The 144,179-nt window shown below is 41.6% G+C and overlaps 1 protein-coding gene and 1 pseudogene across 1 annotated transcript; one reads left to right on the forward strand and one right to left on the reverse strand.

Annotated features, from left to right (window-relative positions):
- Window positions 1–15,974: 15,974 nt before the first annotated feature.
- On the reverse strand, window positions 15,975–112,147 carry RASEF (RAS and EF-hand domain containing). The gene is made up of 17 exons (XM_075550700.1): window positions 111,729–112,147; window positions 69,229–69,375; window positions 64,453–64,543; window positions 59,441–59,536; window positions 55,761–55,838; window positions 52,066–52,181; window positions 49,866–49,934; window positions 47,763–47,847; window positions 46,281–46,366; window positions 43,312–43,546; window positions 42,518–42,640; window positions 42,259–42,403; window positions 41,434–41,515; window positions 39,683–39,797; window positions 33,158–33,277; window positions 30,794–30,870; window positions 15,975–16,269 (listed from the first exon to the last, which is right to left on the reverse strand). The coding sequence occupies exons 1-17, from the start codon at window positions 112,145–112,147 to the stop codon at window positions 16,170–16,172; spliced, it is 2,184 nt and encodes a 727-aa protein (XP_075406815.1). The 3' UTR covers window positions 15,975–16,169.
- A 1,892-nt stretch (window positions 112,148–114,039) lies between these two features.
- Window positions 114,040–114,312, forward strand: LOC142449204 (tubulin-specific chaperone A-like; annotated as a pseudogene).
- Window positions 114,313–144,179: the final 29,867 nt, after the last annotated feature.

A 144,179-nucleotide genomic window follows, 5' to 3' on the forward strand; every position in this document is an offset into this window, starting at 1 on the left:
TCCCTGTGCTGGTGTCAAGGGAGTACCCCTCCTCCTCCTCCTCCTTTTCCTCCTCCTCCTCCTGACAGGATTGCTGAAGACAAAATGGGTGCATAGCATCTTGGGTCTTAAAGGCTTGAAGATAAACAAGTGGCCATCTAGCTGAGATGCAACAAAGCAACCATGCCCAAATGGAAGACACACACCAGCCTGTGTAATCATGAGGTGTCAATGGGATCAGGTATCAGGCATCTAAGACCCAGAAGAAAACCATACCCAAGGTGAATGGGGGTGGGGGGCCATGGAATGGAGACCCAATGCCTATCTGTAGACAATTGGACATCCCGTCACAGAGGGGTCACAGGGAAGAGATGAGCTAGTCAGGGTGCAGTATAGCACCGATGAAACATGCAACTTTCCTTCCTTCCCCCATCATAACCTTAATTCTACCTTACAAATTGGATTAAACAAGAACATGGTCACTGCTATAGACAAGAGCCTACAACAGAGGGAATCCAGGATAGATAAACCCCTTAGGGACAACAAGAAAAGTAGAGATACCAGGAGGATTAGAGAAGGGTGGGGGGAGAAAGGGGAAATTAATCATAAGATAAATCTATAATCCCCTCCCAGGGGGACAAATAAGGGAAAAGTGGGTGAGAGGCAATGGAGGATGATGTAAGATACAGAAAATATAATCTGCAATTTATCAAGGGTTTTTGAGGGAGGGTGGGTAGGGGAGAGAGGGGGAAGAAATAAGGAGCTGATATCAGGAGCTCAAGTGGGAAGAGAATGCTTTTAAAATGATGATGGCAGCATTTGTGCAAATGTGCTTAATACACTGGAGGAATGTATGGATTGTGATAAGAGATGTAAGAACCCCAATAAAATATTTTTTTAAACTAGTCCCCTGATACACAGAACCAAAAAAATATTAGGTTTATCTTTATTTTCCACAGTATAAACTTTTTACAACCATTCATTGATTTCATCCACATCTTTTCAAGCACCAGCAGTGCAATGACAGATAAAAATTAGTGCCCACAATCCACAAGATGATGCTCTATCAGAGGCACAATGAAGGGTGAAACATCAACATTGAAAAAATGTGCCAAGAACACAGAAGAGGGAACAATCAAGTTCTCCAAGAATCGTAGGAGCCAGTGTCACAGAGCAATCTATATGGGCTTGAACCTTAATGAAGACCTGAGAATTTACATAGTTAAATTTCACTTTCAGTGAATTTTAATGTATTTGATGTTGACGGTAAGGGACATTAGAATACAACTCAGATAACACTCCAACCGAATTACATAAAATGCCAGGCTAAAAGTGACTTAACGACAAGGGCAGCAATGCTTGCCAACTATTTACCAACTACTTTCTGAGGAAGATCAGACTTTCTACTCCTGAAAAGATGGTCAGCCTTGGAGACGCACAGGGGCGCTCCTATCCTGTGCCAGGGTCTCCGTGAAAGATGGCAACGAGTCCCTGCAATTAAGTGGGGCTGTGTGAGCTGTGGACCAGGGCAGAAAGTGCATGTATCAACTCCAGGACAGCGCACAGAAGAAAACATGTCGCAGTGTGTCCTCACAAGGCAGCAGAACCGGAATGACAAAAGGTAGCAGAGTCTCCTACTGCCCCAAGTTAGACATCAGATGTGAGAAATAAAATTTTGGTGGTGTGAGTTCATTCTACTGTAGAGGCCATTTGTTATCAGACAATTCTGACTGAATAACAACACAAAACAAAACGGTGTGTGTGTGTGTGTGTGTGTGTGTGTGTGTGTGTGTGTGTGTGTGTAGAACTGTGCTTCTTCCCTTTTCAATGGCGGGTTTTCCAGAAGTAGATTGAGGACCCTACTTCTTCTGAAGCACAGCTTGGTAGAAAACAGTGGCCTTAGAAGTAGGCAGGGGGCTAAGGTGGGGAAAGGGGCTAATTGTTAACCCTTTTAATACTAAGTAGCTATTTCAAATCACGTTTTCACTTGAGTCCACAACAGCTCTCACTACCCCCCACCCCACCCCCAACACCAGAGTTTTATTCTTGAAATCCTACTATGGGCACATCCTCTGATTGGATCAATGAAACCCTAATGTGCCTGGGGTCGGAGAGCATTCCAGGGCTATGAGGGCAGTTGTAAATCGTCATAAGCCAAACAAATGCATCTGAGTCTCTTTTCATGCTCGTCAAAGCCGCCACCATCTGAAATCAAAGTTCGGAGGAATAACTGTTCTATAAGTCTGCGACCTGGCGCTTGTCACTTTTAACCTCTACTTAAATGTTCACAGCTGAGTGGTAAACTCCTCCCAAGCAGCATTTCTTTCTAATGCGAGGTCGGCAGATTTTAATGAAAGCAGTTGCAATGTGCGGCTACAATAACGTCTTTTGATTGCATTTATTTTTAATGATTATTTTCCCTGCCTGCCAATCCAACCTATGCCTTCAACCTAGAAAGGGGGGAAGGGAGGAGCATGGGACAAGAGAACGTTGTCTTGGGCTGCACTGCCACCTGGAGGGATTCTGCAGAAGCAACAGCCCGGGTGGCTATTCTTTTTTTTTTTTTAACCCCTCTTTATTTTCTTTAAATTTTAAAATCATTTTATTGGGAGCTCTTACAGATGTAAAAATACATAGTTCAATCACATCAAGCAGTATTGTAAAATTGCTACCACAATCGGTTTCAAAGCATCTTCTTTCTTCTTGTGATATCTGCTTCCCTTTCTTCTTTGTCCTACTGAGTGAACCCACTGAACCCACAGCAATCAAGGCCATTCCCAGAGGAGCAACACTGTAGGACAGGGAGGGCCTGCTCCATAGAGTTTCGGTAAACTAAATTTTTTTAAATCATTTTACTGGGGACTCATACAACTCTTATCAGAATCCATACATTTATAAATTGTATAAAGCACATTTGTACATTCAGTGCCCTCATCATTCTCAAAACATTTTCTCTCCACGTAAGCCCCTGGCATCAGTTCCTTGTTTTTCCCCCTCCCTTCTGGAACCCCCTCCCTCATCAACCCTGGATAATTTATCAATTATTATTTTGTCATATCTTACACTGTCCGACGTCTCCCTTCACCCACTTCTCTGCTGTCTGTCCCCCAGGGAGGAGGTTATGTGTAGATCTCTGTCATTGTCTCCCCCTCTCTATACCACCCTCCCTCCACCCTCTGGTATCACCTCTCTCACCACTGGTCCTGAAGGGGTCATCGTCCTGGACAGGGGAGTTGGGGGGAACTAAATTTTTAAGGAAGCAAATTGCCTCACCTCTCTCCTGTGGCCTGATTGATGTTCTTGAGCTGTCCACCTTAAATTTAGCAATCCAAAGTCAATCCACTGCCCTGCCAGGACTTCTCTATCACGTCACAAAAACCCACTGCCATTGAGTCATGCTGACTTACAGTGGTCCTATAGGGTTGGCTAGACGTGGCCCCGGAGAGTTTCTGAACCTATAATTGTTCACAGGAATAGAACGCACCATCTTTCTCCTGTGAAGCAGCTGGTGGACTTGAACTGAGGACCTTTCAAATTGAAGACCAAGTCATAAACAATTATGTTACCAGGTTTCCTTCCTTGAGGTAAAAGAACCGAAATGATTCCTTCAGTTTCATTTCAATACAATTTAGTATGAAAAGAATGGCTTTGCTACAAATGTGTTCAAGATAAGACATTTTCTGTTTGCTTGAAAGAGGGAGGTGCGTTAAGGACTGGTGCTGCAGGACATTTGGAAAGTGCTTTTGTCTCCGTGCAGCTCATTATATCTGTGAGGCTTGATCTGTAGCTTGAATTAATTGATGGAAAAACACTTGGATGTGAATCATTTTGCAAGACTGGGTAGCTCCATATAGTTTAACTACACAAATTTATTCAAAATTTATTTGGTCCTGATTCAAATGGCAAAGGTATGGTGAAGTCAATAAAAAGGACAGGGACAACTTGTTGAATACAGAAGCTCTGCAAATGACAGCGTTTGATGGATATCTTTCTGATAATTGTTGTTATTTTGAGAGCAAACTCAGAAATGATTTTTGTTGCTGGTGTGGTTGCTATTATTCTGGCAACGTTTTCCACTTTCTCCTTAGCGTTTCAATGTGTTCACAGGTGCAAACTATTTCAAACGAAACCTGAGGAACTTGAGTTTCATTCAGAAATTATTTCAAAACCCTTAATATAATGAAAACGCAAATCCAGGTCAGGGGGAGGTGATAAAGTGGGCTGTGATGGGTTTTTTGGTGCCAACATTGCACCTGTAAGAAGATATGGGTGGAATTTAGCCTGTCAATCAGGTCTCATGTGACCAGCAAAATAGCTCTCAAGAGGCTGCTCCCATCCACTCACCTAACCCCACCCCTGCCTTCCTTTACCTTCCTGCTAGCAGACCCTGATGGCAGCCAGAGCCCAGGAGATACATCCTCCACCATTGAATCCACAAGACTTTGCACCCACCGACCTGTGACCTTTTTGCATTCTGCATCATTGCATGTGACTGTGTGAGTCTGAAGAGGGACTAGTTTTGGATTTATAGACTTGATTAGGACTGGGCTGGGATGTTTTCCTGACATATAAAACTTCTTGATATGAAGTTCCTTTTCATATTCTGAGTGTCTTGGATTTGAATCCCTAGTCAACTCAGCCGAACACACAGACTTCTGGGGGAAAAAATGATTTGGCCACTGTTACTGTGCTGGACAAAAATCTGAGACGAGTCATTCCAAAGCTCGAACGAGTTGACTGCGATCTCCTGGCAACATTTTAAGCCAAGAAAGACAGGCTCCTTTTTGAGCTTTAGAAGACCGTGTACTCAAAGAATGTATCCTGAGCCACGTACTGCACATCAATTTTCTGGCCTCAAAATTGATCTTAGATTGAACAACACAGATAAAAACAAACAAAACAAACAGCAAAATGCAGCACAAAGACCTCATCAAAAGAAGGCAAGTTAATAGCTTCACTCCATTGGACGATGTTGTCATGTTCAGAAGGACAAGAGCCTGGCGACAGTGAGAGACAACTCTACCTTTTCCAAAGGCGCTCTGAGTCCAGCGCCCTCCTGTTCTTCCTCACTTAGTCCTCAAACAGCCGTCCGTGCTGGGTGCTGTTAGACCCCCTCCTCCTGATGAAGCTAGGCAGTTGCAGGGAGATTAAATACATTTAGAAACAGGGTTCCGGGTCTAAAAGTTCAAAGGTCAAGCATTCAGCTTACATTAATGTTGAAGGGTAGGATCACCCAAAGGCACTTCAGAGCACAGGCCTGGAGATCTACTTCAAAAGGATCGCAGCCTTGGAAAACCAGTGGCGTCCAGTTCTACCCTGAAACACAGCACTCAGAATAGATACAACATCCCCTAAAACCAACAAACCAGCCCGTCTGCGCCCAGCAGCATTTCCCATCTCAGAGAGGCCCTGCCCCAACAGACTGACTGGATCTTTCCTGCCGCGTTGGCAAGGCTGCAGTGCCCACAGCTGCTGAGAAACACAGCTTTTTGCCAGAGCAGCTGATCTCTTCTCGGCTGTGTTGCCAGGGCACCTGAAACCACAAACTGCATTAGGAAAGAACCGGCAACTCCGGAACCCGGAATCCCCTTGGCTGTGGGTAGTTCAGGATGCCGTCACAATGCAGGGGAGCGGAGGCCGGGGCCCACCCTTGCTGCCCCTTTCTAGCCTTCCTTTGCTGCGTTGATGGCGGTGGAGCTGATAAGGGGGACCACAGACCCTTATCAGAGCTCAGAGAGCGACGAGCTTTTGCTGCTGATCCTCCCGTCGGAGCTGACCCATCATCCCCAGTAGGGATTTTCTCTTTCCGCCCAATGTTGGTGTGCACCTTCCCCTCCCTGCCTGCGCCAAAGGTGACTTTTATGAGGTCAATTAGTAAACTCTGTCTGAGGAAGATGCTCAATAAATAATTGACTAGGATCAATGGGGGCATTTCCTTAGCTTAATCAAACCAGAGACATTTTCAATATTGATGGGGTCGCTGGCAGCACTTCTAACCTCACCCAAGATCCCTGGTGACTTAAGATAGAAAGTGGTCGATTATCTACTTGCATTCATTGCTTTCACCACGGCGCCCTCTGGGGCAAATGGAGCACTGAAACACCTCAATAAGAAAGATTTTACTGGTTTAAAAAAATCAGCCAAGAGAAATCAGATTTATTTGCCAATGCTATTGTTACACCGCATAGATCCTTCCAGGGGTGCGAAGGTGAAAGGGTGGTCCCGCCATCGTAATTTACAGAAGCCGCCACTCTTCATGCAGCATGATCTGTTGGCAATAGATTCAATTATTAAGGCCCATGCTATCAGAATCTAATGAAATCTAAAGTGTGCCTGGGACTGGAAAAGGAAAGTGGAGGGATAAGAAACCCAAGGTTCACTCTGAATATTGATCCATTAGGTTATATGATCTGCTTCACTCTTCTTAAAGAAATTAATGAGTCAATGAACAAAGGAATCCTCAAGACCAAACAATACAGAAATAGGTGAGGAAAGAGCTCTAGTTCCCTTGAGCCAAAGATAAGATATTGTCTAAGGCAGCCCTATTTGATCGCTCATCCAATGGGTGCCCATGAAGACTAATTCCTACGTGGATCTAGGCAGCTAGGAGGTACATGCTGTTGAGAGACCTGACCGGACTGCCAGGGGTTGGCCAGCTCCAGAAAGCTTAGCTACCAAGGGTCCAGAGCGCATTCCCACAACCACGTCCACAAGAGTGCCAAGGACGATGGAGACTGAGTCTCCTGTGTGCCAGAAGCAGCAGAGAGCACCTCTAACAAGCACCGTAACTGCATCCCTGTGCAAACCTTTGACACCCGTCTTTTAGATAATGCTACAAAAAATAAGTCAAGTTGTTAACAGTGTAGCATTATGGGACGCTATCAAAAGTACAACTGCACTTTATTTATTTTTATTGATAAGAACTGGTCCACATTTTGCTCAAAGGCATCACCTGCCCCCGTCCCACTGACCCAATTTTCTTCTCTTTCTACACTCAACAGAGTGAGGTCACATAGTCTAGCGTGACACTACCGTGCTCGCCAAGAGGAACGTTTTAGACTTAGTTGTAACTTGCTGAGGATCTCCCACGGCTGTCCATGGAAACTATGGTGAATAGAAACCGCTCAGTGGGGTTCCCATGCAAGTGACACCCTGCACCATACCTGATGCAAGAAGGTGAAGCAGGGAGCAGGGCGATCACAGGTCAGTGGGTGCAGAGTCTCATGGATCCTAGCTTGCTTGGAGCATAGCAGGGTGATGACCACCCCAGGAGGGAGACAAAGAATCCAAGTAAGGAAGAACACTGAAGACAAGAGAGAAACAGTCCCAGGCGTGTCTTATAAAAAAGCCACACACCCCAAGGAGACACTGGCAGGCTGTGAGATGACTGCTCAGTTGGACTCCACCCCTCCATTTTTAGCCAGGTTCAAGATGTAACACAAAATCCAACCACTACAATGGTACAAAGTCTTCAAAATTAAGAGTTGTGAAATTTGACATTGTGTTAGGCTGGCTTTGCTAAAGAAACAAAACCAGTGACACTTGTATTTATATATATATATATATATATATATATATATATATATATATATATATATATATGAAATTCATATCAAGAAAATTAATTTGTATTAAGACGTTTGTATCAAGAAAATAGCCCAGAGAACCACAGAGTGTGCAAGCCTAGTCCAACTTAAGTCCATGGGTCAAAAGCTAGCTGACTCGTGAGCTGTCAGCGAGATACACCTGGAACCAAGAAGATCGCAGCCCAATAGAAACGTGTCCAGGGGATTCAAGGTTGGGGTTGATAGGTAACCCGGAAGACCACCGACAGCTCTCAGAGTCAGCAGGGCACATGGTGGCCGTCATCTCAAGAAGCCCAAAGGAAACAGAAGGAATGTTCTGTGCAGCATCTCTTTTCATGAATATGTTTGAGTCCTTCGCCCACTTTCTTAGAGGATTATTTTATTTGTATTTCCCGTGTTGTAGGCTTGTAGTATATTGTAGATTTCAGTAATGAGTCCTTTGTCAATTATGCCATTGCTAAATATCTTTTCTCAATCTGTAAGCTTTCATTTTAATCTTTTAATGAAATCTTTCTATGTACACAAGTGTTTTATTTTTAATAGGCCCCACTCATCTATTTTGTCTTCCATGGTGTGTGCTTTCTATGTTATATCTGGTAGCCTGTATGTGCCCTGCAACAGGGCCCCTTGATTTGTACCAATTTTCTCATTGATGATCCTGATGGCATTGGGTTTTACATCTAGGTCTTTTTTTGTGCATGGAATGAGTTATGGGTCTTCTGTACATGGATATCCAGTTTTTCCAGGATCATTGATTGAAGAGAGCATCCTGTACCCATTTAATGCTTTGGGGGCCTTTGTCAAAAATTAGTTGTCTGCATGCAGATTCTTTTATTTCTGGGTTTTCTGTCCTGCTCCATTGGTCTATGTTCCTACCCTTATACCAGCACCAGGCTGTTTAGACAACGGTGGCTGTGTAGTAGGTTTTGAGGTCAGGCAGTGCAAATAGCCCTCCACCCCCACCACCCCTCCCTCACCCCCACCAAGGAGACATCATCAGGCTGTGATTTATGCCTTATGAGGGAGGCCTTATTGCTAAGCTACTGAAGACACTGGCTTCACCAGGTTGACACAAAACCTAACCCTCACAGACCTCATCAGTCAGTAGCAGATTATTTTAAAAATGAAGCGCCCTCTGAGCTATTTTTAATATTCAAGGTAAGAAAGACTTCAAAGCAACCTTTATCCTGAGTGCCTAATACCCTCTCGGCTGACCACCTTGTCGTCCATCTTCTCCTCTGGTTCTGAAAGACCCATGCTACTCCCCTTGCACCCCTTCTTCCTTAGGCGTTCCTCTACCCCTGTCCAGCTTCCTGCTCCCTGTCTTCGCCAATGTCCTTGCCAAGAAATGGTTTGAATTGGCTGCAGGGCCCAGGGCAGGACTTTGTAAGTTCATAGGTACAAAAGTAGGGACCATTGTGCTTCCCAACCTCCCTCTTTATCAGCTCAATACTTATCCTTTAAGTAACAATGAGGTAATGAATATGTATTAATTCAAGCTTGTCTAATAAGAATGTCCTGTGTACACGAGGGAGTCTCAAGGTGGTACAAATGGTTGCATTTCTGATGCGCTCAGCTGCTAACCCAAAAGCTGGAAGATCATGTCTACCCAGAAGCACCATGGAGAAGTGTGGTGAACTATTCCCCCCCAAATCAGCCATTGAAAACTTGTGGGAAAGTTCTTTTCTTACAGAATTGGGTGGGCATGAGTCAGAGTGGGATTCAAAGCAGCTCATTAAATAGAAGAGGGTTTGGAAGGAATGATGTCAATGTATTTTCAAAACCGTGAGATTTAGGTCTCAAAGAACTGAAGATCTATGAACTACATTTTCCTGTTAAATCCTGGCTAAAAGTGTCTTCATATAGAACTTTCTTACCTCCTTCTATTTGATTTTTTTAAATCCTCTTGATCTTCATTAAGAATCCCAAATTAACTACAAACAGAACCCTCCACATTACCATCCTTCTGTTAATAATTAAAAAATTAGATTTCAATTCTCTGAGGTCAGTTTCAATGACTAAAAGCCCTAAAGAATGATTAGCATTTCTTTGAAGTATATCTTTCAATTAATCCCTGCATTAGAAGTACCACGCACTGGTGTGACCACATGTGTGTATCATTTGTCATTTCCTGTATTCTGAAAATACTGATGCCTGTGCACTGACTGAATGGATAAATTTCCACGGCTCTGAACCTGTTCAAAGCTGAGTTCCTGAGGGCCCAGACAGTCTTAATCATTGTTTGAGCCTCTTTCTCTCTCTCTCTCTCTCTCACACACACACCCCAAAGCAGGAATTCTCTATTTCATGACTTAAGAAAACTTAGATAAATGAGTGCATACTTAAAAAAAAGAAAGGGAGAAAGACATGAGTTTGAGAAAGATTCTCATAAGACTTCAAGTATCTTATCGGGGAAGGCTAATGAGTTGCTATGTGACCTATTTCTTTATGTAACTCATTCACGTGAACATTTCTTCTCCACTAAGACTGAAGCTTAATTTCCTAAGTGTTTACACATAATTGACTACTTCTAAAAACAATAACCAAGAACCTGGTGGTCAGTGCTCTCATCAAATACCTTCAGTAGCGATCTTATTAACTGGATATTTCATGAAGAAAAGGATGTTTCTTTTTTGTTTGACGATGGTGTTACTACCAAGCAGGTCATATCTTTCTTCCCTTCCTTCCTGGAAGCAGAGCACCATGGCCTGCTTGCCCCTTCCTCTGTACCTGACCAGGGAGAGGTGGGGGGCGGGGGGGGGGGCAGAGAGGCTAGGGGATAAAATCTCCACCCAAACCACAGACATTCTACCGCCACAAGGACCATTCAGGTAGCATGGGGCGATCTGATTCCCGTTCCCACTCTTCTGCCCCCAAACCATGCTGGTGAGTCAAATTGCTCCGATGCAATTCACTTCCGTTCCGTTACTGCTCGGACACCAGCTCCACGTCTTCCGCTGACTCGAGCCACCCGGAGCCGGGTCAGAGCTCACAGGTTAAAGGGCACAGCCCTTCAGACAACCAAGGGCCTCCAATGCCATTTGCGAGTTCGAGAGTCCCTACATCACCATTGCTTTTTAATCTGATGGATGCAAATTCAGGGCGGCCTTCTGCCCTTTTGGGACAGCAGTTGCAAGACTGGGGATCCCCAGCCTCCTAACTTCTGATATGCTGGCTCCCGCTACTCCGATAATTTGCCAAAATGCGTTCCATGAACGCATGGAAATCTCTATATTCGATATTGTAGCTGTACTGGGGCAAAAGGGATACTATGTAAGATTAGTATAAAAAGGAGATAATTAGGAGGAGATCTAAGAGGGTGTCAATGCAGAGCTTCTATGTCCCCAAAAGGACATGTCATCTGTCCAGTACTCATGTCTTTTATCAACTGGGAAGCGCAAGCAGCTGTCATATCCAAAGATGGTCCTGGGTTGTGGTGGGATTCAATGCATAGATATGGGTGAATCAATGATGTAAAGAATCCTGTCCTGAAATCACAAGATAGTCTTTCTGGCCAGGCCAACCCCCACCTGAATCACATCGTTAGCATAACCTTTAGGAATGGAGCCCTCTTAAACAACAGAGGTATTTTGATACATGGTAAAATTCCAAACTCTGTATAAAGTTACATTCTTTACCCCATCGTCAATTTGAATTTGAAGCAGAATACTCATAGAATTCTAATGTCACTGTGGTAGTAGTTATAAAATTCTATTTCAACTACATAGTCCTGACGATGGGTGGTGTCAAGCATACCCATCAGGTCACAGCTTGATGCTGTTTCCTGGGTGGGAGGCCTTCTCCCTTTCTCTCTGGTTTCTTTCCTCTTCCTACTTGCTGATCTTGCGAGCTGTCAAAGCCCTGACTTGTTTCTGCGGACCTTGAGTCCTTATGACTGTGCCCCACCTGCCTGTGATCGCCCTGCGTGCTGCATCATTGCATGCGGCTGCCTGAGTCTGAAGACGAAATTCTGGATGAGTGTCAGAATTATGGACTGCAGTTGGATGGGACTGCAATGATTCCTTAATGTGGAATTACTTCTTTAAATAAAGCTCTTTCTTATACATATATGACTATCACTGGATTTATTTTTCTAGTCAGCCTGGATTAACACAGTCCCCCATCTTCTCCAAGTACTTAAGCTCAGTGAGTCAGGGCAAAAGAAAGAAAAGTTTCATGTGACAAAGGTCAGGTACACATTATGTTCATAAAGTCCTGAGATGTCTGCTTCTCCAAGAACATTGAGAATCATTCAATGTGTGTGTCATATACTCAACCCCAAGAGGGAGACTCTCTAGCAATGGGTGCCAGGAAACCCCCAAACTCAACTGGAGCTAATCTGAGAGCCATTCATTTATTATATTGGGGAGTTTACAGGTCCAAATGAAGAGCATTGTCTCATGCAATGAGCAACAGCTGTACAGGAAAAACCCCCTTGATGAGGGTGGGTGGGCACAGCACTCTCCCTTTAATACTGGAGAGCCAATCCAAGAGTGGAGGGCAATCAAGACCCCCTGATGCTAACATAATCAAAGATCCAGAAAGAGGGAGTAGGAAGGATTCACGGTGCCTCTGGCTGGTTGTGGCGGCTTGGCTATATTTGGCAGAAGGGTGTATCATTCAGGCAGAAAGACAGGCTTAGTTGTCGGAGCCGTTTTTGGAGCGTGCATTGGTGTTCGTCCACTGTGAGTGATCTTTAAGTTCTCTGTACACTCTTTAAGGCTGTGCCCTCTTGGAAGTCATTGATTGGTGTGGCCTGATAACCTTTTGGTTAGAGCCATGTGGTGGTTAGATCTTATGTCAACTTGATGGTGCCTGCCACCACTGGAGGTACCTGTAATAGAGGTAGGGGTGAAGTTCAACACACCAAGGGCCAAATCTGTTTACAATTCGTTGAGCGACTTTAAAACTACAGAAGGCACAGAGTGCAGCACATTAACGGGACAAATAGCGAGCCGAGAAGCCTATGTGAGCTCTGCAGAGCTGACGCTCTCAATAGTGCCATGCGCCCCCATTGATGACCTGGCCTCTTCGTGATCAACTACAGCTCCCCTGAGGAAGTTGTGTTTAAGCTAAAATGGGAGAATGAGTAGGTTCAACTAAGTGGCATGTTTGGTGGGGCGGGGGGTGGGGTGCGGAGAGCGTGGGCGTCCGATGAAGCTCTAACCCATCAGAGGTTATGAAGGGGACCAGAACACCCTCAAGCTCCTGTAACAAGACCTTACTGTTGAGGGCTGCCATGGCCAAAGCTGGTCGACCTATGACGCCGGCCACAGGGCCTGGCTGGGCCTTAGCTGCGAACATCACAGTCCTCGTCTCAAGGCCTCTGCCATTCTTTGCTCCCACCAGGCAGTCAGCCAGTGCCCGGAAAGCCAGTGTTCTAAGACAAGGTTTAGTACAGACCCAGCCCAGCATCAAAATTGCTTCAGGGATACCTGAAAAAAAGCTGAAGGAAACACCCAAAAGGCCGAAGTAAGCAAGCTTTATTGTATTCACAACGTGGAAATAGTTGTAGTGCCTTAGACATTTTGCATTGCTATAAAATTATACGTTATGGTATAATTATTAATGGTTTGAGGAGAAATAAACAGTATAAACGAAATATGGCCCATACTATGAAAATATAAACTGAATAAATCAAAGTCATAAAATAATTACTCAATACTCAGAGGCCTACTTTCTGTGTACATATTAAATTTCTTCTGCACATATACAACAAAAGCTCACAAAACCATCACTCTGAAGCCGATCGCTGTACAAATGGGAACATAAATCTTTATCTTTAACCTCAATTTTATCTTCAGCATGAGGGTTGTGTAACTTGGGTTTATGCAAATTGCATTTAGCATTAAATAATCAAATGTCACATATGTCATAGAAGGTAGCAAGTGGAAAAAATAAATTAAGAAAATGCATGGGGGCTAAAAGTTAGGAGAGAAACACGTTTCTTTCTCCCACATTCTTTCCATGATGAAGTCAAAGCACATCAAACAGGAGTGTAGCACACGTGTGAGGTTTAAAGGTCTCAAAAGAGAAACACAGGCAAGGCAACTGCTAGCAAAGGAATATGCAAATGTATCAACTTAAGTCTCCGCAAAACCAGACATGGAATACTCTTATTTTTGCTAAACCTACAACCTAAATTTGAAAACAGCATAAAAATCAAAATGTTGGTAATGATCTCTAATGATCTTTAAGAAGCTTTTGCTCAAACAAAAGTTAAGCAAAGCTATCGCTCTCTAGCTGGATTATGTTGCCATGTTGCCAAAAAACATTTACCTAAATTCCAATAGGTAAAGATGGGCGCTTTGTCCACCGTAAGCATGTAAGCAATCTAGAATCAATTTGAGTGCGCTGACCCAATTCAGAGGCAAAGACAAGATAATACTTGAATATGAAATGTATGCTCTTATTTACAGATTGCAAAGTAATTTATAAAGAAAAATGTGAGGAGGAAATAAATAAAGGTACCAAGATAGCATGCATACTAAGACATGTCTTACACACCAACACATCTATCAGCCGCATTTGAACCTGGCCCCTAGAGATACTACTAAGGTTGGTGGAAGCAGACCTTTGTCTCAGCAGACCACAAGCCAGCACTCCTCAGCCCCTCTTGTTTTCACCTCACACAAGTCCTGCATCCATTTTGGGAAAAGAGTAATCTTTATATCCAGGTCTATGAACTAGGTATTCGTGGTGGAAGTGCTAAGGACAGACCTGAATTTCCAGTTAAACTGAAAATCCTAATGCCACAATAAAGAGCGAAAGCATGTTTTTAAAAGCTAAACGATGTCATGGCTATTGATAATAGCTTTGTGTGACACATCCGGTCAATTTTCATTATAAAAAATGAACCTTGGCCAATGTAAGTGATGATCACAAGAATAACGAACAGGGTCCCTCCACAGAACTGTCTCATTTCCACGAGAAAATGTGTTTAGCTTTTACACAAACTTGTATAATACAATCAAAGGGAGTCACTGGCTAGAACAAACAATTAGGTCCTCAACTATCAGTCAAAGGGCTAGGGGTTGAAACCCACAAGGCAGTGTCCGCAAAGACCGCCATGGGGATCTACTCTGACAATTAGTCACTGAAAACCCGACGGAGCAGAGTTCCACTCTGAGACACACGAGGCCACCGTGAGTCCAACTGGGCGGCAACAGCGATATAAAAAAATAACAGATATTTAAGCTTTTCCAGCGAGCCACCTGGGACCTGGGCCTACACGAAGAGAGTTCAGTGAAATCTCTTGCTGTGAATAATACAGTTGGTTTATGTCCATGACAGCAGGTGTCTCAGACCCCGTCAAATTAAGTGTTGGCTCCTGAGGAAGGCTGAGAGCAAGGCTCTCAGTGCCCATGGAGCACTCGTGTTCGCTGACGGACTCTGGCATTCCTTTATCAGGGGCCACTGCATTTTACAGAGGTTATCGTCCAAACACCAAACTTCACATTTTCCTTCCATGTTTCTGATGTGTAAGAGTTCATCAGACAGATTGGGAAGCTCGGGATTTTGCATTACAGTGGAGACTGCTTTGAAACCGTGGGGAGGTTTGAAGTACGCATGCATGTTTTCACTTGGCAAAACTAACCTGTTTAAAGTGCTAGTTTATTTTTCTACATGAAATCATTAACACGCCGTAAGTTTCACCGTTTACTGATCTTTAGTACAGTCACAAAGCTATACAGCCATTTTTACCTTTTCCCCTGCCAAAAATGACCTGAGTCTTCATTAGTCATGACGAGATGTCCCTCCTGCTCCCCAGCCACGGGCAACCACTAAGTGGCATTATCTCTTTAAGCAAAGAACTTTTAGTATTTTATGGCTGTACATATTTTCACCAAAGATTTATGTTAAATCTTGGAGTTTTACTATTCTGATATTTTAAAATTCCCCTTGATATAAACAACTACTTTTTGTCTCAAAAATAATTTCTTTATACTTAAAAAAATAGATTTCTATATTTTCCCAGGAGCCTGAAACAATGCAATTTTTAGCTTTTATTTAAACAATGATAAAACTCAACTGATACACCAATATTTTAAAAATCATAAACATCAAGAGTCCCTATAAACTGCGGGCCATCATGCTCTCTTTCCAATTCTGATTCAAGCCCAGTGGAATGTGAGCATTCATTAGTGAGATTCAGAAATGGCAGCCTTCCAGACTGAGTCATTGGTTTTAGAGCAGGAAAGAGAACTAACGTAGATGGGCTATTTAGCAGTCAGGTGGTGGATCCCCTTTTACTAGCACTTTCACATCAAGTAGCTAAGCACGGAATGCCATAGGCTACCAAACAAATCCACATACTACATGAATCTAATTATTTCAGCAAGTCTCTTTACAACTTTGATCTGAGCACATGCTTTTGTGTTTGTTTGTTTATTTTACCACTTTAAAAAGATTTAGAGATTTCTCTTTTTGACTGTGTCAGGGCACCATGTTTTATTGAGACTCAACCTAGGTTTGGGAATTTCCATGTTGTAACTAGACCTGTAATAGTGGTCAGAGGCCACACCCCTGTATGCAAAGTCAAACAAGTCAAACCAGTTCAGCATGATAAATATGCAGGTGTCACAGGTCAAGGAAGTTTGAGGTTTAGGCATTACAACAATTCTTCATTTGTGTGGACTTCTTGGTTCCTGTCAAGTTGGTGATGGATTTGCTGTCATCCTCATCAGTTCTTTTTTTCACCTCCCTGAAAAGAGAGACAGAAAGAGAGAATTACCTGAAGTAACAACTAAATCCCAAAGCCTCCTAAAGAAGTAAAGATAACAATGGTGAGTGCTTCCTGGTGCAATCCAGATACTGTTCTACATGTCCTGTAGACCTGGATTTCTTTAATCCCCATGCAAATCATGTGAGTTTGATGCATCCCATTAGATAGATGAAGCGTGAAGGCACAAAGTAGTTAAAAATGTCCCTTATATCACAAAGCTAGAGTGGCAGAACTCAGATTCAAACCATGAAGGTCAATTTGAGGTCTTTTGTCCTCAGCACCAGCTACACACACACACACATACACACACACACACACCAGATATATACCACATGCACATGCACATATATATGTACTGCACATACAGATGCACATGAATGCACCCATAAACACATGCATGTATGCACATGAATGCAAACAAGTAGTGAACACCAAATAAATGAACACACAATATGCACGTGAACATGCAGACATGTTCATGAACATACATCACACAAATGTATACAGTTTTGTGTACACATGTAGCTTCTGGATGCTTCATAGCTCTAGAAGCCCTTCTCCATAAATAGAGCCATAGATGCTTACGAATAGTTTGGAATTTGACTCCTTCAAGTCTCGCACTCCGATTCTCCTGGACAATCTTACTTCAGGCTGCCATTGCCAATATAGCCTCTCTTCTCTCCTGCTCTATTTTTCTCCACAGAATGAATTAATCACATTTTATCATATGATTTACTTATTTCTTTTGTATGCTATACACATCCCACCTTCTTGGGTGCTCAAGAGGTCAGGAATGTGTGCCTATCTTATTCATTGCCGTATCCCCAGTGTCTTGGCTGAGCCAATGCTCAATAAATATTGGCTGGAATAAAGAGTATATAGATAAATATTCACACTCTGTAATGGCGAACTTGATTCATTTAATGCTATTCTTGTGCCTTGTGTCTGCTAAGCACTGGGGACACAACCAGAAAATAAAATGGAATACAGCCTCCATTCAGTGGGACTCCCGGTCTCATGGGGAGCTGGCAATGCATTACACTGACCATGGGCACCAGGGTCTACACTAAGAACACTGGGTGTGTGTCTGTGTATGCGCAGGGGGCAGGTGGCGGGGAGGAAGCAGGGCACACTCAGATCCCAGGGAAATGCAACAGCACACACAGCCACCTGAAAGGCTGTTCTCACTGGCTCTACCCTGCTCAGCCCTCACCCAACATCAACTATTCCTGCCTCTGAGGGAGGGCTGCTCAGCTGTCTCCTCTTTCTGGATATCCACCCTGTAAAGTTAGGAAGCTTCTCTTAGAGCCCGGATGAGGCAGCCAACTCTGCAAACTTTTCTAGACGGACCATGAAATGATCGCCAAAGTCAAGCCACAGCGTGGTCCCTGAGGGGCCCAGAAGGGAGGACCAGATTGCAGTTCTCATCTGAGTGCAGAAAGTAAACCTGTTCCTGTGAGAAGGCACTGCTATCTGTGGCCTCTTCACTACCAGCAAGCTCCTTAGCACCATGGAGTCTGGCTCTAACCCTACCTAGTGCTGGCTGGCAGTAACAACAGCAACTTCATAACCAGTCTGTAAGTATACATGATAATGGTGCTGGGTGTTAGGTGTTGGGTTGCTGACCCCAAGGTCAGTTCTTCAAACTCAGCTGCTGCTTAAAAGACAAATGAAGCTGTCTGCTCCTGTAAAGATTGAGTCTGGAAACCTTATACAGGGTTGCTGATTCGGCAGTGGGTTATGGGTTAATTGAAATAACAATGGATGACTCAAATCCAGGGAGAAAAGTAAGACTTTCCTTTTGCCTCTTTCTGGATTCCTTTTACAGTTAAACTGCTAGGGGTAACAATAACCAAAAAATAAATTTAAAAGGTCTTATTCTCCATTACATGATGAAAGTCCCCTAGAGCCACATCCTTCAGAATGCTTGTGACATATACAGACCCTGGAGTCCCACCTTTTGTAAAGGTAGCGGCAGTCTGCGAAAACTGATCCTCAAGGTGGCCCCAAAGTAGTCTGACCCTGGCCAGGCTGAGTTTCCCTTCAAGAAATGGAGCCTCTAGCCCTCCCTTTTAGCTAATACAATGCAGAGGAAACAATGTTCCAAGATTTCCAAGCTCAAGCATTAAGAAGCCTGGTGGAGTCAGCTTCCTGCCCTTCATGGAGACTATTGAGGCCCCTCCAGACATCCAGGTACATCACTGAAGAGGTCAGTCTGGTGGCTCTGGACAATGGAAGTAGCGAGGAGAGGTGTCTGAAGGAGGCACATGCTGGTTCCACGCTTCAGCCTTGCTGCTGCTGCGAGTGGCCTCTGTGTTGGTGCTGACTCCCAGAGGCCCATGTACAATGGAAGGCAAGCCCTGCCATCTGTGTGGGTGTGATTTTGAATCCATCACTCTAGCCACTGTGCCAAGCCATCTTGTTGGAGCTATCACTCTTTGTTTGCTGTCCCTCTATTCTACCAAGCACGATGTCCTTTTCCAGGGACGGGTCTCTCCTGATCACAGGTCCAAACTACGTGAGACAAAGTCTCCTTTGCTTCTAAAAGGCATCTGGCTGTATTTCTTCTCAAACTTACTTGTTCTCTTGGTGGTCCATGATACTTACAGTACTTTTGATCCACACTGTAATTCAAACATATCAATTCTTCTTTGGTCTTTCTTATTCAATCTCCAACTTGCACATGTATATGAGCTCACTGAAAATATCATGGCTTGGGTCAGGTGCACCTCAGTCCTCAAAGGAACATCCTTGTTTTTTTAACACTTTGAAGAGGTCTTGTGCAGCAGATTTAGCCAATGGAATATATCATTTGATCTGTTGACTGCTGCTTCCATGAGGATTGATTGTGGATCCAAGCAAGAGGAAATCTTTGAAAACTTCTTCGCTCTTTTCTCCATTTATTATGATGCGACCTATTGGTACAGTTGTATTTTCTTTACGATAAGTTGTAATCTATATTGAGGAGATGCAATTCTTGATCTTCGTCAGCAAATGTTTCAAGTTCTCCTCACTTTCAGCAAGCAAGATTGTGTCATCTGCATATCTCAGGTTGGTAACAAGCCTCCCTCCAAGCTGATGCTGAGTTCGCCTTAATAGAGTCCAGCTCCTCATTATCTGCTCAGCATACAGACTGAACATGTATGATGAGAGGGTGCAACCCTGGCACACACCTTTCCCAATTATAGACAATGTAGTATTTCCTTGTTCCATTTGCACCAATGCCTCTTGATCCATGTACATGCGCCACATGAGTGTGATGTGGGGCTCTGGAATTCCCATTGTTCTCATGGTTATCCATAGTTCGTTATGATCTAGTTGAATGGCTTTGCATAGTCACTAAAACACAAGTACACATTTTTCTGGTATTCTCTGCTTTCAGTCAAGATCCATCAGACATCCCTATTCCATGTTCTCTTCGAACTCTGGTCTGAATTTCAGGCAGCACCTTGACAATGTACTACTGTAACCATTGTTGAATGATCTTTAGCAAAATTTCACTTTTATGCAATGCAATGTATTGCTCTATAATTTTCTCATTCTATTAGGCCACCTTTCTTTAAAATGGTTACAAATATGGACCTTGAGGTAGTTAGTTTATTGTGCCAACCTGGCCAATAATCACATGTGGGGTTAATTGAAGGGTGGAGGGATAAATGGCTCGGTGAGGCTCACCTTTTGAGTTCTCCGGTCTCTTGCTTTGTGATGGTCCGACCAGGGTGAAGCTGCCTTAGCCAGTACCCTGATTCAGCAGGCAAGGCTCACTTCCTGCAAGACATCCCTGAGGAGAAACCACATGGACCTACCCCATGCAGCCCTGGGTGCTGGAGCAGCCGTGTGGAGAGCCCTGCCAGCGCTGAGATGCTTACACCTTCACGGACTCAGCTTTCCTCCTGCAGTTGACATCATTGTGTGTGTTTTGTGAGATTGAGGAGGACTTTGTGGATTGGTGTTGGACATATGGGTTAATGTTGGACTTGTGGGCTTGGGCAGCACTGGGTTGGGATGCTTTCTTGATGCACACTCTCTCTTATACATGCGTTTCTGTGGATTTGTTTCTCTAAAGAGCCCAGATGAATACAGACCTCTTCCAATCAATTAGCTCTTGTCCAGATTTGTTGGCAAAGACAAGTGAGTGCTTCTAGTGCTTCACTAGCTTGTTGAGACACTGAAATTTGCACTCCATTACTTGCTAGGTCCTTGTTTATGGCTACTGCTTCCGGTGTAACTTGAACTTCTCTCAGTGCTGTTTGGTTCTTGGTCACATGCTACTTCTCAATATGGGTGAATGTCAACTAGTTCTTTTTGGAAGAGTGTGTCTACATATTCTTTCCATCTTCTCTTGATGTTTCCTGCATTTAACTTAACATTTTGTCCATTGAATCTTTCAAATTTGTAACTCAACACTTGATATTTTCTTCAGTTCTTTCAGTTTAAGCTATACTGAGCATGTTCTTTTTTGGTTTTCTAACTCAAGGTCTTTGCACATTTCATTACCATATTTTATTTTGTCTTCTCAACTTGTCCATTGAAATTTTCTATTCGGTTCTTTGACTTCATCATTTCTTGCATTTGCCTTAGCTACTCTACACATCAGCGCAAGTTTCGGAGTCTTTCCTGACACCAATGCTGGTCTTTTTAATGATCTTTTGCTTTTTTCATAAATGGTGTTTCTGGTGTCTTCCCACAGCTCATCAGGTCTTCTGCCATTAGTGTTCAGTGTGGAAAATCTGTTCTTGGGATATTCTCAAAATTCAGGTGGGAAAGTAGTAATATGAACTTTCTTTAATTTTCTTCAGCTTCAGTCTGAACTTAGGAGCATATATATATATATATATATATATCTCCCTACAGTTAGCCCCTTGCCTGATTTGGCTGATATTGAGTTTCTCCATCATCTCTTCCTAAAATGAACACTCACTTTTATTTAGTCATTCTGACTCATAGTCACCCTGTAGAGCAGGGCAGAACTGCCCCTGTGGGTTTCTGAGACTGTAACTGTTTATAGCTGGTGGTATCTGAAGTACTCCTCTTACACCTCCAAGTCCAATTTGTAACCAGTACACCAGCAGGGCTTCATTGTCTCTTCCTACACATGTGGTCAATTTGATTTCGATGTGTTCCTGTGAAGAAATCCACTTATTGAGTCACCTTCTGAGTTGTTGTAAAAAGGTATTTGTGACGAAAAAGCCATTGGCCTTGCAAAATTCTATCATGTATTGTTTAGCTTCATTTCTCTCAACAAGGCCATGTTTTCCAAAAACTCTTCTTCCTTCCTCTCTTGTTGGGTCCCAATAGTTATCAATGCATCTTGATTGCATGTTTGATCACTTTCAGACTGAAGACATTCAGAAAACTCTTCAATTTATTCATCATTAGCTGTAGTGTATAAATTTGATAACAGTTTTGTTGCCTTGGTATCTTTGTGTGTAGATAGGCATTATCCTATCACAGACAGCACTGCACTTCTAGACCTTGAAAGGCCCTTATTGAAGAAGAATGTGATGCCATTCCTCTTGAACTTGTCATTCCCTGCATATTAACCTGCATGGTTGTCTGACTGAAAACGCTACCACCAGTCAATTTAAGCTCACTCATGCCCAAGATATTGATCTCTATGCAGTCCATTTCACTTCTGAAGACGTCAAATTTTCCTAGATTCATACCGCATACACTCCAAGTTTCAAATATGACTAGCTGTTTTCTTCACATTTTGAGTCATACCCAATCAGCAAATGAAAGCGTTCCTCCATCCACATCAATGTGGTCAATCCTTCTTTGAGAAGGCAGCTCTTCTCCGTTTATATTTTGAGTGCCTTCCGACCTCAGTGGCTCACCTGCTAGCACTATATCTGACAATGCACCTTCTGCTATTTATGAAGTTTTCAGTATTTGACAATTTTTCTATTAAAAAGTTTGGCAGTAGCCAATACCTCAGAAGTGGGCAGCCCATTCCTTCGTCCTAGTCTGTTCGTAGTCTGGTAGCTCTGCTGAAACCTGTTCGCTTGTGGTGACCCTGTTGGTATTGGAAATGCCAGAGGCACAGCTTCCAGCACCACAGCAACACACAAGCCAGTACGATATGAGAAACTGACAGAGAAGTGTGAGCCAAGTGCTCAAGTGGCTGGAACAGCAGAGAAAAACCCAGCAAGAGCAGCAGAGGAGTTTTCCAACTAACATTGGCATTTGTGAGCTCTTACAAGATGGCTCTTGTTTTAGGTGAACAGGTTTTGTGGTGGTTTATGAGAGTTATGCACTGATAAATGATGGGGAATCTACAGAGCAATGCTAAATGATCAAAGTGGAATGCGATCCACACATACAATTTGAGGTTTTCTGAGAGTCTCATTAAAACATATGGAAAAATTCAAATTACCTTTATCAATATTTTTTCATGGAATATATTCAGATTATCACATCAACATACAATCAATCAAAATAATATTAATAAAATGGCTCCATAAGTAGTGCACATGGCTAGCCAAGTTGTCTGTTAACATGAAAATTGGGAGGTTTAAGTCTAACCAGAGGTACTCTGGAAGAAAGTCCTGGTGATCAACTTCTGAAGAATCAGTCATTGTAAACCCAAAGGACAGCACAGTTCTATTCTGACCTGCATGAGTTGTCTGATGAGTGAGAATCAACTCAGTAGTAACTGTTGTACTATGATAAAGAAGATATTTTATAAGATATGTAAGACATTATATATATGCAGATTTATATATATATTTAACTTTTAAGTCTTTAAAATGGGCCCTGGTGGCCCTGTGGGTAATGACTTGGCCTGCTAATTTCAAGGTCGGTGGTTCCAAACTAGCAGCCTTCCTAGAGGAGAAAGACAAACCTCTCTGCTTCCTGAAAGACAGACGTAAAGTCCCCATCAGGGCAGTTCTGCTCTCCTACAGGATCCTTGTGTGTTGGACCGACTCAAGGGCAGTGAGTTGGGATTTGAGAAGTCTTCTGAATCCAGTGTACTTTCAGCACATCTCAATTTGGATTCACCGCATTGCAAGAGTCTGTTGTTGCTGTTAGGTATGGTCAAATGAGCTCCAACTCAAAGCAATCCATTGCCCCGTCCTTACAAGTGTTATCGTATTTGAGCCCATTGGCGTTGTTTGTGTTTGAGTGCTTTCTTACAGCCACAGTGTCACTCCACCTCACCAAGGCTCTGCTTTTTCCCTGACCCTCCATTTTCATCAGCATCCTGTCCTCCTCGAGGGACTTGTCCCTCCTGATAACATGTCTAAAGTGTGGGAGATGAAACCTTGCCCTCCGCCCGCCTAAGGAGCATCTGGCAACACCTCCTTCAAGGCAGATTTGCTTGCTCTTCTGGTAATCCATACTACTTACACTATTCTTTGCCAGCACCATAATTCAAACGTAGGAATTCATCTCCAGTTTTCCTTACTTATGGTCCAGCTCTCCCATGCATCCAATGTGATTGAAAACCTCCTGCCTTGGATGAGGCGCCATATCATCCTCAAAGTGACAGCTCCGCTCTTGAACTCACTGAAATGTTTAACTTCTTGACTGCTGCTCCCATGAATATCGATTGTGGATCCACATAACATAAAATCTTCGATAGCTTCAATCTTTTCTCCTTGTATCATGATGATGTTGTGTATTGGTCTAGCTGTGAGGACTTCTGTTTCCCTGACATTAATTGTAATCGATACTGGGACTGTAGTCTTTGATCTTGACCAGTAAATGTTTTAGGTCCCCTTGGCTTCATTAAGCAAAACTGAGTCCCTTTCTTATATCAGGTTGTTAATGAGTCTTCCTTCAATCCTGATGCATGCATATTTCTCTTTAGATAGTCTTGCTTCTCAGATTCACTGATCAACGTGCACATAGAACACATAGGGTGGTACGCTAGAAACCTAATGCATACCTTTCCTGATTTTAAAACACAAAGTATCCTCTTTGCTCTCAATGCCATCAAGTCGAATCCATCTCATAGAGACCCTATAGAACAGGGTAGAACTGATGTGGGCTTCAGAGACTGTAACTCTGTACTGAAGTAGAAAATTTCATGTAGCAACTGGTGGCTTTGAACTGCTGACCTTGTGGTTAGCAGCCCAATTTATAATCCACTACACCATGTTTTAGAGCTGCCAAATTGGTCAGGACACCTGCATAAGGTACTCCAAACAAATTAGTGAATCCACTGCACTGTGAAATGGAAAGATGTCTCAGCAAATTTTTTTTAAAAAGTGAAAATGGATTTTGTTGAATGTCAGCTAATTTTTTTACACACATCCATCTGAGAGCTAGCAGACATCATTATTCTCATTTCCCAGATGAGGAAACAAACAGTCAAGAAAAGACTGCGGATGCAGCCTTCTAGATAAGTGATGATACAACATCCGCTCTAGGAGATGCCTTAGCTCCCAGAACAGCAATGCGGCCTACCTTCTGTATCCCACCATTCACTATCAGCTGAACGTTGAGTGGTAACTTAGAGGAACCTGGTCCATCTCGTTGTGCAGTCTGGGCACAGAGAGGTCAAGGGTCCCAACGTGGCAGAGGCATTTCTTAGCACAGAGCAATGGGGTGAGGTGGAGAGAGTGAGGATGAAGAGGGCAGGAGTGTATTTCTACACCTGAAAAAAATCCTTCAACATTTAAGGCAGGCTACAGCTTCCTAGATTAGGGAAGTTTCTACTTCTATAGATATCTGACACTTTTGGCTTTAAAGATGGAGAAAGGAGGCACTAGGCAAGGAATGTGGGTGACCATTGGAATCTGAGAGAGCCAAGGACGGGGCTTCTTCCCAGGAGCCCCAGAAAGAAATACAGTGCTGCCGACTCTTGATTTTAGCCCAATAAAACCACCCAATAAGACGTCTGGTCTAAAGAAATTTAAAATACTGCATCTGAGTTAAGTTGCTAAGTTAGTGGTAATTTATTACAGCAACAATACAAAATAAACATAATTTATAAGAGAAAAGATGTTCTTCATTCAGCAAATGCTCACATTAAGTCCAGTTCAAGGGCCAACCTGACTAGTGAGCACACTTACATGAGAGACATATGTCTAAATACATAATTACAAGAGCCAAGACAAGCTCACATGCTGAGGAAATAGGTAAGATGCACCATAATCATTCGGGGGTGGCCAGTGAGACTTCACACAGGTTATACTTTGTGAAGACTGGCATCACAGGGGCCTCTTGAAAGAACAGGAGTCTACTGTCAGTTAATGAGGAAAGGAGGATTCCAGAAACAGGGAGAAGAGGCATAAGAGAGAATGGTCATTATTGGGGGGAAATCTATGTGTAAAACTATCATTCATTTTGGGGAAAAGAAAACTGAGGGCCACAAAGGCAGTGAGTGAGGTCAGGCTATAGAGGGCTGTTAGCTTAGACTTCAATTACATGCAGAACACCAATGTGGGATAATAAATGACGGTGTGAGTAGTCATTACATTTTCATTGATAAAGTTCACCCTGATTACAAGGAGGAGGAGGGGCAGGTTTGAAGAGAGGGAAAACCTGAGGCGTAAGCTGAGGTGTCTCCCACAGTGAACCAGGCAAGGCAGGCTTGAACAAATCAGAGCAAGACTGAGACATGACAGATTCCACAGATACACAGGGAAGTCACTGAATCAATAGGTCCCCAAACCCACCAGATATGGGCGAATAAGGAAGACCGGAAGAAGATTGATGCCAAGTTACTGTTTTTAAATTTATGCCTTTTGTAATGTTTCCTGAGAAAGAAAATTTAGAATGAGTAACCGTTTTAAAGAAAAAAAACAAAACCCTCACTGCCATCGAGCCGGCTCTGACTCACAGCAGTCCCATAAGGCAATCCGTTCCCGTAAAGATGCAGGCAGAGAAGAAGTGCTCTGTTGGCTTTCCCAGGGTGTCGGTGCTCACGCGAGCGGAAAGCCTCGTCTTTCTCCCTTGGAGCAGCTAGGTGGCCTGATTGCTGACCTGGAGGTTAGCAGCCCAAAGCACAATGCACGGACACCCAGGATCCTTTCAAGAAAAGATTATGCATCAGGGTTTTGATATGTTGACTCCATCCCATCTCTGGAATTCCCAGTGGCTGGGGGTTTGAAATGTGGTTAAGAAATTTGGAAAAGAGGCGGAGAGTTAAAACGCAGACACTGGAAGTCATCAATTATAAACGGCTCTAGATACAGGGTGATGGGAGATACTAACCATAGAGAGAGAAAGCCCGGCTCTGAGACAATAGAAGGGAATCAGGTGCAGAAAGGAACCATGAGAAATAACAACATTTAAGTAAGTCTGCAATTCAGATTAGTAATAGAAAGCTTTCATCTAGCCAACTATAAGCTGTGTCCCTTTGAACAAGTTGATTCAGCATTCTAACTCTCAATGTTCTCATCTTTAAAATGGATGCGATAACCATCGCATTCTCACAAGGTTACTGTAAAGAGGAAATAACACAAGGCAATCACTCGGCATGAGCCTAACATAGCAAACTTTCCATACGACATGGTGTGAGCTGCTCTTGAATCAATCTCAACTCAGAGCGATTCCGTGCGACCGAGCAGACGGGCCCCAGAGGGTGTCTAGGCTGTCCCCTCAAAGGGACCGCTTGCCACAGCGGTTCACCTACGAGGAGGCACCGAATGAGCTCACACCACCAGCCTTCAGCAAGCACCGAAGCACTGCAACTCCAAGCACCTTCCATGAGACATTGGTCACGGTTAGTTACTTATTTTATTATTTATTGTAGTTCTATTTAGTATCCAGTTACTTACATCTTTTATTTACATTACTTCCAGTACATTTATTTTGGGCTTGCCTAAAATAACCTCCTGCGCTCCTCTACGCTGATGCAAATTCAATCTGAGACTCAATTTAATTGCTATGTCCAGCATCTAACCTTCACCAACAAAACTTACATCTCTTCCTTCTGGGCACCCAAATGGCCTCTGTCAGCTGCATGTCACATGACTACAAGGTCATGTGATTTTCTCTAATGTAGAAATACTTTTTCCATATCCTTGAGCTCTCTCCGGAAGCTAATACAGGGCTGTGCACGCACTGAACAGTCATTATAATATAAACATTATTGAACTTGAAAGCAAATATTGAAGAGGAATGCCACATTTACATCTTTCATCTGGCCTTCAGTTTCCGTAAGACGCCAAAATTACAGGCATGCCTCATATTAAGGACATCCAATAGATATAGTTCTAAACAACTCCCATAGACATAAGTCCATCAAAATTAACGTACCGAACCCAAAAGTACCATATGTTTAACAATTACATTTTAAATGGCACAGTGTGCTAGGCAAATTTATACACGAGTCCAGTGCCTGGGTGGAACTGATACACTGGCCTGAGCGAGTTTTTGTTTTCTCAAAGAGGAGGCCATTAATCAATTAAAAGCCAGGTGAATGTAAATCTATCACAAACTGGTCAAAACCTGTAATTCCGGTAATGGCAAAGTTACTTACTAATTGGACAAGAGTTGTGAAAGATGTTCTTTGAACATAATAGGGAAATAGCATTTCTAGGAGAAGCTTTTCCTGGGATTGAGAGGTTTTCCAATAAAAAGCAGAGCACCTTAAGTTGTCAACCCAAACATGTATGGCCTCCCATCACCTCTGAACTAAGTTCAGACTACGCAAGCACACAGACTGCCCATTCCAGTGTTGTGCCTGTATGTCGTGAGGAGAGAAACGCGTCCGGATCTTGTATGAGAACTTAATCAAGAACTTAGCTTTGCATTAGTGCAACTTCCTAGAGGCTCTGAAACTTTCTAAACTGATCATTTTACCAATGAAGAATGCCATGTCTCATTTTAAAACTTAGGAATGTTGACAGACAAATGTGACGGAAGAGTAGAAAGCAAATCGAAGACTTTGCACATGTTCTCTATTTATAATTGTTGTACTGAGCATTCATGAACATAACGAAGACAGAAGCCTAACCACAATGCACCAGGCAACAATGAAAACAACAAACCCTTTGATGAGTGAGTCACGAGCAGCTTTCTTTTAATTATCTAGGGCTTTAAAAAAGAAAAGTACTCTCTGTCCAGGTGACAGCAAAATTATCTTAGTTATCAAAATACCTCTGCTCACCAGGTGCACTAAACACACCCACAGGCTCTGTGTAAGCTAACCTGTGCGTGGGCTGACCCAAGGTGTCACACTGGAGCAGCTGGGGAAAGGGCACAAGTAGTTTACAGCCTCTCCTATCTTTATGGCACAACAGAACTGCTGCTGGTCCCGGGAGTCGCCAGGGAACTTTGGAAGCACTCCACTTTACTATGGACCCACAGAACAATCACATATTCAAAGAGTATTACGTAGTGCAGTGTAGCCGGGACTATTACATACAGAATCAAAGAAAAAGAACAGAAAGAACCTTGAAGATATTTTTTATTTGTCCCCTTTCTTTTTGTAGATTAGGAATGACTAAAATAAGACACCACCTTGAGTGGAATTCCAATTCAACATTCACTCTTGCACCATGCTCTAGGGTAAGTGTTGGACTACTAACTGCAAGATTGGTAGCTCAAATGCACCAGCCGCTCCTTGGTACAAACATGAGGCTGTATGCTGCTGAAAAGATTTAGAGTCTCAGAAACCCTAAGGAACAGTTCCACTGCGTCCTCTACAGAGTCACTCTGAGTCAGAATCGACTTCAACAACCGTGTTTAACATGAGATGGCAGAGTGATGGTTCAGTGGGAGAACTCTCACCTTCCATAGGAGACCTGCACTATGCGTCTCATGGGCAGCCACAGCCTGTCTGTTGGCGGAAATGTGCATTGCTTGGATGCGGACCAGGTTTCAGCAGAGCTTCCTGACTATGGGAGGATCAGAAGAAAGCCTTGGTGATCAGCTTCGGAAAACCAGCCAATGAAAACTACGGATCACTGGGTTTGATCTACAACTAACTATGCAGATGGCAAAGGACTGAACAGCACTTCGTTGCACTATGTAGGAGGTCAGGAGCCCTGGTGGCACAAAGGGTTAAATCTGCCAGGCTCTCCTTGGAAGAATGATGAAGCTTTCTACTCCTGGAAAGACTGCGGTCTTGGAAACCCACAGGGCAGTTCTGCTCCATTCCAGAGGGTCAGTATGAGTTAGACTCAACTCGATGGCAGTGAGACATGTGGGATCACCATGAGTTGGAGGTTGGCTCACTGGCCACTACAGCACGAACAATGTCAAACTTACCAACTAAATGCTTAGGGATCTGTTTCCTGGTCTCCCTGAAGTGACAGAAATAATTTATGTCAAGACCTTTATCCAGTTATTCTCATAATAGAACTCAGTTTTATTAAGTACTTTGTTCATTTTAGAAACAGCATTTAGAAATACTACCAAGTGTTTTAATTCTCAATACATAGTAGCCAAAGAGGCCAATTATCCTACTGAAGTTAAAATCCTTGTAAAGTCTAAAAAAAAGAATCGCATGCCTAAAATGATGGTTTAGTTTTGTCTGTAATTAAAGATCGTTCGTCTTTGTTAGTATGTCTTGCTTGTGTGTGCATTTAATCCCTTTAGGTCAGTTAGGGATCGACTTCCCATTTGTAGCAGAAAACAGAGGAGAAAAGATAAAGCCAATAGAAGTTGGTTCCTGAGAATACTCTAAACAGTTAACACCCTCAAACACATTCAAGCTTTTAATGGTGCAATTTCTACTCTAATCCACACCCTAAAATGTTATTATTATTAACAACATTGCCTCAGCTTAATGATTGCTTTATTAGATAATAAAGAGTTTGAAAAAGTGCATTCAACTGCCATGATATACAGAATTTCTTTGCTGTTTATTGTTGTTGTTTTTCCTCTTCCGTTTATTCTGGGGAATATCATAATAGGCAGTTGTATTCATAAGAGTCTCTCATATTTAAACTCTGGTTGCTGGAAATGATTCATAAAAGTCAACTGCTAGCATTGTGGTGACATTCTGCAGAAAGGTCAATGGCTCCTCAAATGCACCTGCTTTGTTTGGCAGTGAAGACACTGCCAATGTTTACAATGAATAAGCAGCATACCACATCTTTACAGAGTCTTCATTTGTGACAAATATCATCAATGACCACCCCCTGGCTGACATTTAGCCATTCTGTGGTAGCTTGCATGTTGCCACAGTGAGGGAAGCTGGGCCACTGGCATTTCAAATACCAGCAGGGCCACTCATGAGAGGCAAGTCCCACTGAGCTTCCAGACTAAGAAAGACTAGGAAGAAAACCCTAATAATTTACTTCTGAAAATAAGCCAATAAAAGGGTACAGAGAACAGTAGAAATGGGCAGATATAGTGTTGTAAAATGATGCCGCTAAATAGTCATACCAATGGACTAAAACATGCCAACACTCATGAAAATGGGCAGACCCAGGCAAGGTTCCATTAGGTTGTATCTGGGACGAGCATAAAGTATGGCCAACTTTGAGGGCAGTGTTTTCCTGTTATAAGTCCATGTTTGGGTCAAGAAGTTTCATATATATAGCAACTAAAAAATATCCAATCCAATATCCCATTTACCAAATACAAGTCAAAATCTTACCGAGCAAGATGTAGAACGGCTTCCACTATATTTGAACCATCTTTGGCACTTGTTTCACAGAATAATGCCCCGTAGTTCTGTAGGAAAAAAAGATGTGTAATTAAAGAAAAGCTTTAGCTGGGTTTCCTGCTACATCGTCTTTTAAAAATCAACAAGAAAAAAACACAATATTTTCTTTTCGAGCATGCCAAGAGTGATTACCATATGAGAAATCTATTCATGGTTTCAATATTTAAAACACAAATAAAACAAGAACAATGCAAGCTTTGATCTTAAGTCATTCCTTGAAAACATCTAGTCAGAAAATTTTTATATGGCATTAAAACAAACAAGAAAACAATTTCATGTTTCAAACTAATCTGAAATATGCTTTCAGATGCTCTTCTACCAAATAAATTGAGGGAGATAAAATTAATAGTCTAAGATAATGCCCAAGAAATTAAATTCCATTCCAAGTATGGATCCTTCAGGTTGGCACCCTCATGCTATCACCATCAGGAGGAACCACGACCAAAGTTGCTAAAATCAAGAGGTATTTTTCTAACCAACTAATCTGCTGCTGTTGGGTTAATTCCTACCCACGGCATTCCCACGCGTGTTGCAGTCGAACTCTCCGAAGATCCCTGGCCTTTAGTTAAGAAGCTTTTGCGTGGATTCAAACATCCACATTTTCAAATAGTAGCTGAGCAGATTAACCATTTGCACCATCTCAAAACTCCATATAGATAGATGGGAAGTAGATGACATAGATGGATGGATGGATGGATAGATAGATAGATAGATAGATAGATAGATAGATAGATAGATAGAACAAAGCAGTAATTTCATGGGACTGACAACAGAAAACAACGATACCAATGTCAAATCAGTTTGCTATTGTATTAGCTTTTTATTTGATCCAAAATGCATCTGAACTGATAAGACGGCTCACTAAAAAGGTCAGGTAGCATTCTGGCCCAATGATAATAGCATGATAATAAAGGATGATAAGGAAACATGGCACAAGACAATAAATGGGAAGGTAATGAGTTTCACCAACTATACAAATGTATAGCCAAAAATAATTTTACACTTTTCCTTCTAAGTCCAAATCTTGGAGGAAACAAAAATGTCTCTCACAATCCATCCACACACTTGAGGCCAGGAGGCATAGTAACCTTCTGACATGAAAGCTTTCTTTTCAAAAGAGACCACTCATTTGTTTTTCTTGCATTGAATTCCATGACTATAGGATTCCAGCAACTAGATGAGCGTGAAGATGGTAATTTTACCTCTTCTCTGTATCAAAGAAGCCCTGATGGTATAGTGGGCTCTCTTTTGGGCTGCTAACCGCATGGCCAGCACTTCAAAACACCACGGCTTTCTACTCCTGTAACAAGTCACAGTCTCAGAAACTTACAGGGGCAGTTCTACTCTGTCAGATGGGGTTGCTTTGATTTGAAATCGACTCAATGGCTGTGAGTTTGAGGCTCTGTTTTTCAGTTTTGTACTTAGTGGAGAAATATAATTAAGGAAATATGTTACCTTCATTAGGGTCCAAGCTATGGGCTATCTACTTACACTCATCAACAAGGGAAGGACATTTGGGGTTCTGCCTGTTTAAGAAGGACAGACATCTCCTCAACTAGGACTGAGGCTTATTCAAAGGACATCTTAAGAATGGTTTTAAAACCACAAAACTCACTGCCATCCAATCTCTTCTGACTCATGATGACCCTACAGAACAGAGTGGAACTGCACCTGTAGGTTCACAAGACTGTAGGCTCAGAGTGGCTGGTGATTTTGAACTGCTGATCTTGTGGTTAACAGCCCAATTCATAACCCCAAATGCCACCAGGGCTACCTTAAGCAAAGGTAAAGAAGATTAAAGGTCAAAGCCAGTGACCTCCTAGGGTCCGAAGGCTTCTTTTGATTTGAACCCACCATTACTCTTACCAAGGGAGCCCCAGTAGTGTGATGGTTACACCTTGGGCTGCTAACTTCAAGGTCAGTGGTTCAAAACCATGAGCCATTTTGCAAGAGAAATACAAGGCAGGCTTTCTACTCTTGTAAACAGTTATGGTCATGGAAACTCATAGGGACAGTTCTATCCTGCCCTACAGGGTCCCTATGAGTCAGCACTGACTTGATGGTGGTGCGTTTCCTCTTACCTAGGAGTACTGTTGGCACAATGAGCTACAAATTGAGCTGCTAACCTAAGGTCCAGTGGTTTGAACCCACCAGTGACTCCATAGGAGAAAGATGAGGCTGTCTATGGACATAAAGATTTACAGTGTCAGAGACCCTAAGGTTTGTTCCACTCTGTCCTGTAGGGTCACTATGAGTCAACTTAGTGTCAAAGATCAGTGTAGTTTCCACTCTTACCATGGCCAGCTTTTCTCCAATGTATCCTGGCACACAGTTTTGTGCGTCCACAGCAGCAGCTTCCCGAAGATCGGCCTTGTTTCCTACCAACATGATTGGAATACTTTCTTGGGTGGCATCCTATCACAGAAAAGGGAAAGAAATGAGAAATCAGCAGCCTTTGGACCCATACTGAGGAAATTAAGAACAGCATTGATTACCATTTTCCAAATGCATGTTTTTCTACTCTCTATATAAATGTCCTTTGCCTCAAAACAGCTATTAAAACATCCATTTTCCCCCATTTACAGATGAGAAAAGTGAAATTCTAAGAGGTAAATTGTTGGAAGGGTTGAGGCAAGAGGCCAAGCCTGGTTCTCCCTGATTTCACAACCCTTTCCACTGTACAACGCTTCCTCCTTGAAGGCATTAAGATCGGACAGTGTCAGACATGACAAAATAATAATAATTTACAAATTATCCAGGGTTCATGGGGGAGGGGGACAGAGAGGAAGGAGAAAACTGAGGAACTGAGGGCTTAAGTAGAAAGGAAATGCTTTGAGACTGATGAGGGCAACAAATGTATAAATGTGCCTGACATACAATGGATGGATGGATGGATGGATTGTGATAAGAGTTGTATGAGCTCCCAATAAAATTATTTTTTAAATCAATTCTGTTTATGACAAAGTAAATTTGCAGCTCCTAATTTCTTGTTTCTACCATATAGACCACTGCCAGCCACAATAAACTCCAGAAACTGGGCCCCACAGGCCTCTCTGCCTGCTGGGCTCTCCTCATTTCCTACACTGTTCTCTTTAGACCGTGGTGATCATGAAGCAGCGTCACACCCCCAGGTCGAAGGGGCTTCTGTAACTATGCTACAACAAGACGGAGTTTGAAAGGTCCACACTCCCTGCCACCTGCTTCGTAATGAAACAAAAGCAGCAAAGTCTAGAAGGCTGATTTTTTTTCTTATGGAACACAAATGATCAATCTTTAAAGTGGAAAATTCTAATGTCAATGGTCCCAAGTTAGCATACACACATCATCCACAATTACCCAATGCTCAGGCAAACTGTGAGTGATAGGGCTACACTTGATCTCCCACCACTGGTCCATGAGAGACACTGACGTGTCTCTTTGCATTTCTGCCTGAATTACCCTCTTGGGAAAATGAGAGGATTAATTAGGGAATATCCCACCTCATTGGGATATGATTTGAATAAAAAATCGATGATAACCTGGATTCCACAGAAAAACAGGCTTCCAGCTCTAATCCAGAGAAGCAGCAGTCCTGACAAAGACAGTAGCAGTGTCTATAAACAGCAGGAGATGCTTGAGTAACATGTTAGAAAGAATGAAAGACTTGATTTTTAAAATAATGAAATTACATTGGGCCTCCATTCTTTTCAAGTTTCCTCTGACCCAAAACAAACCCACTGCCAATGAACTGACTCCAACTCACATCGAGCCAAGAGGACAGAGCAGGACCTCTCAGTCTGGTTTCTAAGGCTGTGTATCTTCCTAGGGCAGATAGCCACATCTTTCCCTGGAGAAGCCAGTGGTGGCTTTGAGCCATCAAGTTTAGCAAATGATTGCCTAACCCACAGCACCACCATGTGTAGGTGTTTAGCATATTTTGACAGTTAAATTCCTGGCACATGCTATGGCTGATCACTCTACATACGAACTATTTCAACTCCATTACTGATCTTTGTCTGTCTGTCTGTCTGTCTACCTGTATCTCTCTCTCTCTCTCCCTCTCTCTCTCTATCTCACCATACCATAATACCACGACTTAAAATGATAACTAAGGTCAAATTTCTTAGTGGTAACAGAGCTTTGCCATAGATCCCCTGAACTCAGCGCTCTATGCCAAGGAGCTCCATTGGTTCCCTGGGGCGTAGATTCCTTTTTGCTCCACACCAATGGCACAGTGGAATGCCTTTCTTGACACCAGGAGCTTCTTCTATTAATATACTGCTCACCTTGGTGCCTTATAGAAGGAGCTACTAGTATTGAATCAGCAAGCCATTTCTAGCTCCAGTTCTAGCCTTAGCGATAAAATAACTATAAGCAAGTGACTCCTACTTTCTATGCCTCAAGTTTCTCATAAAAAATCAACGAGATTAACAATATGTTCCTTGTTTCTTTTAAAGTTGTGTTGCAGACATGAATATCATAAATGAAAATTTTATGAAATAAAAGCATTACATAAAGGTAAACACCTGCATCATATTTATAATAATTTTAAGGCTTGAAAATGCATATTCATTTAGTGTTTTCTACATCTTATTGCCAACTGCAATCAGCCATGCTTTTAAAATTGCTTTAGTTAGAAAGGGAATATTGATCCTGTTGTTCAGAGTATGAAATAGGCCCAACGGCAGAGTCCAGAGGCGACCTTGAGATCCAACACCAATCAGTTTTCTGTTTTGCCACCCCTGTGCTTTCATGCCTGTCAAAAGTTACAGATGGCATATCGCCCTGAATGTTGTACTAGCCCCTAGATGATTTTCAAGAAAAAGTGCTGAACCATAGCTTGAGATTCAGTTTTATATTTTCAAACAAATGAATAACTATTTGAAGCACACTAAATGTATTCATAGCTATTTCCCACTTATAAATTCTATTTGCTAGGATAGCTATTATAGAAAATAAAACATTTAAAAGGGGAAAATAACAAGTATTGCCAACAAGGTGGAGAAACTGCGGCCCTTATCCACATCTGCTGAGAATGTGAAATGTAGCAACCACTGGAAATCAGGTCAGTAATTACTCAAGAGCTACACGCTGAATTACCATCTGCCCCAGCCGTTTCACTCCTATGCATGGATCTCAGAGAGCGGAAAACTGCGACTCAAGACAGATACTTGTACGTACATAAACTTTTAGAACAACTTTATCCACAATGGCTCAGAGGGAGGAACCAGTCACATGTACACCAACAGATAAAAGGATAAACAAACTGTGCAAGATCCACAAATAGAATACTACTCACCTATGAAAAAGCAATCAGTCTCTGACATGCTACACTATGAATAATCTTTGGACACAGTCTAAATGAAATAAGCTCTATTTGTAAAGGATAAACACTTGTGTACATGAGTGCAGAAAGTAGGAGACTGGCTGCCGGGGCGGGGGAAGCAGGGACTCGGGAATTGCAGATTAATTGGTGTCGGGAGGGATGAAAAGGTTTTAGAAACAGCAGTGATAATTGCGCCGAATTGTGAAGGTGCTTAATGCCCCGAAGTTGCTCATTTAAAACGGTAAATGTAAACTCCGTTGTGCATGTTGGACCACAATGAAAAGAAAAGAAATAAAAGTTTTAAAAGTACAAATTCCTTAGATGAAAGGCATCGTCTAATCTAATACAATGGAAGCACAGATGTCGCCACACATGTTTAGAAGCCCAAACCCTGCTTCAATGGCACTCTGCACTCTGGAACGTCCACAGGTGTGAACTGGCAAGCAGAGGCAAGTTGAGCGCAGCTCCCAGGGACCTTAGGGCGCAGCACATGTGTACAGTCAGATGGTGTCTCATTTCCTACGTGTCAAAGCTACTACACACAACTCAGGGGTCCTCAGACTGTTTACACAGGGTGCAGTTCACTGTCCCTCAGACCCGTTGGAGGGCCGGACAACAGTTTTAAAAAAACTATGAACAAATTCCAATGCACACTGCACATATCTTATTTTGAATTAAAAAAAGAAGTGGGGCAAAACCACCCGGCGGGCTGGATAAATGTCCTCGTGTGCCACGTGTGGCCCGCAGGCCGTAGTTTGAGGACGCCTGGCATACACGCAACAATGGCTCCACATGGTCACTCATCTTATTTTTCTGTTATTATTTATGATAGCAACTTCTGGGGGAGGTGTTGTTGTTTGTTTGTTTGTTTGTTTGTTTGAGAACCTGCATATTCACCTGCTCCCAATGTGGTTCTGATTTTATCTTTAAGAAAAATCGCTGAACAATGCTGATAGATGAAGAAAGCTGATGGTGCTCAGCTATTAAAAGATATAGGGTCTGGGGTCCATTTCAAAGGCTTGAAGTTAAACAAGCCGCTATCTAGCAGGGAACTAACAAAGTCCACATGGAAGAAGCACACCATCCTATGAGATCACGAGGTATACAACAGGATCAGGTATCAGGTATCACAAGACCCGAAACAATCATACTGATTCAAACAAGTAGGAACAGAGAGGAGACCCAAAGCCCAAGGGTCGCCAGGAAGGGACAAGTCATCCAGGGTGCGGTATAGCACCAACGAAACACACAATATTCCGCTAGCGCAGCGGTTCTCAACCTGTGGGTCACAACCCCTTTGGAGGTAGAACAACCCTCTTACAGGGTCGCCTAAGACCATCAGAAAATACATATTTCCGATGGTCTTGGGAACCAAGACAACACTCCTCTAAACGTCTCCAGGTGGGTGTGCCCACATGCAGATGCACCCACATACGAGTACCCGGCATGAAGACTGTTACCTAGGCTAAACCAGGCTTCAAGACAAAATTTCATTTCTTTGTAATTAGAAATAAATATGTCACAATATACAATTACATATTATTTTTTACATAGTGATTAATCAATATGTGTTAATTATGTTCAATTTGTAATAATGAAAATACATCCTACATATCAGATATTTACATTATGATTCCTAATAGTAGCAAAATTACAGTTATGAAGTAGTAACAAAAATGATTTTTAAATCATTTCATTGGGGGCTCATACAACTTATTATAATCCAGATACACATTAATTGTGTAAAACACATTTGTACATTCATTTCCCTCATCATTCTCAAAACATTTGCTCTCCACTTAAGCCGCTGGCAGCTGCTCCTCATTTTTCCCCCTCCCTTCCTGCTCCCCCCTCCCTCATGAACCCTTGATAATTTATATATTATTATTTTGTCATATCTTACACTATCCACATCTCCCTTCACCCTCTTTTCTCTTGTCCATCCCCCACGGAGGAGGTTATATGTAGATCCTTGTAATCAGTTCCCTCTTTCCACACCATCCTCCCTCCACCCTCCCCGTATCGCCACTCTCACCACTGGTCCTGAAGGGACCAACTGCCCTGGATTCCTTGTGTTTCCAGTTCCTATCTGTACCAGTGCACATCCTCTAGTCTAGCTAGATTTTTAAGGTAGAATTGGGATCATGATAGTAGGGGAGTAATGAAAAAAAAATTAAGGTTGAGGGCCACCACATGAGGAACTGTATTAATGGGTCACAGTATTAGGAAGGGTGAGAACCACTGCTCTAGTTCTTTAATGCTTCCTAACTCCCACTCTCATGACCCCAGTTCTACCTTACAAATCTGGCTAGAGCAGAGCACGTACACTGGTACCGATAGAGTTCTCGACACATGAAATCCAGGAGAGATAACCCCCAGGGTCAGTAATGGGAGTAAGTGATACCATGAGGATAGGGGGAAGGTGGGAGAAGAAAGGGGAAACTGATCGAAATGATCAGCATATACCACTGGGGAATGGGGGGTGGGGGGCGAACAACAGAACAGTGGGTGAAGGGAGACAGTGGGTGGTGTAAAATATGAAAACAATACTCATTTATCATTTATCAGGGGATAACGAGGGTGGGAGGGCAGGAGGGAAGGAAAAAAGAAGAGCTGATACCAAAGGCTCGAGGAGAAAAAAAATGTTTTGAAAATGATAATGTCAACATATGTTCAAATGTCCTTGATAAAATTGACGTATACATTGTTATAAGAGCTATAAGAGTCCCTAATAAAACGAATTATAAAAGTTCTTTTTTTAAAAAGAGACTCAACAAAGAATGGGTTAATATTGTAGAGAGTTTGAACTACTGAATAGAAATTCCTCTGTATTAACTCACCCAATCTTTCTCTGCCATAGACAAGGTAGCTGGCTTAAAAGAGTACCTTTGAGAGATGTGTTGATATTTTAAAGAGAACACACAGTTCATTTTTTAGAATAATTTAATTATTTGTGAGTAGACCAGGTTCCCATAGCAAGGAACGAGCTGCTAAGCATGGATCTAGGCCACCCAAGAAAGAGTGGAAAAGGAAGAAAGAGTGCAGATTTGAAGCTTTGCTTATTTGCAAATTGGCTTCTGAATTTTTAAACAGTAACTACAGTGCCATAAAAATGTGACCACAAGATAATTGAAAACACAAAGAGGTTTTCTTCTCTGCTTTCCGCCTCATTATTCTGTCTTCTACATGCTAAACTTTGTCACCTGTAAAGTGGGAAGAATGCCCCTGGCGTCTTGAATAAAGTCAAAGTACTTAAGTGGGAAGAGGAAAGCAACCCGGAAGTTTCATTCTCAGAAGCTCTATTCAGTTGTCTCCTGGGCTTCAGGGAACCTTGCATCTCCCCGAGGCAGAGACAAAGCCTGCCACGTGCCCGGAGAGACTCTCCACTCACATCCAGGTCATCCCAGGAGCGTGGGTCACGGGTTCTCATCGAGTCCCCACAGAGGAGGAGTGCTACCACTCTCAAAAACAACCCAGGAAATCCCCTGTGTAGTTTTCTTGTTTTGATTTCTTACCTCAATCATGTCCACCCATTCTCGTACATTGAGAAAGCTTTTCTCACATGTAACATCATACAGCAGCAAAACACCATCGGCTCTTCGGAAGTAAGACTTGGCAATACTTCGGAATCTGGAAGATAAGGATATAAGTGATGCTTCCAATCACTCAGTCAGTTTAGTGCCCCTTGTTTTTTTCCCTAATATAGCAGAAACGCATTACTATGAAACAGCCATCTCTCAGGCCTCGTATGGTCCAGTGGAAGTTAACAGGATGAGAATCTGGGCTACTAGTTTAGAAGCCCTTGTGCCACTGTGGTAATCCATTGGGCTGCTAACTGCAAGGTTGGCCATTCGAAACCACCTGCCACTACGTGGAGAGAAAGAGGAGGCTTTCTACTCCTGTACAGCGTTACAGACTTGGAAACCCACACGGGAAGCTCTACCTTGTCCTGCTCAGGGATGGGTCGGCACTAACTCCATGGCAGTGGGTTGGGCTTTATGGACCATTTTCTCCAATACAATCTCAAGACTGTCTAGAAACCCCTAACATAAGCAGGACAATCTTTAACCTTCAAAACAAGGCCCACATGTGAGACACGGAGGAGGCTCACGTTTCAGAAAAATCATTTTGAAGAGATATAGAAGGTATGAAGGAATCCTTGGGTGACACAAACAATTAAACACTGGATTACTGATCAAGTTTGGCTGTTCAACCCCATCCAGAGTGCATCAGGAACCAGTACTGGTGATCTGTTTTCCAAAAGTCTTAGACTTGAAACATCTAAGGAGTATGGGGTTACCTAGAGTTGGAATCAACCCGCGGGGGACTAACAGCAAAAACATGGTAGGTAGGTTGTTGTTGTTCAATGAGTAGGTTCCAACTCATAGCATCCTGTCTCCAACATAAGGGACCACCGCCTGGTCCTGCACCACCCTGAGAGTTCTTATGTAAATGATTGGCGGAGAGGAAGTATTAAGGGGGATGAAATAAAAATTAGTATTTGTCAAACATCAACGTGTGTGAGATATTTTACATCCATGGGAGGTGAGCAGATGGGGTTTCATGGGAAAAGAGCTTAGCTCAACCTCTTTCCTAATCTGAAAACCAAGGCAAAGCTTCGTAAGTACTTGTAAACAGGACCACGTGCACCACAGATATTTTTTAAAATTCTAAAGCTCCAAGGATGTGAAGAACATAAACTCCATGGGGACAGCTATTTCTGACTGTCTATGATTCCATCTTAGTCTTCTGAATGGTGCTTACTACGGAGGCAGGTGCCCAACACATATTTCTGGAACAGCTGAATGGATTCCATTCCCAAAGAGACGAGATGAGAGCCTATGCTTCAGAGTCCCAGGCGCTGCGCATGAACGCAAACGAAGGCAGAATCCAGAAGTGCAAGTCTGCTAAGTAGTTCAGGCCTTTGACCTTGAAATAACAGGGGCAGAGTAGTCTCCATCTCCCACGAATTACAGCCCCGTCACCAAATGGCTTCTCACATTGTCACTGCATCCAGGAATGTTTAATCACCTCAATTCTTGTTAAGAAAGAACACTCACATTTACAAGAACATCACCGGCTCAATGAAGGCTTAAAAGGTCTTCCTCTCACTACAACTGATACATAAATGAAGAAAGCAAGCCTGGGAAATGAACATTTTCGACCATTCTTGAAATTAAAGTAGGAACATAAAAATCATACAATCTTCTACAGGGCTGGTCTATGCAACGCTATGCAGAGCCCCCAAATAATGAAGACCACTTGCCTCTCCTGACCAGCGGTGTCCCAGAGCTGCAGGACTGTCCGTTCTCCATCTACAATGAGAGTTTTCATTTGGAAATCCACTCCTGCAAAGGAATATGAGAATGGAGAACAGGATGTGAACCACTTGACTGGTTTCTACTTTCAAGCCTACTTTAGACGAGACAAAAGCTCAGTGAGCTAGACAGGAACAGACACGGCCTTCAAGGAGAGCGATCTTCAAGGACTAACTACACATGTCAGGCTACATGTGTGAGCAGATTCGCCATCTGCAGACTTGCCGATGAGGGTAATGATTCAATCTATAGGCATCGCTGGTCTACATGCCCAGCTAGTTAGGGTGTGTGTGTGTGTGTGTGTGTGTGTGTGTGTGTGTGTGTGTGTGTGTGTGTGTGTGTGTGTTGTGTAGGCAGGTGGATGTGGATGGAGTGTATCAGGGGGATGCAAACAATTAACCTTCTCAGCTGCCAAATGACATTGTGGACGCACAAACCTCCCGGAGGCATTGTGGAGGAGAGGCCGGACGATCTACTCATGAACCCACGACCATCACACCCCTGTGGAGCGCGGCACTAGTCCGACACACCGGAAGGCACAGCAGCTGGCACTGGCTTGGCAATCCGTGGTATATACAAGAAGGCTTCTAAAGATCATGGGAAATGCCGTTGTCTTTCAGTTCCACGTTTCCACAAACATCAAGAAGCCCTCACATGTATAGATGTATATGTGTACTTAGATAGACAGACCAATCAGTACGTAGCTAGAAAGATATATCTGAAATAATAGCAATCCAGAAGAAGGCATTTTCTCATTGAAACAGACACCGTACCCAGGGTGGCGCTGGTATTTCCCCGGAACTCGTTCTTGCAAAGTCTCATGAGGAAACTAGATTTCCCCACGGCAGCGTCCCCTGCAAGCACAATCTTGAAAGCCTTCTGCGAGCTAGATTTCTGGGTGTCATCTTCCATGTCTGTCTAAGGGGGAAATTACAGTGAGTACGTAGGCCTCTGCCAGCTTTCGTCCGATTAAGTAAGAGAGCAGAGAAACTCAACATGAGCTGTACGTATGAATGCTTCCAAAGAACTTACCTGTGGTGAAAGTGCTGAAATCGGCTTTCTCAAAGAACTCCCAGCGCTGCCTTCACTCACAGACCCTTGAGGCTTCCAGTCCAAGACAGAACCATATATCTCTTCATCCCTTATCTCAGGAACCTATGTGTAAAAAGAAAGAAAAGCAGTTAAAAGCCATAAGATCACATTACTCAGCTACCAAGACCCAAATCAGCAAACCTTTGCCCTCAAGTTGATTCTGACTCCTGGTGCCCTGGAGATTACAGGGCTGCCCCTGGGGTTCTCTTGGTGTCACTGCTAGAGAAGCAGACCTCCAGGCGTTTCTTCTGCCATGCCTTGGGGCCGATTCAAGCCGCCAACCTCTGGTTAGTAGATGAATGCGGACCATTTGCCACCAGAGGCCACCCATACCACAAAGTTAAAAGAAGCAAAGTTTGTGGCTGAATCTACAGTTGACATTGCTAGGCAACAGTGTGGCTATAATTACTAATCTATAAACAGTGTCACCTTAACTGATTAGAAAAAACACTTGCAGGTTATGTCTCATGTTTAGAACATGTGGATTCCCGTGACAAATGACAGTCAAATAAACAAAGCTAAACATAAAGCTGTTTAGTTGATCCAAACCCCCGGGGATTTCCAATGCTATCTATCATTTTTATGGAAGCGGATGGCCGTGGCGTTCTCCTGCAGAGTGGCTGGTGGGCTCTGACTGGTAGTCTTTCAGTGACTGGGCCACCAGAGCCGTTCAAAAGCAGCAGCAGCAGGTAACCACAGGTGAGGCCTGGGCGAGCAGGGAATGCCGGGCTTACGTCAGTGTCGGAAGCGTCCCCTCCAGAGCCCTCCCGGGCACAGCGGGCCCTTGGAGAGGCCCTCGGGATCTTGTACTCCACTTCGGAGTCGTACTCATTGGAGTCCCTCAGCGTAGACAGGCCACTGTCAACGCAGCTCTCCGGCAGGCTGTCCACTTCGCAGCTCATCCTCTGCATCGGGTCGCAGAGGGCCAGGGAGTCACAGTCCTCGTCCACGAAGGAGGAGCGGGATGACCTGCAAGTAAGGAGACCACTTAACCCAACGCCGGGCTGCAGGCCGAGGCACGCACAGGGAGAGCAGTGGCCACGACCTGCGCGCTGTCACTGTTGCCCAGAGTCACAGTGCATTCCATGATTAACTGCCAGGGGAACAAAATGCTCAAAGCATTATCCGCCCATCGTTCAACAAACAATTAAGGTCAAGGCGCTCAGATCAAACATTCCATAAAGAGCCCTCCGGTTAGGGCCTCTTTAATTTCTTGATACAGAAAGAATTAAGGCATTAAAGCAAACTCAGTTTGCATAAACAAAGATGCATGTAGAACAAGTGAACTTTCTTGCTCCAAAGCAGTGCTGTCACAGTCTGAACGGCATGTTTCCTTCTGGACAGCATCTCCACAGCGGGAGACTCTCATGGAAGGGGCACGGGGCTGACCTGACACGTCAAGCTCTCTGATCGGAGGAATAGTTCCCCTCCTCCAAGGCTTGAAGAGCTGACACGCAGAGGAGAAAGAAGTCTCTCCGAGTTCACAAGGCCAAAAAGGGCTAATTGGCAAACTTTTCTGAGAGTCAAATTTCTAACAAATGTGGAGAAAAACGGCCGTCATCTAGAAATATCTGGTGCTGGACGAGCATGCTGAGTGAGCGGGTTTTCTGCCGCAGATGCCTCGAGACGCCTCGGGGAAAGATTCTTAGAAGGAATTGTTACCAAGGGAGGTAACATACACAGGTTGACAGTAGAATCCTGACTTTGGTGGTTCTTTACATTTATGAAATTCCAAGATGATATCAATTAGTGAGAAATTAACAAAAAAAATTAAAAATAAGCTATGCGCAAATTTATATGCTGGCATTACAAGAGTTAGGACTCACTGAAAGAGTCCTGGTGGCATAGTGGGTTACACACTGAGCTGCTAACCACAAGGTCAGCAGTTCGAACCCATCAGCTGCTACTCTGGAGAACGATGAGGCTGTCTACTTCCGTATCTTGGAAACCCCAAAGGGAAGTCCTACTCTGCCCTATAGAGTCGCTTTGAGTCAGAATCAAGTCAATGGCAGTCAGATGAGTTACTGAGTATGTCCCACACGTTGGATACAATCCCAGGTACTTTACATACAAGATCTCGTTGGAAAGGGGAAGTATAGAGTGTCCCCAGATATGAGAAGTAATAAGAAATGGCCATGCTCAGAACAGGAAGGATGTATAAGTCATGAACTTTGGCATTGGCAAATATTTAAAACAATGTACAAAGGCAATTAACCACTTACACCTTCTCTAAATATTTCTGCTCAATTATAAAGTCAAGGTAGGATGTTTCATAGCATAACTCAATCTAGCTAGCTACGTGTGTGTGTGTGAAACAAACACATATCCTGTTTGTTTCAGCTTTTATGAAAATCCATTCCTGAAAATAATTTTGGATCTATCTTCAAGGAACAACAAAAAAAGCCATTCTCACTACAATCCAGTCTAAACTATTTCAGCTCTATTATGCTCTTAGTACTAGTTAGAATGTTTTGTTCTGTTTTTCTTCAACCTACGTATTTTTTTATAGGAAGAGAAATCCTTAACTGAGGAATCAACCCTATTAATTGAGGAATCAACCTCTTAATTGAGAAATCGACCCTACTAACCTACGCTTGCATGCCTCTAGAACAGTTTGATGACATCTCAATATGTAAAAATATAAAATGCTATATCTTTGTTAGCACTTTTACAAGAAATGCAACAGCAAAACAAATGTATGAGGTAACACCACATAAAGCCATAAAAGATACACAATTACATATCCAACATGCTTTCATAAAATTTTTAGATTGGCATCAAAATAAAAACAAAATGTCTAACGTCTGGTATTACACCAGCGGCCCTCTCAGGAAGGATCATCAACCCAGCCCAGAGACTCAGACATACTCCCAAATTAACATTTTACCTAGCAACATATGTGTATGTACACATACTTACACACATGTGACTGTCTCACGCAATAAAAATGCCAATATTTTTCATTTGTTTAAAAGCAAAGCTAAATGCTCACTTTCTGGTTAGCAAGGGGCACTTTATTCTTTAATACAGTAGTTCACAAACCCCTACTAGTGATTTCTTTTTCTCCAACACAGCTTAGATAATAAGACACTATTAAACATTCACATTGAAACTGGGGAGTTTCAATCCTCTCCAAACATTTTTGTTTGTTTTCTCCAATTCAACACTTGCGATTTCATAGATTTAGGGGTTGCACAAACACATAAGTTCTCAGTTACTAACTGAAAGTGGGCACTCTGTATTCCTCCAGGGGTACCTGGGAGAAAAGCCTGGCATTTTACTTGTGTAAGACAGGGCCATGGATAACCCTGTAAGACACTGTTCCACGTTGACATATGTGGAGTTGCCATGAATTGGAATTGACTCAACAATAACGGGTTTGGCTTTGAGGGTTTTGAGTTTTATCTGTTTGCTTGTTTGGGTGATTTCACTAGTTTCCCTGAAATACAACTTAATGAGTCCATTTCTGAGAAATGATGACAGATGAGGGAAAGGTGAATCTATTAAGAGCAAGTTGTGACAACATCTTAAGGAAGAAACTTGGTTTCTCTAAAATATTGCTATTTTATCATTTGTAATTAATGCTTTGGTATTTTAGAGTAAGATAACAAAGAACAGAAAGAAGTTGGTGCCCACGCTGTATATTATTATTTTACTTCTTAGATCCAGAATTCAAACAAATAGAGAATAAGTCTTCACATACCTGTCATAACGCAGAGGTTGAGGAGAATGGCCATTAAATTTGGGGCTGCTTCTAGAAATTGTATTTCCTGGAGAGATATTTATGCGCTGTGACATAGAAACAGTCTAGTTATTCTAGTTATTCTGTGTATGTTTTCCCAAATATTGTTCTCCTTGAAACATGCTATTTAACTTCTTCAAACATGACCAAAACCTTGAGAATCTGTGTGAACTAATGTGAGCAGGAAAACGAATCAAAAACTGCAATCAGATAACTGAGCATAAGGATTTCTCTTCATCATTTTACCTTAAGTCTAAACCCTACTGTGTATGACATAAACGAGGACTTGTTCCCCAGGTTACCAGTCCCCGCAATACCAACTTCCTCAGACTTGTCTCTTCTCCACCACCACTCACTCTCAACATGCCTCGTTCACATTCAGAGCTAGCGATGCAGCTGATGGCCACACACCTGTGAAGAGGCTTAAAGCAAAATGCAGTCTGGGGAAGGTCCTGGAGATTCCAAATGGGAGCCTGGCTTGTTTCCGTAAAGGGTCTGAAATCCCAGACTCCCTTTTGAGAATACAACTAAGACAAAGAAGGCTTGATATATCAAATCATTTTGCCCTCTTATCCTCTGGGGAGTGGCGGAGAGATTTTATTTTTACCTCCATAGAATTTGCCACTTTTACTTCTACTTTTGTTCGCTGTGCACCTCCTGGTGGTGCGGTTGGACTGCTAACTGCAGGGTCAGCAGTTCAAACCCACCATCTGCTCCTCGAGGAGAAATATGAGGTTCATCGCTCTGGCAAAGTGAACAGCTTGGGGAAAGGATTGCTATGATTTAAATTGGATGTGATGCCATTGGGTGTTGTTTTGGTTTTGGGTGTGTACAACTCCCTGTGACCTCTTTCACATTCAAACACACTTTTCATGTCTTTCTCTGTTTTCTGAGGAGACTTATCAAAAAGAATTGGGAAACACATAGGCATTCTGCAGAAGACTGGCAGCTTTTGTTTTTTGTTTTAATTTGGAAAAATGGTTCCTTCTCTCATAGGGTAATTGTTTCTCTGTATTAGAAGAATCCGTATGTGACCTCCTCCCTGGGAGACGGACGGCAGAGAAGGCGGGGAAGGGAGACTCCGGACAGGGCAAGATATGACAAAATAACAATCTATAAATTATCAAGGGCTCATGAGGGAGGGGGGCGCGGGGAGGGAGAGGGAAAAAAAGAGTACCTGATGCAAAGGGCTTAAGTGGAGAGCAAATATTTTGAAAATTATTGGGGCAAAGAATGGACGGATGTGCTTTATACAATTGATGTATGTATATTATGGATTGTGATAAAAGTTGTATGAGCCCCTAATAAAATGTTTAAAAAATTGAGACATAGAAGGATCATATATAAATGAATATCACTTCCATGAAGATATACCTTTTTGATTGCCTACGGAATAGTCCACCATAGAAAGAATAAACCCTTTTATAAAGTCATAGTGCATACCAAAGACCTGCTGAACTTGCTGTAGCTGTTCTCTAGAGCACTTCTCAGGCCATCATTGCTGTCATGCAGCTTCCGGTTGGCTGTTCTACAGAATAAATAAATACATAAGCTAATGAATAGGAGTGAAGGGTTGAATAATAAAGAACTTGTTTCAAATATGGAATTACTACCTTTTTTAACTCTATCACTTCCCTTTGAGCCTTGTTATACACTGAGATAATTACTACGAGTACTACTCTCCTAACATAGTAATTGAAGCCTCATGTCTCCTTAAAGCTGTTGGAACATTTTATGAATGAATTAGCTACTAGCTCCTCTGGTATTTGAATAGGTTTCATCAGGTCTATCCTGCATGAATGTCTAGTCCTATCACCTGAACAATGTACTGCTCGCTCCTTATCCTGACCCACTTAACAGTCCACCAAATACACTGGACTTACATCATGCTGCACTCTCCTGACTAGCAGTATATTCTACTCTGGGCCTGGTGTTAGCTCTCCAGGCATCATTGTTTGCCAGTAAAGAGCTCAGATGCTGAAATCAGACCTCTGGGTTCAAATCCAAGGTAAGGTACTTATATCTCACGTGACTTAGGCAAATCTTAAAACAAATAAGCAAACAAATAAACAAAATAACCACTTAACATGAAACTGGTTCTACTCATGGTGACCCCATGTGTGTCAAAGTAGAAGTTTCCATGACTGATATGTCTGAAGAGAATGGCCAGGCCTTTCTTCTGAAGTGCCTGTGTAGATACAATCCACGAATACTGCCGGTGAGTGGCTGATGTGTTGGCAACTCTTTGTACCTCTGAAATGCAGCCCCTTTTCTATAAAATGAGGATAACAGTGCTCCTGCCTTGTGGATTGTCTGCTCTCTCTCTCCCTGATGCCCACACATCCTCCTCCTCTTAGCTTGACATCTCTTCTCCAGGAGCACTCTCTTCCTGAAACTTCCCTTTTGGGCGACATTTCTTACTCTCTTCTTCAGCTGCTGCTGCTTTTCTCCTTCCCCTAGACCAGCCTCACAAGGAGAGATTTTTCTCTTACTTGCACCCGGTAGCACTGCAGGCTAATGATTGGTCTCCTAACCACTAACTCACCCATTGCCCCAGGGAGAAAAATGAGGCTGCCTGCTTGTTTCCACAACAGTTTAGCATCAGAAAGCCCAGGGAATCATTCTAACGGTTTGCTGTCAGCGGAAACCCATCACTTTAGTGGCAATAACTTTTGCCCCTCTGACCTCAGTTACTGCAATACCTAACCCATAAAACATGGTGAATGAAAATCTGTGTAGCAATGAATAAATGAATTGCCGTGACTGCTGCAATGAGTGAGCTCCTATAGGTGAGACTTCAATATTTTAAATGGTCAGAAAGAAGCATCTGTCAAGGTGACCTTACTTCGCTGTGGATGTGGACACTTACAGCAGCGAAGAAACTCTGAGTGGGTTCCCATGACAAGAAGGGGTGAGGAGAGGTGTTGCGGAGAAAGCCTCAAGGACAGAACTATTTGCCGTTTAGCTGTGAAGCTGACACGCACAGGGTTGGCATTGAGTCGATTCCAACTCGCATGGCCTTCCCTCTGAGGGGCCTCCAGGTAGACTTGAACCACAAACTCTTGGTTAGCAGCCAAATAATTTTGCTGCTTGCCTCACCCAGGGTCTCCAAAAATGACACTGCAGGTGTAATATCTCTACCGGGGGAAAATCTAACAAAACCATGCAGAGTTGAAATCGCCTCCACAGCAATGGTTTGGCACAATCGATCAGGAACGAGAGATGCACACACACAGCGCTGTGAAGGGCAACGAGACAAGAGGCTGGAAGATTCACTGAGCAGAGCTGCAGAGAACCCTGGTGAGACCAGGCAGAAACTCTTCACAAAGATACAGCACGGGGCAGGTGAGGATGTACAGAGCAATCGCTTGTTTCGCATTGGAGGCATCGAGAAGCCCAATGGATGAGCTGGGAGAAGAGGCGTATACTGACGTGAGAGCCCCATCTTTTGAAAACAGACACTTGTGTTAAATGGGGCATGTGTTTCATGAATATTCTTTAAAAAGTAAAGCTGAAATATAAGGAACAATTTAGATGCAAACTTACTGGAGGATTTCAATTTGTCTCTCAAGACTATTTCGATCTTCTGTGTACTCGCGGATTATTTCCAGGTCCCTGTAAATTCATATTTCATGATTGAAGGACAATTAGGCATTCAGATTTATACCTTATCTACACTACCCTGCCGGCCCTTCTCCAAAGACGGGTGCCCTTTTGATTTCACCTTCACACCTGCCCCGCTCTCCTGGGGCACTGGCAGTTCTGGCAGAGCACGTCTCTGCTTCCAGGACCCTGCATACAGCCATATGCCATGCTGCCCTGCGTGACACCTGCTTCTCCTCCTCCACACATCTCTGCACCAGCAGCTCCTCCATCCCCCACCCGTGCCCTCTGAGACCTTCTCCTAGATGCCTGATCCCTAAGTGGTCACAGTAATCTGGCCCTTTGGTCTAATACTCTTCAGGGCCCTTCCAAGCTTCATATGCAAATGCCAAGACAATCTACTGCCTTCTTCTTTGTGGTGCCCTCACCTTTCCCGACCTTGTCCCCACTCCTGCTCCCGCTCCCTTCTTCCTCCCCCCAGGGAGAGAAATCCCTGACTCGGGCTCTCCTCGCTCAGTGTACGTGCGCATTCTGCAATCCCACTGCAGCATTATTTCTGAAGCCTTGGCTGCCTCTTCTCTCGGCCAGCCTCTACGCCACCTCAGCCTGTGCTGAGCAGACAAGCTTCTTACTTAGAGCTCTTAGGGTAACAGGCTCTGTCTAGAATAACCGTCCACATTCACTCTTTGAAAGGCACGTGTTGAGAGAGTTGTTTATCACATGGTCTTCTGGCCCGTACCTGGACAACCTAATCAGATGGTAGGCCTAGATCGTTGCTTAACATTGGAGGTTGGGCCCTGAGCTTCTTCTGTCCTGTTTCTTTGTCATTAACAGGGAACCTTCTTCATTCTGCATATCCACTAAATCACGTTTGTCTTGCTTACTACGTACGTGTGTGTGTGACAGATGGCACCCCACATTGTCTGTCCCTGCTGGGGGTGGGAAGCCTGAAAAAGGAGTGCTTGCAGACCCGCTGCCCTGGCGAGTGGGGAATGAGACCTGTCGGCCGTGGAGGACCGACACCTCCATATGGAACTGATCACTCTCCGCTGCAGCTATATGAATCAAGTATTATTTCAACCAGTGTCTGAGCCAGTCTGAACTGCCAACCTTTTCATTCAAAACTGACACTTTCCCATGGTACCGTCAAGGTTCCTGTTCTTTTTCGCACACTCCCATAGAAACATAAGAGGGGCCCTGGGCAGGCGTGGTTGAAAACCACCAGCTGCTCCCTGGGAGAGAGACGAGGCTTCCTCCTCCCGTAGGAGTCACAGGCTCTGGAACCCACAGGGCAGGATTGCTCAGAGTTGGAATCAACTCCATAGCAGTGAATTTGGAGTTTTTATATAAATATCCAAGGAGTCAAGGTGGCCTAGGGGGCTATGAGTTGGGCTATTAAACATAAGGTCAGCAGTTCAAACCTATTCTGGGGATTTCTACTCCAGTAAAGTTTTACAGTCTCATAAATCCACAGTGGAAGTTCTACTTGGTCTTACAGAGTCACTAACAGAATTGATTAGATGGCAGTGAATTTTGAGATAAATATCTATATCTCTCCAAAGCCCTGATAGTAGGATGGGTTAAACTTTAGACGGCTATTTAACAAGGTCAGCACTTCAAATCCATTAGTTGCTCTTTGGAGAGAAAGATATGGCTGTCTGACCCTATAAAGATTTTCATTCTCAGAAATCTAATATAGGGTTGCTATGAGCTAGAATCGATTTGATGGCAGTTTCAAAATTTATATGTGTGTGGGTTAGGTCTTATATTATTATCATCATTACACACAATATAGGAAAATAAAATCACTTGCTCAAAATATCCCATGTTTCCTATCGTATGTTATATGTCCACAATCCTCACCTTCAGAGAATTTTAAATAGCACTGATTCCTAACAAATTAAGTATAGTCTCCTGTTCCCAGTTATTTCAAATACTTATTAAGCCATTAACTATGCTAAGCTAAAATTAGTCGGCTTGGTTTTTAAAATCATTAACATGAAAAACACTAGGAAATCTTACAGTGAAAGTAAAATGTTTAGGTACAACATATTAGAAAAGTTAATAAATCAACTTTTATTATACCTTGCATAGAAGATTAAAAATAGGCATTCCACTCAAGCTAAACAAAAGGGAAAAATACCTTTCAGAGTTCAGAGTCTGATCAGCATAATCACTTTTCAAAGCATCCAATTCACTCTGAAGAAAGGCTATGCTTGTTTGTGCTTCTAAGAGATCTTTCTTAACTTTCTGATTTTCCTAGAGAAGAGGAATAGTGATCATTAGACTCATTACTTCTGCCGGCACAGCCCTCCTTACCCACCCAGACCTCTCTATTTTGCTGTTCAATGAACAAACTGTCATTCAATGCAGTTTGAGATTATCGTATATTATTAATGTGTCAAAATTCTAAATCCTCAAAACTATGAACTTTTTAAAATATATTTGATATTTGTAGCAAAGTACAATAGTCATGAGCTTATCATGCTGCATTTTTAAAAGTTATTAGTGAAATAATCTACAGCAAACATTTGAACACCTGTTTAACTTAATGACAGCTACGAAAGCACTGATAAACGATCTGTGGAATTAACAGCGTTACCACCAAGCGGAAAGACTACAGGTTACAATGGGGCCTATCGTCAAACACTGTTAAGTTTTTCACTAAAAAACAAAGGAAAACAAAAATAACTGTGGTAAGAGCAAGTTTATATCTTCTGAAAAATACCGTCACTGGAGACTTCTGGTTAAACAAAAGAGTTAGCACATGAGTTTTTCCTTTTCCCCTTCGGCAAACTATAAATATGAAACCCTAGAATAAATGAAACAATGTCAGTCTGGTATAGTAAATTATTTGATATGGCTCTCCTATCAGCAGTCTTTATAACACCCAACACATAATTTGGTAGAAACACGCCAATAGAGTATATGAGACTATAATGTAAAGCCTGGTCAGTTTGCCATCGCACTGGGTATCAAGTGAACCAGCGCAGAAGCGGAATGGGAGCTCTCACTTCCATTAAGGAAGAGGAGCCAGGAATGGAGTGCATCCTGTACCTGGAGATTCCTGTGTGGGCATCACAGTGCGCAACTCTGATGAGAGAGAATCGGAGAGACGTGGCAGCACACAGTCAAGAGCAGAGTAGGAGACAGAGCAATTGCCTTTCTGGGCCTCAGAATGAGTAAAGCCGAGTACCTTCAGGCAGGAGACTCATTTCTGGAAGGGGTACCCCCAAGAACATTTTAAAGAGGGAAGGTGAGTTTGAAGGGTTAGAACCAAAGACCTTGAAGCTGAGGGATGTGGTAAAGTGCAGTGCCCTATGGGCTGGGCACTTAGCAGCAGGGTCACAGGACGTTTCTAATTCTTGCCCTGGTGGGGCAGAGACCAAAGAGCCACATGACCGAGAGATCTTGAAGCTGAGAGCACGGTGGCTGAGATAAGGCCTAACTGACCGAAGAACTGCTGTATCTTGAGCATTTCTGATACTGAATGGTTACCTGTCTGTCCCCTTCCCCTAGTAAATCCCTTAACTGTGGGTTTGGGGCAGGTTCTGGGTAGCCATTGTAATAGATTATAGAAACCAGCAGAGGAATAAAGAGCATTGTGGGACAGATGGGTGTTGCCAGGTTGGAAACGTTTCGAAGATATGTCTGCCTTTTGCTTCTTATGAATCATCCTTGGTGTTGAGTCTGATTTTCCTTCCCTGTTGTGAAGTCTGAGGAAGTCAGAGGCTTCCCCTCACCCTTTCAGATGGGGCTGCTAACCACAGGGTCAGCATTGGAGAACTACCAGCTGCTTTCTGGGTAAAAGATGAGGCTTTCTACTCCCCAGAGATTTACAGTCTCGGGAAACCGCATGGGCAGTTCTGCTCTGTCCCGAAGAGCTGCCAGGAGTCACAATTTACTCAATGGCAACGAGTTGGATTGTTAAAGAATGGAAGAACAGATCATGAGCAATAAAGAGAGCTAAATGTTGAGCGTTCCTGGAAAATGGAAACTGAATGGAAATGTGATGACAAAGGGATTATACTTGGGGGGAAAAGAGACCCAAGGAGGTTGAAGACTTGGGGTTGGGGGGCAGAGAATGAGCTGATACCAAGGGCTCAAGTAGAAAGAAATGTTTTGAAAATGATGGCAACACAAGTACAAATGTGCTTGACATAACGGATATATGTATGAATTGTGATAAGAGTTGAATGAGCCCCCAATAAAATTATGACTGTTTAAAAAAAAAGAAAGAAAACAGCAATTGGCCAGGTATATTTCCAGATTCTTGGAATAAGCATGCACTGAAAATAGAGATTAAGTGTTCTGTGTGTTAAGAAATTCCCTAAACCCTTCATCTTTTTTATGGCAGCAAAGAATTACAGGCAGCCAGAGTCAACTATAAAGGCAATAAGACAAAGTCTCTCTTGGTAAGAAGAACTGAATGAGAATAAAGCTTCCCCGTGACTAATCATGCCCCACTCTTCCAGCTAATCCTCAGTAGTACAAGCGGTTAACTGTCCAAACGTTAGCCAAAAGACTGGACGTTTGGATATACCCAGAGGCATTTCAGAAATAAATACATAAACCCAAACTCATTCATTATATTGCTTATTGATCCAGACATATGGGTAGCATGTTTAAAAATAACATCACTTCAATGAAAATTATAACAGTACCCTTCAAATTTAATTATTTCTTTAGGGAGAAAACAAAATAAACCCTATGCTTCACGAAGAATAAAAAGACGTGGTATTGGAAAACCCAGTAAAAAGAAGTCACTGTAGAAGACAACCATGACTCAAAGAGAAAGCCAACTAGGATGTGGCACAACCTGGAAATGACCATGAAAAAACTGGAAAGCTCCACTTTGGGATAACAAGAGGATAATGACTAAAGAGAAGGAAATGTAATCCTGACTTTCTTCTTGGATTATAGTAGAAATATTTAGAATCATAATAAGAGAAATACTCTTTATTCTCTTTAAAGCTCCGAAGTGTTCATAAAAGCAAAATCCATAAAGATTTTGGGTTATGGACTGAGACAGAACAGTTTCCAATCTGCTTGTTTTGGATCCGTCATCAAAGGTATCAGTAACCAGAAGAGAACATCACACTTGGTGAAGCAGACGGCCAGTGAGACAGGGAGGACTAGAAATGAGAGAAATAGGTACAATAGCAGCAATGACAGACTTGAGTATGTTTGTAAGTGTGGGGATAATGTAGAACCAGGTCACATTGTATTCCATTTCATACAGGGTTATGAATTGGGGTTGACTCAATGTCAGCTATTACATACTCATCTAAAGGAAAAAAATTAAGAAAACTTAATACTGATAACAGAATAGTTAACTTAAGGCCATACTCAAGTAGATAGATCCCAATCCCATCCCAGTTGTATCTTATGGAAGAACAGAGACACAGACACAACAGGGGAGTACAATGTGAAGAAACATCTGCAAACATCAAAAGAACGCCATGGATGCTGAAAACCAAAGTTAGGCGAGAGGCATGATGTAGTTCCTCTCTGAGAGCACACGGGAAGAGTCAAGACAGTAATACTCCGAATGCAGATTTCTGACAATACGTGTCTGTCCTTCGTAGCAAAGGTACTGCTTTCTATCACTTTTAATAATTACTTTGATTAAAATAATAAATAAAAATAGTCATAATATGTGTGGCCATTGTAGAAGAGAAAGGCGTCTATAAATATACCTCAGCTCAAAAGCTCTTTCGAGATTCCCTATCACAGCATTTACCTTTAAGCTTCTATTTCTGTAATAATACCATGATCGTGTTTAGAAACAACAATCTAAAGAAAACGCATTTCTGTGAATAAAAAGGTGATTCTTACCATTGATAAATCATAGATTTGTTTTTTTAATGCAGATACATCTTCCTTTTGACTTATATGTTTTGATTGTTCTTCTATCTGGAATAGCAAATAAAAGTTATACATTTATGAGTACATTTTTAATTAATCTGCTTATGCTTAAGAATGTCTTAAGATATGGGGATTTTAAAAAATTCTGAATTGGCTGAAGATTTGCAGAGCAAATCAGTTTTCCATCCAACAATCTATATACATTTGTTTCATGTCATTGACTGTACTCATCACAATGTAACATCACTTTTCTCACATCTTTCCCATTTCACATTTTTATTCCTTTTTCTCCAACTCTTACGAACTTTATTCTGAGGAGTGCATACCTCCCTAGTATCACTGTTGTCCTTATAGAACTATTGTTTGTCTGATAATTGAGCCACAGGGGTAAGCGGAGTTCCAGGTCTGAAGAATGACCAAGAACCAGTCACCAGAGTTCCACCAGTTTTCATCCAACCAGTGAGGCTGACCTTTTTAATGATTTTGAGATTTCACATTTTTCTCCTACTGTATCCAGGATTTTCTAACGTAATCCTTTTCCAAGTAAGTTTATAGTGGTAGCTGGACACCAGTTAACTCTTTTGCTTTCTACGTGAGCCCTTGATATCAGCTCCGCATTTTTCCCTTCCCTCCCTGGTCTCTCCTACCCCATGAACCCTTGATAATTTATAAATTATTATTACTTTATCGTGTCTTACACTGTCTAATGTCTCCCGTCACCCACTTCTCTGCTGTCCATCCCCTAGGAGGAGGTTATATGTAGATCCTTGTCATCTGGTTCCTCCTTTCTTCCTCACCTTCCCTCCACCCTCCCGGTATCGCCACTCTCACCACTGGTCCTGAAGGGATCATCTGCCCTGGATTCCCTGTGTTTCCAGTTCCTATCTGTGCCAGTGTATATCCTCCGGTCCAGCTGGATTTGTAAGGTAGAATTGGGATCAGGACAGTGGGGGGAGGGGAAGCATTCAAGAACTAGAGGAAATATTGTATGTTTTGCTGCACTGCACACCACTGCTGTACTGCACCTGAGCTTTTAATGCTCCGGTTACTACTCACCAAAATAGGAAGCAGAACATTAGCTTTGTAGACCATGTTACACTAATAGACCTTGTTGTCTCCCTAGACCATGATACTGAACCTTCAGATCCAGTGACTTATTTCCTCAAGGTGTCTGGCTTGATGAAATGGGTAAGATGTTTTCCTAACATCATACCCTGAATATTCATGGATATATGTGCAGTAAATTAACAAAACAAAACAAAAAACCTCACTGCCATCAAGTGTGAAATATACAATTATTATTGTAGTATGGGGTAACTGTAAGTTATACATGCTAGGAACCAATAAATTCATGTTATTCACTTTATTGTGATAGTCACTTTATTGGCGTGATCTGTAATTGAACCTGAAAAATCTCCAAAATATGCCAGTAAGGACTACTGCATGGCTGACTATTACTAGGAAGAGCCATTGATTCCAGGATGAATTTTAAGTTGAGAGACAATAAATTGTGGAAACAAGTAATTTTTTAAAAAACCATCGATAAAGGATCATGGCAATTACAGTACACTGTGTAACCTTAGCTCGATTCAATAACTATAAATTCTATAATTTATATGAATGTTGGAATTATAGGCTTTAAGTGTGTTCTCATATAAATTGTCTTATATTTGTCTTTATAACAACCCTACTAGTTAGTCAGGAAGTGTGGTGTGAATGAACGAAAGTGAAAGCTGTGTAGTATGCCCAGACCTTCACTTACTAACTTTGAGCAAGTTATTTAACCTCTCTGGAACTTAGTGTCTGTGGAGGAAGTTGATCTAACCTACATTATGACAAAATTAAATGAACAAAATCAATATCAACTACTGTGATTAGATAAGACACTTATAATGAATTTTATTTTACAGAGAAGCAGCTAGAGATCAAAGGATGAAGCCGAGTGTTTCAGATGTGCTAGGCAGATACTGGTACCGTCTTGATAAGGACTCGGGTCTCCTTACACCTGGACCCAGCCTGCTCCTTTTCTGTTTGGTGCCTGTAATGGATGTAGGTGCACAACCCTCTCCCCAACCCACCCCCAAAAAAGTATGTTAAAATTCTAAAACCTGTTACCTGTGAATGTGACTTATTTGAAAATAGTGTCTTTGCAGATGTAATAAGTTAACATGAAGTCAGACTGGTCCTGATCCAATATGATCAGTACCCTTAAAAGAACAGAACAGACATGTACAGTAAAGAGCACAAGCCAAGAGACTCCAAGGGTCATGGGAAACCACTGGAAGCTAAGAGAGAGACAGGAAACAGGCTCTCTTTGAGAGGCCTCCAAAAAGAGTCAATCTTGTTAACACCTGGATTTCAGACGTACAGCCTCCAGAACTGTGAGAGAATAAACTTATCTGATTTTAGAGCATTTATTTTAAGACGTCTTGTATGGGAACCCTAGAAGAGTGACTAATTCAATCTTTATTGTATGCTCTATCAAAATGAGGTTTGAATGTGGTTTCTTTGTGCAAAGATTTAGAAAGTCATACAAAGAAGTAAGGACAATGAGTAGGAAACTCTATCGCTCTGACATAAACAGGCAATCGGCCGCTTTTAATTCAGCAAAACAAAAATTGCTTGTAGTGTCTAATGATGTCTGAAAACTAGTTAGAAGGTTGATATTTATCATGATTGCCAAGAAAGCTATCGTGAAGAATTCTTACTAATTCCAACAGTTAAACTGTAGTAACAAGAACAACAGCAAAAAACAATCATGTAGTCCTTAATTTCACTGAAAATGAACACTGGAAGGAGCATTTATGTTTATTTCATGAACAACCAGAGAAGCAACGTGGTATGTCCAAGGTCACAAGGGCTATTTTCACTGATTATTTACTTCTCTGTTATCATTTTAATTTTAGCTGAAATATTTCTATTACAGAGATAACCCTCATACTAGAAGTAAAGCTGTCATGCACTGGCTGGCAAGCACTTATTTTAAGAATCTCTTCCCAGCTCTGAAGTCAGTGACGTCAGCTTGAAAGCCTGAAACTGGTAATGGTGTCATCATGTACATTATGGAAATTGGCAAATGCTACAAATAGGATCTTCTCCTCCCCTACTACCAAGACCCACGAGAGAACTGGGACCTGCTCCTTAGAAACTAGCTAGAGCAAAGGCCAAGACCCAGCCACACCTACACTATCTCCCATGTCTTGCTGATCATGAGTCTTCTACACATGGAAAGTTCTACACAAAAGTGAAATATAAATTTCATTCAATAAATATTCACTACATACCTACGATGTACCTGGCATCAAGGTGGGCAGGATATATCTGACCAAGGAAGACAGCAGCTTCCTGTTCCGGGACAGGCAGCCCACTGAACAGGTGCTTCCTGCGAGCGTTTGGTTGATTATGATTGTGGAAATCACACTGAAGCTTGAAGGACAAATGTTTAAAAGACAGGAAATGTTTGTAACAGGAGGTGACCCTCGAGCTAAGAGAGGAACCCTGAGCACGTAAAACAAAATCTTCCCAATTTGACTCTGCACTCTGACTTTTGCTGCTGCATCACTAAAGTGCCATGTATTGTCCGTCATGAATAACTTGAGACACCTTTGATACGAAGGCTATCCCTAAGTGTCTAGCAACCACATACCTACCTTTTTGAGTTTTTTAATAGTCACTTGAAGATCCCCAACTTCTGTTTCATATTGACGTCGGAGGTCACTAAGTGCTTCTTCAGCTTTGCGTTTTTCCTAGGGGGCGAAAAAAAAAAGCTTTTGTGGTGTATAAAGGGGGCTGATTTCAATAGGTTCCACCTCTTCAATCCCATGGGTGAGAAATCTTTGGTATCAAACTGAGGCTGGCCCTAAGTCTACTGCTCAGGGCAGATGAAAAGGGGTGGTAGAAATAGGCTTTCAATATACAACAGATCTGGTTCCTTTTCAACTAAGGTCTTTCAATGTTTTATTTGTTCTTTATGTTGTTTTGTTTTCTGGGGTTTTTTCCTTTGTATGAAATTCAGGATAGATAAATCTACAGAGACAGTAAATTGATTGGTAGTTTGGTGGGGTTGTGGCAGGGGATGTGGGTAGTAAATAGGGAGCGAATAAAAAGAACATAAAACAACATGTTCTAAAATTAATTATGGTAATGATGGCACAATTCTTTTTAATAGGTTTAATTAATTGAATTGCATGTAAAAAAATTTAGAAGGGAATACTCTTTCTATAAGAATACAATGAACCCAACAGTAAATTCAGACAAACATTTTCAAAGAAAGCCACAAAGAAATATATTTTATGAATACATATGCAAAACTTGTGAAATTTAGCAACTGAATTCAATGATATAAAAAAGTATTATACACTGTGACCAAGTGGACTTGATGAAAAGATTGTAATGTTATTGAACTCTGATCTAATAGAGAATTGATATTTTGAAAAAGAAAAAATATATGATTATTTCAATTAACACTGAAAACACATTTGGAAAAATCCAATATCTTTTCCTGATTTCTTTAGAACTGTTAACTGGGAGGGGAAAAAAGCAAAGAGAGAGAGAGAGAAAATTTCTCAACTTGATGAAGGTGATATATAAGGTTGGGAGCTACAAACTGATGACATGGAGTGTTGCTAGTAGGTGCTATAGATACAGTTATGACCCATAGCAGCCATATGCACAACAGAATGAAACACTGCCCGGTGCTGCGCCATCCCCAAAATTGTTCCTCTGCTTGAGTCCATTGTGGCAGCCACAGAGTCAAGCCATCTCCTTGAGGACCATCTTTTTTGCTGCCCCTCCACTTTACCAAACATAATTTACTGCTCTAGGCACTTGTGTCTTCTGAAAATGTGTCCAAAGACAAAGTCTTGCTGTCCTGGCTCTAAGGAGCACGCTGGTCATGCTTGAAGACAGAGTGATTTGTGCTTTTAGCAGTCTGTGGTACTGTCAGTATTCTTCTCCGGCACCGCAATTCAGATGCCTTGATCCTTCTTTGGTCTTCCCTATTGAGCGTTCAACTTTCCCATGCATGGGAGGCATTGACAACACCAAGGCTTGAATAAGGTGCACCCTAGGCCTCAAAGTAACATTCTTGCTTTTCAATAATCCCGAGAAGTCTTGAGTAGCAGAATTGCTTAATGCAATGCGTCTTTTGATCTCTTGACTGCTGATTCCATGAATAATTATTCTGGATCTGAGCAAGACAAAATCCTTGACAACTGCCACCTTTTCTGCATTTATCGTGATGTTACTACCTATTGATCCAGTCTTCTTTACATTGAGTGTTAATCCCTACTGAGGGCTACAGTCCTTGATCTTCATCAGCAAGTACTTCAAGTCTTCCTCACTTGCAACAAGCAAGGTTGTGCCACCTGTATATCAAAGACAGTAAATAAGCTTCCCTCCAATCCTGATGGCACATTCTTCTCCATAGAATCGAGTTTCTCTGGTGATTTTCTCAGAATACGGATTGAATGAGTATGGTGAGCAGGTGCAATGCATCAATGACGCACACCTTCCTGGTTTGACGTCGGCAATGATATCCTTTGTTCCACATCTTCTTCATAATCTGACCTGTACCACTGGCAAGTCCCTGACAATATACTGCTGCATACCTTGCTGGACAATGTTCAGTCATAATTTGTGCATTCTGTTGAATAACCTTTTCTTTTTGAGTGGGCACAAATATGGATCTCTTACAGTTAGTTGGCCAACGAGCTGTCTTCCAAATTTCCTGGCATAAACAAGTGAGTGCTTTGAGGGCTTCATCAGCTTGTTGGAACATTTCAATTGGTATTTCATCAATTCCTTAAGTCTTATTTTTGGCTAATGCTTTCAGTGCCACTTGAAATTCTGCCTTCAGCAGCATTAGCTCATGCTCATATGCTACCTCCTGAACTAGCGGAATGTCAATGAGTTCTTTTTAGCACAGTGATTCGGTGGGAGTTATGAACAACTAAAAAGAAAATTGGCCATCAAGTTGAATCTGATTCATAGTGACACTAGAGGACAGAATATTAAAAAGCCATGGCATTTCCAAGGCTGCACACTGAGTGGCTGCAAGCACTTAACTACAAGGATCAATGAGCAATGTACCACTAACCTTACATTTACAGTTGAAATAATTAATGCTTTATAAGATGGGAAATGAGACAAAGATGTATGTTCTCATCACTCCGATTCCTCTATTCACTTCAGTAAATAAAATGCATCACCAATATTGAAAAGACAGCAATACAGCTCTCTATTCATAAATGGGTAACAAAATCACTTGTTTAGAAATTGTGATGGAATACACAAAAAATTAAAAATCTTATCCTGAGCAAGTTACTTAATATTTTGGTGCCTCCATTTTCTGGGTGAATAATTGTAAAGACTAAGTTCAAAAAAGTAAATTAAATAATCAATATAAATTAAATAATTCATATTAGTAAATACTGTTTAGTTATGCTATAGGATGTAAGATCAAAATTTAAAATCATATTATTAACAATGAGCGGTCAGAAAGCAAAATTTTAAGGCATCATATATAATAGCATAAAAATATGAAATACTTAGTAATCAATTTTAAATAAATGCTTATAAGTACTTATTAGATTCATTTATATTCATTATAATATTTAGAAATAACTATAAAACTTGTACATTGAATATTATAAAATATTTTGAACATATACACTAAAAACATCTGTTTAAAGGTGTTTACATATATATTGCTTGTAATTCAGAAGAATTAATATTTTTTAAATTCAAATTCCCTCTAAATCAGTGGTTCTCAAGCTTCCTAATGCTGTGACCCATTAATACAGTTCCTATGTTGTGGTGACCCCCAACTATAAACTTATTTTCATTGCTACTTCAAAATTAATTTTGCTACTGTTATGAATCAGGCAACGCCTAGAAAGGATCCTTCGACCCCAAAGGGGTCATGACCCACAGGGTGAAAACTGCTGCTCTAAATTGATCAATAAGTGGAATGAAATACTAATCAACAAGCCCACCATTTTTTTATTTGTTTTACATTCATTGAAAAGTTCATTATATAGGATTAAAAACACCTAGAATATTCAAAACCCTTTTAAAAAGAACAAAGTTAAAGATCTATCTGATTCCACCAATTATTTTAAAGTAATGTGCATATAGACAGTGGGATACTGAAAGGAAAACACATACATCACTGGAACAGAAAAGAGAGTCCAGAAATCAGCCTGCACAGATATAGTACTGAATTTGGACAAAAGTGAAAAATTAACTCAGTGGAGAACAATATTTTTAACAACTGATACTGGAATAACTGGATAAATAAAATAAACAAAAATACAACTTCAACATACACCTTATACTACACATAAAACGGAACATAAAAGTAAAACTTAAAACTTCTAGAAGAAAACACTGGAGAAATTTGTTTTTAACTCTGGGTTAGGCAAAAATTTGTTACATATTACACCCACTATAAATTTGATGAACCAAACTTTATCAAAATTTTAAAAATGTTTAGTCTTCTTCAAAACACAGTTTCAAGAGTGAAAACATAAGTCACAACCTGGCAGAAATATGTATAGATAAAGTATTTGATAAGAGACCTATATCCAGAATATATAACAACTCTCAAATGCAATATTAAGAAGGCATACAACCTACTTTTTAAATGGACAAAAAGTTCTAAAAGCTACTTTACCGAAACTATACAGAGGTATAAATACATGAAAAGGTACTTAGGTAAATGTAAATTAATACCATAATGACATTCCTCTACACTCGTTAGAATATGAGAATATGAAACTCTCAAACACTCTCATACACTGGCAAAAAGTACAATAGTGCTACTAACTTACTTTGATACAACACTTAGGCAGTATCTAGTGTAAGAACAGTTAAACATGCACTGACATCTAGAACAACTGTTCCCTACTAGAAACTTACAAATACATACACACAATGGCCGATGGCTTTCCTAGAAGTAATTACAACACCCGTCACAGAAAAATGGATATGGAGAACGTGAAATGTTGTATATCTGAGCAAGAGCATATTACTCAGGAATAGAAAAAAGGAATTATTGATACGTGTTAGCACATGAATATACCTCAAAACCATTATGCTGAGAAAAGAAGGCAGGCAAAGAAGGGAGCATACTGTATGGTTCCAATTAGATAAAATTCTTAAAAAGTCAAGCTCATCCAAATGAGAGAAAACGGAGAAATAGTAGCCTGGCAAGGAAAGGCCAAGAAGTGGGGAGGTAGAAGACATATATGAGGAAGCATTTCCAGCGAATGGGTATGTTCCTTATGTCAATTGAACGATGACTTCATGGATATATACATACTGAAAAACAAATTGTATTATCCACTTTAAATATGTGTAGCTTGTTGTATGCCAATTGCTCCCAATAAATTGCCTAAAATTTTTTTTCTTCAACCCTCAGCATCCAACAGCGCACTGTAGGTGGCATGCATGACAGGCGTCCAGATTAGGAAGAGGGCAATGGGTGCCCTCAGGGAGCAGGAGAGCTTGTCCGAGTTTAGAGAGGGGAAAGAGGGCCCCCTCTTCAAGGTGACGGAAACAGCTGCAGCGAAGAAGCACAGCAAGAAGGGTGATCCCAGCAGCCAGCTTGTGCACGGGCTCCATGAGCATACTGAATAAATGGGCCAGTCACAGAACTCACGTCTTTTCGTGTCTTGTGCTCTGCAGCTTGAATCCTCTGATCCATTTCCTCTTCCATCTCACTCAGCTGCATGGCTGCTTTGTCCTGGGCTCTGAAATCCAACCAGATGTATGTCTTTTCATTATATCCCGTCACGTAGCACAAAGACAAAGATCAAGGCCTCAGCTACTCCAAACCACAATCCATCAGTTGCCATCAAGTCAAATCAGACCCATGGAAACCCCTGGTCATCAAAGGAGAACTCTGCCCCACAGTGTTTCCATGGCTGTCACCTTCCAGAAACAGATCACCAGAACTTTGTTCCCAAGGTGCCTATGGGTAGGTGTGAGCTGTCAACTTTCTGGTTAACGGCTCCATGCTTAAACATGTGCACCGCATGGGGATTCTTCTGCATTATATAGAAAAGGAGAAGCACAAGAGCCTCCATTCATTCGACAAAATAAGATGAAATTGGCAACTTGACCATTTAGACCTAGCACACTATTAAAACTCGATATTAAACAGATAAATTACATAAAACACCTTAAATTTGATTATCTCAAAGAACAGTTAAAGAGATCAAATGATTGGCATACTCTCCATAAGATCTGAACGTCCTATTTGCTGCCACAACTGTCATAATAATTACTATTTTTTAAAAACTAACAAAAGTGGTTAAGTACAATTTTGGAATTTTATAAAATTGAAAATGTCATATATGCTAAAATTCAAAATCAAGACCATTGAGTCTATTCCATCTCACAGAGACTCTATAGGTCGGAATAGACCTGTCTCTAAATTTTAAAGGGTTTAAATCTGTCTCACTACCATTGAGTCAATTCTGACACATGGCAATCCTATAAGACAGAGTAGAACTGCTTCTGTGGGAGTTTTCAAGATTGTAACTCTTACAGGAGTAGAAAGCCTCCTATTTCTCCTGCAGAACATCTGGTCGTTTTCAACTGCACATCTTGTAGCTGAGGCCAACGTATAAGCCACTAAGGCACTAAGGAGGGCCTGGCAGGTTCAAACCACTGGCATTGCAGTTAGCAAGTCGATGTTACTTCAAGTCTAGCAATTCCACCTCTCCATAAGATTTTTGGGGTTGGAATGGCTATTAGTGGAAATAGCTAAGTCACATAAGCCAAGCTTCCTTTTTTGGCTTTGTCATGATGTTGCATCTTGCCAAGCCTGTTTAACAGTTGCCTACTTCTGAGGCCGCCCCTGATGTTTTTCTTCCTGCCTTCCCCACCTCTGAGCAACCTTCTTTCTTCCTTCTTCTAGTTTATCAGGATCCCATAATGATACTCTATTTGATCCAACCACTGCCAATTCTTCCTAAAATTCTGGACACTTGAAGACTGCCCTTTTTTATCCTACTGGAAACCTCTAGAAATAAAAACTTGGGGGCAAAGAGAGAGTCTAGGGTCATAAAGCTTGAAGATAAACAGGCAGCCATTTAGCTGAGAAACAACAAAGCCCACATGGAAGAAGCACACTAGCAAGTGTGATCACAAAGTGTCAAAGGGATCAGGTATCAGGCATCAAAGAACAAAAAAATCATATCATTGTGAATGAGGGGGAATGATGACTGGGGACCCAAAGCCCATCTGTGGACAACTGGACATCCCCTTGCACAAGGGTCACAGGGAGGAGATGAGCCAGTAGGGCGCAGTGGAGCAACAATGAAACATACATCTTTCCTCTAGTTCCTAAATGCTTCCTCCCCGCACTATCATGATCCCAATTCTATCTTACAAAGCCGGCTGGACCAGATGATGTACACTGGTACAGATAGGAACTGGAAACACAGGAAATCCAGGACAGATGAACCCCTCAGGTCCAGTGGTGAGAGTGGTGATACCAGGAGGGTGGAGTAAAGGTGAGGGAGAAAGGGGGAACAGATTACAAGGGTCTACATATAACCTCCTCCCTGGAGGAGGGAAAACAGAGAAGTGGGTGATGGGGGACATCGGATGGTATAAGATATGACAAAATAATACTAATTTATAAATTATAAAGGGTTCATAGGACAGGGGGAAGTGGGGAGGGAGGCGTAAAACTGAGGAGCAGATACCAGGGGCTTAAGTAGAAAGCAAATGTTTTGAGAATGATGAGGGGAACAAATGTACAGGAGTGCTTGACACAATGGACATAAGTATGGAATGTGATAAGAGTTGTACAAGCCCCAATAAAATGATTTAATAATTAAATAGATAAATAAATAAAAAGAGATTTTAAATAGAACTAAAAATGTTCAGGAGAAATGTCCCAGTCACATACTGCACATTTCGACATCTATGATATAGGTCCTATTTAGTATTAATTTTTAAAAACATTATATCTTCTATACTTTTAATCCTCTTCAGTTTCTCCAAATGGTCAAGTTACACTTTGCTATTATTCTCTGTCTCCAAAAAGAGGAAACAGAGTAGCTGAAGAATATTGGGGTCTTCCCGATCCCCGAGCAGAAAAGGCAGTATCCTATCCAATGGCCATGTTTTAAGAGTTGTAAAGGCCTGCAGGACCTGAGCACCATGGAGGAGCCCACGTCCCCAGAAGCACCTGTGTAGCATCGAGGAAATGACACAAAGTCCTTCCTCACCTGATACATCCTAAAAGAATTTAGTGTTTCCAGGGAGGAGAGTCATATATGAGGTTGTCATGTATAAGATCTTAACAAATACAAATGCTGCTATTGTGAAGGGTTGTTGTTAATATCAAAGAGAAATCCAATGTAAGATAGTTTGGGCTTAAACTGTGTCTGTGACAGTAAGGTGTAACAGAGTTTTGACCTTCAGCAGAAGCACAAAGGCAAGGTGAGCCGGGTTAGCTAGAGAAAAAGAAACATTTGCGAACACCCACTATGTGGCTGGTGCTGCACGAGGGGCTCTCCCTCACTGAACAGTCCCAACATCTGGATGATGCACGTATTTTCATGCTCATTTTTCAGGTAAGGTTCAGGGAAATGAGTAACCTGTCCAGGGTCACAGCCCTATTGGTGACAAAGCTAAGCTTTCAATAGAGTCCCACGCACTTCTGTGGCTGAAAAATTTCCTGTATGCTTCCAGCAGCTAATTACTATGTATCTATTCATTAGCCTTGAGCAGTTCATATAATAGAATGATAGTGACTTATTGATTGATCTATGGCTGACCTAAGAATTGTTGCCTATCTCAGCTTCTTGCATGCTGGTTAAGTTAGAAAGCCCTAGATTCCCAAAAAAATATATCAAGGACCTTGGTGGTACAATGATCAAGTGCTCAGGTATTAAGTGAAAGGCTGGTAGTTCAAACCCACTCAGGAGCTCTACGAGAGGAAGACCTGGCGAACTGTATCCATAAAAATTACAGCCTTAGAAGCCCCAGGGGGAGTTCTACTGTCATATGGCGTTGCTATGAGTCTGAGCCAACTCCACAATACCCAACATATCACAATGGGATAGTGTAGTTGAGTCCATTTGCCACATGAGTCCAACAGCAATTTAAAGTAAACTTGGAAGGATCCCTGGCAGTGGGGTGGCTATGCATTGGGCTGCGATCCACATGGTCAGCAACTCCACAGGAGAAACACTGGGCTTTCAACTCTCATAAACAGTTAATAGTCTTGGAAACCTACAGTGATCACTGTGAGTCAGCACTGACTCTATGTGTGGTACTTATGTAATCTGTTGTCAGCTTGAGGCTATTAAGAGTGAAGGGGTGCTGTTTAGCCTATCAATCAGGTCACAGCTTGATGACCTCATTTGGAGGCTTACAGAGATAAATAGTTCACTGGAGGCCAGAGCCGCTCTTTCTGCTATACATTCCTATTGACAAGACACATAGAGCTACACTGATGGAGCCAGAGCCCTGGAGTTGGAGGAGACATGTAGAGACCCACACCAGTGCTGATCCACAAGACTTTCCACCCATTGGCCTGTGATCAAGAGTAATTTATAGACTGATATCAGACATAGGGGCTAATATCAGACTTATGGACCTGATCTAGACTGGGCTGGTATGTTTTCTCAATATATAATTACTCTTTAATATAAAGCTCCTTATATACATGAGTATCTCTGGATTTCTCTAGCCAACCCCGGCTAACACTCAATGGATTGGAGCCGTGTTAGCACTATGGGATATGTACTGGGCCAACAACTGTAAGTTTGGCAGTTCAAAGGCACCATCCACTCCTTAGGATAAAAATGAGACTTTATGCTCCTATAAAGTTTTACAATCTGGTAAACCATATACTCATATACATGAATTTTCAGGGGCTGGGGGAAGCACAAAATGAGTCACAACCAACTGGGTAGCAGTGGGAATTTATTATGTATAATTTATATACAATTTCCATCAACCATCTGTCAGTTTGTCGTAATGTGGTGGCTTGAGTGCTACTGTATTACCACCAGAATTAAAAGTAATAGGGGGCTAATCCATGGGCATACAGGTTATCACAGAACTTCCAGACTAAGCAGAGGAGGAAGAAAGGGTGGCAATTTACTTCTGAAAAGTAACTAATTTGTAACTAATGATGTAACACATTGTATTTTGCTTTGATTCTCCAGGCCAGGTCAATTTCTGGAAGAAGAAATCACATCAGGTGAAGGAGATCAAAGAGGAAGGAGACCCAGAGTGAGTTGGTTGGCACAGTAGCCAAAACCATGGATTCACACTTTCCAATGACTGTGAGGATGACACCACACTGGGCAATGTTTTGTTCTATTGTACGTAGGTCACCATGAGTTGGTGTCAAATTGACAGCAATAAACAAAAGTATGTACCCCTGAGAAAGGAATAATATTAATACCTCTTCACTGCAATTGCTAGGTTCTCCATTTCTGTGCTCTGCAATCTGATCTCCCGGACAAAGTTCATGATAACATGTTCATATGGTTGAATTAGTCTCGGTTCCACCAGGTTAATGTTTTGATACAGAGTACTGACTTGCTCTTTTCTGCAAAATAAATAAATTAATAGAAATAACTCAGTCAAATCAATCAAATGATGGAAAGGTATAGATCCAGGACACTTTTAGAAAGTGATAGATAAGAACCAAGAAAGAGAAATGTAATGGATTAAATTATGTCCCCTCAAAATATGTGTCAATTTACTTAGGCCATGATTCCCAGTAGTGTATGGCTGTCCTTGATTTTGTGCTCTGGTGTAATCATCCTCTGTTTTGTGGTGTGTGGCAAATCCTAACCTCTATTTGTTACCAAGGCATGATTAGTGTGGTGTGAGTCATACCCTTACTAAAACACTTGACCAAAAGGCATAAATCGTAGCCTTAACAGCCTTCACCACCTTATACCAATCAAATCCACGCTTCCACAAATCACATCACATTCTTTCTTTTGTAAGAGATAAAAGGAGAGAGAGAGAACAGGGAATAGGGAGAATTGCTACAACCCAGAAAGAAGAGCCAGGAGCAGAGACTGTCCTTTGGACGGGGAGTCCCTGTGCTGCGAACCTCCTAGCCCCAAAGGAAGATTGATGCTACAGTAAATGAAGGTCTTCAAGGAATTCTGGGCCCACAGATGTTGAAAGGAGACTAGGACATTCTTTGAGAATCAGCAGAGAAAGGCTGCTTTCCCTTAGAACAGCGGTTCTCAACTTGTGGGTCGTGACCCCTTTGGGGGTTGAATGATCCTTTCATAGGGATTGCCCAATTCATAACAGAAGCAAAATGCCAGTTATGAAGTAGCAATGAAAATAATGTTACGGTTGGGGGTCACCACAACATGAGGAACTGTATGAAGGGTCAGAACATCGGGAAGGTTGCGCGCCACTGCCCTAGAGCTAGCAACATGAATACACATGCCTAACTCCAATCTGTGAGAGAGTAAATCTGTCAGTTACTGTCATCCTTTCATGGTATGTCTGCTACAGAAGCAGCAAACCTAGAATGCAGGGAAAGGCAGAAGCCAGAGACCCTGCTGCACTGGTCTCCACAGTAGGAGACAGTGGCTTATGAGAGATTCGTTTGATCAATACTGCTTCTTAATAAACGGGTAAATAAATTTTCAGGAAAAATGAATAGGTATAATTTAAAGCATTTACTTAATTCCATGTTTTACCAGCCTCTAACAAGATGCGTTTTAGTCTTTATGCTTATAAGAGTTAATACACCTGTTATTTTATATCCGGTGGTATGCAGATAAAATTACTTTCTTTAGATTCATATATTTATTTATTTATTAACATAATTATATGTAGCCATCCTCATACACTTTATTTCATACCTCTTATTAAAATGCAAAAATGTTCAAGCCACCTCAAAAGAAAAATGGACACCTCTGGGCAACCGAGCTGATGAATGAGAAAGCAGAGTGAAAGTGAAGTGTACGGTGTCTTTAACTCAGAGTAGAGGAGGAGCTGATGGCTTAGGTGAAGCTCGAATGACATGTGAATAATGTTTTCTGTATTCTGGTCAATAAAGATTGCATTCTCAGCTGTTCCTCATGGGATGCTAGCATGTTGTTGTTGTCAGGTGTCATCCATTTGGTGTGGACACATAGCAATCCTGTGCACAATGTAACAAAACGCTGCATGGTCCTGTGCCAGCTCACAATTGTTCCTATGCCATCTCACTATTGCTGCAGCCATGGTGTCAATCCATCTCATGAAGGGTCTTCTTTTTGACTGCATCTCCACTTTACTAAGCAGGATATCCTTCTCCAGGGACTGGTCTCTCCTAACATGTCTAAAGTACATAAGACAAATCCTTGCCATCCTCACCTCTGAGGAAAACTTAGGCTGCACCTCTTACAAAACAGATCAGTTTATTCTTTTAGCAGTTCATATTTTCCATGTTCTTCTCCAGCACCACAATTCAAGTGCATGGTTTTTTTCTTTGATTTTCCTTATTCAAAATCCAACTTATGGGTGCATGTGAGGTAACTAAAAATACCAATGCTTGGGTCAGATGAACTTTAGTCCTCGGAGTAACATCCTTGCTTCTCAACTTTTGAAAGAAACCTTATGCACTATCCTAACCTAATGCAGCACCTCTTTTGATATTTTGACTGCTGCTCACGTGAGCATTGATTGTGGATCCAAGGAAGACAAAATCCTTCATGACTTTAATGTTTTCTCTGTTTATCATGCTGTGACTTATTGGTATAGTTGTGAAGATTTTGGTTTTCTTTACATTAAGCCATAATCCATACTGTAGGCTACACGCCTTGACCTCCGTCAGCAAGTGCTTCAAGTCCTCCTCACTTTTATCAAGCAAGGTTTCGCATCTGTGTATCACAAGGTTGTCAATCAGACTTCCTCCCAATGCCACGCTCTTCTTCATATAGTCCAGCCTCTCTGATGATTTGCTCAGAATCCAGAGTGAATAAGTACGGTGAGAGGATACAACCCTGCAGCACACCTCTCCTGATTTTCAACCATGTGGTATGTCCTTGTTCTGTTCACACAACTGTCTCTTGATCCATGTACAAGTTCTACAGGAGCACAATGAAGTGTTCTGGAATTCCCATTCTTGTCAAGGTCATCTAGTGTATTATGACCCACACAGTTTGAATAGTCAGTAAAACACACGTAAACATCTTTCTGTTATTCTCTGCCTTGAGCGAAATGCTAGCATGGCAGACTTAATGCGCACAATTATTCTTCAAAGTCTTATGATTAGTGGGCTGTATAGTGTCTCACTTGGACACCTTACTCTACCAAGGACCACCTGATCTGCCCTGCCATCTAGCTTTATAACAGTTAACACAGCTGAAACTGTTAGGACAACATCAATGCTTTCTAAAAGCAAAAAACATTTACACCTGTTAAAAGAAGAAACCCCAACAATGCAGGTGAGATTCCATTTTAATAAGGCTCCCTCTTGGTGTATGGTTAAGTACTTAGCTGCTAACAGAAAAGTCAATAGTTTAAATCCACCAGTCAATCTGCAGGGAAAAGATGTGACAGCTTGCTTCCATAGAGATAAGCAGCCTTGTAAATTCTATGAAGCAGCTCTACTGTGTCCTATAGGGTCACCAGAAGTCAACAGAATCCATGTAACTACTGGGTTGGTATTTCTTGTTTTGTTTTGCAATCGTTTGGGGCTCACATAACTTACGATCATGCCAGCACTATAAAACTCTGCCAGTTCTCATGCAGTTTACAATCGTGTGGTTGTTACTATTCGGTATTATCAAGTCAGCTCTGGCTCATAATGACCCTATGAACCTGCACCAGGGTCACAATTCTTACTGTGCGTATTCCCTTTGTTAAAGACACTGTGCCAATTGATCTCCTTGAGGGCCTTTGTGGGAGTTACATACTCTGGTGTCAATTTGAGAGGATTACAAGCGAAGGAGTGGAGTCTGGCCTGTCAATCAAGATATAACCAATGAGACCTCTGTGTGGCATGGCCTTCTCCTAAGAATTCTGGGAACTCCTGTATTTCCTCCTTGGAGGGCAAGACACTTCTCTCTCTCTGCTCACTCCCTGAGAGATGTTCTACTGACAAGACACATAGCACTATACCCTGGGAGCTGAAGAAGCCACATGGACCTACCCTGATGCAACCAGACCTCTGGAGCCAGAGAAGCCACGTAGAGAGCCCTGCCAGCGCTGAGATGCTTACAACGCAACTGGATCCAGAAGACTTCCAACCAACTGGCCTGTGATCTCCCTGCATTTGGCATCATTGCATGTATTTCATGAGTCTGGAGAGGACTTTATGGACTGGTATTGGGCATATGGGCTAATACTGGACTTCTCGGCTTGATCTGGACTGTGCTGGGACATTTTCTCAATATTCAATTGCCCTTGTATATCTTTCTTATAGACATATGAGATTGTATGGATTTGTTTCTCTGGTCTCCCCAGACTAGCACAGCCTTCCCCGTTCCTTTTTCCTGATCCTCTATTTTATCAAGCATGATGATCATTTCCAGTGACTGTTCTCTACTGATATCCTATCTAAAATATATAATATCAAGGCACATTCTGGCTCTACTTCTTCCAAGGAAGATTCTGTCAGTCCCTGGTATTTTCAATAATTCAAAATGCATCAATTCTTCTTCAGTATTCCTTATCAATTGTCCAACTTTCACATGCACATGAGGCAACTGAAAATACCGTGGCTTGGGTTGGGCAAGTGTACCTTAGCCCACAAAATAAAATCCTTACTCTTCAGTACTTAAAGATGTCTTATGCAGCAGATATGCCCAATGTTATACATGATTAAATTTCTTGACTGCTGCTTCAGTGACCATGGGTTATGATCCAAGCAAAATAAAATCCTAACAACATCAATCATTTCTCCGTTTATCATGATCTTGTCCATTAGATCATTTGTCAGGATTTTTGTTTTCTTTACATTGAGTTATAATCTAAACTGAGTTTGCTAATAATCACAGTAAATCTACGAATTAAAAATCATCCTAGTGACTTGAATAATCCTTAGGTTCTGTGATCTTTTGCTATGGTTTTATAGTTAATCTCTTGTCAATGCAAAGTCTTTAGTTCCCTGACCCTAACATAACGAGATTCCTTTTCTCTGAGTACTAATCCAACTCTGACAACGCTTTTGTGTAGGACACTGCAGGACTCAGGATGTCTGAAGAACTTCACAACCACTACTGATGCCAGACCACAGGTAAGCGCTTGTAAGTAATTCACATGCAATCTGTACCCATCTACTTGATCGATATTCTCTGGACTTATATTCTGATGACGTCAGTGTAACTGTGCTAGGGGCTCTGGTGGCATAGTGGTTGTATACTGGGCTGCTACCTGCAAGGTCAAAAGTTCTTAAACACCAGCCTCGTGGCAGGAAAAAGACTTTCTCCTTCTAGGTTTCTAAGCTTTCTACTTCTGTGAAAAGTCATAGGTTCAAACCCACAGGGGCCATTCCAATGAGATCACTATGAGTTAAAAACAACTCAATGATAATGTGTTTGGTTTGGGTTTTATGGGGACATAAGAAAGGCCTTAATATCAAAAGGCTGTGGATATAGCCAACTCATAACTGGGTTAGAGGATATAGTTAAATATAAGATTTATGAGTGCAATAAATCATTCTATTTACTAAGAGCACACTATGTGTTGACATCCCAGGGTAGGGCAAATGGTTACATGTTCGGCTCCTAACCAGAAAAGAGGTTCAAAGCCACAGAAAGAAACCTTGGAAGCCAGATCCAGAGAGGAGCCATTAAATAGCCTGCCGAGGACAGTTCTACGCCATGACACCTGGGATTGCCATGAATCAGTCAGAGTCAACCTGATGGCAACTAGCTGGATTAGGTTCACTATACACCAGATTTTATGCTAAGTGATGTGCCTGCGCCTTGTCTCTCATTGTTTGCACTACCCTCTGAAGTAAGTATTCTTACAACTCCACTTCACAATCCCATCAGGTAAAGAGCCCAAAGCCACATAATGATTAGTTGGTACAGTTGGGATTCAAACTCAGCCTGAGGCTGGAGAACAAACCATCAACTCCAACATTACATTGCATGAAATATTTGCCCTTTGGCAGACAAACAAAAAGTAGGAGTTGGTAGGAAGATTCAAAAATCAATCCATAGAACTCTGCAATATTTCAGAACATGAGGTATATATTAACTCAGAGGCTCAGTTAACAAGCATTGCCTGAGGTGTGTCTCTGAAGTTGTATATTCTTCCGGGTTTGCCGAAGAAATAAACTACTTGATCTGTCCAGAGGACGAAGGCATTAAAAAATACCTTGACCAGTGAAAGATGGTTAAAAACGCTGTAGGAGAAAGTCACTTCTTTTGATATCAGATACAGAAAGCATCCACCATTCCAAGAGGTGGTTAATACAAATACCAGTGGAAATTCTGAGCCATATTTATTAGAGAAAAGTAAAAAAAAAATCATATTCTAGATTGGGCTCGTACAATTTCAGTAAACAAGAGGACCATTTTCATTTTTGTGTTTTGCCAACAGGATATACAAAACATAAAAAGAACCTGCTCTCTAAAAAGAACTTACTAGTCAGAGGTGTTCATGAAGATGCTGTACCCAGAGTCCTTGTCTATCACCTAACTTCACGACAATAAAACTTTCAGAAATCCATGATTTCTGGAAAATTCCTAATAATATAAATAATGATGATTCACATATTTTCTTAGCATACAAAGAAATGCCATGAATAACCTGCGGTGAAATGGACAAATAGAGAAGCTACAAAAATGTCTGCCACGCCCAGAAAGCATATTATAGGGTTCGTCACGACACCAGCGATTGCTGTCACATTACCTCTCTCAGGGCACACACAGTGACTTGATCTCCCAGCAATCCCGCAAGTTAACCAACCACCTGACTCGCACTGGCCAATAGAGTGGGAGCAGAAATTGTATTTGCTAGTTCAAGCCAGGTTTCTAAAATTAATCCCTGGTAATATCCTCAGCTCATTCAATTATGGGTCTCTCTCTCTCTCCAACTCTCTTTCTACCCTTACCTCTCTCTCTCTCTCTCTCTCTCTCTCTCTCTCTCTCTCTCTCTCTCTCTCTCTCTCTCTCTCTCTCTCTCTTTCTCTCTCTCTGTCTGTCTCATCCTCATAGCTAAAATGAAGAACTCCAATATAGCAAAGCCTCAGGATGAAATGGATCCCTGAATTACCACATGAAGAGAAACTACTCAGGAAAGCTGCCTGACCAAAGCCAACTAAGGTAGGAAAGAAAAACAAACATGTGTGTAAAGCCACTATGACTTGGAAGTTCTTTGTTAGTCTTCTGGTGCCTAGAAAGTTACCATCATATCGTATATACTCAAGTAAAAGCCAACCCGAATATTAGCCGAGGCACCTCATTTTACCACAAAAACTGCATTAAAAATGTTTTGAAAAACTCAGTTTAGGGAAGGTGGAGGAAAATGGCAACTAGCTAAGACTCACCTGTCCGGATCTCCTGCTCCCAGACCAGAAAATTGGGAGGGAAGGTGAAGGAAACTGGGAGATGGAGTCCTCAAATTAGAATTAGGTACAGGGTCTCTGCTGAACCCCTTTTTGTGTGTGATTACCAAGAATGCTCTAAATCGCTCTAGGTTCGGTGAGCTAGGCTTTGGGGCTCCAGTTGAAAAGCTCTTCCTACCCTTTCGCAGGGAGTAGCAGTTTTTCCAGGTTGACACCCTAAGGGGACAACATCCCAGACAGGGGGAGACCCCCACACCAGAGGTCTCCACACTGTCAGCTGCCTTGAGCTCATAGCCTGGGGAGGTGGGGGTGGGGTGGCAGGTAGCCATAATTTAGAGTAGAAGAAAAAGCAGAATTTTACCTGAGGCAGATCATGGTGTGGGAGAAAGTAGGTGGACAGTCAGGGTTCAGTGGGGGAATTCAGTTCCATTTGGTCCAGAAGGAAACAATCCCCCTGATAAGCTGGATCTCCCCCTCTGGGGTCAGCATGACAACCCCCAAATCAGAGCACCTCACAAGCATAGTATAAAAAAGGGTGAAATATGTATTATAGGTAAAAACTCAAACCCCAGTCTTGTAGTTCAACTCCAAAGATTTATGTTAAGGGTAACATAAATCAGCATAAGAAGAAGCCCATGCTAAGGAATACCAGAATTTAGCTACAGGGCCTGGAGGCTGTTTGCATAACAAAGACCCGCTGAAGCAAGTCTAAGCTTCTAACAGAGCACAGAACCTGAGCCCAGAGTGAGGAAGATAATTGCATTTGATTCTATTCTAGCTGGCCAGGGGAAAAAATAAAATAAAATCCTCTGATCTAGTAGGGCACCAGCAGTCTAGATAGTACAATAAGCCCAGCTTCCTGTTCAGTGATTCTACACACAGCTGGGGAGGTCCTGCCTGTCCTGGGGCCCTACACTGGGCTGTGGGAACACCCCGCCTCCCACCCACTGCCGTAGTGCCACATACAGCATAAGGCAGGTATACCAGTGAACTCCAGTGCCAGTACAACGGGGACCTGATGCCTGCCGCTGGTGCACTCTTGCCTCGAGAGTAATCCCACCCTGCATCTGTGGAACCCTACATCAGGCAGACATACCACCCCACTACCTTGAGGAGTTTAGTCTTTAGTTAAGTCTATGCATTAGAACTCCTCCAGCCCCACGGACAGGTTATCAAGTCTCAGTTGTCTCCTTACAACAGTCCATTTCTTTTTTTTTTTTTATTCACTCTCCCTTCTATCTTTTCCATGGCAGTCAGTCTCAAGGAGCTCAGGTTTGTTTAGGGTTTTTTTTTCTCTCCTTTCTTTTTTCCCTCCTTTTTTCTTTTTCACTCGTTCTTATCTTCTCTCCCTCTCTTTCCTATCATACACCACTACTGGCTCCCAGGTCACTACCCTCTGCCTAGAGCAAATCAACCCAAACAGCAGGGGGAACTCCAGCCTGCCTTCTGTGGGAGTGCTGCCCACCACATGAGGCGGTTGTGACAGCCATCGACAGTGTGCTGCACTGCTGAGGAAATCTCTGTCAGACATCTAAGGAGATGTCGCCAACTAGGGCAATTCCGCCCAGCACCACTAGGTCCCTGCAAAAGGGGCACACCAACCTGCTATCATGGGGCAGGGTTTAAACCCTTCTGGCCCCACATTTAGGCAATCAGGGATCTTTATCTCTTTATTCTTTACTTCCACCATTCTCTTTTTCTTCCCTCTTTACCATCACAGCCAATCTTAGTGAACACAGCTGAGGTTTCCCCTTCTTTCTCTTTTATCTCATTTTCTTTCTTCTCTCTTCCTCTGTTATCTTCTCCTCTCCCTCTCTTTCCTTCCATATGCCACTGCTGCTTTTCAGACCCCTACCCTCTGCCTAGGGCAACTCTGCCCACGCAGTACAGATAGCTACAGACTGCCCCCCAGAAGAGGGCTGCGCACAGCTCAAGGGAGTGCTACACATGGCACGGGACGGGGTGCAGCTATCTCTTTATTTTTTAAAGTTTCTCTCCTTCACTTTCTTTTTCCTTCTTTTTTGTTCTTTATTTTCATTCTTCTTTCACATTTTCTTCTTTTCTATTCTTCTTTTACCTCTTCTCTCTTTCCTGCCACAGTCTCAACAGGTTCAGTTCTGCATTTTTTGTTGTTTTCATTTTTAATTCCTTTTTACTGATTTCACTTTGGTTCAGTCTTCATTATATTAGTGTTTGTGTGCGTGGGTGATAGTTTTATTGGCATTGTTGCTTGAATCTTTGTTTTCTTCTTTCCCTCTTTTTCTTCTCCTTTCCATTTCTTTACTTTCACAAGCCATTATCAGCCTCAAGGCTACTCCCCTCTGCTCGGGCAACAAATAAGACCCAACTGGGACAGTTCCCACCCAAGTTTGTTGGATTTACACACAGCTTGGGAAATCACACTGGTCCTCTTCCATAGACCAAGTAGCAGGGGATTCTCCCCTTCGAACAGTGGAAGAATTCCAGCCTAAACCCTGAGGCCCTAAAAGAGAATGTGGGGAATTCCTGCACACCATTGGTGGGACTCCACGCTACTGCGGGAACAACCACCCCTGCCAACTACAGTGCTCTACACCAAGGAGAGTACACCCACGTGCCCTCCTCAGCACTACAGTTGCAGAGGGGAACACCTCAGCACAGATCACCCAAGGTGCTCCAAGCACCGTGAGGCTTACTTAGAGATCAGCTAGTGAAGTGACACCCTCGTGGGCCCACAATAACACAACCAGCATCACATGAGAGGAATATCCAACTCACATACCAAATAATGGAATACTGGAGAGGGTAGGTTAAGTAAGAAATCTCAGGAAGATATAGCGATAGCCTGACCCCACAGTACAGCTACCGAAAGGGAGTTGTTCATTCAAGCACTCATGCGAGACCCCCCAAGAGAGAGCCAAGTGCTCTTTGATTCTGGAAGATGGCTCCCGGCTCCTCTAAAACAACACGTAAACAGCATCCAGTCTAACAGCCTTAACAAAAAAGCAGGAGAAACAGAAAACAATGCCGGAAGAAGTCATGAATCTAACAATGTGCATAGATGAAATAGATATTGAACTGCCACAGAAAGATATTTTCAGAATGCTGCTTGGAGTCATATATGATATGAGGGAAGCAATGGAGAAAAAGGATGAAATGATAGAGGAAATAAAGACAACAAACGAAAGGGAGATACAAGATTTAGGTGAAGAAATAAGAAAAGCCAGTGGCAAATTGACAGACATTGCTAACAGACTTGAGAAGGCAGAGAATCACACTAGTGACCTGGAAGATAACCAAGCAGACCTCTGCAAACGTGAAAAGCAGTCAAATAAGATAATCAGAGAAGCTGAAGAAAACTTGAGAGCAATGTCTGATGCTATCAATAGGAACAATATTAGAATAGTTAGCCTACCTGAACAAGACACAGCAAAGAAGTCAACAGCAAAAATAGTGAGGAAATTCTTGAAGAAAATTTCCCCAGCTTAACAAAATTAAATCAGGCACCATTCAGGAGGCTGAAAGATCATCCGCTAGACAGAATCACAAGAAGAATTCACCAAAACACATAATTGTTAAATTATCCAACTATGAGGGATAAAAGAAGATCATAAAAGCAGCCAGGGAAAAGCAAGCAGTCACATATGAAGATACCCCTATCAGAGTAAAGTTCACACCTATCAGCAGCAATTATGAAGAAGAGGGAATGGAGTAACATATTCCCAAAATTGAAGGGAATAAAAGCAAACCCAAGTATACTTTACCTGGCCAAATGATCTATTCAGATAGATGGAGAAGTAAGAGTCTTCCCAGACAAGGACAACCTCAAAGAATACATAAAAAGAAATCCAGCTAAGAAAAATGTGTGCATAAGCAAATGTGGTGAAGAAAGCTGATGGTGCCCGGCTATCAAAAAATATAGCATCTGGGGTCTTAAATGCTTGAAGATAAACAAGCAGCCATCTAGCTAAGAATAAAAGCACATGGAAGAAGCACACCAGCCTGGTTGACCACGAGATGTAGAAGGGACCAGTTATCAGACATCGAAGAACTAAAAATCATGTCAGTGGGTGTCCACCTTCCAGATACAATTACTGAAGAAAAATGTGTCCATAAGCAAATGTGGTGAATAAAGCTAATGGTGCCCAGCTATCAAAAGATATAGCGTCTGGGGTATTAAAGTCTTGAAAGATAAACAAGTGGGCATCTAGCCGAGAAGCATCAATACCCAAATTGAAGAAGTGCACTAGCCTGTCTAATCACGAGGTGTAGAAGGGACCAGTTACCAGATACCAAAGAACTAAAAATCATATCAGTGGGTGCCCATCTTCCTGATATGATCAATGAAGACAAACATGTGTAAGGAAATGTGGTGAAGTTCCAGGCTAGCAAAAGATACAGATTCTGGGGTATAGGAGGCTCAAAGATAAACAAGTCCATCTAGTTCAGAAGCAACAAAGCCCATATGGAAAAAACACGCCAGCTTGTGTGAAAACGAGCTGTTGAAGGGACCAGGTATCAAGCATCAAGTAACAAAAAAATCTTATCATTGTAAATGTGTGAGTGCAGAGTGGAGACGCAAAGCCCATCAGCAGCCAACTGGACACCCTCTTACTGAAGGGTTGTCGGGGAGGAGATGAGCCAGTGAGGGTACAGGGTAGCAACAATTAAACATATAACTTCCCTCTAGTTCTTAAATACTTCCCCCCCACCCCCCACTATCATGATCCAAATTCTACCTTACAAATCTGGCTAGACCAGAGGATGTACATTGGTACAGGTAACAACTGGAAACACAGGGAATCCAAGATAGATGACTCCTCTATGACCAGTGTTAAGAGTGGCAAAGCCTGGAAGGTGGAGGGAATGTGGAGTAGAAAGGGAGAACTGAGTACAAGAATATACATATAGCCTCCTCCCTGGGCGATGGACAGCAGAGAAGAGGGCAGGGGAGACGTTGGACAGTGTAACATATGACAAAATAACAATAATTTATGAATTATGATGGGTTCATGAGGTGGGGGAGTGGGGAGGGAGGGGGAAATGAGCAGCTGACATTAAGGGCTCAAATGGAAGGCAAATGTTTTGAGAATGATGAAGGCAACAAATATACATATTCCCTTGACACAATGTATGTATGTATGGATAGTGATAAGAATTGTACGAGCCCCCAATAAAGTGATTTAAAAAAAAAAGAAAGTAAATGTCTAGGAAAGAACGATGGAATATATGTATGAATATGTCAGATACAATTAATGTGTGGATTATAATAAGAGTTGTAAGAATGCCCAATAAAATTATTTTTAAAATAAAAAAAAAAAGAAAGAAAGAAACCCAGCACTACAAAAGATCCTTGCCAATCCAGTATGGGCAGAAGATCAACACTCACCAAGGGCAAGTAAGAGACTATCACATAGAACAACTCCACTCATAGGGCAACAAGAAAAAACAGCCCCAGGACAGCATTGGCTCAATAGTGGAAAGAAGGCAAAATTAATTGCACAACACAAGCAGATAAGATAGGTAGGTAGGAAAATACCTAACAGAAAAGGTACAAGATGACATCAGAGTCCACAGATGGATATAATAACACTGGCTATCAGTGGCATGAACTCGGGTATTAAAAGGCAGAGACTAACAGACTGGCTCAAAAAGCAGCCCACTTATCTGCTGCCTACAGGATAAACATCTCAACTTGCAGACAAAAAAAGGTTGAGAATTAAAGGCTGGGGAAAAATATATCAAGCAAATGACAATGTAAAAAAAGCAAGGGTATCGATCTTAATATCTGACAAAAATATATCTCAAGATACAGGCCATAACAAGAGACAAGGAGGGGCAAAATATAATGCTCAAGGGAACAGTAAACCAAGAACCAGTGAGCATGATAAATATATATATGCACCCACAAATCCCTCACTAGACTATACCAGATGGATGTTAAGAACCTCAACAGACCATTATCAATGGAAGAAACACATGGTTATTAAAGGATTATCAACAAAAAAAATACCATGGGTCACATGGCTTCACAGGAGAATTCTACCACACATTCAGGGAAGAACTGACACCAATCCTACACAAACTCTTCCAGAACACAGAAAAGGACAGAAAATTTCCAAACTCTAAGAAGCTAGTATAACTCTGATACTCAAAGCGGGCAAAGAGCCCATAAGAATTGAGAACTACAGACCAATACCCCTAATGAACATTGATGAAAAAAATCCTTAACAAAATACTGGCCAAAAGAATATAAAAGCATATTAAAAAATAATCACCATGACCAAGTGGGATTCATACCAGGTATGCAGGGATGGTTTAACATATGAAAAACCATTATTATTAGTCACCACATTGGCAGGAAAAACTATAATAACCACATGATAATATCAATAGATGTGGAAAATGCATTCAACAATATCCAACACACATTCCTGTTTAAGACACTCAAGAAGATAGGAATAGAAAGAAAATTCCTCAATATAATACAAGCTATATAGGAAAAACCAAAAGCCAACATAGTAGTTAATGAAAAGACTAAAACAATTCCACTGAAAAAGGGGACCTGACAAGGATGCCCCTTGTCCCCATTCCTATTTAATATTGTACTGGAGGTCCTAGCTAACAACATAAGGCAATAGAAAAGGCATTCATCTGGGCAAGGAAGAGGTGAATTATCATTATTTGCAGACGATATTATTCTATACATCGAAAATCCCAAAAACTGCACAAGTGGAGTATTGGAAGCAATAGAAGGATGTGGCAGAGTGGCAGGATACAAGATCAACAAACAGAAATCTATCATACTGCTCTGCACATCAGAAAAGATCACAAAAGAGACAATTTAAAGGGTAGTACCCTTTACAATATCCAAGCAGAAACTGAAATATCTAGGGATATCCCTGACTAAAAAAAAACAAAACAAAACAAAAACAACCCAAAAACGAAAGCTTTGTATGAGGAAAATTATAAAACACTACTATAAGAAACCGAGAGCAACCTCAACAAATGGAAGAACATCACGTGCTCGTGGATTGGCAGACTCAATATAGTAAACATGTCAGTTCTGCCCAAGGCACTATATAAGTTCAATGCTATCCCAATATGAATACCACCATCCTTCTTGAAATAATTGAAAATATTGATTATCAACAGGGAAGAAGCCCAGAATTAGCAGAGAACTCCTGAAGAAGAAGGACAAAGTGGGAGGGCTTGCTCTACCTGACTTTAGGACATATTATACAGCCACAGTAGTAGAACAGTGTGGATATTCACCAACGGAAAAGAGCTGAAAACCCAGAAATAAAAACATCTGCTGTTATACAGGTAACTGCTCTTTGACAAGGGCCCAAAAATTATCAAATGGGAAGCAGATACCCTCTTTAATAAATGGTTCTGGAAATAAAATTGATATATACCAGCAGAAAAGTGAAGCAAGCCCCTTACCTCACTCCATGCACAAGAATAAACTCAAGGTGGATCACAGACCTTGAGATAAAACCCCGAACAATTAGGGCCATTAATGAGGGAATTGGGACAAACCTGAGAACCTTGGTAGAGGGAATACATAAGCTATCAGAAATAGGAAAGGATACAAATACAGAAGATTCACAAATTGACAAGTGGGATACACTGATGATACACAATGTACACCTGTGTACATCGAATAATTCACCAAGAGAGTAATAAGAGAGCCCACCAACTGGGAAGACATCTTTAGCAATGACACATCTTTAGCAATGACAAAAACCTTATTACTAAAATCTATAATACTTTGCAAGCTTACAATAAAAAAAACTAACTGCCCACTGAAGAGGCGGGCAAAGAAACTGAACCGAAGTATCACAGAATTTGAAATATGAATGGCCAATAAACATATGAGAAAATGTTCCTGAGCATTAGCCTTAAGAGAAATGCAAATTAAAACAACTATGAGATACCACCTAACACCCTCAAAGATAGCCCAATTCAAAATATCAGAAAGCAACAAGTGTTGAAGGGGCTGTGGTGAAATAGGAACTCTCATCCACTGCTGGTGGACCTGTAGGTATGTGCAGCAATTATGGAAATCAAGTTGGCAATTTTTAAACAGATGGAAACTGAGCTACCATAAGACCCAGCAATCCCCCTCCTGGGCAAATATCCAGAAGAGGCAAGAAACAAACCACGGCCAGCCATCTGTGCTCCAATGTTCATTGTGGAAGAGTTCACAGTTTCAAGGAGTTGGAAACAAACCAAATTTCCACCAAAAGACGAATGGATTAAAAAACTGTGGTACATAGATACAATGGAGTAGTACGCATTGCTAAAATGCAGTGATGAAGCATATCGCTGCATGGGAAGAACTGGAGGAAATTATGCTAAATGAAATAAGCCAAACACAAAAGGACAAGTACAACATGAGTCCGCTGAGGTAAGTTTATTTAAAAAAAGAAAGAAAAGGGGGTACAGGGAAAAAACTACTGTATACAAACACTCCAGGGGTGAGGTCCAGGTAGTATGGCAGGGGCCAGACCAAATCCAAGGGTACATATGGTAGCCAACTAAAAAGGAGAGGGTGGGGAGGAAAGGGGGAAAAAAGCAAGATGTGTGGTGGGGGAATAGTGCACTGACCTACCTGAGTGGAGGGTATTGTTTGTGTCTCCACAGGGAAAGAGGGACCTCAGTTAAATCCCGTGTTCCAGGATGGAAATACAGTGTGCCAGCATGGGGAGCCAGTGGAGCGGAGCCACTGGAGGGCCTGAGGGCTCAGCCTCAGATCAGCTACATAGACAGCTGCCCCTCCCCCCAGAAGAATTTACTTGAGAGGACGGCACTAAAGCTGCAGCTAGGGGAGAGGGTCATGTCTGATCAGAGCACATGGGAGCAAATGAATGGGGAGGAAGAGAGAGTGGAGCACATGCTGGTCCACTAGGCCTGGAGGATGATATCCCCACTCCGAACAGCCAAAGCACAGAGTAGCCCATATGGCTAATCCCACTAAGAGACATGACATTCCTAGGGAATGAATGACCCCATGAATGGCCCTATAGGGGTCAACACAAGAGACTTTGTGTCGGGAAGGGCCTGGACTGACCCAAGGCAAAACACTAAAGGCGTGCAGCAGAGCAAAAGGAGGAACAAGCAGGGAGCTCCTAAGGGGGTGCAAAGGATAGACTTTGGACCACAGCATGGCACCCCATCAGATTTGACTGGAGGACATGCTTAGATGTTAAAAATCAGACCTTATCCTATTTACAGGTTTTTCTTTCTTTTTAAATTTTTTTTCTTTTTTTTAAATTAATTTATTCTTTTCTGGGTCATTGGTTTTCTTTTTTGTTGTCATTGTTGTATTCTCTTTTGTTGCTTTGTCTTGCTAGGCCTTGTTTGGGGTGCATATTATTATCTCTGCAGATCTATCTAGATAAGATAGGCTGGATGAATAGTCTAGAGGAGAAAACAAAAACAACAGGACCGATGGTTCCGAGGGTACATGAGAAAGGGGGAGGTGGTGTTGCCCAACCCAGGGACAAGGGAACAACAAGTGATCCAAAATTAGTGGCAAGGAGGGTATGAGAGGCCTGGCAGGGATTCAGCAAATGGAACATAACCAAGAGAAAGTACTGAAACCCAAATGAAGGGCGAGCATGATAGTGGGATAAGAGGAAAGTAAAAGGAAATAGAGGAAAGAACTAGGAGGCAAAGGATATTTATAGAGGTCTAAATACAGGCATGTACATGTGTAAATATATTTATATATGATGGGAAAATAGACCTATGTGCATATATATTTATAGGTTTAGTATTAAGGCAGCAGATGGACATTGGGCCTGCACTCAAGTACTTACTCAATACAAGAACAATTTTTCTATTCAATTTGCATTCCATGATGCACACCTTCCCTACATGATCTCTGAAGACAAATGTGTGCATAAGCAAATGTGATGAAGAAAGCTGATGGTGCCTGGCTATCAAAAGATATAGCATCTGGGGTCTTAAAGGATTGAAGATAAACAAGCAGCCATCTAGCTCAGAAACAACAAAGCCCACATGGATGAAGCACACCAGCCTGTGGGACCACGGTATGTCAAAGGGATCAGGTATCAGGCATCATAGAACTAAAAATCGTATCATTGTAAATGAGGCAGAGTGGGAGTGGAGACCCAAAGCTCATCTGTCGGCAACTGGACACCCCCTTATAGAAGGGGCGCAGGGAGGACATAAACCAGTCAGGGTGCAGCACAGCAATGATGAAACATACAACTTTCCTCTAGTTCTTGAATGCTTCCTCCCCCCACTATCATGATCCCAATTCTACCTTAAAAATCTTGCTAGACCAAAGGATGTACACTGCTACAGATAGGAACTGGAAACACAGGGAATCCAGGACAGATGATTCCTTTGGGACCAGTGGTGAGAGTGGTGATACCTGGAGGGTGGAGGAAAGGTGGGGTAGAGGAGGGGAGCGGATTACAAGGATCCACATATTATCTCCTCCCTGGGGGATGGACAGCGGAAAAGTGGGTGAGGGGAGACGTTGGACAGTGTAAGACATGACAAAAGAATAATAATTTATAAATTATTAGGGTTCATGAGGGAGGGGAGCGGGGAGGGGGGGGGGAAATGAGGAGCTGATATCAAGGCCTCAAGTAGAAAGCAAATGTTTTGAGAATGATGATAGCAACAAATGTACAAATGTTCTTTACACAATAGATGTATGTCTGGATTGTGATAAGAATTGTATGAGCACCCAATAAAATGATTTAAAAAACAAGAACTCACTTTAGACAGGAGTATATGTGGTAATTTCTAAGTTTACTTTTTTTTTCCATTCTCACATCCTTACCTGATAATTCTATACTGCATAGTCAAGATTACTGTAGTCACTATAAAGTTTTATTCCCACCACCTACTCCCTTCAGGAAACAAAAAGGCAAATGACTCTTCTGAAGCATTCGCGTACCAACAGGTGCTTGGGTGGTGAGAAAAATCAGCCACTGAAATCCCTGTGAAGCACTGTTCTACTCGACACAGAGCCAAAGAAGTTGGAACCAGACTTAATGACAGCTGGGAGTGGTTAGCATACTAAAGCAACATTTATTGAGCACCCTATATACGCCGTCCAGGCATTTCCTGTGTGAGCTCACTTAGGCTTCACATAAACCGTGCGGGGAAAACTATTACTACCCCTCCATTTACTGAGGAAGAAACAGAAGCGAGACAAAGAACAACCTGGTGGCAGAACTAGAATTGCAACTCAGTTCATCTGGCTCCAGAGTCCATTTCTGGAACCGGATCCAGCTTATCAAAGTAAAAATAAAAGCCGAGTTGGTTTCCATGGGTCCACTCACCTCGATTTAAGAAAATGTGATGTAAAGAGGGTACGCGTTATTGTTAACAATTGTCCTTGAATAATACAAATGAATAACACATCCACTCTTACACAAAACGCTGGCAGGTTCAAGTGCACCCTGAGGCAATTGGGAAGGCAATTCTGGTGATCTGTTTCAGAAAACTCAGCCATGGAGCACAGGTCTACTGTGCCCTGAGTTAGAACCAGCTCAGGGGAAACTGCTTTTTGTATTGCTAACAGGATTATTCCTGCTGCGGCAAAGGAGCCCTTTAAAGAATGAAGGCAAGGTTGAGATTACAAGAAGATAAGCTCATAAAATTCACTTTACTTAAAGTTTTTGAAGAAAGCACTATTGTCTATTGTACAGCACACTCCCACCTTCCACCTCGCTCCCAAATCTTTCTGTTTTTAGACTTCACTTGACCTGCATGTGTGAAGTTAGAGGACAATATAGACAGCAACATAATGCATTGGGCAATCTTCACACCTAATAGAAAAAAAATACATTAAATATTTTCATTGCAGCAAGAGATAATACCTGATTCCTGTGTAAGATTTAAGCACTGCATGCTTCATCGGCAGATGAGAAATCAGGGATACATGAAGTCAGCAGCCTGTGACATTTCTTGAAGCCAAGACAATCTCTGTTCCACTCCCAGAGTACAGGAGTCACCGACCGCCCTGATGCCTTTGCTTCTGACGTCAAAGGTTGAGCAAGCAGAGACTACACAATGACTGCACACATAAGGATCTATTTTCTTCAGAGCCGGATCCAGTGGTGGTACAGCGAAGTGCTGAAAAGGCTGGCTGGTGGGGACAGGTCTCAAAAGCACCTTAATTTATTAAGTCTCTCGCCTCACCGAAGGCAATTACACTTAGGTTCTCAAGTCATGTTGACCTGTTCACAGGTATAATGAGCAAATACTACATTTAAGCACACACACAAAACAATCTCTACGTGTGTGTCAAATAAACGGCTAACATTTCAAAGCTATAGTTAATGTCTGACCAAAAGCAGCCAAATGACATTCAGAGAAGGACACATTGAGGTCATATTCAGGTTGAGAATGTTTACAACCAGGCTTTTTCATCTCATTTGATAAATTATTAGACAGTTTGCCTAAAAGAGAGCCATGATGACTAGCCACTGATGAAAAACTCACAGTTAACATTTTCAAATTATCCCTGGAAATAAATATTTGAGATTGCAAATATTTTCACTGACACTAAGGGGGAAATTAGAGGATTAAAAGAAAAAGTGGCTATCCCCATGAGAGGCAAAAATGTTTACTGGTCACACATTTTAATAAGATTGGATTTGATTTGGAAGAACCGACTTCAGGGTACCTAACAGCAGCAACAAGAAAGTGGACGTTCTGGCTATTAATTTCTGAATATGAAAAAATAAACATCCCAAGGACACCATATTAGATCCAAGAAGCCAAATGCTAAGGATCAGACTAGGTCCCTGCCTCTTATGGCTCCGTGCAGGAACCTGTGCGCCTTAGGCTTTCTGCGCAGTGTGGCCCCGTAAGAGGATATAGGTACATCTAGACAATCATCATAACACGATGGCAGGGCGTCTCCTTGGGAGCATGGCCCCGGTATATGAAGACCCTGTGGACGACCCGGCAAGTAAAACGAAAACCACTCCCGATTTTACAATGTACATCATAGAGTTACTTCAGGATAAATCACAGAATACCACAGTCATTGATTCAAATCCGACTCATAATGACCCTGTAGGACAGAGTAGAACTACTCCATAGGACTTCTGAAACTGGCAATCTTTTCGGAAACACAAAGCCTCCTATTTTCCCCTGGTGGAATTGAATTGCTGACCTTGCGGTTATCAACCCCACGTCTAACTCATTCACTACTCCACCAGGTCTCCTTGAATAAATGCCAATTAACTGGAAAATAACTTCCAGCAGCCAAGTCTTGCTATGCTGCTAGAACAGAACAGTATGATTTCTCCACCTGAAGTTCAAGTGTTTCCTTATAGATAGGGTGTGCCTCTGTGCCCGCTTGATCACCTCCCAGCAGCCAGCCTCCTATGGCTGGGAGGGAGCCCATATGCATTCTCAAACTAATGTTCTCTCATTTATTAACTCGGTGACAGAATAACCATCCTTTCTAGAGATAAGCCACAGTCTCTTAGAAAGACACTGGCCCTGTAGCTGGCCTCTCCTCGACTGTTTTGCTGCTGCTTGACCAGAGGCAGAACTCCTCCAGGCATAAACCCCCTAAAACTTAAACAAGACCCCAGCCCAAACACACCTTGTACAATTAACATGCTTCCCAGATCCGTATCACTCTGAAAAATACTTCCCTGGCATGGGTACTTCACTGGGTAACAGTTCCAAAAGGTAAGAAAATACAAAGTTCCTGTTAACTAGATTCATTCCAGTCTAGAGACAATTCAGACTGCAAAGCACTTCCTATGTGAGATCACTGACATTTACTTACTGGGAGTTTGCCAGCAAAGAGCAGGAGAGACCAACAGCAAGAGTGCGTTGTGTGGAAGGATCAGAGAGGGCAAAGACTCAAGACAGATGAAGGCTTCTGGAGTTAAGAATGGTGTCCCAGCTTTGTTCAAGTAATTCCTCCCCCACATCCCACTCTCATGACCTGGGCAGACAACCGCCCAAGCTTCAATTTCCTCAGTCAAAAGTGGGTAAAATCACAGAACCTACCACATAAGGCTGGTGTGAAGATAAATCTCTATAAAGCTCAAAGAAGTAAACACAGTACATTGTAGGTAATCAAGAAATCTTAGCCACTGTTATGACTTGTTATTACACTTGATGCTTCTTCACAAGTGATTTAAAATATAGGTGTGTTTGGTCTTGATGTCTCTGTGTTATGTTTTGGGCAAGAAAGAGGCATGGGATATAAGAGCCATATAGAAATAATGTATGTCCAACCTTGGGGTGGTGAAATATGACAAGTGGGCCATGGCTGAGATCACACTACAAAGCACACATGCCAAACTTTTGTGTAGAGTGTCATAGAAAAATATTTAGGTTTCAGATCATACAATCTCTATCAACCACAACTACTCAGTTCTACCATTGTGGTACAGAAGTTGCCATCATGTTCAAAGACCACACTGACGCAGGGTTACCCCATGTGTGTCAGAATAACATGTGTTCCTCAAGGTTTTCATAGCTAATATTGCAGAAGTATTTCAGAAGCCTTTCTTCCAAGGAACCTTTGGGTAAACAGCCAACTTCTGGTTAGTAGCTAAGTGCTTTCATCGTTTCACCACTCCGCGACTCCCTATGTAAGAGTGAGCTCTGCTATGTTGCACTTAAAATCCATTCCCATAAACAGAAGGAATGGGCTATCCTCTGGTGCCTCGGGTATACTGTATTCCCATAAGGCCCTGACACAGGTATGAGAATGCAAACTTAGCCTTTCTACCAAGGAAAGTGGAATTTGGCTCACCACACCCTGCCCCTAGATCCATATCAAATTTTCTTTGTCATATGTTGATGTTAGTTGCCACTGAGTCAATTCCAACCCCTAGTCAATATATGAACAACAGAATGAAACTCAGCCCAGTCCTCTGCCAACCTCACAATTGTTATGTTTGAGCCCATTGTTGCAGCCACTGTGTCGATCCATCTTGTTGAGGACCTGCTTCCTCTTTTTCACTGATGTTCTAGAATGATCTGGTTTGGACATCTTGGTAATATGATCAAAATAATTGAGACAAAGTCTCTCTTCAAAAGAGTATTCTGATCATATTTGCTCCAAGACAGATATGTTTGTTCTTCTGACAGCCCTTGGTATTTTCAATAGTCTGTACCATCACTTTAATTCAAATGCATCAAATCGATTCTTCTCTGGTCTTCCTTATTCATTGTCTACCTTTCCCACACATATGAAGCCATTGAAAATGCCAAAGCTTGAGTCAAGTTCACCCTATTCTTCATAGTTTTCATACATGAATATCATGTTATTAATATTCTGAATATATGTGTATGCACCTTTTTGCCCAAGAGTACTTATCTTGTAAATACCATTGACTCTCTATTGTCTCCCTACTATTGACTTACCTAAGCCAAACTAAATGCAGGTATAAACTTGCAGCATTAGTGTTAAAAAATTGGCATATTACAATTCACTTCCATTGGAAATTTCTATTTTGACAGGACAGATAAGAGATCTGAAGAGAAAATAAATAGCACCATATCAGGTTTTTGTGCCAAATTTCCCTATTGATGAGACATACTATTGTCCTCCCATGTTTGCCTGGGACAATTCCAAATTATACTCATTGCTGTGTATCCTGTCCCAATTAGCATTTACCCAAGAATTTCACTTTTAATAGAAGTATGATTCTTAAATGCTGTGGGACATGAAGTCAGGATGAATTCAGGAAACTCTCCCTTTTAACTCTCAGTTCTTCTATGATTTCATAGTGTTGTCTAAAATATCAGGGCAGTGAAAAGAATTTTCATTGATATGTGGTTAAACAGCACAGGCATCAGAAATAGACAATATCTCTTTCCTGGACCATTTCAGGTAGAATACAACTAACACTTCCTTTCACTGGCAAGAAAGCAGAGCATTCTCTGATAAAACAAATTAAACCTGGACAAGAGAAGCCAGGGACAGATAACTCCTTCAGGTCTATGATAGCGGTGGAGAAGGACTGTAGAAGGCTGCCTCTGCCCGTCACCTAGAGAACCAGCAAGGTGTGACTCTACTGGAAAGATGTGCCATGCCACCAGGAGCCCACGTGGTAGAATCAGTGGGAAATTAGACAATTATAGAAACAATGTGTACACAGCAGAAGTTGCAAAAATAGGCTTATCAGCCCTCCCATGGACTGATGAACTTAACAGTACTGTCCTTGCTACAGTAATTTAGCCATTTTAAGGATAATTTAAATGTATAACTTATTTTCTTTATTGGGTGGTGATGCCTTTATAGTTTGCAATAAAACCTTTTAACAGAATGACCTAAGAGAAACAAAGCAAGTAATTGTTTTCATAAAAATAAATAATCGAACACTGCATTTCCTTTCCTCAAGAAAGCTACTGATAAACATATAAGTTGCTCAAGTTGCTTGTTAACTTTCAAAGTCTAAGGGCACATGGAATGCGCTATCTAGAAAGAGATCCTAGAACTGAAAGAAGTATGTAAACACTAAGAACTCTAAACAAAAGCATCGATATCAGTTCAATAATTATAACAAACATAACGCATGAATGTACGATGTAGGCATCCTGGCAGTGTAGTGACTGTGCCTTGAGCCGTTCACCACAAGGTCAGCAGCGGAAACCACCAGCTGCTCGGGGCAGAAGAGCAGGCTCTCTACTTCCATAACGAGTGAGTCTTGGAAGCACGCAGGAGCAATTCTAACCTGTGATACGGTTCTGAGTTGAACCGATTCCACGGCAGTGAGTAAATGTAAGATGTGATAGCAGAAACTGGTCTAGGTTACATGTTAATTCTCTATGCTATCACTGGACTGTTCTGTAAATCTAAAGTCATTCTAAAATATGGAGTTCAATCTTTTAAAGTTTATCAATATTTATCATCTCCCATGACACGAGAGATTATTAACCCCATGAAAACCGAAAGCTCACTCACTGCCATGGAGGGGATGTCAATTCATAGAGACTCTATAGGACAGGAGAGAACTGCCCCTGTGAGTTTCGGAGACTGTATCTCTTTATGGGAGTAGAAGCCCCATCTTTCTCCTGAGGAGCAGCTGTTGGTTTCGAACTTCTGGCCTTGAGGTTAGTAGGCCAAAGCATAACCACTAAGCCCAACTTGTAATCAGAATTCCACCAGGGCCCTAAATGAAAATCAGATGACACATATTCCTTGAAGAACAATCAAAAGCAGCTCTTTCAAAAAAAAAAAAACACTCAAAGGCTACAGCTACAGAAAGCTCATTTACACATGACGCTGTGGAGTATGACTGTCCACTGAAATCAGATCTCTCTTCTTAAGTTTTCACTTCCAAATTTTCTTATGCAAATGAGAAGAGTGAAGCAGTTATGGCTTATGTTGTGTCCAGTAACATAAAAGAACTTCACAAGGGGAGAGGAGGCTAATTTTCTATCAGTGAGATCAGAGGCTCAAAAAAATCAGTTAATTCAAATATGGATTTATCTGTGTCATAGATCCTAATTAAAGCTTTTGAAATTCCTCTGTTAAAGGTAAAATATATTTCTATACATACTAGGAGTAAAGCATTATGGCAAATTTGCTAAATTGAATTGTGTTAGGCGGCAAAGAGAGAAAATGGCTGTCACACGTGCAAAAAAAAAGTGGTTTCTTTTAGATAATCTGTATGCGTGAACGTATTGAAATGCTGGTAACTACAGCTTCTATTTCAATTAGTAGATTATCACAGTCTGTTTGGAGGCAACTATACACAAGACCAAGAGCCCCAGCAGCCTAGTGCCTGCTAACCAACAACAAAGCTCATAGTTCAATGTCACCAGCTGCTCGAAGGGAGAAAGACGAGGCTTTCTCCTCCCAGAAAGATATGCAGCCTTGATGGACATTGGGCCTCCACTCAAGTACTCCCTCAGTGCAAGAATACTTTGTTCTATTAAACTGGTATTCCATGATGCTCACCTTCCTGACAGGATCACTGAAGACAAATGGGTGCATAAACAAATGTGGTAAAGAAAACTGATGGTGTCCAGCTAACAAAAGATATAGCATCTAGGGTGTGAAAGGCTTGAAGGTAAACAAGCAGCCATCTAGCTCAGAAGCAACAAAGCCCACATAGAAGAAGCACACCAGCCTGTGCGATCACAAGGTGTCAAAGGGATCAGATATGGAGCATCAAAAATTTTTTAAAATCATACCATTCCGAATGAGGGGGAGTACAGATTGGGGTTTCAAAGCCCATCTGTAGGCAACTGGACATCCCTTTACCGAAGGGTCATGGCGAAGAGACGAGCCAGTCAGGGTATAGCGTCGCAACGATAAAACACAACTTTCCTCTAGTTCTTAAATGCCTCCTGCCCCTCTGCAGCCACTATCACAATCCCAAATCTACCTCACAAATCCGGCTAGACCAGAGGATGAACACTGGTACAGATAGGAACTGGAAACACAGGGAGTCAGGACAGATGACCCCTTCAGGACCAGTGGTGAGAGTGGCGATTCCTGGAGCGTGAAGAGAGGGTGGGGTGGCATGGGGGAACCAATTACAAGGATCTACATATAACCCCCCTCCATGGGGACGAACATCAGAAAAGTGGTGGAAAGAGATGTTGGACAGTGTAAGGCATGACAAAATAATAATAATTTATAAATTATCAAGGGTTCATGAGGGGAGCAGTTAGGGTGGTGAAAAATGAGGAGCTCTCTGTCTCAGATAATCTAGGGATAGATTGTTTTTCTAAATATTTATCCATGTCTTCCAGGTTTCTGAATTCATTAGAATACAAACCTTCATAGTACTTTGTGATTATCCTTTTTATCTCATTGGGGTCTGTTGTTATTGCCCCCGATTCATCTCTTATCCTGGCTATTGATGATTGTTCCTTTCTATCTTTGGTAAGCTTTGCCAGGGGAGTGTCAATTTTATTAATTCGTTCATAAAACCAGCTTCTAGTTGCGTTAATCCTTTGCATTGTTCTTTTGTCTTCCCACTGGTTTAACTCCGCCCTGATTTTTATTATTTCTTTTCTCTTGCTATTGGAGGGGTAGTTCTGTTGACTCTGTTCTAGTTGTTGGAGGTTTTGCCTACACAGCAGAATTTTACCAAACATTCAGGGAAGAGCTGACACCGATCCTCCACAAAGTATTCCAGAACATAGAAAAGAACGGCAAGCTCCCAAACTCATTTTACGAAGCCAGCATTACTTTGATACCCAAACAGGGAAAAGACCCCACAAGTGTAGAGAATTATAGACCAATATCTCTAATGAACATAGATGCAAAAATCCTTAACAAAATATTGGCCAATAGAATACAAAGGAACATCAAACATATCATTCACCACGACCAAGTAGGATTCATCCCAGCGATGCAGGGATGGTTTAACACCCGAAAATCCATCAATATCATACACCACATCGAGAAGAAAAAGGATAAAAACCATATGATAATATCCATAGATGCAGAAAAAGCATTTGACAACATCCAGCATCCATTCCTAATCAAAACACTCATGAAGATAGGATTGGAAGGTAAGTTCCTCAAGCTCATACAAGCTATCTATGAAAGACCAACAGCCAACATCATAGTCAATGGAGAAAAGACAAGAACAATACCACTGAAAAAGGGTACAAGACAAGGATGCCCCCTGTCCCCTCTTCTATTCAATATCGTTTTGGAGGTTCTGGCTAACGACATAAGACAGCGGAAGGACATCAAAGGGATCCAGTTGGGAGAGGAGGAGGTGAAACTATCGTTATTTGCAGATGACATGATCCTATACATTGAAGACCCCCAAAACTCCACAGTTGGAATACTTACAGCAATAGAGGAATACGGAAGGGTAGCAGGATACAAGATCAATAAACAGAAGTCGGTAGGGTTTCTATACACATCGGACAGGGCCATGGAAGAGGCGATTAAGAGGGAAGTACCCTTCACAGTAGCCAAGAACAAACTGAAATACCTAGGAATATACTTAACAAAAAATACTAAAGACCTATATAAGCATAATTATAAAACCCTATTACAGGAAACCAAAAGTGACCTTCACAAATGGATGAAGCTCCCCTGCTCATGGTTAGGTAGGCTGAACATAGTAAAGATGACAGTTCTTCCTAAAGCACTCTACAAGTTCAATGCTATACCAATCCAATTACCATCAACCTTCTTCAAAGAATTGGAAAAACTGACCACCAACTTCATATGGAGAGGGAAGAAACCCAGAATTAGCAGAGAACTCCTCAAGAAGAAGGACACAATTGGAGGACTCGCCCTGCCTGATTTTAATGCCTACTACACAGCTACAGTGGTCAAAACAGCATGGTACTGGCACAATGATAGACACTCAGACCAGTGGAAAAGAATAGAAAGCCCAGGAGTAAAATCATCAGCATATAGACAACTGATCTTCGACAAGGGTCCCAAAAACGTCAAGTGGGAAGCAGATGCCCTCTTTAATAAGTGGTGCTGGAAACAATGGATATCCACATGTAGAAAGTTGAAACAAGACGTCTACCTCACCCCATGCACAAGAATACACTCAAGGTGGATCACAGATCTAGAAGTCAAACCCCAAACCATCAGGACCATTAAGGAAGGAATCGGGACTAATCTCAGAGCACTGGCCCAGGGAGCACATAGGCTCACTGCAACAGGGAAGGGGACACACACAGGTGATCTGGAAATCGACAAATGGGATCTAATAAGAATAAAACACCTGTGCACCTCGAAAGACTTTGCCAAGAGGGTGACAAGGCAACCCACAGACTGGGAGAAGATTTTTAGTAATGACACGTCAGACAAAGGGCTCATTACTAAAATCTACAACACCATCATGACCTGCAAAAAGAGGAAAACAGTTAACCCCCTAAGGAAGTGGGCAAAAGAAATGAGAAGAACTTTCACTAGAGAGGAGATCAATATGGCCAATAAATATATGAGAAAGTGCTCGAAGTCCCTTGCCATAAGAGAAATGCAAATCAAAACAACCATGAGATACCACCTAACACCCCTGAGGCTAGCCCAGATCAGTAAATCAGAGAGCAACAAGTGTTGGAGGGGCTGTGGTGAAATAGGAACCCTCCTCCACTGCTGGTGGTCGTGCAGATTTGTACAGACACTGTGGAAAGCAATCTGGCGATACCTAAAGAAAATGGAAATTGATCTACCTTACGACCCAGCCATCCCTCTACTGGGCATATACCCGGTTGAAGCAGCAAATAAAACACGACCAGTCATATGCGCTCCAATGTTTATTGCGGCACAATTCACAATAGCAAAGACTTGGAAACAGCCTAAGTTTCCATCGATAGACGAGTGGATTAGCAAACTTTGGCACATACACACAATGGAGTATTATGCAGCACTGAAAAGCACCGATGAGCACATGAAACACGTTATTTCATGGGAAGAGCTGGAAGGAATTATGCTAAGCGAGGTAAGCCAGTCCCAAAGGGACAGGTACAACATGAGTCCCCTGAGGTAAGTACAATCAGCATGACAGAAATGGGGCATTAATCCACCCAAGGGGAGGGTATTGTTTATATCTCCACAGGGAAAGTGGGACCAGACTTCAACCCAGTGTCGCAAGGTGTGAATGCATTATCCCGGCGTGGAGGACGGAACCGGTGGAGAGGTCTGGGAGGCAGGCCCCAGCACCATAAATTAAGTGGATTCCTGCCCCTCCCCCGAAAAGAACTTGTTCCAAAGGACGACATTGACCCTGCAGCTATGGGAGATGGACATATTTGATCAGAGCACACGGGAGCAGATGAAGGGGCAGGAGGAGAAAGTGGAGCACAGCCTGGCCCACCAGGCCGTGATGATGATGTTCCTGAGTAGAGCAGCCAGTCCACAGAGAGAACAACATGGCTGGCCCTACTATGAGACATGATGCCCCTCAGTGACTAAGGGCGATACAGGGGACAGCACCGGAGACACAGTGTGGGAATTGCACCTGACCTGATCCCACCACACCGAGGCAATGCACTGGGGGAGTGCAGCGGAACAGCAAGGGAATGGAGTGGCAAGGTCCCCAGGGAATGCTGAAAGTGGACTTTGGGGCCAGGGCGTGGTGCCCCAACAGACTGGACTGGAAAACGCTCCTAAGGGCCAGCAAAGATCCCTGAACTAACTACAAGCTTTTCTCTTGTGAACTGTTTTGTTCTGTTCTTTTTCAGTGGTTTGTTTTGGTTGTTTTGTTGTCTGGTTATATACTGTTGCTTTGTGTTCCTCTGTCTAGTTTTCGTGCATGTTAGTGACTCCACAGGTCTGTCTGAATAGGACAGGCTGGATGAACTATCTGGATGAAAAACAACGGGACCGACAGTTCCGGGGGGACTTGGGGTGGGGGGTAGGGGGGGGGTAAGGAAGTGGTGTTAACAAACCCAGGGACAAGGGAAAAACATGGGACCCCAAAGGGTAGAGAAGGGGGAGTGGCAGGCCTGGTGGGAAATGATCAAGGGTAAGGTTGCTTAGAGAAGAGGTATACTCTAGCCCAGGTGGCAATGAAGCATGGTAGTAGGGCAGGAGGAAGGTCAAGGGAGATGGAGGAAAGAGCTAGGAGTCAAAGGGCATTTATGGAGGTCTAGACAAAGACATGTACATGCAAATATATATAGGAGGTTGGGGAAATAGATCTTTGTGTCTATATTTATAGGTCAAGTATTAAGGTGGCGGAAGGACCTTGGGCCTCTACTCAAACACTCCCTCTATGCATGAATACCTTCTTTTATTAAATTGGAACTCTATGATGCTCACTCTCCCGACACAACAGCTGGAGCCAACATGGGTGAACAAGTAAATGTGGTGAAGAAAGCTGATGGTGCCCGGCTATCAAAAGAGATAGTGACTGGGGTCTTAAAGGCTTGAAGATAAACAAGCGGCCATCTAGCTCAGAAGCAACAAAGTCCACATGGAAGAACACACCAGCCTGTGTGATCGAGTGGTCCCAAAGGGATCAGTTACCAGGCATCAAAGAACAAAAAATCATATCATTGACTGCACACCTCCATGATAGGATCGCTGAAGACAAATGGGTGCATAAGCAAATGTGGTGAAGAAAGCTGATGGTGCCCGGCTATCAAAAGAGATAGTGTCTGGGGTCTTAAAGGCTTGAAGGTGAACAAGCGGCCATCTCGCTCAGAAACAAATAAGCCCACATGGAAGAAGCACACCGGCCAGTGCGATCACGAGGTGCCCAAGGGACCAGATATAAGGCATCATGCAAAAAAAAAAGAAAAGATATAAGTGTGTGTATGTATGTGTATTTATGTGTATATGTATATATGTATGTGTATATATATATTATATTAAATGAAGGGGGAAGTGCAGAGTGGAGACCCAAGGCCCAAGTGTCAGCCAATGGAGATCCCCTCATAGAGGGGCTTAGGAGAGGAGATGGGTTAATTAGGGTGTGAGGTAGTATCGATGAAGAACACAGCTTTCCCCCAAATCCTGGATGCTTCCTCCCCCCAACTACCATGATCCGAATTCTACCTTGCAGGGCTGGATAGGACAGAGGCTGTACACTGGTACATATGAGGGTTGGAGATACAGGGAATCCAGGGTGGATGATACCTCCAGGACCAAGGGCGTGAGGGACGATGCTGGGAGAGTGGAGGGTGAGTGGGTTGGAAAGGGGGAACTGATTACAAGGAGCCACATGTGACCTCTTCCCTGGGAGAGGGACAGCAGAGAAGGGGGGAAGGGAGACCCCGAATAGGGCAAGATATGACAAAATAACGAGGTATGGATTACCAAGGGCATATGAGGGAGGGGGGAAAAGGGAGGGAGGGGGGGAAAAAAAGGAGGACCTGATGCAAGGGGCTTGGGTGAAGAGCAAATGCCTTGAGAGTGATTGGGACAGGGAGTGTATGGGTGTGCTTTGTACAATTGATGTATGTATATGTATGGATTGTGGTAAGAGTTGTTGGAGTCCCTAATAAAATGTAAAAGAAGAACAAAAAAAATATATAAAATAAAATAAAATAACTTATGAAAAGAAAAAAAAAATGAGGAGCTCAAGTAGAAAGCAACAAATATACAAATGTGCTTGACACAATGGATGGATGTATGGGTTGTGATAAGAGTTGTATGAGCCCCCAATAAAATGATTTTTAATTAAATTAAATTAAAAAATAAAACAAACCAACAAAAAAGGTATGCAGCCTTAAAACCCCACACAGGCAGTTCTGCTCTGTCTTATTGAATCACCATAATTCAGAATCGATAAAAATGCAGTGGTTTTTGTTATTATTATTGTTTACTTATACATTACACACCTATTCTAGGTTTATTTAAACATCATGTAGCTCCTATTTAATAAAAACAAAAAAATTGAGATGCAGTAAAAGCAGTATTCAAAGGATAATTTATACTAACAAGTGCACACATAGAAAAGGAATAGCTAAAACAAACACCTTAACATAACACCTACAATGATTAAAACAAGATCAACAAAACAAACCCGTAGACACTGAAAAATAAATAATAAATAACAAGTAGGGGGGAAATCATCATCCAGGCAGCCAACAATCACATGAAGAATTGCATGTGATCATTAGTTATAAGAGAAATGCAAAGTAAAGCAAAATAAGATACTACCCAACGCCCCCACTGATAAGAAAATTAAGAAAAAATAACAAATGTTGGAAAGAGTATGGCGCGATTAAAACACTCATACATTGCTGGTGAGACTGTAGAATTGTATAGTCACTATAGAAAACAGCATGGCGCCTCCTTAAACACACATGAAAAGAAATGCTACATCAACAGAGAGACGCATACCCGTGTTCGTTGCAGCACTGAAAATAACAGTAAAAAGACAGAAACAAACCATAACCCCATTTGGAGGAGTGGATAAACAAACTCTGGCACATGTACACAATGGAATATTACGCATCTCAAAACAAGCAATAATCAAAATGTCAAACACCTCATGACATGAACAAATTTGACAGAAGTTAGGCCTAACAGTTGATCTCAAAGATAAATACTTTATGACACCAGTATTATAAAAGAAAAAGAGAAAACCCTCCAGCAATGTGATGTCTATACCAAGAGAAACATGCTTTTAAAGCTATGGAGAGGCAAGCAGGAGGGTGGGGGCGAAGAGGGAAAGTACTAGAAGGGAAGGAGGGAAGGCTGAGTCTGGAAGGGGACAGACAACCATGGGTCACAATAGAATATTGTTCAAAGTCGAGCTGGAAAATGAGCTCTCGAGGTTGGAAGGCACTCAAAGCAGACGGTGCCCAACTTCAGCATAATAGTGATTGTGGAGATGGAGAAGGACCAAACAATGTTTCATTCATTCTGTTGTGCACAGAGTTTCGATGAGGGCAAGTCAGAAGCAACTCAATGGCCACTAACCCCACTACCAGAGGTGTTCCAGCAGATGGCTATGTTTCTGCAGCCACTAATAATCAAGGTCATGTATGTGTCTCTGTGTGTGTGCAGGTGTTTTAATGGAATTTTTGCTAGTTTTTTGAATATTCTTTTTGCTGTGCTCACAGATCACCCGACTTTTTTTCCTATGTTCTCTGTATGTTTTAAGAATCATTCCTGAAAAGGGAATGTATGCAGTATGCTGGGGAACGCATAACTGCACTGTAACCCAATGTTTAACATCCCAAGATAATCACACCTGCCATGAAGTATATGCTATGCCTACAGATTCCCGGAGAGGAAGAGAAAAAGGTTCACATGAAAAACACTAACACTAGCTTATGACATGTCCATATGAAAACACGACTTTTGAACAAACTAGGACATTGATTTTCTAAGTAACTATTGTTCTTCTACCTCAGAGTGGAGTGTATTTTAATTCTGTTCCACAGAATCAAGAAAGACAAGGTGACTGGACACATCCGGGGCTGAAATGGTGCAGAGCACCACGTCTAAGAAGTTGCGACACAGTCAGTAAACACTGCCTACAACTTCCCAAAAGTATATCTATCTTTGGACCAAGTAGCTGTAGGAAGCCAACAAGATGTGGTACTTTCACCACGCATTTGGAATTCAGAACAAATAACTCATTTTTCACCCCTTTGCTCATATAACCACAAGTATCAATAACATTTTTTCAATAACATTCTTGGCCAAAGATATGTTAAAATCAAACAGTCGCTTGGTCATGCTTTATAATGTGATAGCTGTAAATGGTCACAATGGGTATTCATGGCCAAACATTCTCATAAAATATCTGAAAACTAAATTTTAAACTATTGAGGGCCATGCTTGACCTTAGTGGGGAAATGAGGAAGGTCTCAGGATATATCATTATTATATTTCTGCTTCCAAACAATGACAACCACAATTGTTGATTCCATTCATAACATAAGAGCACTTCCAAGGTTGGAAATCTTTACAAACACCGGCAGCCTCAGCTTTCTCCCCTGGAGAGGGTGGTGGGTTTGAACCACCAATCTGTGATCAACAGTCCAATGCTTACACAACAGTGCAGCCAGGACTCTTAGTTACCTAAAAATGGGGGGGGTGAGGTGGGGGGAGGAAAGAAGCATTAACAGTTCTGAATGCAAAGCTTGACAGAACATATATTTAGTACCACTCCCAAAGGACAAAACACATAGTCTTGTATCTATTCTAATTCTTATACCTGTTTTGTGTTTGTGTTTCCTTTTTAATTTTCATGAAAAAAATAATCCAATAATTAAAACAATACTATAGCAGCATCAGAAAATATGGTATCGCATTAAATTCCCTTATTTAAAATCCCAAATGATACTTCGGGGAGAGTTTTTTTTTGGGGGGGGGGTGTCCATACACATGTCGAAATCCATGACAATGAAAGACTTGCAGATTCAGATGGAGGGGAAAAAAGAGCACAAGGCAGATAGATATTCTCAATACTGCAATGCTTCCAGAGTTTGATCCCTTTGCTTTAATAACAGCAGAACCTGCAGACAGAAAATCTTACAAAGCAACATCTGACATGGCTGGGCATGGTAATGCCACAGATGCAAAGTGCAACAGCACCCAATAAGGAGTGGGGATAATAGACTGTCTTTGGGTCAAAAGACTATCCCATAAGTGTTGAAGAACAAGCGGTAGCATAGTTCATTGATATTCTAAGTTAAAGTGCCATAGAAAGTAGACTCAGATCAGCATGGATCTTTCAGGAGTACATCTAACACCTTTTCAAGGTTGCATTTACAGATTCAAAATAGAAGTTGCCTCCAGTAAGGTGAATAGTAGCTGGGGCTTTAAAAGCCTACAGATATAACTACTAGTCTTTATTCATCTAGAACCAAATAGAAGGAAGTAAACCCAGCAATCGGAGGGAGAACGAGACTACAGGACTAATTGTATACATGAATCACTGTCTCCTCCCGACCAGAAGAATTAGATAGTATTCCCACAACTGAATGTACTGGACAGGTACACAATAGATGAATCCTGATAAAACGGGGGAAGCATAGACCAGAATTTCAAATTTTTCTATTTTATTTTATTTTATTTTATTGGGGACTCTTACAGCTCTGGTCACAAGCCATACATACATCCATTTTGTCAAACACATCTGTATATATGTAGTCATCATCTTCTTCCAAACATTTTCTTTCTACTTGAGCCCCTGGCATCTGCTCCTCATTTTTTCATCCTCCCTCCCCCACCCTCTCTTCCCCATATCTACTTGAAAATTTATAATTGCTTTGGGTTTTTTTTTTTCATGTCTTACACGACTGCTGTCTCATTTAACCCACTTTTCTGCCATCGGTCGATCATTGGGATCGGTTGTGATCTGTTGGGGCTGAAGGAGTTCTTGACACTGCTGATAGGAATTGCTCTTCAAACCTTGAACTGAAACTATCCTTGGAAGTAAACAAAGTAACCATTTAGCCTAAGATGTAAAGATCATCACACTTGAGGACTGCATTAAAAATGTAGGGGATGCCAACAGCTATTTTAAAGTAAAGAAGGAAAGCTGGAGTTGGGGGCAAAAGGTTTTAAATACATGGAAGTGAAACAACTAGAACAGAAACAACAAGAGTGCTGACACAGTGAAATATGTAACCAGTGTCACTGACTATTAGATCTGGAAATTGTGGAAAGAGACTGAGGTTTGCATACTTACTGCAAAATTAATTTAAACAAACATACACAGAGACTGCAAACTGGAAATGTCATTCTTCTCACCTAGCTGCACAAAAACCAAGCCAGTCTCTTTGGAGAAATCATCAATTCAAACCCCATAAAGAATAGCTCTATTCTTTGACACATGGGGTCACCCCAAGTCAAAATCTACCCCAGGAAAACCGGCACTGGTGTTCACGTGCAGAAAGGGGTCCCAGTTTTCAAAACTAGGAGTCAGCACTGACTCAGCGGCAATGGGTTTTTAAACTGCCTGAAGAGACTAGAGGGATGCCGAGGGCTAGTGTTAGGCTGCTAATGACAGGTTGGCAGATCAAAGCCACCAGCTGGGCCAAGGGTCTGTGGGCCTCAACTTGGAAAATAAGTTTTGACATGCAGTGTCCGTCACCTGGAGTGAAGGTCTTCTGGCCTGCCAGGGATGATGCGTCCACTCCTTATAATGCACTCCAGAGCTTTGAGAAGTCAGGACTCCTGAGTCTGTCAGAAAGTGAAGGAATAAGCACCTTCAAGCTCAGTACAGGGCCAATGAATCTCAGGGAGCCTGGTATTTTAGAAAGTACATCAATATTAAATGAATTCAATGACAAATTAAAGAACCTAGTACATCTTTGTGGCGTCTTTGGGTAGTGCCGACAGTCAAGGGCTCAGTGGCTAATCAGAAGTGTGGCAGTTAGAATCCACCCACAAGCTCTTCAAAATAAAGATCTCGTGATCTTGCTTCTAAAACATCAGCCACTGAAAGCCCCACGGAGCAAAGTTCTACTTTGCTTGGATTTAACTTAATAGCAGCTATCTGGTTGGCTGATTGTAGTGCATCGATATATGGTGTTTAAACATCAAGGGCTCAAACAGAAAATGTCTTGGAAATGATGATGGCAACATATGTACAAATATGCCTGGTACAATTGGTATATGGAATGTTATAAGAGCTGTAAGAGCCCCCAGTAAAATGAGGGGGGGGGGAGAAGAAATCTAATAAACTATGTCAATTTACTACAAAAGAAAAAAACAAACACATAGCTATAGGCCTTCAGGTTCAAAAATGCTTTTTGTCTATAATTATTCAGACAAAACAGTTCTAATCTGGAAGACCTCAATTATTCACAAATTGGACAATGAATTTGTTTGAGGAAATAATTCCAAGGAAGTCATGTGTGTCATAAATAAATTCCACCATTACAACTTCCCTCTGGAGACAGTGTTTACTTTCCATTTTACAACATAATATGAAACTGACATAGTCAAAGAGAAGCAGTCTGAACAAGTGCCATAAACAACCCCGTCCCATTCCATTCACCTGGTCAAGTGCTGCCTAATTGGCAACACACAGAGAGACCGCATGTACCCTCTCAGGTTGGGGGAGGGGGGAGGCAATAAGTAAAGTCAGGATGACATTCTAACAGGTCCCCCATCTAAAGGTTTTGCTTTGACAGTCTCCAAAAACATTCCATTCAATGTAAATGATTAATGTTTGCTATTTTTAAAAAGAAAAGAGATGCCCCTCAGGTAGAATTCGAGAATCAGAAAGACGATTTTGTTTCAATGCAAAAGAAAGGAGAGTTGTATCACCATGAATTTGAATAGCCATGTGGTAGAAGAATGAAATAAAATTTCAAGGTGAATGAAACTAAAAAGCAGTCCTTGGGTTAAGAATGTATCATACGATGTATTATTTATGCTCTACTGTCTCACTTATCCGGCCATCCAGCAGGGGGTTGTTGTGCTGTGATTGCTTCAAGGTTGCCAGGACCCTGGAAGCCAAGCCACCAGTATTTCAAATAAAAGCAGGGTCGCCCATGGTGGACAGGTCTCAGAAGAGTTTTCAGACTTAAGGCACAATACAAAGAAAGGTCTGGAGATTTACTTCTGAAAACTAGCCAATGGAAGCCCTATGGGTCACACAGAATATTTTCTGATTACCAGAAATTATGAAGATGGCACCAGGCCAGGCAATGTTTCATCCCGTTGTGCATGAATTGCTGTGAGTCTGAGTCCATTCACCATCAACAAATAGCATCACAACTACACTAGAGTTTAACCTAACATTACTTAGAATATTGATTGGAAAACACTACCTTGTTTTGCTTCCACGGAAACCAACCAGTCCTATATCTAACACCTATTATTCTTCAATTGGACAAGCATGCGCCTGGATGGGCACGGTCAGGAGATGGCACAGGGAACAGGTGAAGTACCAGATGGTAAACATGGCAACACAATAAAACAGCACACTAACTGAGACAATCTTTCCATTGAGAAGAAAATATAACATTTAGATTGAATCAATCAGCAACATATTGGGGCATGAAATGTGCATATTCATTTATACATAAAGTTAAAAGAGTAAGACTTCAAAGAAAGTTCCTGTTGGCATAGTTTCAATTGCGTTGTGTCCAGAATACGTGGAGTCTCCTGCAAATGATTCTTCTGTTTTTAAGCGTTCTTTGGTCTATGACGAAATCCTGGGAATGATTTCACCCAGATCCGATACTTCTTAGAGCCCTGGTGACACTGTTGGATGAATCCAAATGTCGATGGTTCAACCTCACCAGCAGTTCTGAGGGCGAAAACTGAGGCTATGTGTTCCCATAAAGGTCTGCAGTCTTGGAAATCCTACTAGGGTCACTGTGTGTCAGACAGATCAAATGGCAATGTGTCTCATGTTCTCCTGGAGGCCAGGAACCACATTATCTTTTTTCTTTGGTCGCTGGGCCCTCAGAAACTACCTGGACAGAGCCTGGCACACCGAGGGCACTCCAAAAAGGCTTGAGTAAAGATCTGCCTAAAACAATACCAAGGGCATTATCAAGAACAAAAGTTTGTTACTTTTTAATTCATGTTTGGTTAGGAGGAAGGGAACATGAACAGCTGTATGAGGAAGTGGAGCCGAAGCAATCCAATTGACCAAAGCAGCTAACAGCTGCCATGGTAACAATCAGATGAGGCAACTCTGTTGAGTTCTTTTCCACTGGAACAAGTACAGGAAGGCAAATATTGCACTTGTTAATCTCACATCAGAGGGCGGTGGGGCTTAGGACACAAGTCTACCAGTTGACACCAAGGCTCAATAAGGCTAATAACCTCACTCTACTCTGGCTCATCTCTGAAAGTGTTATTTTTAGAAATTTTAAATTGAATTTCAGATCATTTAAATTTAAACCGAGCAAACAAAGTTCAAGATACACTCAAAGAAAGAGTACAATTTACAGCAACGCTTAAGTATTTCTACTTCCCTGGTGGCGATACTGCATTTTAATTCATTTGCAGACAACAAAAAAGATGGTTACCACACCCATTTTCTCTACATAAACTCTCACACTGCAGTGAGTCACTCTCTCCAGGACCAATGTTCTCCCTACTTTCCTGGTGGGAGAAGTTGGGTGGAGGAGAAAGGACGTCCAGCCCTGTATATCTAACCTATGACCAGGTGGCAGAAGCCACTGATGCATTCCAGAATTACTTCTTTATGTGCATCTTAGGTCCCAAGTATTGTCATCCAAAATGATGCCTTTCACTCGTCTTACAAGTTTGATAAGATGTTAAATTTTATCTTAACTATAGCTGCGGTAATCTACTTTCCAGTGTATTCTGTTTGAGGGCAAGACTATTTACACCCCTGAGCAATGATCAGAGGGAATTCAGTAGTGGCTTGATCTGTGTGGAGACCCGGCAAATGGATTTTGGGCTTTCACTTCATCCACAACCTTCTGCAAACCAGTTGCTCAGAATTTAAGCCCTGATACAATTCCCTCCTCTAATGTTGGATTTTATTTTTTATAATTCTTGGATGAAACAGGCTGGTATGTTTCCTCTTTGTGGACTTAGCTGATACCTCCCTTAGATGGCCACAAGTTTCATCCATTTTTAATTTGTTCTAGTTTCTATTATCTGTTGCTTTCGCTTGGATTGAAGGTTTTGTTTTTAGTTTAATTACTTAATAATTAATAAAGTTAATAAAACTTGTTTGACACTAAAGACTCCAATTCCTTTTCAGTTTTATTTTTCTTTTTTTTTTAATCCACTCAAACCACTCTTTGGGTTTAAGGGATAAGGAATCTGGAGGGATTTTTCCCCGTTTTTTTTGTTGTTTATAAAGAAACATACTATATATATTTACACAGTCCATTTCAAAAAATGAAATCAACAACAAGTTTCTGTTACACCTTCCATGTATATGGAGGATTTTTTCCCCTCTGCACCTCTACTCCCTTCCCCCTGAGGGACCTCACCCTCCCCTCTCTCTGTTCCAGCCCCCATCCCTGGCCTCCTCACAGTCATCAAAGTCTTGTCTGTTAGTGCATAAACCATGTTTCTTTTTCTCTAGTTTCCTTATAACAATGGTGTTGTTGAGTGTTTATGTAAAATGGACTAAGTTTGCTAAGCATCATGTTCTCTGGTTTTGTCCATGTCTTTCAGTTCAGGGTGGATGATACCTTCAGGACCAGGGGTGTGAGGGGCGATACTGGGAGGGTAGAGGGTGAGTGGGTTAGAAAGAGGGAACCGATTACAAGGATCTACATGTGACCTCCTCCTTGGAGGATGGACAACAGAAAAGGGGGTGAAGGGAGACGCCAGATAGGGCAAAATATGACAAAATAAAAATTTATAAATTATCAAGTGCTCATGAGGAAGGGGGGAGCGGGGAGGGAGAGGAAAAGAGGACTTGATGCAAAGAGCTTAAGTGGAGAGCAAATGCTTTGAAAATGATTAGGGCAAAGAATGTACAGATGTGCTTTGTACAATTGATGTATGTATATGTATGGATGGTGATAAGAGTTGTATGAGTCCCTAATAAAATGTTTAACAATTTTTTTAATTTTAAAAACACACACACAAAAAAGAACTGTACGAGCTCCCAATACAATGATTTTTTAAAAGGGTTGTCATTATTTTTTATTGATGCATAATATTCCACAGCATGAATGTACCAGAGCTTGTCAATTCCTCTATAATTGAAGTTTCAGGTTGTTTCCATGTTTTTGCTATTATGAAAACTGCCACAAAGCACATCGTTGTACATATGTCTGTTCATGTCTCGTTCTTGATTTCCTTAGGGCATATACCCAGTAGAGAGATTGCTGGACCATAAGGCACTTAAATTTGCATTTGTTTAAGGAAGTATCATACTGGTTTCCATAGTGACTGTACAACTCTACAGTTCCACCAGTAAGTTAAGAGCATGTCTATCTCTCCGCATCATCTCCAGAATTTATTATTTTCTGTTTTATTGAATTTTGCTAAAAATGTCCGTGAGGTGGTATCTCATTGTTTTAATTTGTATTTCTCTTACTGCTATTGATTGTGAACATTTCTTCATATGGTTGTTGACCACCAGGATGTCCCCTTTGGTAATCTGACTATTCATGTCTAGTGCCCATGTTTAATTGGGTTATTTATATTTTTCTTGTTAAGATGTGGCTTTCTATAGATTTTGTAGATTAGCCCTTTATCTGAAGCATTATTATTGAATATTAGCCCCTTGCTGTGGGTTTTCTGTGGACTCTTTTGATGTACATAAATGTCGTATTTTCAGTAAGTCCCAGTTCTTTGTCTCTACAGTGTGGATATTTTCCATTGTTTGGTAGTGTGTTTATATCTTGTTTGTCCCTATTTTTTTCATGGATGGTCTTGGATTGAGCTTTTTCTGTTTTATTTTGTCATAATTTGGATTTTGTATATGATTTCCTTATGTGAAATTCAGTATAGCTAAATCTGTAGAGGCAGTAACTAGATTAGTAATTCCTTGGTGTTATGGCATGAGAGGTTGGGAGTAAAAAATCAAAACAAAACAAGAAACACATGGCCATCAAGTCAATGTAACTAATATCAAGCCCATAGAACAGGGTGAAATTGACCCTAGGAGGTTCCGAGACTGTAACTCTTTACAAGAGTATAAAGCCCCATCGTCTTCTCACTGGGGAGTAATGGGGAGCTAACAAGAATAGGTATAGAATGAAGAAAATGTTCTCAAATGGATTGTGGTAATGACTGCACACCTCTTTTAAATCATATTTAAACCACTTAATTGTAAAGTATGTGCATTATATCAATCACACTGCTTCCCAAAGTAAAAATCTTTGAGATATATATATAGCAAAAACTTAATATAATTTGAGCTGTGACCCAAACAACAGAAAAGCATTTTTCTAGCATATTGAAAGCGCCATCGATTGCCAAAAGAACAAACCTATCTGTCTTGGGAGAGGTACACCCAGAAGGCTCCTAAGCGGCAAGGATGGTTAGATTTCACCTCATGTACTTTGGACATGTTGTCAAGAAAGGTCATCGTGCTTGGTAAAGTAGAGGAGCAACAACAACAACAACAAGGCAGCCCTGAACGATATGGATTGAGATAGGGCAACAATGAGCTCACACATAAGAACAATGGTGAGTGTGACCGCAGACCTGGCAGTGTTTCATCCTGCTGTTTACAGGGCTGGGATGAGTCGGAACTGATGGCACTGGACAACAATATTCCCTGAGGAAGAACTGAGAGAAGCAGACAGAAACATGTCATGACCTCAAGGCACAGAGAGATGCAAAAAAACTCTCAAAGATAATAAAACTGGAAAGGGTCTCCCTCCTTAGCAGGCATCGCCTTTCCCCTCCAATGTGATGTTTAATAGCTTGGTTTTGCGTTATCTCTGAGCTTTGGGGGCAGTGACTATATTGTATGATTTATCATTTTATCACAATGTGGGAAAAAAGAAGTTTTGCAGTTCACATCTGGGTTCAAATTCCTGCCTTTTCATTAACTGGTCCAGTCCCTCACTATTGGTAGATCTAAATTATTGAGACTTATTAACACTCCTAGGGTCTGTTCTGAGAATTGAAGGAGTGAAGTCAGCAGAATGCACATTTGTACCGATCAATATAAATACCCCCGATTTTTTTTCTTTCCTACCTGCTGTCAGGAGAACAAAAAATACCAAAACTATCAAACTGGCAAACAGCCCGGGCCGCAGCCTGACGGATTGGGGACAAGATTGTGTGACAGGATCTCAAGAACTGGGTACGCCCTCAACCTGGGCAGAAGAATCTGCACACCTCATGAATGACTGTGAATTCCCTCCTCCATCCAGGTGTGCACACACAGGGCACCCTTTGGGGGGGCCCACAGTTAGCAGGTGAAGCCTTCTTCCTCACCCCTCTCCCTTAACTCTGGGCAAAGTGAGAGTGGAAGAAACTGCAGGGAAGAAAGAGCAGTGCAAATGAATGACAGATGGCAGCGCATCAAGAAGGACGAGGAAAGTCCCGTGGCTTCCCTGACACGACCCCCCTACACACACACACACACACACACACACACACACACACACACACGCCTCCACCCTCGCTGCTCTCCACGCACGCCTACCTGGGGATCAACTTGGCCTCGTCGCCGAGCCGCCTCTGGAAGTCCTGCCATGCCGGCCCCGGGCTCGCCGGGCCCCACGGAGCCGCCCGGGTCCCCGCGTCCTCCTCGCCGTCCGCGTCCTCGTCGCTCTCCCCGAAGCCGGACGCCGCCTCCGCCGGGGCCTCGGCCGCCGGGGGGTCCCCGGGCGGGCGCCGCCGGGCGCCGCGGAAGCCGCGCGCGAACTCCTGGAAGGTGATGGCGCCGTCGCGGTCGGCGTCCAGCCTCCGGAACACCGCGTCCGCCTCGGCGGGCCGCACGCGCAGCTCGGCGCACAGCGCGCGGAACTCGGCGCGCTCCAGGCGCCCCGAGCGGTTCGCGTCGCACGCAGCGAACACGGCGCGCAGCCGGGCCAGCTCCGCCGCGTCGTCCGCGGCCTCCATCCCGCGGGGCGCCGGCCCGTCCGGCCCACCGGCTGCCACCTGGAGCCGGTCGAGTTCAGCCCGTCCTGCCGGTTGCGCCGCCTGCGGCAATGTCCGCGCGGGCCAAGGCGTCGGGGCCGGTCGCAGGGGGCAGGCGCGGGCACCGACGGCGGAGGGCGAGCAGACCCCAGGCCCCTCCGCAAGCCCTGGCGCGGGGCAGTGACTCCGGGGACGCCCGCGACCACGGAGCCGGGCAGCCGCGACTGAGCGCAGGTGCCAGCGAAGCTCACTTTGCCGGCGGGCCGGCTCCGCCCAGCGAGGGCGGGACCTAGGGGTCCGGTTCCCATGAGCCCGGGACCTACGCGGTGGTTTCCGGGCTGGGCTCTGGCTAGAACCTGAGTTTGAGCTCCTGGAACAGCGGGATCCAATTACAAGGGCGCCTGCAGCTGTAGCCAGGCCAGGTAGACGGGGGAGATAGTTCGAGTTTAGTAGCAGAAACTTCGAACTGGGTACAGAAGTGAGGGTTGCAATAAAGGAAAGTTGCATGCTTTTGTTTTCTCTCCATTCACTGCGGTCAGTACATTCTGACTTACCAGGATCCTAGAGAGCAGGCTAGAACTGTCCCTGTGGGTTTCTGAGACTAATTCCATGGAAGTTAAAAGTCTCATCTTTCTTTTTTTTTAAGTCATTTTATTAGGGGTTCATACAACTCTTTTCACAATCCATACATACATCAATTGTGTCAAGCACATTTGTACAGTCGTTGCCCTCACCATTTTCAAAACATTTGCTCTCCACTTAAGGCCCTGGCATGGGCTCCTCGTCCCCCCCCCACTCTCCTCGCTCCCTCTCCCTCATGAACCCTTGATAATTTATAAATTATTATTTTGTCATATCTTACACTGTTCCACGTCTCCCTTCACCTACTTTTCTGTTGTCCTCCCCCAGTGAGGAGATTATATATAGATGCCTTTAATTGGTTCCCCCTTTCTACCCCACCCTCCCTCCACCCAACCAGTATCGCCACTCTCACCACTGGTCCATAAGGACATGTCCAGGTGCTGAAGGGATCAGTTATCAGGCATCAAAGAACAACAACAACAAAGTCATATCATTGTGTGCTCACCTCCCAGATACATCACTGAAGACAAATGTGTACATAAGCAAATATGGTGAAGAAAGCTGATAGTGCTTGGCTATCAAAAGATATAGCATCTGGGGTCTTAAAGACTTGAAGGCAAACAAGCCGCCATCTAGCTGAGAAGCAACAAAGCCCACATGGAAGAAGCGCACCAGCCTGTGTGATCACGAGGTGCAGAAAGGAATAAGTTATCAGGAATCAAAGCACAAAAAATCATATCATTGTGAATGAGGGGGGAGTGCAGAGTGGGGATCCAAAGCCCATCTGTAGGCAAAGGCTCATCTTTCTATCGCAGAGGGGCTGAGGCATTGGAACTGCTGACCTTTTTGGGTCATGGCCCAGCACTTAACCACTGTGTCACCAAGACTCCCTTTTTGGTTACTCACTACTGTTATTCACTGCTGTTAAGTGATTCCAACTCTTTTTTTTAAATCTTTTTATTGGGGCTCATAAGGCTCTTATCACAGTCTGTACATATATCAATTGAGCAAAACACCCTTATACATTCGTTGCACTCGTCATTCTCATAATTCACCTTCCACTTGGGTTCCTGGAATCAGCTCGGTTTCCCTTTTTTTCCCCCATCCCCCTCCCTCCCCGATCCCACCCCTGGTCCCTTGATAGTTTATAAATAATTATTATATCTTATCTTACACTCCCCGGCGTCTCCCCTCACCCGCCTCCCCATTGCCCATCTCCCAGAGAGGAGGTTACACATAGATCTCTGAGATCGGTTCTCCCTTTCTACACCCATTAAACCGCCTCCTCCGCGCGTCTGCCTCCACTGTCACCCTGCTCGCCGCCCCGCCTGCCCACAGCGCTTGACGAACCATGGCGGATCCTCGCGTGAGGCAGATCAAGATCAAAACCGGCGTCCTGAAGCGATTGGTCAAAGAAAAAGTGATGTATGAAAAAGAGGCAAAACAACAAGAAGAAAAGTTAGAAAAAAATGAAGGCTGAAGATGGTGAAAATTATGCCATTAAGAAGCAGGCAGAGATCTTGCAAGAGTCCCGGATGATGATCCCAGATTGCCAGCGCAGGTGATTCCAACTCTTAATGACCCTGTGGGACAGACTAGAACTGCCCCTGTGGGTTTCCCAGACTCTCTCTCACTGCCATCAAGTTAATTCCGACTCAGAGTAGAGACCTTCATTGTTCTTCCAAGGAGGAGGTTTCAAACTGCTGACTTTGTGATTAACATACCAACATATGACCCTCTGTGCTATGAGGGCTCCTTTGGTTTCTTAGAGCTTGTGAAAGCTATGCTCATACTATACTGTAGTCTACTAAATGTTCAAAGCATCATGTTTACTAAATTGGTCTACTAATATTCAAAACATTAGTTGTTCAAATCAGAAAGCTCTAAGTGGTGTGAGAATTAGCAAAATGTGACACAGGATGAAGTGAACTTATGCTCCTGGGGAAAAGGCTATCGCAGAGATCCGATTTGGTAAAGTGGAGTGTCAGGGAAAGAGGAATGCCGTCAGAATGGTTGATTGACACCACGACTGATTGGCTGCAACCATGGGCTCAAACCTAAGGACACTTGTGAGCATGGCGCTGGCCCCTAGCAGTGTTTGGTTGTTGCCCGTAGGGTCTCCAGTCAACTCAACGGTGCCTAGCAATAACAATAGACTTGCTTGAGGCAGTGATGCCACAAACCCTCAATTTATGAAAATGTTCTCTCGGTGAAGCACAATGCAGCAGGTACGCCTGTTTGCTGACTGGACCCGAGTGCTCAGCGCCCTCCAGGTGAGTTAGCGTGAACATGGGAAGGAGGGAAGGAAGGGGAGGGAGGGAGACCGAATTGGCTAGTGTGCTGTATTTTATTCCTTTTAATTCTGCAAAATGACTAAATTTAACTCATTGTTCCACATTACTGTTAATCTGGTTAATAATGCACATTAATAATTCCCAATATCTTCCAGATCCCCCAAACTAATCACCTTTGCTCATGGCTCCACACCTGAGGGAAAATGAAAAACTAAAATGCCTTCACAGACAGATAGCATTCTTGAAACAAAGAGTGGAGTAATTAATTGTTATTTTATTTTAAACAACTCTTTGAAAATTCTAAAACTTCCACCATAGAGATCTATTTAATCTTTGAACAAAGGGTGAAAAAAAGAATGAGAGAATAGAGCACATATGTACTCCCACCCATAGTTAGCAAACGGGAGAATTTCATAATATTTCATTTAGATCTATTTTTTAAAAAAAACTCAGCCTTATATATTTTTTAAACTATACCAAATTGAACTTTTTATTTGATTGTACGAAGGTAAGCAGTTGCTTCAAAAGCACGAGACTTTTATTAAACAAAATTATCAAAACGAGAATCTATATTGTTCTTGACATACCTTCCACCTAAGCTCCTGGTGACGTAGAGGTTCCAAGTTGAACTGCTAACCTATGTTAAGCAGTTCAAAACCACCAGCTGCTCCTGGGGAGAAAAGCCGGGAATTGCTGACCTTATGGTGGCTAGCAGTTTAATGTGATACACCTGCGCCACCGGGACTCCGCAGTTCCGGACCTGTAATATTAATTCCTTATGGCTGCTTAGCAATCGACTCCTGTGTTGTAAGTTTGTCTTAGATATGGCCTTTCTAGACCTGAGTTTGGAATTCTGGCACACAAAAAAATAGTTGATTCAGTGGTTGGTCTATTTTATTTAGTTTGCTAGTGTTACCATCAGAAAGGTCATATAAAAACCACCAAACAGGATTAAACCAGTTGCAATTCAACAAAGAGATTGGATCTGTTGGTTGTGGTCCTGCTGTCAGCCAAGCCTCAAAATTGACAAGGAGTTTGTTCACATAAGTAGCTGATCTCACAAAGGTTTCCAGAGGGGTCCAGGAAACCTCAAGACAAATAAGAGCCTACAGAAAAACAGGTTTGAGCCTGGAGCTCCTGCACAGGACACAAGAGCTATACCACTGAAGACAGCAAGAGTCCCCAAAGTCAAGAGACAGAGCAGGCACAGCTAGAAAAGGCCTGTCTGGCTAAAAGAGGGCCACTACGGAGGCTGCTACACTAAGCCAGTTAGTAGCAGAGTCAAAGAGAAGCCTGGCTGCAAATCGGCCTGACAGCATAGAAAGCTGATGACCGAGAACAGCTAAGAGAGCCATCCTGGTTGGTAACTCTCCTTAGCTTTGAGCTTCCTGTTTCTGACCCCGAGTTGTTCCCATTACTTCCAAGTTGACTCTGATCCAAATTGAAGCCTGGTACTTCCTTGACCTCAGGAACCACATGACTGTGGCTTCTGTGTTGTCTGTGAGTTCTGTGTTGCTGTTGCAGTCAATTATCAAACTGCAGAGTAGAGAGGACTGGGGGAGGAACATTTGGTGTCAGAAACAGTGGAGAACTGGGAAGAAAGATATTGACCTGACCTCTTCCTGATAGGAGCTATCTTTGTATGGATTCTGATGCTTATACCGCAGGAATCTAAACACCAACCCCATACTAGTAATTTTAAAACACTAACTACATGAGTTTAAACAGCGCAGGCCCACTTGCCTGCAGATTTTTTTCAACAAATAAGTTAAGAAAAAATTTGCAGATTTTCATCCATTGAAATTTGGTTCATCAGAGATAAACCAAAGAGGCACAAACACTTGTAGACCAAATGTGATATCACTTATAGGTGAAAAAGTTGTAAACAAATAGAAATATTTCATCATAACTGTATAAAATAAACTACACCACTGCAATAGTTTTGTAGCTACTTCCTGTTGACATTGTAGTGAGCTCAAGTGCTGTGTCTAATCAACTTTGCTAAGCAGTTGGACTCCCCAGTAAACTGCATATTGCAGCAAAAAGTGAGACTTTATGGCTGTCACATCTTTTTTCAGGAGGTTTACTGCAATCCTGTAAACCTGAAAAACACTGTGGGACCCATACAAAGTACTCCTAGTCATACTGGAAGTGATCACAAGAAGCCATGACATTAAAATGAAAAATGAATTGAATAGCTCATATGTGCTGTAGATAGAGGTCTTCAGCTGCAGTCTCCCCCCCCCCCACCCATTTTAAGATAAAGTAATTCAGTATAAGGACCACCATGTAAATCAAGGGGGAAATTAATACAGCCACCGCTGCACATAAAACAGCAGGTAAAAAATTGTGCACTTCTTGCAAAATATCTTTATTTTTATCTCATATTGAAAATGTTGCTTTTGATGAATGTAAGAGAAGCATACGTACCAACTTGAGAAAAGGTGAAATCATTCTATGACAACTTAAAGTAAAAGGAGGTGGAGGATCTAAAGCTAGAGAATCTAATGCCAGTATATGATGGTTTGATCATTTTAGAAAAGGGTTTGGCTTTACAAATGCCAAGATACCAGAAGCAGCAGCTTCTGTGAACAAGAGGCGGCAGGCAAGCCTAGAGCCACCATGAAGAACATTATGGAGCAAAAAAGAATGGTTGCTAGAGCTGTCCTTAATGCGGACAAAAGTCTGAGCAAATGCACAAAGGACATTTATTGGTAAGGAAAACGAGCGAGTGCCGAGATTTAAGGTAAGAAATGTTAAGCTAATTTTGCTGTTTTGTCAGATATAGTCCAGTTTATAGTCAACACAGCCTTAAAAGCTGCTGTGCCCTGAGCACTGATAGCCAACGATAACCACCAGCTGCCCGTTTATTCACTGTACAAGAAAGCCTGGACAAGAACACATTTTCTGAATGATTTTATTGACTTCATCTCTGAAGTCAAGAACTATCCTGCCAGAAAGTAGCTGTCTTTTACCGTTCTTGTGATAAGCCCTGGCCGCACAGAAACTTATGAATTAAGACCAAAAGCAATCAAGTGGCCTACTGGCCCCAAACACCATGTCTCCAATTCACCCCTTAGATCAGAGGTCACAAAGAACTTTCAGATTCATTACACACAATACTCTATGAAAGGATTGCCAATACTATGGGAGAAACCCCGTGAAAGAGAGCATCAAAGAAAAGATGGCAAAGGTCACCAATCCAGAAACAAGAAATTCCTGCTGCGGAATATTGGGTCCAGATGTTGTGCATGACTCAAGGAAAGCATGAGAGAGGTACAGGTATCGGAGAAGTGAAACAGTTAATAGACATCACACCAGAGGATGTAACAGAAGATGACTCGGTGGACTTGAATGCTTCTGAACCAGTGCTCATCAATGAGGACGAAGACAGACGATGACAGAAAACATACTGATATTAGATAATCCAGCCAAAGGTTTCCGATTTTGCAAGCTGCTTTGATCTCTGGGACATGGGTCCTCCTACGACATGAACACAGAAACTAACTTAAATCGTAGAAGAAGAATTGGTACGATTTGGAAACATTTTTAGAGACATAAAAAGTCAGACAGAAATTAACATTTCTTTCTATAAATGTACACTAATGTCCCATGCCTCTCCTGCCTCCTTTTCCATCTCTTCCACCTCTTCTATATCTACCACCCCTAAAACAGTGAGATCAATCCCTCCACCTCCCCCTTAGCCTATTCAGTGTGAAGTGATTCATCTTGTAAACGAGGAAGAATTAAGCTATCAATAAATATGGTGCAGAATAATAAATGTATTTTCTCTTCCTTATGATACTCTAAATCACATTTTCTTTTCTTAGACTTACTTTATGCTGAGTAAATAACATCTATGAGGGGCTTCAAAGAGTTCCTGGAAATATGGAATTTGTAAGGAATTTTAGGCACATTACACACAGTACTCTAGAAAAGGGCTGCCAATTCTACGGAAGAGAGAGCATCGAGATAAAGGGAACATCAAAAAGGCGGGAAGGATTTTTCCAGGAATATTTTGTCGCTCCTTTGTATAACATATAAAATATGGGTTAATCACTGTTTATGTTATCGGTAATGCTTCTGATCGTCAGGTTAGTAGTAGTTAAGTTTTGGGGGAATCAAAATTATCGCTGGATTTTTTTACTTCTCAGAAGTTGTGCCCCCTAACATTGGTGTTGTTCAAGAGTCAGTCGTGCTTCATTCATGAACAACCCCATGGCCTTCCCTTTGGGTAGTTGTCAGTGGGCTAGTTCTTCTGCTGCAATACCTGAATCCACTCATATGGTTATAGTCATGGTGACCTGATTGGGGCTGGGTGGTCCCCTTCACAACATCTGGCAATTACTGCTAACTTGGCTGGGGTGTCTCTCCTGGAGCCTAAGCCAAACTTTCTCATATGGATGGCACAGTGGGTTAAGTATTGGGCTGTCCATAAATGAGAATGAGATGACATTGTTTGACCTCCTCTGACTTGAAAGGGGAAGAGAAATCTCTACATCATCGTAAGGCCAGTTTCTGTGAGGCAGGGGTCAGACATGCCTCCCACTCCCACCCCTCTTTACCAATTCTGGCACTAAAAGTCCTTCCCATGGCCCTCTGTGTTTCTCGGCCTGTTTGTAATGGCCAATCAGAACTCAGAGATCACACTCACAATTACAGGCTTTATTGGGAAGTTAGCAGGTTACAAATCCGAAATGCTGAGGACTATCCATAGTTTGCTATGATCCATACAGTCACAAAGTAAACACCTTTCGAGGATTCTGTTTTCAGCCAAGATCTGTCTGACATCCTGCTTCTTGTCCTCTTCTGAATCCAGCCTGAACCTACAGCAGCCCCCCTGTCAATGTACTGCTGCAACCATCGATGAATGATCTTCACCACAATTTTACTTGCATGTGATATCAACGATATTGTTCTACAGTTTAAACCTTCTGTTGGATTACTTTTCTTTGGAATGGGCCGTTATGGGTTGCAATCAAATTGATGGTCGTGGGTTTAGTTTATTGGAAGACAGCCTCAAATACTTTCTCCCATGCTCCTGTTCTGCCTTCTGGTACATACTTTATAGCCACAGCTGATGAGCCCGAACAACCAAAACCACTGCCTTGAAATCAATTCGCACTCTCATGCTTTTCACTGCAAAGAGCACCAAGAGCAAATTTCATTTGAGCTCTCCAAGCTGCCTTCTACAATCCTGTCCCTCCTCATGTACGTAGACACTTCTCTTTTTGGTCGCCAACACTGCTCTTACTCTTCTTCAAATATGACCTTTTATTACAATTCATTTAATAACCTCCTTATTTCTATCTAAAAATGTAAAAAGTGAACAGAGACTGTAGCTTTTCTCTCTTCTGCCTAACCAAGCAGTTTCCCAGCCTGAGTGGGAGAGTTTGAAGCAGGTCTCCTACCAAAGTGTCCATAATTTTGTTCTGACTGACCACTCACAAGAGCATTGTTTGATGTGCATTACTCAGCTCAACTATCAGGCTGCCAGAGTGCTTTAGAATATCTCCAGCCATGTGCTCAGGGGAAGGATCTTTTTATTTTTTGCAGGAGAGAAGTAGAAAGAAATAGGCATGTCATTTCTACTTCCGTATCTAAAATCAGCTAGCTAGTAATTCAAGATAACAGAGCAGGCTTTGAGAGACAATGAATCCATGGGTAAGAAGAGCTGGCCTACAGCTCTCAGCAGGACTTCTAGAAAAATCAACATGCTCTGTGGCAACGAAAGGATTTTAAAAATTAGAGATAATCTTGTTAGAGCATGTTTCTCAAAGTAGTAAAAAAGATATTCTTGGAAAGAATAAGTTTTGTGATCAAATGCATTTGTGAGGAGAGCAAATGCTTTGAGAATGATTGGGGCAGGGAATGTATGGATGTGCTTTATACAATTGATGTATGTATATGTATGGATTGTGATTGTGATAAGAGTTGTATGAGTCCCTAATAAAATGTAAAAAAAGAAAAGAGGAGAAAAAAATGATTAGGGCAAAGAATGTACAGATGTGCTTTATACAATTGACGTATGTATATGTATGGACTGTGATAAGAGTTGTATGAGCCCCTAATAAATTATTTTAAAAAATAAAGTGGAATTCACAAAAAAATGCATTTGCGAAATATACATGTGTTTGGAAAAGAGGCCTTGGATAAGATAAAGATGTTTGTATATGTTTAAACTAGTATTTCCTAAATGTGTCTACTATGGAAGATTTGGAGTTTTGTTACATTGTTTCTATTTCTCTTTCTATGAACTTTCCCAGTTACTGCTCTTGAGAACCTACTTAAGAAATTTCATGTTAGTCAATGAGTGGATGGTGAGTCATGAGAAACTAGTTGCCATTATACCATAAATTGTTTCAACTTCCTGTAGGGTAGAAGAGGCACCACCCCCTCTACCTTTCCACCAGTTTATGGGAGATACTTTTAATGGAGACTTTTAATAGTAATCTACGTGTTGGATTTCCATTAGGTTCAAGAGCATGACTTCACACTCTTTGCCCAAAGAGATCCTATATACTAGTTAAGATAGAACTAGATATCCAAGTAATGGCATACCACTGAGGGAGCAATTAGTAAGTGGAAGAATTATCTCAAATTTAAGGAACCCATGTAAGCATTTTAGACTTTGTTTTCTCATAAATAACAGAACTCATGACTTCTTATGGGGAATAATTGGAATACTCTAAAAAGAGAAATGTGTCAGCAAATGTATATCATACTGATCTATTTGACCTTTGCTTTGGGTATTAAAAATGAAATATATATAAATAACAGCCATATATTTTTGTCTATTTTAAAAATTGAAGCATGAATTACAAAAACTAGACCAAACACACTTCTTCTTTGGTTGTAGGAGTTTTGGTCCTACATTAGTTAAAATATCATAGAATTTTTATTAAACAAAAATATCAAAATATGAAGCTATTATTATTTGATATAGCCTCTAGCTAGGTCTATACACTTCTGAAAATGGTGTTTGATCTCTCTAACCCTACCCCACCACTACTTATATCATTTGTCATACTGTGGTGGCTTGTGTGTTGTCATAATGCTGAAAGATCTGTCTTGGAAGAAGTATAGCCAGGATACCCCTTAGAGGCAAAGATGGCTAGACTTTGTCTCTCCTACTTTGGACATGTTATCAGGAGAGACCAGGACATCAGGCTTGGCAAAGGGAAGAGGCAGCAAAAAAGAGGAAGATCCTCAATGAGATGGATTGGCACAGTGATTGCAACAATGGCCTCCAACAGGAAAAATCCCTACGAAGACACAGGTGGTGTTTTGTTTTATTGTACATAGGGTCATTATGATGGTAACTGACTTTAAAGCACCTGAGAACACCAAAAACCCTACCCCAAAGAATTGTATTCTCTGAAATACACACCATGTCCAAATGGCAGTTGTGAGATCCTCAAAGGAGTTAAATCATGTTTCAGTGTTCTTTGGATATTAGGAACAAAGACAAGTCTAAATGTCCCCCAAGAGAGTTGTAGGATAGATGAGGTAAAATTTCCTAATGAAATTCTAATAGAATAGCCCTTACTACTTTCTAACAATAAGCAGGTAAATTGTCAAAATGAGAAAAAGAATCCCTGGACTTTTTCTCACTAAGCAGACTTCAAATTTCTTAAAATATCTCCTTAATAATTCTTGGTAATGTCCTGTGATCTTTGAGTAATCAATCAAGATTAGTCCTTTGGAATAAAAAAATTCCATAATCCTCATGTCTGACCTCTCTGCCTTGAATTGAACTGGTTTAGCAAGAACTTCATTCATAAAGAAAGCACAAAATAATTGAAAAGGTAAGAGGAAAATAAAAGATAAAAATGGATGTCAGAAAAGACTATGAAACTTATTCTTCAGGGTAGAGTAGCTAAGGCAAATGGAGAAGTGAACTCAAAGGTCTGAGTATGTTAGGGTCTCGTCCAGCGAGACCCTCACACGGTGACCCGGAGGGACAACGAACCTGGATGGAAGAAAGACACAGAGATAAGGGGCAAGACAAGTGCTGATCAAGCCCGTTTATTTTGCCAAAACTCTGGGTATATATTCACAACAGAGAAGGAAGTGGGAGGCACATATTCCAATGAAGCACACTGTGTAACAACCGCACACTGTACAACAACCAATCAGCCACATGTTCCCAATAAGGTACAAAGGGTGTGCAACAGTACTCAAAGACGTCCGTGGTGACATCTGCATGCAAATCAAGGCTTACCGGGTGAACTTATCACTATGTTCCTAATATGGTATATCTGCAGTTCAATGGGTGCTCAGTACTTTGACTAATGGCAACAAGGTCAGTTATTGGAACTGCCCATGCTACAGTAGCTTGGAATGTGGGGGCGAAGTTGGGCAGGAAACAAAGCCTTGCTGTTAGAAAGCGGCCAAGTTTCTGCTACGTGTCTGAGACCAGGGTCTTAATGACTATAGGTTCCCAACATGAGTAGAAAATTTCAAAGGGCACTTTGAGAAAACAAAAAAAAAAGATCAATATTTGTACCCATTTCAAAGATTCATATTTCTACCCATTCCAAAGACAGGTGCCCCAACAGAATGCTCAAACTACAGAACAATAACATTGATATCACATGCAAGTAAAAATTTGTTGACCATTATCCAACAGTGGTTGCAGAAATATATTGACAGGGAGCTGCTAGAGGTTCAGACTGGATTCAGAAGAGGACATGGAACAAGGGATATCATCGCTGGTGTCAGATAGATCTTGGCTGGAAGAAGAGAATACCAGAGAGATGTTTACTTGTTGACCGGGTGGATCATAACAAACTAAGAATTGGCTTGAGAAAATTGGGAATTCCAGATCACTTCATTGTACTCTTAGGAAACTTGTACATATAACAAGAGGCAGAGTGAGGGAATTGATGGTTTAAAATCAGAAAAGGTGTGTGTCAGGCTTGTATCCTCTCACCATACTTACCATATATACTCATGTATAAGTCGAATTTTTCAGCACAAAAAATATGCTGAAAAACTGGGGTTCGTCTTATACATGGGTCAGTGCTACCCCAGCGAGGTGTAACATCTCGCGTGTGATTGCCGTTCCTCCACTGTTCATTCAAAGCCCCCCTGACACTGCAGGGTTTTGAATGTTTGTTTACTCACCTCTAACCAATCAGAGCCATCTTATGACATGGACAGCTCCAATTTGTAGAAGCACCCGCAGTGATTCACTTACACCGGCAGCTGAACTGGTAAGGATGAGTCGGTGGCTGCACTCCATCTTTCCCCTCTGGTCTCTGTGTTAATTCACATCCTGCATTTCCCACCCTAGGCTTATACTCGAGTCAATCAGTTTTTCTGGTTTCCCAGGTAATAATTAGGTACCTCGGCTTATACTCAGGTTGGCTTATATTCGAGTATATACAGTAATCTTTATGCTGAACAAATAATCAGAGAAACTGGATTATATGAAGAAGAATGTGGCAGCAAGATTGAAGGAAGGCTTATTAGCAACCTGTGATATACAGAGGACACAACCTCGCTTGCTGAAAGTGAGGAGCACTTGGAGCACTTGCTGATGAGCATAAAGGATTGCAGCCTTCAGGATGGAGTGCAATTGAATATAAAGAAAAAACAAAAGCCTCACCAGTTGTGATGAGGTAATAGGTAACACAATGATAGGTGGAGAAAAGACTGAAGTGTCAAGGATTTTGTCTTGATCAAAACACGCATCGCATTGGGTCAATCTGCTCCACAAGACCTCTTCAGAGTGCTGAAAGGATGCTATTACTTTAAATATGAAGGATGTTACTTTGAGCATAAGGTGCACCAGGTCCAAACCATGGTATTTTAACTGCCTCATCTTTCATGTGAAGAAGGAAGACTGAAAAAGAGCCAGTGCTTTTGAATTGTGGTGCTGGTGAAGAATTTTGAAAGTACCAGGGACTGCTAAAAGAACAAACAAATCTATCTGGAAGAAGTACAGCCAGAGTGCTCCTCAGAGCAGGATGGTGAGACTTCATCTTACATGCTTCAGACATTGTGTAAGGAGAGACCAAACCCTGGAGAAGGACATTGTCCTTGGGAAAGTAGCGGGGAAGTAAAAAAGAAGGCTGATAATGAGATGGACTGACACAGTCACCTCCACAGCAAGCTCAAGCATGCGAATGATTGAGAATGGTGTAGAACTGTGCAGGGTTTCGTTCTGTGGTACACAGGATCCCAATGGGTTGGAACCAACTCAATGGCACCAAACAACAACCACAACAGCAGATTCCCTCCATAACCACTGTTTCCATTGTAACTTGCTCTTTGGATCCCATTGATAATTCCAAGATTCAGCTCTGGCTACACTTAATTCCATAAGGTCTTCTTCTTTTCTTTCTTTCTTTTTTAACAGTTTCATTGGCCCTTCATCCACATATCATACAATTCAATCATTCAACCCTATCAAGAAGCATTGTACAATCTATCACATTCAATTGTAGAACACATGGAATCTTCGTTGGCTTTGCTCTTGCTTCATAGACTGATGGAAAGATCTGCTCTTTGAGGTATGCTTTTGGCTTCCATCAAGCTTAGAGCTTGCTGAGGCCATGCTGTTTGCTTAAAATTTTAAATTATCAACTATGTGAGACTTCACCTTCAGTAGTTATTGCACTAATGACAATTCAGTAGTTTTCTTCCACCAGCTTCTGAACGCAGTTTTTTTGTTTGTTTTTTCAATTCATTGGGACTGATCATCTCTTCTCTATTGGCTCATCATCTTAGTTGCCCTAACCTTCTTTAAGTTGCTTAATTTAGCTAAAATCTGTCCTTGTTCCATAGCTCCAATGATTTGGGATGATATCCACTTGGCTTGGTTATTTATGTTTTTTTTATATATAATTATCCCTAACCTCAAAATCACTTTTACTATAGCTAAATTCTGAAGGTCTAATAACATTTTTATACACATTTTGTTTGAAATAAACTCATGTAAGTGTGACCTGGAACCCTAGTGAGTAATTTTTTAATTTATCCTCAGATATTATTTTTGTAATTAATGTATAGCATTGATGTGGGGGAGAGAGTTATGGGGGAGGTCTTGGCATAACTTTCATTATTGTAACTTAATGATCAGTACCAGGATCAATTCAATGGCAATTTTTCATCTTTTTTTTAATACTCCAAACAGTAGCAAACACCATTTCGAACAGAGCTGAGCAGGCATTCATTCAGGACTAGAACTGGGTAAAGAGTGTTAAATTTCAAACTTTGATTCCATTATATAGTGACCAAGCAGTTAATGTGTTCTTGAGAAACTATTAATTCATACATCATGCCCCCTCAATTGACACAGTTTTCAGTTTATATTCTATATATAGGAAGAACAGATAGATATAAATAGAATTCTTTGAAATACATTCATCACAATTTTGAATTTTGGACAGTAAAAGGGGGATAAAAGAAAACTGTGGTAGCAGACATGTGAAGTGGCCAATCTTTTGGTGTACAAGCCCTGAGTAACCCCCTTCTCTTGAGGATCTGTGAATAAGACAGAATAGTTATTCATATAATTAATTACCATATATACTCAATAATAAGCCAACCCGAATACCAGCTAAGGCATCCAACTATACAAAAAAAAACTACATTAAAAATGTGCTGAAAAACGCAGCTTATACATGAGTAAATTGGTATATTATGTTATATAAGTCTCTATCATAACTGAACCATAATCAGAAAAGATATCCTAATGTATTCCACACGTGGATGATCCTGAAATACATTAGACTGTGTGAAATAAGTCAGCCACAAAATGAAAATACTGTTTGACTTCATTTTATTGAAATCAAAGCAAGGAAGCATATAGAAACTAAAGATTATTAGTGGTTACCATTGCCGGTAGGGAGGGAGAGAATGGAGTGTTTGCTCGGAAAGCATTGAGTTTGTGTTAAAGGTAGTGGAATAATTTGGAAAAGGGTAGTAATAATGGTCCTACAATGTGAAGAATATAGCCATGTCATTGAATTACACAAATAGAAACTGTTGAATCCACAAATTTTGTTGTATATGATTCATATATGTATATTATGTGGAAACGGCTCCACCATAGGAGAAGCTGGGCTAATCTGCTATTTTGAACAAAGTGCCATATTGTATGAAGGCATGTGACTAAACACTGAGGGTGACCTCATAGAGCCGAGAAGGATGCCAAGCTGACAGCCAACAAGAAAATGAGGACTTCGGTTCTACAACTGCAAGGAACTGAATCCTTCCAATCACTTGATTGGACTTGGAGCACGATTCACATGGGAAATCTTGGCAGCACCTGGACTTCAACTTACTGAGAGTCTGAGCAGAGAAACCAAAAGAAGCCTGGACTCTGGCCTTCCGACGGTGTGAGATAACAAACAGATGTTGTTGAAGCTACAAAATTTGTGGCACTTTATTTGCAGCAAAAGTAAATTATTCACAAATGTAAATTTAATTTCCTTGATAGGGAGAAGAGGAAGAAGAGACAAAGCTTTATAAGACCCAAACTTGAGAGGTGAATGAAGGGAAACATGCCATGCCATGACTCTAGGAACTACTATGTAAGCAAGTGAAATTAGAATAAATTAGCTTTTGAGTATTTTATTTTTTTATTTTATAAATCCATTCCATTTAGTATTTACTAACCTTAATTCAAAATGCTTTTTGCAAATAAAAATGTTAAAAGTCTTTACAGCAAATATCTCCCATAAAAATAAAAATAAACTCAAAATTATTACAAAATTATTAAGATGGATAAGGAAAATGCCTTTTGGAATTTATCAGCATACCTTTCAGAGCCTTTAACTGTGCTCCTCAGAAATAAATTGTTTTTAATAATTTAATTAGGTTAAATTTACATATAGTAAAATGTATCCACTTTAAATGTATAATTTGATGACTTTTGGTAACTGGATATATGCCCTTATCCAACATACAATCAAAACATATATTTTTATAAGCCTGAAAAGTCCTCTTGGGCTCCTTCACAGTTTATTCTCTAGCAATTCAAAACTCAGTTCATTGAAATAGTCTTTTGTTCATTATAGACTAAATAGCTTTTCTAGAGTTTCATGTAAATTGAATAAAATATTCTCTTCTATGCCTGGCTTCTTTCACTTAGCATAATGTTTTTAGACTCTATATTGTTGCATATTTTAGAAATCGATTTCTTTACACCAAGAGTAAGAGTATACTGTTTACATATACCACAATGTGCTAATCATTAATTTCTTGATTGGCATTTGGGTTGGTTCCAGTTTTCAGCTATTATGCATAAAGCTACTATGGTTATTGCTTTACATTAGGAATATTCAAAGGAACATATGTTTTTGTTTCTCTTTATTTGGGGTAGTAACCTAGGAGTTAGATTGCTGGGTCTTATGGTGTTTGGTTTTTTTGATAGTCCAATTTAAATTCTCACCAGCACTGTACGACAGTTCCAGACGCTCTCCAAACCTTGATATGATCGTTGATTTTCATTTGAGCAATTCTGGGAAATATGTAGGAATCCTTGGGTGTTGGAAGAACTCAATTGCTTCTCTAAAAGTTGACCATTTGAACCTACCCAGAGGAAGGTCTGGTGATCTGCCTCCAACATTTCATTGCATTGAAAATCCTAGGTAGCAGTTCCAGTCTGCAGACATGGAACTGCTAAGAAAAACAATCTATTTGACAGCAACAAAAAGCATTGGATATGTAATGGTAACTCATTGTGATTTCAATTTGTATTTTCCTAAGGACTTATGTTGTTGCAGGCACCCTCACAGCAAAGTGGCTATGCATTAGGTTACTAACTGCACGTGTAGCAGTTCAAAACCCCCAACTACTTTGTGAGAAAACAACAGAACTTTCTACTCCCTTAAAGAGTTACAGTCTTGGAAACTCAGAGAAGTAGTTACACCCTGTCCTATAAGGTCCTTAGGAGTTGGCACTGAATCAATGAAAGTATGTTTGGTTTGAAATGATCCTGCATAACGTTTTATATGGTGACAAGCCATCCTTGAAGTTTATTTGTGAAATAAATCTCTTGGAATCACTAGCCCATTTTGTTTTAGTGAACACTTTTATTAGGGGCTCTTATATCTCCCATCACAATCCATACACTCATCCATTGTGTCAAGCACATTTGTACATATGCTGCCATCATCATTTTCAAAGCATTTTCTGTATACTTGAGCCCTTGATATCAGCTCCTCATTTTCCCCTGCCCTGCCCCACCCTCTTTCCCTCCCTCATTAACTCTTGATAAGTTATAGATTATTATTTTCATTCTTACATCATCCTCTGTCACCCTTTACCCACGTTCCCATTGTTCACCCCCCTGGGAGGGGCTTATATGTTGCTCCTTGTGGTCAATTCCCCCTTTCTCCCTCCACCTTCCTCTTATCCTCCTGATTTCTCTATTCTCATTGTTGGCGCTGAGGGGTTTTTCTATCCTGGATTCCCTGTGCTGCGGTCTCTTCTCTGTAGCAGTGTACATGTTCTGGTTTAATCCAATTTGTAAGATAGAAGTGAGGTCATGATAATGGGGGGCAGGAAGCACTTAAGAACTAGAGGGGAAAATAAAAAAATAAAAACAAAAACTTAAAAAAAATTTTTTAATGGAAAAAAAGAACTAGAGAAAAGTTGTGGGGTTTTTAAAAGATAATTTTAACTCTTTTTCTTAAATCATTATTGGGGGCTCGTACAACTCTTATCATAATCCATCCATATATCCATTGTATCAAACACATTTGTACATTTGTTGCCATCATCTTCTCAAAACATTTGCTTTCCACTAGAGCCCTTGGTATGAGCTCAGTTTCCCCTCCCACCCTGCTCCCTTCTCCTTCATGAACCCTTGATAATTTATAAATTATTATTAATTTTGTCATATCTTATACTGTCCAATATCTCCCTTCACCCACTTTTCTCTTATCCATCCCCCAGGGAAGAGGTTATATGTGGATCCTTATAATTATCTCCCCCTTTCCACCCCACCTTCCCTCTACCCTCCTGGTATCGCCACTTTCAGCAGTGGTACTAACGGGATCATCTGTCCTGGATTCCCTGTGTTTCCAGTTTCTGTCTGTACCAGTGTACATACTCTGGTCTGGCCAGATGTGTAAGGTATAATTGAGTTCATGATAGTGGGGGGAGTGGGGAGAAGCATTTAGGAACTAGAGGAAAGTTGTATGTTTCATAATTGCTACACTGCACACTGACTGGCTCATCTCCTCCCCGCAACCCTCCTTAAGGGAATGTCCAGTTGCCTACAGATGAGTCTTGGGTCCCCAATTTGCACTCACCCTCATTCACAATGATTTGGTTTTTTTTGTTCTTTGATGCCTGACACCTGATCCCTTCGACACCTCACAATCACACAGGCTGGTGTGCTTCTTCCATGTGGGCTTTGTTGCTTCTCAGCTAGATGGCTGCTTGTTTACCTTCAAGCCTTTAAGACCTCAGACACTATATCTTTTAATAGCTGGGCACCATCAGCTTTCTTCACCACATTTGCTTATGTACCCATTTGTCTTCAGTGATCGTGTCTGGAAGGTGAGCATCATGGAATGTCAGTTTAATAGAACAAAGTATTCTTTCATTGATACAGTTCTTGAGTGGAGGCACAATGTCCATTTGCTACCTTAATACTAAACCAATAAATATATGCACATAGATCTATTTCCCCATCCTCATATATATATTTACATATGTACATGCCGTTATTTAGACCTCTGTAAATGCCCTTTGCCTCCTAGTTCTTTCCTCTATTTCCTTTTACTTTCCTCTTGTCTGACTATCATGATCAGCCTTCATTTGGGTTACAGTAATTCCTCTCGGTTACATTACCCTTGATCATGCCCTTCCAGGCCTCCTACACCGTCCTCACCACAGATTTGGATCACTTGTTGCCTTGTCCCTGGGTTGGTTATCACCACTTCCTTTTCCCCCACATCTCCCTCTCCCATGTCCTGCCAGAACGGTTGTTTTCTCCTCCAGATTGTTTATCCAACCTATCTTATTTAGACAGACCTGAGGAGATAATAAACTGCACAAAACCAAAACAAAGCAACAAAAGAAAACAAAACAACAACAAAAAGCCAGTGACAAAACAACAACAAAGAAAAGCCTGTAGTCATTTCAAGGACTGTTTGTTGGCTTTTAGGAGTGTTTTCCGGTAGAGTCTGATGGGGTACTATGACCTGGCCCAAAAGTCTATTTTTTTTTTTGTATTCTTTGGGGACTTCCTTGCTCTTTTCTCCTTGCTGTTCTGTTGCACGCCCTTAGTGTTTTGCCTTGGTGTGATGGGATCACATCAGGTGCAATTCCCATAATGTGTCTCCAGTGTTGTGCCCTGTAGAGTTATGGGTCAGCAAGGGATGCTGTGTCTCATAGTGGGGCTGGCCATATGGTCTTCTCTGTGGATTGGCTGCTCTTAGCGGGAATACCATCCTCAAGGTTTGGTGGGCAAGGATGTGCTCCACTCTCTCTTCTCCCCTTCATTTGCTCCCATGTGCTCTGATCAAGCATGTCCCTCTCCCTGAGCTGCAGCTTCAGTGCTGTCCTCTGAAATAAATTCTTCAGGTGGTAGGGGTAGGTATCCACGTAGTAGGAATTGGGGCTGGCTCCTCAGACCTCTCCACTGGTTCCCTACCCCATGCTGGTGTGTTACATTAGTGCTATACTGCAGCCTGACTGACTCAGCCCTTCCTTGTGACCTTTCTGTGAGGGGATGTCCAAGTGTTACAGATGGGTTTTGGGTCTTCACCCCATGCCAACCCCCGCACCTCACCCCCAACCCCCACCATTCACATTGGGTATGATTTTGTTCTGAGTCTTAGATGCCTGATACCTGATTCTATCAAGACCTCATGATTACACAAGGTAGTATGCTTCTTCCATGTGGGCATTGTCACTTCTGAGCTAGATGGCCACTTGTTTACCTTCGGGCCTTTAAGACCACAGATGCTACATCTTTTGATAGCCAAGTGCCATCAGCTTTCTTCACCATATTTTCTTATGCACCAATTTTGTCTTCAGTGATCGTGTTGTCAAGGTGAGCATCACAGAATTTGAGTCAAGACCCAGTGTCCATCTCCTACCTTAATACTAAACCTATAAATATAGATACATTTCCCCATCCTCATATATAAATATATTTACATATGTATATGCCTGTATTTAGACCTCTATAAATGTCCTTTGCCTCCTGGTTCTTTCCTCTGTTTCCTTTTACTTTCCTCTTGTCCCACCGTCATGTTCAGCATTCATTTGGATTTACTAATTCCTCACTGCTACATTGCCCTTGACTAAGCCCCACTAGGCATCCTATGCCCTTCTCTCCATTGATTTTAGTTCACTTGTAGCTCCCTTGTCCCTAGGTTGGTTCCTGCCTACCTCCTTCTTTTCTCACAACTCCCCTTCTCCTATATCCAACCCCCAAAATTGTTTATCCCACATAGCTTATCTAGATAGACATGGAGAGACATTGATTAAGCACAAAACCCAGGCAAAGGCAACCAATACAACAAAGGAAATCAAAACCAATAAAATAATAACAACAACAACAAAAAGAAAATCACTGACAAAAAGTAAAAGCCTATAGTTCAAGGTCTGTTTGTTGACCTTTATGAGTGTTTTCCACTCAAGTCTCATGGGGTGCCACGCTCTGTCTCCAAAGTCTATTTTTGTATTCCCCAGGGGTTTCATCACTCTGCTCCCCTTGCTGCTCTGTTGAATGCCCTTAGCGTTTCACCCAGTGTAATGGGGTCAAATTGGGCACAATTCCTGCACTGTGTCTCCAGTGTTGTGCCCTGAAGCCCTATGGTTCAGTGAGGGACGTCATGTGTTGTGATGCGGTGGCCCTATGGTCATCTCTGTGTATTGTCTGCTCTGAGCTGGAATATCATCCCTGGGGCATGGTGGGCCAGGATGTGTTCCCCTCCCTCTTCATCCCACTTCATTTCTCCTGTGTGCTCTAATAAGACATGGCCCTCTCCCCAAGCTGTAGTTTCCGTGCTGTCCTCTGACGTGCATGTGTTTGGGCGGGTGGAGGGGTGGGTCGTGTCCACATGGTGGGATTGGGGTCAGCACCGCAGACTTCTCTATTGGTTCCCTGGTATATGCTGGTATGTTGTATTCCAGTCTTGGCACATTGGGTTGAAGCCTGGTCTCTCTTTCCCACTCTGGTGGAGATATAAACAATACCCTCCCCTTGGGTGGGTTAGTTCCCTGCTCCCCTCTAGCCATTTTTCTCTTTCTTTTCCCTTCCCATTTAGTGGCTGCCGTATGTATCCCTGGATTGGGTTTTGCCCCCGCCATAGTACCTGGACCTCACCCCAGGAATGTATGCATATAGTATCTTTTCCCCAGTGCCCCATTTTTTAAGCTGACCTCAGTAGAATCATGTCGTGCTTTTCCTTTTGTGCTTAGCATGATTTTCTCCAGTTCTTCACATGCAGCAGTGCGCTTCATGCATCCGTTGCTGCTTTTCAGGGATGCATAGTACTTCATTGTATGTATGTACCACAGTGCTTTGATTCGTTTGTCCATTGATGGAAATTTGGGTTGTTTCCAACTTCTTGAGGTTGTAAACTGTGCCATGATGGACATTGGAGCACAGATGTCTGGCCGTGGTTTGTTTCTTGCTTCTTCTCGGTATATGCCCAGTAAGTGGATTGCTGGGGTATGGTAGCTTGATTTCCATCTGCTCTAGACATAGCCAGATTGATATCCATAATGACTGTACATAACTACAGGTCTACCAGCAGGGGGTCAAGAGTTCTTATCTCCCCACAGCCCCTCTAACATTTGTTATTTTCTAATTTTTTTAATAGGGCTATCTTTGAGGCTATCTTTGGGGGTATATCATAGTTGTTTTAATTGCATTTCTCTTATAGCTAATGATCAGGAACATATTCTCATATGTTTGTTGGCCATTCTGATTTCTGCCTATGTGAAAATTCTATTCTGGTCCTTTGCCCACTTCCTTAGTTAGAAGTTAGTTTTGTTTCTTATTGTAAGCTTGCAAAGTATTGGAGATTTTAGTAATAAGACCTTTGCCTAGTAATAAAGCCTTATCTAGTTGCGGATGGTATGTGTCACCGTTAAAGGTATTTTCCCAGTCTGTGGCCTCTCATTACTTTCTTGGTGAATTCTTTCAATGTACACATGTGTTTTAACTTCACTGTATCCCATTTGTCAAATTGTGACTCCTCTGTATTTGTATCCTTCTCTATTTCTGATAGTGGATGTATTCCCTGCATCAAGGTTCTCAGGTTTGTCCCTATTCCCTCATCAATAGCCCTAATAATTTGGGGTTTACCTCAAGATCTTTGATCCACATTGAGTTTATTCTGGTGCATGGAGTGAGGTAAGGGTCTTGCTTAATTTTTCTACAGGTAGATAAGGGTCTTGCTTCATATTTTTACAGATAGATATCCATTTTTTCCAGCACCACTTATTGAAGAGGTGCCCATTTGATATTTTGGGGGCCCTTATCAAAAATCAGTTGTTTGTATGCTGGTGTTTTTATCTCTGGATTTTCAGCTCTGGATATCTGTCATTATATTATTACCACACAGTTTTGACCACTGTGGCTGTATAATAGGTGATAAAGTCAGGTAGAGCAAGTCCTCCCACTTTGTCTTTCTTCTTTAGGAGTTTTCTGCTAATTTGGGGCTTCTTTCCTCTCCATATAAAGTTGGTAATCAGTTTTCCAATTCTTTGAAGAAGGATGATGGTATTCATATCAGGATAGCATTACACTTATATAGTGCCTTGGGCAGAACCGGCATCTTTACTATATTGAGCCTTCTAATCCAGGAGCATGGGATATTCTTCCATTTTTTGAAGTCACCCATGGTTTCTTGTAATGATGTTCTGTAGTTTTCCTTGTACAATCTTTTGGTGTTTTAGTCAGGTATATCCCTAGGTAATTCAATTTGTGCTTGGCTATTCTAAAGGATACTGCCTTTTTTAAAAAGATTTTTTTTAAACATTTTATTAGGGGCTCATACAACTCTTATCATAATCCATACATATACATACATCATTTGTATAAAGCACATCTGTACATTCTTTGCCCTATTAAATCATCTCTTCTGTGATCTTGTCTGATGTGTATAGCAGTCAAGTAGACTTCTGTTTTTTTATTTTGTATCCTGCCACTCTGACATATTCCTCTTTTGCTTCCAACAATCCACTTGTGGAGTTTTACATTGGCCCATTTATTATTAGCATGTCTTTAAGTCAGTTGTAAAAGGTCTTTATATATTCTGAAAGCATGTTCTTTGTCATTTATGTGCACTTTGATAAATTCCTATTCTATGCATTGCCTTTCCATTTTCTTAAACTTTTAAAGAGGAAATAGTTCTAATTTGGGTAATATTCAATTAGAGAAAAATTTTAAAATGCACTATTTACCAAACTGATGTAGAAATTTTACACCGATCCATGACAAAATATCTGAAACTTATTCTACTCAAACTATTTCAAAACACAAAGAATGGAATCCTCCCAAGTGTATTCATTAATATTAGCATTCTTGATATCCCAACTAAGCAATGATATCAGTAAAAAGAAAATCATAGACCAATATCCCTCATGAACACAACTGCAAAAATTCTCAACAAAATCTTAGCCAATATAATTCAACAATATAAGAAATAATAATAATACATCATGACCAAATAGGATTCATCACAGGTATGCAAGAGTAGTTCAATAAAATAAAAACAGTCTAGCATAATTCACTACATAAATAAAACTAAGGACAAGAACCACATAATCATATCAATTGACACAGAAAAGAAATTTGACCAAATCTGACACCCATTCCCAATAAAATCTCTCAATAAAACAAGAACAGAAGGGAAATCACTCCACATAATTAAAGGCATATATACAACAGCAGCAGACAGCATTCGTGTCAATGAGAGAGCCTGGGAGACATCCCCTGGCAAAAGTGAATGAGACAAGACGCCCTTTGTCATCTCCTGTTAATATTGACTCTGAATTCTTAGCCAGGGCTATAAGGCAAGAAAATGAAAGTAAAGGCTTCAAACTTGGCAAAGAAGAAGTAAAGACTTATCTATTTTCAGATAATATGACCATATGTAGAGAAAAATTTAAATATCAACAAGATCATTACTAAAAATAGCTGGACATTTTGAAATTTGATAGGGTACAACATCATCATACAAGAATCCATCAGATTCCTTTACAAAGAAATCTCTAAAGAGGAAACAGGGAACACACTCGTTTAAAATAGTCATCCAAAGGTAAAATACTTAAGAATTAATATAACCAGATAAACAAGACTCCTTTACAAAGAAAACTGCAAAACACTAATACAAGAGACCGACATAAGTAGAAGAGCATGCCATGCTCATAATAGGAACAGTGAACACCATAAAAATGTCAACACTACCTAAAGCGATTTGCAAATACAATGCAATCTCAATCCAGATTCTAACATCATGTTTTAAAGATATAGATAAACAAATCACAAGCATTATATATAATAGACCCTTGGATAAGAAAAGCACTTATTTAGGCCTCACATGTCCTGATCTGATAATCTACTACCCAGTCAGGATAGTCAAAATATTCTAGCACTTTTGTGACAGATGCGTACGCCAATGAAACAAAATTGAGAAATCAGGAGCAAATCTATCCACCTATTGATAAATCGATCTTTAACCAAAAAAACCCACCAAAAACCAACAACACTAAATAGGAAAGGAATCATCTATTTAACAACTTTAGTAAGTGTGGTGATGAAACAGGATATCCATTCACAGAAAAATGAAATAGGATGCACATTTCACACCATATACAATAAGAAACTCAAGATCGATCAAAAACCTTATTATAAAACATAGAACTATAAGATCACCACAATTAATGAATAAAAGAACAAATATAGGGACTCTAATATATGGCATTAATCTGCTCTCAAGCATAACTGAAAGCATACAAATAGCAGAAGGCACACTAGGTAATTGGGATTAAAAGAGATTTCACTGAAAATGAGAACCTACAGACAGTGGAAACGTTTTGGACAATGTTATATGAGACAAGAAACCGATCTCTAACATTTCTAGAACATGTCAATACTTAAACAAGAAAAAGACAAATAATTCAACTAAAAAATAGACAGGATATGAACAGATACATCATTGAAGAAGATACAAAGATAGCCCATCAGAACAAAAAAATCTTACCATAGTGAATGAAGGAGGGAGAACAGAGTGGAGACCCAAAGCCCATTTGTAGACCACTGGAGATCCCCTTGCAAAGGGTCTCGGGGAGGAGATGAGTCAGTCAGGGTGTGATATAGCAATGATGAAAAATACAACTTTCCTCTCTAGTAACTAACACTCCCCGCTGCCCCCCACCACCCCCACTATCATGATCCCAATTCTACCTTTCAAGTCTGGCTAGACCAGAGGATAGGAACCAGAAACACAGGGAATCCAGGGCAGATGATTCTTTCAGGACCAATGGTGTGAGTGATGATACTGGGAGGATAGAGGGTGGGTGGTATGGTAAGGGGGAACGGATTATAAAGATCTACCTGTGACCTCCTCCCTGAGGGGCGGACAACAGAAATGTGGGTTGAAGGGAGACATCAGACAGGGAAAGATATGATAAAATAATAATTTATAAATTATCAAGGGTTCATGAAGGAGGGGGGGAGTGGGAAGGGAGGGGGAAAATGAAAACCTGATGCCAGGGGCTTAAGTGGAGAGTAAATGCTTTTTTAAAAAAGTATATGCGCCAATTAGTAATCTCTTACCTGAGATTGTACAGGACAATACTGTAAACATATTACAGCACATAATACAAACAAGAATATGCCAATATTTAAAGTGTTATATTTATATATATCTAGGTTTTAACATTAGCTACTGTGGGGAAATAAATTTTTCCCTTAAAATTGAATTAATAAAATCTCAAAATTTCACATAGAATTATTTCTTGGTTATTTCCACCTAAATAAAACAGCATATACCTCAATTTAATTAGGAGAATTTCTAGGGATATTTAACAAAGAATATTTTAAAAATATTTTGTTAATAGAAGAAACTATTTTCCTATGAATATTTTCAGGGAGGAGTGGAAATACCATGAAGTACTTTGACATTTTTGAAAGCTTCTTTAATTTTGCTCAAGCTCAGAGTGATGGTGCATCCATAAAGAAGGATAATCCTCTACCTTAAAAGAAGAAAAAATACAGATTATGTGACATAGATACAGGCCAGCCTAGACTCAAAGCATGAGAAATTCGTGAAAAGTTGCTAAGACAGACATGAGTAGTACTTTATGTTTCTTGAGGGAAAATATATAGCATCAAACTTGATAATAACAAGTATATTTTATGTATGCATATAATAAAGTCATAGATGGTTCTGTGTATTAGAGCCAAGTCATTTACTTTGTCATAGCATCTAAGAGTTGGCTCTGAAAGCCCACCAGTAAACTAAAATCTGCACACATCCAGTTGTTTAAGAAGAGTCAAATAAGCAGATTTTTACCCACTTGAAGCCTGCCTGATTAATATACCCCTGGCAACTATCACCTGAGCCCCACAGATAAGGTGAAATTAAATGTAAGAGACCCAGCTGCATCTATCCTCAAGAACTCTCTAATCCATAGATACGCACCTTGCTGCAAAAGCACATTACATAACGTAAGGGCAAGTAGGTGTCTCCTTCATCCCTTTTCTTCTTCTGGGATTTCATGGTCTTCCCCCTTTCTGTGGCTCTCTGCACCAGTTGTCCTTTGAAGATCTCCCAATGTGGGCAACAATCCGCTGCATTGTCAATGTTCCAAAAAGACAAGCCCAATGTCACCCAGTTGATTCTGACTCATAATGACCCTACTGGTCAGAATAGAATTGCCCGCATAAGATTTCCAAAGCTATAAATCTTTAAAGAAGCAGAAAAGCATATTCTTCAGAGAGGGTGATGGGTTTGAACAGCTGTCCTTTGAGTTAGCAGGCAGGTGCTTAACCCATTGCCCCACGAATGATCCTTGTCAAGGTTCAGGACCCAATAGTCTGTTCATAGATCTTTGAAGAAATAGCTTGTTGCGAAATATAGACATACCATGGCTATAGCTTTTGCCTGGTGAAACTTGAGCTTCTTCAAACGATCTGTAATGCTTAGTATGAAATGATGAGGATTTGAAATCTAAACCAGTTAACCAGTTGCTAGACAGTCATGGTGACCCTGTGTGTCAACAGAAAACTGTGTCAACAGGGTCTTCAATGGCTGGCTTTTAGGAACACAATCTTTCTTCTGAACCACCTCTGTTGACCTAAAACCTCGACTCTTTTGATTAGCAGCCAAGCACATTAGCAATGTGCCCCACCCACAGACTCCACTACAAGATACTCTAGAGATACCTTCAAGCAAAGGCCAGGAAATCCAGCCCTTTGTCTGTGTCTTAAGACAAACGAGTTTGACATATATAAATGGTTGGAAAAAAAGAAATAAGTGATGATATTTGGGGGCATGTGAAAATTCAAGTTTCATTGTACAAAAAGACATTGTTCTTGGAAGACAGTGTTGCCCTTGTACCTTCGTCAGAGGAGAGCACTGGAAACAGAAATCATGACTGCCTGGCTCTCTACAGGAACATGTTTGCAGAGTGAGGTCTATAGGAAAAAAGTGAGGAAAGTGCAGGTTTCCTTTTTTTTTTTCATGGCATAAGTTCCCTTTGTGCATTAACAAAAAAACCCAAAGATGGTGAGTTCATTGCCATTCTTAGTGGCCCTGGAGGAATGAATAAACGGCCCCCGTAGGGTTTTGAGGGTTGTAAATAATTACAGGAGCAGACTGTCACATCTTTCCCCCACAGAGTAGAGAGGCTTGTGGGTCCAAACTGGCAACCTCTCAGTTAGTCACAGAGTGCTTCAGCACTGGGGCTCTGGGGCTCCTCTGCATTCAATCAGCTTATATTCAAACCTGCTGTCTACCCTCTAGCATGTCTCTAACCCTAAGAATACTAAAACCCAAAAAACATATTAATTCAACTTTTCAGGGGAAGAAATAAAATCATAAATGAGTGGTAGTAGAATGAAGGTTGTGAAAATTCTATGCGTGCTAGATTCTTAACGTTTTCAAAAATAAGAAAATACTGAACAACCAGCAAAGGTAGACTCTCATGCAATTTTGTCTGGTTGTTCAGGTTCTTGGTTTCTCAGCATTAAAAGAAAGAGCATGTATTTTGAATGTATTGATTTTTTGGTTTTTGAAGCAATTGTCATGCCTCTCTTTAGAAGCCAAATAGGACTGTGAAGTCAATTGTGCTTTCCATTTTCCCTTATGAAGCGGGAAATTACAACTTGAATTTAAGTAACACCACTGCTTGTCCTAGATTCCATTTTCTCTAGATTGTCTGACAAAAAAATAAATGTTTAGTATAATTTTAGATTGTTCAGGTGTATGTATCATCATTTATGGGCATTTTAACTCTTGAAAGTGCCCATTTTGGCCTCCACTCAAGTACTCCCTCAATGTAAGAATACTTTGTTCAATTAAACTGGTTTTCCATAATTCTCACCTTCCCGACACAATCACTGAAGACAAAGCGGGTGCATAAGCAAATGTGGTGAAGAAAGCTGATGGTGCCCAGCTATCAAAAGATATAGCATCTAGGGTCTTAAAGGCTTGAGGGTAAACAAGCGGCCATCTAGCTGAGAAGCAAGAAAGCCCACATGGAAGAAGCACACCAGTCTGTGTGATCATGAGGTGTCGAAGGGATGAGGTATCAGGCATCAAAGAACAAAAAAATCATATCGTTGTGAATGATGGGGAGTACAGAGTGGGGGCCCAAAGCCCATCTCTAGGCAACTAGACATTCCCTTATGGAAGGGTCATGGGAGGGGGTGGGGGAGACAAGCCAGCAGTGTGCAGTGTAGCAATGATGAAACATGCAAATTTCCTCTAGTTCCTAAATGCTTCCTTCCCGCCCGCCCCCCCTCCCACCACCACTATCATGATCCCAATTCTAACTTACAAATCTGGCTAGACCAGAAGATGTACACTAGTACAGACAGGAACTGGAAACACAGGGAATTCAAGACAGATGATCCCTTCAGGACCAATGGTGAGAGTGGCAATACTGGGAGGGTGGAGAGAGGGTGGGTTAGAAAGGGGGAACTGATTACAGGGATCTGTATATAACCTCCTCTCAGGGGATGGACAACGTAAAAGTGGGTGAAGGGAGATGTCAGACAGTGTAAGATATGACAAAATAATAATCTATAAATTATCAAGGGTTCATGAGGGATGGGGAAAAATGAGGAGCTGATTCCAGGGGCTTACATGGAAAGCAAATGCTTTGAGAATGATGAGAGTAATGAATGTACAAATGTGCTTGAAACAATGGATGGATGTATGGATTGTGATGAGTCCCCCAATAAAAGGGTTTTTTAAAAAGTATCCGTCTTTTTTAAGGAAACAGGAGTTAAATGATACAGAACTATAAAAAGTATAGTTATTTTATTTTAATTTTATTAATATAAAAATAATAATCGTGCCATTATTTCTTAGTTATTGCTTCACAAAAAACTTATAGTCTGCTAACAGGCAAACCAATGGATTTCTTTCTAGGGAAGCTCTCAAATACTCAAAAATTACTTCTAGCTCCTGGGCATCTAATGTGTGCATTGTCAGAAGAGAGATACACCTATATTCATCCAAAATATTGGAGAACTGTGTACATTTCTATAAGCATGAAAGTAATTCCCACTTCAATAATAAAATGTTAAAATATTAATCTATGCTTTTAAGACTAAAAAAGAGCAAGGCTCAAGTTACCAGAAGTAGGAAATTCAATAAACCAGTCAAAAAGGGACCCATAAAATTCTATTGTTGATCCTATTCCCCTGCAAAGAACTATATCATGCATTATTCAGTGGGTGAGATTGTACTATAAGATCTTTTTCATAAATACACTAGAGCAGAAGTTGGCTTTTGAAATGGAAGAGCTAATCCTATCCCTCAAAACAATTAAAAAATTATTGGAGAGCTATAACTATGTTTCTACAGATAAATAAAATCACCATTATCTGAATATCCTTTAGACCAAACTATGGAAGTTTTATTTAATTCTCAGTTTTACTTCAGAGCAACATGCACTCGCACTGCAAGAACCACATATGACTCTTGAGCCGCAGTTTGCCAACCCCTGCTCTGGCGTATCGGTCTGGCAATGGGCTTTTTCTTGGTAGTGCCAACGAGTCCATTCTGATTCATAACAAAGTAGTGTACAAAATGATAAAACCCAGCCCAGCCCTTTTAGTAGTGAGATGAACGCTCGGTATCCTTGGTTCCAAAAAGCATCCTAGCTGCATTTCTTCGGAGACAGATTTGTTTGTTCTTCAGAGAGTTGTGCACATTGCTGTCTCCATTTATCCTGATGTTTCAATATTCTTTGCCAGCTCCACAATTCTAATGCATCAATTCTTCTTTGGTCTTCCTTATTCACTGTCTTAACCTTTTACATGGATTTGAGGTCATTGAAAATGCCGTAGATTGGGTCGGGTGCACCACAGTTTTCAAAGTGAAATCCTGGCTCTTCAAAACTGTAAAGAGGTCTTGTGTAGCAGATTTTCCAAACACAATATGTCGTTTTAATATTTCGACTCTTGTTTCCAGAAACATTGATTGTGGATCCCTGAAAAGTGAAGTCGTTACCAACTTCTATCTATTTTTCATTTAGCTTGATGTTCTCTATTGGTCCATGAGGAGGTACTCAAAAAATACTGATATTGCACTGGACAGAGCAAAGCTTTCCTAGGATGTATTTTTCCCCTGGGGCAAGCAACTCACTTGAGTTAATGCACCCAGTGGTGTCACCTGAGAAGATGCTCTCTGGTCACAGCAATATTTTTGTAAAAGCAATTTTGCTTGAACCTCATTTCTTGTGATGGCCAATTTAAGCGAAAAGTGTACAGCTGTGAAATTTTGTTTCCTGTTTGGAGAAAATGCCACAGAAACTGTTGTGATGTTGAACACAGTTTACAAGGACAGCACTATGACAAAAAACTCAAGTGTAAGAGTGGTTTGCTTGTTTAAAAAAAGGTTACATGTCTATTGATGAGAAACCTCATTCTAGATGTCTGTCAACTTCTCGAATGGACAGCAATGTCGACTCATAGTACATTTGGAGTTCTTTCCACCAGGTCAGATTGTTAATCAATTATAAAGCAATCAATTGCTTTCTATTTAGAGGTTCTGAAAAGATTGGGTAACAGTTTCTGGGGGAAAAAGGTCTGATTTGTGGCAGATGGACACTAGTTTTGCCACCATGGCAATATACCTGCTCACACAACCATCTCAATGTGCCAGTTCTTGGCAAAAAACAGCATGCCTCTCTTGCCCCCGCACCTTCCTCATCTGACCTTGCTCCACGCAGCTTCTTTTTGTTTCTGAGGATGCAGAGAGAAATGAAAGGACAGTGATTTGATGATGGAGAAGAGGCCAAAAAAAAAAAAGAGAGACGTGCTGTCAGCCATCCAGACCGATAAGTTTGAAAACTTTTTTCAAGAATGGGACTGAAGATTTGACAAATGTATTAAATGTAATGGAGAGCACTTTGAAGGTGATAAGATTGTTTTGTTAAAAAATGTAAATACCTAGTTTAAAATGCTTTTTCCAGCTTTTTGGAGAACCTCCCTTGTATTTGTGAGCATTTTGGCTTCCTTTGCATTGAGTTACAATCCATACTTAAGGCTTATGTCTCTGATTTTCATCAAGTGCTTAAAGATTTGGTAGCTTTCAATGAGTAAGGTTATGCTGTTTACATATCAGAGGTTGCTAATAAGCCTTCCTGACATCCTGATGCAACATTCTTCTTCATACAGCCTAACTTCTCATATTATTTGCACAGAATATACAATGAACAAGTATGGTGAAAGGACAGAAGCCTGACACACATCTTTCCTGATTTTAAAGCATCCACTGTTCCCTTATTCTGCTTAGATGACTGCCTCTTGGTCTAGATACAGGTTCTGCATGAGCATAAAAAAATATTCTGGAATTCCCCTTCTTTGTAATTTTATCAATAAAATTTTATGATCCAAAAAGTCAAATGCCTTTATAGCATCAATAAAATACAAGTGCACAGCATGCTGGAGTTCTGTACTTTCTACCAAG

The sequence above is a fragment of the Tenrec ecaudatus genome, chromosome 5 (genome assembly GCF_050624435.1).
Source record: "Tenrec ecaudatus isolate mTenEca1 chromosome 5, mTenEca1.hap1, whole genome shotgun sequence".
Taxonomy (NCBI): Eukaryota; Metazoa; Chordata; class Mammalia; order Afrosoricida; family Tenrecidae; genus Tenrec; species Tenrec ecaudatus.

Bases quoted from the DNA above. Each gene is read 5' to 3' on its own strand.
- RASEF (XM_075550700.1), bottom strand. From the start codon at position 112,147: ATGGAGGCCGCGGACGACGCGGCGGAGCTGGCCCGGCTGCGCGCCGTG. The intron at 47,848-49,865 runs GTAAGTTTGCAT...TTTATTCTGTAG, and splicing joins AGACAAATTGAAATCCTCCA to AACAGCCAACCGGAAGCTGC. The intron at 42,641-43,311 runs GTAAGCCCGGCA...TTTTACACATAG, and splicing joins GGGACGCTTCCGACACTGAC to GTTCCTGAGATAAGGGATGA.